Source organism: Pelmatolapia mariae, linkage group LG18 (genome assembly GCF_036321145.2).
Source record: "Pelmatolapia mariae isolate MD_Pm_ZW linkage group LG18, Pm_UMD_F_2, whole genome shotgun sequence".
Taxonomy (NCBI): Eukaryota; Metazoa; Chordata; class Actinopteri; order Cichliformes; family Cichlidae; genus Pelmatolapia; species Pelmatolapia mariae.
Genome location: NC_086243.1, coordinates 24,816,620 through 24,960,086, shown reverse-complemented (window position 1 = coordinate 24,960,086; position 143,467 = coordinate 24,816,620). Strand labels below are relative to the sequence as shown.

The 143,467-nt window shown below is 40.4% G+C and overlaps 6 protein-coding genes across 7 annotated transcripts; 5 read left to right on the top strand and 1 right to left on the bottom strand.

Annotated features, from left to right (window-relative positions):
• Positions 1 to 5: 5 nt before the first annotated feature.
• ankrd12 (ankyrin repeat domain 12) lies at positions 6 to 37,340 on the top strand. 2 transcript variants are annotated; one of them, XM_063462397.1, is made up of 13 exons: positions 6 to 188; positions 20,416 to 20,530; positions 22,923 to 23,073; positions 24,370 to 24,441; positions 24,864 to 25,004; positions 26,738 to 26,941; positions 27,169 to 27,311; positions 28,688 to 28,835; positions 28,951 to 33,365; positions 34,243 to 34,341; positions 34,530 to 34,673; positions 34,774 to 34,869; positions 36,111 to 37,340. In XM_063462397.1, exons 2-13 carry the CDS (start codon positions 20,471 to 20,473, stop codon positions 36,294 to 36,296), a joined length of 5,859 nt encoding a protein of 1,952 aa, XP_063318467.1. In that variant the 5' UTR covers positions 6 to 188; positions 20,416 to 20,470; the 3' UTR covers positions 36,297 to 37,340. The 2 variants fall into 2 exon arrangements, with proteins under 2 accessions (XP_063318467.1, XP_063318468.1); XM_063462398.1 differs by lacking the exon at positions 24,370 to 24,441 and having other exon boundaries at positions 7 to 188.
• A 2,857-nt stretch (positions 37,341 to 40,197) lies between these two features.
• Positions 40,198 to 61,063, top strand: twsg1a (twisted gastrulation BMP signaling modulator 1a). The gene is made up of 5 exons (XM_063462154.1): positions 40,198 to 40,441; positions 41,153 to 41,313; positions 51,062 to 51,161; positions 56,948 to 57,208; positions 60,580 to 61,063. Exons 2-5 carry the CDS (start codon positions 41,188 to 41,190, stop codon positions 60,759 to 60,761), a joined length of 669 nt encoding a protein of 222 aa, XP_063318224.1. The 5' UTR covers positions 40,198 to 40,441; positions 41,153 to 41,187; the 3' UTR covers positions 60,762 to 61,063.
• A 2,243-nt stretch (positions 61,064 to 63,306) lies between these two features.
• On the top strand, positions 63,307 to 73,703 carry ralbp1 (ralA binding protein 1). The gene is made up of 10 exons (XM_063462396.1): positions 63,307 to 63,385; positions 65,322 to 65,624; positions 67,734 to 68,165; positions 68,248 to 68,597; positions 69,106 to 69,267; positions 70,074 to 70,205; positions 70,454 to 70,564; positions 70,652 to 70,773; positions 71,645 to 71,765; positions 71,943 to 73,703. The coding sequence occupies exons 2-10, from the start codon at positions 65,375 to 65,377 to the stop codon at positions 72,243 to 72,245; spliced, it is 1,983 nt and encodes a 660-aa protein (XP_063318466.1). The 5' UTR covers positions 63,307 to 63,385; positions 65,322 to 65,374; the 3' UTR covers positions 72,246 to 73,703.
• A 2,132-nt stretch (positions 73,704 to 75,835) lies between these two features.
• rab31 (RAB31, member RAS oncogene family) lies at positions 75,836 to 86,563 on the top strand. The gene is made up of 7 exons (XM_063462808.1): positions 75,836 to 76,014; positions 78,306 to 78,385; positions 79,603 to 79,684; positions 81,490 to 81,561; positions 81,876 to 81,982; positions 83,585 to 83,694; positions 84,568 to 86,563. The coding sequence occupies exons 1-7, from the start codon at positions 75,979 to 75,981 to the stop codon at positions 84,663 to 84,665; spliced, it is 585 nt and encodes a 194-aa protein (XP_063318878.1). The 5' UTR covers positions 75,836 to 75,978; the 3' UTR covers positions 84,666 to 86,563.
• A 2,584-nt stretch (positions 86,564 to 89,147) lies between these two features.
• vapal (VAMP (vesicle-associated membrane protein)-associated protein A, like) lies at positions 89,148 to 103,820 on the top strand. The gene is made up of 6 exons (XM_063462649.1): positions 89,148 to 89,348; positions 95,045 to 95,197; positions 96,992 to 97,095; positions 98,057 to 98,137; positions 101,848 to 102,027; positions 103,358 to 103,820. The coding sequence occupies exons 1-6, from the start codon at positions 89,291 to 89,293 to the stop codon at positions 103,517 to 103,519; spliced, it is 738 nt and encodes a 245-aa protein (XP_063318719.1). The 5' UTR covers positions 89,148 to 89,290; the 3' UTR covers positions 103,520 to 103,820.
• Positions 103,821 to 108,372: 4,552 nt separating this feature from the next.
• On the bottom strand, positions 108,373 to 130,662 carry LOC134617071 (protein APCDD1-like). Its single transcript, XM_063462237.1, has 5 exons — positions 130,282 to 130,662; positions 123,091 to 123,274; positions 121,713 to 122,238; positions 110,777 to 111,098; positions 108,373 to 109,689 (listed from the first exon to the last, which is right to left on the bottom strand). Exons 1-5 carry the CDS (start codon positions 130,319 to 130,321, stop codon positions 109,226 to 109,228), a joined length of 1,536 nt encoding a protein of 511 aa, XP_063318307.1. The 5' UTR covers positions 130,322 to 130,662; the 3' UTR covers positions 108,373 to 109,225.
• Between the last annotated feature and the right edge of the window lie 12,805 nt (positions 130,663 to 143,467).

Here is a 143,467-nt window from a genome sequence, read left to right as displayed (position 1 = left end):
TGCTAGGTTTTTCTCCGAGAGGACGAGCGACGAACGGCTTGGATGTTTTCAAAACCAGCGATGAACGTCACACAGCCGTAGGCTACGGTTAACGTCCAGTATTTAGGAAATTAACTGTTAATATTGCGCAATAGTCACATATAGCGGAACCTGAATGAGTCGGTGGGAACGTGTAACCCCTTTTAAAGGTAAGCGCAAAACGAGGTTTCTTATTTGACTGCCTCGGATCAGGATGGGTAAAAAATCCTAGCAAGCTGGCTAAGTTGTACTGCAAGCTGGCTAACGTTAAGCTAACTTGACGTAAACTGCGTGCGAAAATGGGAATGTTATGTGTTTGCGTGGGCTTGGTATAGTTGTGCGCCACGTGCGTTACACACATTGAGGACTTATTCTACGCTAACTGAAATTTCCACCCCAGTAACTGCCTTTAGTAGCTCGGTGCTTTCAAAGCGAGGATACAGCGCTGATAGGAAAATGTCGGGGCGAAGCAGAGCGAGCTGGGTTAGCTTCAGACAGCCAGACAGCCAACGAGGCTGTGTAGGTCTGGGAACAAGCTCGCTAGCTAGTTTAGATTAAGCGCTGGGGAGGGGGATCGTTGTGAGGGCAGTAAAGGAGCTGCAGTGGGCTTTTGTCTCGGGCTGTGCTGTGCTCCCTGTGTTGACTGTTGCTGTTTAATCGCGAAACGTGAACTTGAATTTGCCTTGTCCTGGCCAAGCACTAGCATTAGACAACATATTTACTCGCAAGACGAATTTCACCGCCAGATTAATCAACTAACACCACAGCTCGTGTTTATTATCTATGTCCAAGTTGCGAATTTTAGCGCTCAACAACATTACTTTTTGATTATTGGAAGCACGAGCGGCATTAACGTTGGTGGGTGGTGGTGTCTGCAATGATCGAGCCAACGCCACTTCGTTTATTTACAACCAGCGTAGTTTGGCGGGACAATAGCAGTCAATGTGCTGTAAAATGTAGTTATGATTTGTAAATTCTCTCAAGGAACTAGCATAGCTTTGAAAAATCCGGAGCTTGCGCCTCCCAGGCAGTGACTGTGACATCTTGGGGGTGTGTTGCCTGATACAAAAGCTGCCTGTCTTTACATGGCTATCTGTGCAGCAACCCGTCTGAATCAACCAAAACGTCAACCTGAAATTGAACATACGTTAAGTTAAAGAGTTTTATTGGATTGCAGCACTTCTACACTGTTAAATGAAGCTTTAAATTTTTTTTAGAATCAGTCCGAAATTGGTCCTAGTGGCAGTATTTTTAAGTGCCATCTGTCTCATACAAAATACTGTGTATTCGTCTTATACTATTATATTGAATGCAATATATAGACAGTGTAATGGTCATATTGTAATGGTGTTTAATCAATCTGTTTTTCATACAGTTAAAAAAACAACAGTATTAAATGTAAAATATATTTTTTATGTCTTTGTTAAGGAACAGCACATGTAAATACAGTTAACTGGCCATTTTAAAATAATTGTTTCATTTTCAATATTACAAGAAATGTTCATTTTGGGATCATGAAGAAGAATGCTATTTAGAGTTGCACCACAATTCAAACATGAAAACGTGTCATGATCAGAGATTAACTAATCAAGCAGCTGCTTAAAGGTTACATCAAAAATAAAACCATAAGAAACCAGCTGTCAGAAACACATACTCTTATTGTCTCTTTTGGGGGGCTTATTTTAATTTTGGAGACATGAATATTGACTTGAATACTGCTAGTGTTCTAGAAACCTCCATTTAGAATTTGACAGTTACTAAAATAAAACATTATTTGTTACAATTCAACTATTGTGCTGACAATTGATTGTAGTATCATCTTGTGTCTGTGGCCTTTTAGATAACCAAATCTTACAGGAATGCATGAAAATACTCTTAAAACAGGGTGGTCTGTTTGTCATTTCAGTTAAAGTTATATTTAGTAATTTCACTCTTTAGCTGACCTTAACCTCCTAAGACCCGAACTCTTTCACAGCATGCATTTTTAATTTCTCTTTGATATTTGGTCACATTGGGACCCGATGAATGTAAAAACAAAGAATTACCAGATTTTTTTTTTAACCTTATTTTTGTTTCTAAGAAAAATGAGAGCCACATATGAGGATATTCGTTTAAAATTTTGATAGAACAGTAGCAGTATAATGTCCTCGTAAGTGGATATCAGGCCCTTGTAGAGCAAAATTGAGTATTTTGGTCTAAATAACCCAAAATGTGATGTCCACATATGTGGACGCCAGGTCCTAGGAGGTTAAACCAGGAACTGATTAATTGAACTGAATGTGTTAAGATTATAGAAGGTTGTATAACAACAAGCATACTTCCAGTTCGCCATGACACATCATAATTGACCTTACTACTCTAAGGAACAGCACTTAAATACCTTAAATGGTGAGTCCTCAATGATGAGTAAATTCTTGCGCAATTGTAATTAAAATTCCTTTAGAATAAATCTTGTTAAATCATTTTTTAAAACTTCTTAACCTCAGCTGCAATTTAGATAAATCACGAGGACCATGCTGCAATTATTTGCTTATTAACAATGTATTAAGGAGCAAGTTAGGATGTAGTAATACATGATATTTTTTCATATTAATGCTTTGTTAAATGTAGTCCACTGTTAATCTGCTATTCCTTTAGATACATTTTATATAGACAGAACAGTAAATAAAAATGTTATTCATAGACTTAAATTGGCAGTAGAACATATCACTCTCATATTAGGGAACATGATTCTTCAGGCATTAAAGTGCTGTCTTCTCCCTTGATTGATGGTCACTGCTGTTTTGGACTCAATTGTACGTGGTGGGATTAGTAGGCTTTTCGTTAGTGTGCTTGTGTCACCTCGAACTTTTGTTTTTAAAATACTCTTTTACTTTCTGTAACAAGTTTGTACTAACATCTCTCTCACTGGCAACTGAGTATCATGTGATGATGATTTGCCTGAGGATGAATGAGACCTCCCACGGCACTAAAGGTTATGACAATACGAGTAGGACACATAATTGACACTGCAGTATATTACCAAGCTCTTTCTTGCAGTGCGTCATGGGTGCCTTTTTTGTGGTGCCATTGAAGAGAAGATGCTTCTTTTTGTTTAAAAGGGTTTTCTTTGTTCACTTCAGTCTTCTGTTAGTTTAGTAGCTGACACTGATGAAGCAAATTAAATGATGGTGTCCAATAATAAATGTCAGTTTTAAGTAACAAAAAGGCACTGCCCTGGCTTTTGTTTATCGTTTTGTTCATTGCAAACAACATTTATTTAGTTGTATTACTTAATTGGTGATTTTTAAAAACACATAGCCTCATTGTAATGGTGTGATTATCTACAAAAGATTAGGTTCTTTGGGGCGTATAGGTTTAAGGCTATATTAGGGCTCTCCAGTTAATCAAAATTCACATTCAATCTAATGATTTAAAATGAGATTAAACAATTAAGGGAATTCCTTCTTTTATCACATCTGTGCACTCATTTGCCCTGTGTTATAAATCCATGGCACCTTTTCCTTTGCTCCGTGTGTATCAGAGTCATGCTCCTCTGTTAAAGTTAAGACACAACCTAATGTGCACATCGCCATCGACACAGTCAGCACAAGCACTGGCATATGCTACATCCTAAGCTCTACATAAATTCCCAGCAGAAGTATAAAGTCGGTGTTCTGTCCTTCTATTAACCTCCAGACGTACTCCTTGACATGCTGTACCAGATTTAGATCATCTTTTGGTCAGCACTAATATTAAAACAATTTTAGTTGTCTGAAAACACTTTGGTTTTAACAAGTAGAGAAAGGAGAATTAAATTTGAAGAAAGCTGCTTTCATCTGCTCCCCTATTCACAAGGAATCGCTACAGTGGGTAACTCCAGATGTTGGATTTGGAAAAATTTCTTTTTGTACTGGTTGCCCTTCATGACACAACCCCACAGGGATTTGTGTTTCTTCACAGCACTGAACCGGGGATCTCAGGCTTCTTAGGTGAATGTGTAAACCACTACTGTGGAGCCACTGGAAAGGAGCATCAAATGCCATTCCCAGCTTTTGTACTGGCAATCTGTGCTTGATGCTTTTGTCTGTGATCTCAATCTGAATTGCCATAATTGAGCAGACTTGGGGTATGGGCTCCATGGACTGGACTTGTTGTGCTGCATCAGATAGAGGATAGATTGCATGGGGATCCAGAGAGTTTGTAGGTTAAGTCAATACTTTGAACTCTTCGGTTTTTGTTTGTTTGTTTGTTTGTTTTACTTTTCATGTTCTTCCAGAGAATACTTGTGGTGTGGTGGGATACATTGTCCTGCTGTTGGCTGCTACCAACAGCCATGGTGGCTGCTATTGGAGGTGTTGTGTTACTGATCAGCAATTTCAAAAACAATAAGTTGCTTGTTTGTTTGACTTTTCACCTCAAGATTTTAAATGAATCAGTCCCAAGTGAAATTAAAGATAGCATTAGGGTTAGGTATGTTCTACTGTTAACCTTTGTGCATAGTGTAACAATGGTTGGGTGGGTGGTAGGTGTCAGTATGATATTTTTTATTTTTATTTTTTTAAAATAAATTTATATAAAGGTTTCCAGAAAACATTTCATTGTTGACCTGTTAGTGGTTTTGATGTTGGGGTATTAAAATAATTAAATTTTTCGAAATAGCTGCCCAAACAAGTACTTAGGAGTAATAAAAGACTTGCACATGTGCTGGATGACACACAAACAACACAAAAGGACAAGAGAAAAGCTGTGTAAATACTACTATCCCCTTCAAAGTTTCAGCATGTCACACTCAAACTCATCAAGACATACTCCAATGTCGTGTTTGTTTTGTTGTTATGTCTACATTGCTGAAGCACCAGTTCACTTTCTTCTGTTTCTGCCTGGCTACCTTTGCTATTGGTGCGGTAAGACAGCTCAACTATAGCAAAAATCATATTCGTGATTGTTTTGATCCATACTGTAATCTTAAATTAATGTGAACATTTTTCAACTTAAAGTCTTTTTTGTGGGTTTCATTGACCTTTAGATATAATTTAAAATGGAAAAACAAACACCTAGAAAATGTGAGGGAGGTAGGGAAAGGTAGGCTTAGTACATTAAAAACATGAATGGTTGCATGTCCTGACCAGTGGGTGTTTTTTGATAGTAAAGTTCCTCTTCAGTCTAATTGCATAAAGTCTGTGGTTGCATGTGGGGGTGAAAAGAGCCCCAGGCTCATGAGGACTCGCTTGTCTTGAGAGGCCTGCAAGTTGGGTATGGGGTGAACAGCAGAATCTCAGAGCAAATGGTCAAATGTTACAGTTTGCCAAAAGTGGACCAGGGGCGATCTGGAGACAAAGGCAATCATTGATTGAAGGATCATTGATCCTTCCACAGGTTGATCTTCAGAAATCTAGCGAGTTTTACTTTCCTGAGATAGATCTTGTCTACCAAAGGCTCCATTTTGGCCATTTTGGTTCATGGTCCACTAAACAGTAAGTTAGAGTTTTTAGGGAAGGACTAGAGCAATTCTTCCCCAAATTCCCAACAAGCTGAATTTACATTGTTGTCAAACTGCAAGGTAAATGGGCACCTTTCTGCCATTAGATAGCAGGCATTGCCCATTATTCCAAAACCCGTTGAAATTATAATGACATTAATGCACTTTATCTGCAGTTGCCAGTCTGTCCATCCTTTCCAGTTTGGCTGTTTGGAAAGACAAAGCTCTAACTTCAGTCATGATCACACTGCACCAACCCTACTGGTTGTAATTGCATTGATAGTTCTATTATAGTGTATTTACTCACAGGCATATGACTAACTTTACTTTTAAAAATCTGCTTTTGATTTTGATAATAAGCTGGCTGACACCTTCATCAAATTTCTATGTCTACCACATGTATGGGGTGAAGAGCCAGTGGGCAGACATCGGTTGACATGTAGCTTCATGACGATCAGTTTCACAAGCCCACTGGCAAATCTTTTTTTCTTTTTCTTTTTTTATTTAAAATTCAACCAGTTTCCGCAAGAGAATATGACCTGTTGTTCTCTGAGAGTATTTTTGTTAGAACTGGCATATGATATGTTAATTTCCTCTTTCTCATTGATTGGATCTTGTTTTTGTTGCTCTTCCAAAGCTTTTGCTTTCATTTTCACTCATCCTTCTTTCCTTCAGACACTAAATTAGCTTTTATTGCTCGTCTACAAATCCCTTACAGAGTTTGTCTCATGGCGTAGTCAATTGCAGGTGAGACTTTGCCTTAAAGGAGGGGCATTTTAAACAGCTATTCAATTGTGACTCAACTGTCACAACTGCGTATCAATCCATATTTCAATGTGATATGACTTCCTGTAACGATGAAGTGTTTGATCTGCAGAAAAACTGTTATTTAAAAGTAATGTCATTAAGCAAGTTAAAACTATTTATGTTTAGACAGAGCATTTTGTTTTTGTATTTAACATTGTAGCTTTATGTCATATACTAATAAAGTGATCATCTGAATAATTGCTTCTTGCGGTCGCGCTGTGGTTGAGACATTAATTATAGAGCAGTTTTGGTCAGTTTGAAATATTTTCTCTGGCTGTCTTGGGAATATTTAATGCCAGCATTTATCTTCTGATCACACTCGCATGCATAGTGACAGGTCTGGATTCTCAAAAATCAAATTTTCCTCTTATTTCTGCCAGATCATGGAAATCAGATGGTGGGAAAGAATCTGCAGTCACATAAGTTTTACACGTGCCGTCCAGGCAGATCGTCATAAGAGGCACAGACAGAAACGTGCTGAGAGCCATGCAGACGCTTGTAAAGAAATGCAGCCCAGTACACAGTTAATACTGAACTGAAAGTCCAGCTATGTCAAATTTTCAGATTTCTTAGATTGTTATTAGACTCCTTCCAATATTTTCTTGCTTAATAATGCAAGCACAAAGAGGGCTTGCTCTAAAAATAACTGGAAAACGTTAGCATGACATCTATAGTATAAAGCCTTTCCAGACAGACTATAAGCTTCTTAGAGAATAGGGTATTGACTAAGGTGCTGTAATGCCTGAGCAATTATGTAAGGGCATACGTTATTCCCTCTTTAGAGTGCACTTCTTGAGAAAATTTGTTTGCATTACAGTTGTTCATTTGGATTATTTTTCATACAGTGGAAAGTACATAATACTTATTTCCAGTTTTTATTGTTTTTGTCTCCAGTATTATACAATATTTTGTTTTTGTAATTTGTTTTATTCCTTAACACAATGCCTAACTTGCCATATCAAATGTTTTGTGTGTTATGCATTTTTTGGGTGAGAAGTAATTTAAGAAAGGGGAAAAATAAGAGGCGGCAGATTAAAGGAGTAACATTCACATGGAGGTGGAGGGTTCTAAATGCAGATCGGTGCAATGGAAAATGTCTTAAGCTATTTAGAAGACATTCTCTTAGAGAACAAGAGAGAAAGGTATTAACCCTTCACGGGTTTAGGGTTAAGCCTAGACGCAAAGTGATGTCTTAGATTTTATTTATTATTATTTTGGTCCCCTGATTGCAAAATTCTGAGGGAACAAAAGCCAAAAATCTCTTGTCTTTAAAGCAGAGAGATTTGGGCTAAGGTCTGAGGTACTAGTGACTGATGACTTGGACATCACTGAGTGAAGGAAAGTAATGATTTCATATGAGTTTAAGCTTACTAAATGTATTGGTTCATTTCATGTGAAACATAAGCAGTCTGTTTGAGACCTAAACTTGTGCCTTTTGTACTCGAGTCCTTCACATTGAGAGTTTTAGCTTGGCTATCTTTGGTATTTTGGGCCTATATGTTGTCTGCTTGGTCTGATCTTTGCCATATTGCAGCATTTCACAGCAACAAAGAGCAAGAATGACTTATGGTTGTAATAAAGCTGTTTTACTTTACTAACATTCTGATTGGAGTTCCTCTTTTTTTGTTTTGAGTGCTCACAGCAGGGCCATATTTTCAGGGAAATCCCCCCCCAAACAGTCAGTTTTTTTGTTTTTTACTCTTCACTCTTCAGCAAAGTGAACACCACTGCCCACTGAGTATTGATAAATTGCCATTATTGGTCATTGAGGCTACTGTGGCTGCGCCGTTTAAGCTTTGTGATGGTGAAGATTGGTCAGCTTAGAAGATGGAGTGAAATTTAAAAAGGTTACAACAAATGTGATGGGAAAAGCTCCAAGCACAATAAGCCAAAGAAATCATCTGTTTCCTCTATTTGAGGCAGCTTAAAATTCTGTTCTGTATCACTTTCACTTCAACTTGTCGACTACACTTATTGGGTTGCAGTTCAAAAGGGAGCATGAAAGCAGGCAGTGGTCATGATGTGATGTGCCTCAAGCTAGACCAGAACCTGCAGTTGGCTCCATCAGCCGAGTATCTGCGTCTTCAAGAGGCCTAGCAAGCGTGCGTTTGTGCATGTGTCAGGGTGGAGCCTCCTGATTTCACAACATGTGCTGGCCTTTGCCAGCAGCTGAATGTGTGCAATGTGTTGTTTTTGTTTGGTACGTTGAGCGCAGTATCTTTGTGTGTAACAGCTTGATAATCTATTGTACGCTTTTAAAGGCCGACAGTTCGAGAGCCTGTGACCTTCCTGCGTGACTGTGAATGCACCTCATGCGCACAGGAAGGAAGGAACAGACTGGGTTGCAATATTACAATGCTGTAGGTTTTTAAATTATTAAAGAGCTCTTAAAGTTTTATTTTATGAATGAGCAGTGAGAGAGATATCTGTCTGTTGCTAGTTTATTGTGAAAAAAGACAATTTGACAGTGGGTGTGTTCTTTGCATTCTTCATGGACTGCTTTCACTTCACTGATGCCAAAGAAAGCAGTCATATCCTGTTTACTCTGGCTCTGTTTTGTGACCATGCTTTCGGAAGGCTGAGGACCCTCCTGCTATAAAATAGGTTAATGAGATTTTCATTCACAGGACAATTTCAGTGGATTCCTTTTGGTTGTAGAATAAATCGCGTCACTGAGCTCTTTTTGAGTGGAGAAATGTGATCAGATTGTGTTAATCATTGGCAGTACTCTGCATGCTGCTTTATGCTATCCATGACTGTGCTAGTTTTCATTTTAAATGGGTTTAAAGCTAAGGTGAAAACAGGCTACAATTGAGATCCCTTAGGGTTATTATACAGGAAGTAACCTATCATATTCTCCACTGTATGTTTACATAAAAGTTAGGGTTGCTTTTGATGATGGGTTTTATGTCTTACTAGCTGTTTAAAATATTTGAAGCAACGGCAACATAGGGTTAGGCAATGTTGGCTTGTTATTTTTATTTATTTTTTTGTAGGGAAGTTAAGTGAAATGGTAAATGGGACTGGTTCTTGTATAGCACGTTTCTACTCTACCTGAGCACTCAAAGCGCTTTATACAACGTGCCTCATTCACCCATTCATAAAAGCGCTATTGTCTATGCTTTTTCTACATAAGTGCTTTCTATCTAACATTCACACACATTTATACTCCAGTGGATGCACTGGAGAGCAACTTGGGTTTATTATATTGCGCAAGAATATTCGGCATGCAGACTTGAGCAGCCAAGGGTCGAACCACAAACCTTCCAATAAGTAGATGACAGCTCTACCTCCTGAGCTACAGCCAGTCCATTAAAATTAAAGGGGTTTTTTTGTTATTAAAGTTCATTGCACATGTAGTAATAAGGAAAGACATTTTTATGTGGCAGAACTCATACATTAATCAGTTTCATTTTGTTTTTGTAGACACAATTGAAAACAAACATTTATTGATTAAATAACATGAAAACAAAGTAAAGCATGTGTTCAACATGCTTGTTTGAAGTATAATCAACTGTGGCCCTTTTCATGCACAAAACAGTTTAGAGCAGTTCAGATATGTTTAGAATTAACCTGCTGAAATTGGGCACAGTTGTTGAAATTCTTCATGTTTCTGCATATGATTACAGTAAAGATTAAACAAACTTGGAAAGGGCTGACTTATATACACTAATGAACCACAACATGAAAAATGTAGGCTCCTTTTGTGCCACCCAAACAGACATGGGAACTTTGGCAGACTCTGAAGGACACTCCCAAAGATTTCCTTCTTTTGACCTGCATGCAGCCACCAACTGCTACAACAAGATTGTGTAATACAGCCCAGACTGCAAACAGAAACCAGAAATCTTGCAGTACAAAAACCTTTTACCTTGTCTGCAGGTTCTGCATGTTGAAGATATCTGTTAAGATAAGTTCTTACACATTCTGGGATGGTTCAGTTAGACTTGGATTGTACTCCCACCTTGAGTTTCCCTCAGTAGGTTTTGCAGTTTGGTGGGGCACGTTGTCCTGACAAGGAGGCCTTTTGGTACTGCTCCCAGCTGTCTACAACAGCATTAAAATGGTGGAACATGTTAATGTCAGAAGCTCAGTATGGCAGTGCATTGGTGATGGTTCATAAATATGTGGAACAACATGCAACGTGGGCTATGCAGTTTGTTTGTTTTTGGGGGGGTTTTTCTGTTCATGCTGTTCATGTACTACAGCTACAGATTAGCCTGTGCTGTACAGAAGGCGGAAGTAATAATAAACAGAGAACTTCTTCACATTGAAGTGAAACCGAGTGTTAAAAACAGTCGAAGTAGCATCTCTTCTATCTAACGCTAACTTTACAGCCCATAGCAAAGTATCATTGCCATCAAGCTATACACTGTCACCTTTTTGGAGGCCTGCACAAAAGTGCGTTAACATAGGCTCTGTGTTGGTTGATTTTACAGTAACAGAGATGTAAAAGGATGATACAGTACCTTAAATTCCCCATAACACACACGTGGATGCCCAGACCTAAGGTTTCAATGCAGAACATTACATTGAACCAAGGTAATCAATGTTATTTACCTCACCTCTTTGTGGTTTTAATGGTGTGGCTGTGGTGTATTATGGTCCATGGATTTATGTAGTGTTCCAGTATTGACCACTTCATCAAAACACTAAAGCACAGTGATATGAAATCGCGCAGGAGCACTGAGTGCACTGTAATGGACAAATCTAACCAACTGTCCTAAACGCTGTAAAACCTCACGTAATTGTTAAGCTAATTGATGTATTTTAGTACCAAGGTCATCCACTTTCAGTGTAAAATGACCGAGGGAAGGTAAATGGTTAACTCCTTTCAATGAATATCTAATGTTTCTGAGTTTGTGTCCTTTAGCTCCACACAGCCTCACTCTTTAAAGGAAACTCTTTAGAATACAAATTGGTATTAAAAAAAAAAAACATTAATATGCTGCATGTCTTGTGGGGCTGACTGTAAAAAATATACCAGCTCTGAAAATGGTTGCTGTCTCTGCGTTGTTGATTCAAGGCATCTTGTGTCTTCTTAAGTATTAAGACTATAGTGTTGAAATAAGGAGAGGTTTAAATATTTTACTCAACCAGGCCTTCAGACAATTAACTGATTAACTTCCAGCTATTCAAGAGCAATTTTAGTATTTCATTGTTGAGTTAAGAGGTTTAAATCAAAGGTAAAAGGTTGGTGTGCTATGTAATCTGTAGATTCCTCGCAGCATGAAGCTGAAGTTGCTTTTTCAACCTCTCCACACACACTGGTCTCATCTAAGCTTACTCTGGCACTGCAGAGTTGTGGTTTTGGCACTGCGCAGGCAGCCATGTGTCAGGCCTGTGATCGGATCGGCAGCTCATCGAGTTTAATAGGATGTGACAGGTGTAGATGGAGTCGTATCTTGAATGTCATAATGAAAACTGACACAATATTTCCCTCACAGTTTATTTTTCAGACTGTGGCCAGCTAGTTGCTCATATGGAACCGAGTGGATAGGATTCCTTGTGGTTGTGACACCTTGTTAGCTGCAGATGTGTTTTGTTTCATAGTCATGTAGGTAATGTCTTTGCCACCAGGAGCTTTAAATCATTGCCTACAAATTCTCTGAAAGGAAAAGGAGGGCGTTTTGTTTTAGCAAACATGTTGCAACAGTGATGAGGCTTTTTTTAATTCATTTTTTTAACATGTATTAAACAGGATGTTTTTCAGTTAATAGTTTTTGTTACCAACATGAGATGCAGTTCTGTTGCATATTTAGCTCACTGTTATTAATGCCAAGTCTGATAATTGCTAATTCAAAGTCACATTTTTATACATTTTTTCCCCCAATTCTCCATCCATACTGTGGATATGGATATTTCCTCGAGCAGCAACAGCTCTCCAGTGTTTGATTGAGTCAAGTGAGCTTGGCCATGTGGTGGAAATGAGAACAAGACCTACGCCTGGGTCCTAACCTTTGGTCTAATCCCTCCCACATTCCCTCCCCCCTCCTTTTAACCCGTAATCAGCAGTAAAGGCTTCATTGTTCTTGTCCTCTGCTTGGGTATCTGATCATTAACCTACATTCGGAGCAGTGGCGGTAGGCTTCTTAAGGCTGTCAGACTCTCTCGAACCAGTTTAGTGGGCATTTTTCATCAGTCCAGGTTAGAGCCTTATTCTCCTGCCAGTGAAGTTAACCCTATTTACATCCTCTCATGTACAAACATGTTATTTGACGAGACTTTTATCTGTGTGCAAGCCATGTCCCGAGCCTCGCCCTTGTAGATTTAGATGAGTTATTTTTTTATTTTTTAAGTGATTTAATTGAAGGATAAGACTGAAATTGTTCAGCACTCTGTCTTGCATAATAAAGCTCAAACTATTTCTGGTCTTTAAATGAATTTATTATGCCTTTCATAGTATTGATTTGGCAAAAGAATTTGGTGTTATAATAGTATTTGACATTAGCAAAGTAAATGCTGTATCTAATGGAGATGAAACATGATATGTACTTAGTTGTACAGCAAAACTTTTTTTTTTGGTTGTTGTAAGTGACTAAATACACTTATAAAAGTTGCTGTCATACTACCAAAAAGCTATTAGCTTCAGTGTAGATTTGGCAGCAGCTGACTGGTACAGGTTTGAACAGTTACTTAATATTAATATCCACCCATTTTTTTTATTTTTTTTTTCCCATGCCAGAGAGTTTAAACCAGTGCTCTCCGCCTCTTTCCAGCAGTGTGCCCGTCTTATTTATGAAAGCCAAAAACTACTGGAACGAAGGCCAGACGCTCTGGTTGGAGGCAGCGTGTTTCGCCTGTCTGGGGTTAGGGTAGTGAGAGGTGAACGGCCTCCTCGAGGCATCCAGTGTCGCTTTTGCTGTTTGTCGAAATGCGCCTTCAGTTAAGATGACCCGGTGATGGGAGGAAGAAAGCTGCACTTACATTGTGCTGGAAATGTTATGCTGCTTTGAATTTGGTGCATAGTTGAGTCAGGAGAATGACAAGAGAGTGACTTTAAGAGCCCAAAGATATGAAGGGCTTATACAACCTCTTTTTGTGACTCTGCATTTAAAAAATAGACAGGTTGTGATTGCATTTTAAAGTCTGTGGCTGCAGGTAATATTATTTCTTTTCATGAGTTAAAAAGTCCAAAATACCTCTCGTCATGATAATGTGTCCAGAACCCAAATATGTTGTTTTTGCAATACGGCACAATATTTTTTAAAAACTGTGTTTTGTAAAAGAAGCTGTTTAAGGTATTGAATTAATGTAATGTAATTAATTGCTAGTATAATAAATTAAGTAACTGATTGTTGCTGCTCCAGGCACCATGCTTACATGTTGTTGTTGTCACAGCTGACAATTATAATTTACATCTGTTTATTCCCGGGGTTCCCCCCCCAGTATAAATTTTGAGCACCATTTTAAAAATATCAATTATACTGGGTAGAATAGTAAGCTAACAGCTCTTTATGCTTTTTAAATTGCTTGCTTACTTTGACCAGACACCACAAACCCTTAATTTGAATATATGGCCAGGCATTCATTACAGATACAAATGATAGACTCTTCCTGATATACTGCTGTTTCTTCTTTGTTTTTTGTTTGATTTTTTTCTTTCGTCTTTTGAAGGGGCAGAAAATAGAAGAGCCTTTATACCTCATAGATTTTGTGTAAGGTATTTAAGGATATCTAATTCAGCTTATAGTCCAGATATTTATATGTGAGAGATGGCACTTTGCTGGGTATTGTTACCTCCCCTACCCCTCCAGTATCGGGCCTTTGCGGTTGGCTTTGTCCTGCTACTCATTAGGGAGTCGTTGTTGGAGGAGGAGGATGGAGGGAGCGAGTGAATGTGCAGCTGAGAGAGACCTCCCCCACCATTTAGCCCGATGGCGTGTAGGACCACAACCACGTGACCGGCTGTTTACCGTTGCAGCAGGCGTCGAGCGTCTCCTTGAGCATGTCACAGTCTTCCCTACATCCTATTGTAGGAAAAGCTGAATACATCTTCTCTGGATTTGTAATATTCATGATAATAATTAAGCAGTTTTTATTTCTACTGCAGTGTAACCCAGTGGTTTAGTCAGAGCTCACTTTTCATCAGGGGGTTTTTGGTGTGTGTGTGCATGCAGTCGAAAGTACAGCCACATGGGAGAGCAAGGGAAAATCACATGTATGTTCCACATGGTGTGTGTGAGAGCTCACAGCAGGCAGTACTCTCGCAGCTGGAGTGGAGTAATGTTTCTGCTGCTGGTGGCGGCAGCGTACTCTGCTCTGCAAGCTGTGTGTCAGGCTCGGTGCTATTCTTAGCCCCCTTTCCCTCCCTGTCCCATCCTGCAGTCAGTGGATCAGGTTACCGTACTCTGTGTGCTCGTCATCCTTCCTGGCTACATCTCCACCATATACTCTCCTCCATCCTCCCCCAGTGAACATACCCCAACACCCCCAGAGTCTTTTACCACAATTCCCCTCTCAGACTGCTGCACTCACGCAAGGATACGCACTAGCAGCCGCTCTGCTGTCAGGGCCGGCGCACCCGAACGCTACAGGGAAATGGTTGTTATTGTTGTTAGTCAGGAACCAGTGGAGTTAAAAATGCAGAAACGCTAGGTTATAAATAAATGGAGACAGAGACCAGCAGTGCAGCAGCGCACTTGGCTTGGGATTTCGCTGTCTTCATTCATTCAGATTTAGAATTTACTTCTTTTGAAATCACAAATTTTGTAATGTTATAGGTAAAGAAGGATTGTTAGTAAAGGGTGATATGTTGACCTCCAACCTTGATTGTTTAGTTGCAGTTTATTTTTATGGGAATGACTACAATACATGAACCATGCCACACACCACAGCATTCATGGCCTAAGCTATTTTTCAATGCCCATCCTTAGGTTGGGCTTTTAAAACACAGACATAAAAAACAACATACACAATCAGTGCACACATTAAGAAGCAAAATAAATTTTTTTAATGAATATGTATGTATGTATAAAGTGTTGGTCATTTGTCTTTTTAAATTGGAAATCTACTATACTTTAAACCTTTATAAACTTAATATATCAATTAAGGCCACAGAAAATTGTCATTTTAATTCGATAAATCAGTCACAGATAACCCTAAAAATCATTTGCTTTCTAAAACATAACAAGAAAAATCTTCCTCCCAGTATCTGAGTTTAACATATTAAATTGAGGCAAGTGATTGGGAGTGGGAATATTTGAATTTCCCTCTAAGTTGTTTCACTTTGGCATTTTTGACTGCTGCTCATTTATGAGAAGAAACTGCTAAGTAATTATAACCGAGATTTCTAGCTGGTATTTCAACGGATTAGTGATTATTGAAAATATTTCAAAGTGGCCCATGTGTTGTTAGTGCTCATCAGTGTCCTTTTCTGCTGAATTGTTAACCACAGTGATGGCGTTGAGACTGAGAAAACCAGCCAATGATTTTTGTAATCACATCTCTCAACCTTTTCCCACTCATGGGTTGTTTTTGTTTGTTTGTTTGTTTTTTGAGGGGGGGCAGTTTGATAAATCTGCTTCAGTGATATTAAGTGGTTTGGAAAATTTTTGCTCACACTGTTTGCCACAGTATGACATCTCATGCCAATCTAATCTCCGCTTTAGTCTCAGTGAACTGTAGCAGTCATCAAGGCGAGGTTTGATCTGGACTTGAAACAGCCTGAGGTTAATGGCAGAGCGTGCAGGGGCTTATGCAGCCCTGAGCTGCACATGAAACGCAGTAAATGCAAATGCCAAATTGGCGAGTGCCCAAATACCTCTGTAATTATAGTCACACCCTTCTCGCCTCCTCTCTGTGCCAGATTGGAGTCCTGTCAGCGTTTGTTTTCTGGTTTGGTCCTGGCCTGTCCACACTGCTTTAATACCCCCAATACACCAGCCTCTTTACACCAACAAGTTCACTGTGGGCAGCTCAATTCTCCCTTTCAGCTGCGTGAATGACAATGCTGCTGCTTACTGGCTATCTGCTGACTAATGACCTCTCACTGGCCTCGGCTGTGCAGTTGGTCCATGGGTTTGGAAAAAACTGTACCTGTCAACACCACAGTATCACACAGGATCAGCAAAGATCATAAACGGTATCAGAAGAAGCAAAATGTGGGATTCCTGAAAGAAGTCTAGTTGCCTTATTAATGTCAAAACCAGCACGACTGGTTTCTCCCCGGAAAGGTGAATAGCATGTGTAACTGCTTCAGTGTGTACTGCTTTCCAATAGAGATTATTATGAGTGCTGATGTTATGGAGAATCACGTAGTCAGATTATGATTAAACTGCACGACGAGAATCAAAGTTTAAAGCCTCACAACAGCAAATTATTTCCTTTATACATTAAGTCAGTAAGTAAACACAAATCTGTATAAAAATTTCTTTTTTTAAAAAAAGCATGTTGCAACTTCTTAAGAATGGTTAGACTGAGCAAAGTTTGGTGCTCTTGAAAAACCCCCAAAAAGATTCTGTTGTATTTGTGGTGAAAAATCATTTGGGAAATCTATCGACTTTAAGAAGACATAGTATCCAGTACCTACACATTACAACAATGCCATATTCAAATAATTCATGTCAACCTGAGAGTTGACATGAATTTTGACAGTCGAATACATAAAAAATGTCAACCACAGAGCAGATTACAGCAACAGCAGTTTCCTCCTTAACGTGCGTCAGCGTTGTCACTTTGTTTACGACAGACATGCCTTTTGTCTTGGAGTAGCTGATTAAACTTTCAGTTGTGGTTTTTATATACATCCTGAAAATGGCCTCTCGTAAAGGTGATTACATGAAATATTGTGTCACTGCCAGAACATGCTTGTTGCTCAGCTTGCATCTGGATGGTGTCTAATTGAAGGCTTTTTATATGTTCTGATCCCTTCAAATCTGGTACGTTGGGCATCAATTGCTTGCACCGTAATGATTCTGTAGTGTGCCACAGGCTGTGCTTCTTAATGCTAAAGGTTTTAAATTAGAAGAAGCCACTTGCATTCACTTTTCTTCAATTTCAAAGGCGATATTTGCATCCTGTTCAGCATCCTTAAATGCTGAACATTTGGTAGTTGAAGACTCTTAAATATGACCACTTAATTTTAGAAAACTCACAAAAACATCACCTGACCTTGAACTTGTGATTGGCATTTTGTAGACAATGAATGTAGTGGATATTACCATCACTTGTATACCTACAACAGTGGACTTTTCACTACTAATAGTGTAGAAGCAATGCCAGTCTTTCAAGGATACTGGTTGCCCTTGTCCTTCCAATTTTAACCCTGTACATGAGGACAGGCTCCCATTAGAGCACAAGTTAAAGAGAATGAGGCCGAACTATGCAAGCAACAGTTTCGTTCCCAAGTAATCTTGACAGTTAATCAGAATTTTTTTCCCCTTTTATAATATCACAATATGATGATTAAAAACACACAAGTTGACGTCAAGTTGACGTTAACATGTAAAATTGATATGTTAAATATGTATGCATTTTCCTGAAGAAAAAACTTGACTCAATTGCTTGTAATTGATAGATAAAGTGGGTTTTTAAAGCATTTGAATGGTAGAACCTCTCTGTGTTAGAAAAAAAAAATGCAAACAGCCATAAATTTTGAGGATGGTCATGATTTTCAATTACTCGAATAGTAAATAAATTATAAAATCATTTTTGTTTGACTGTTTCTGGTCTTATATTTTTCTTTGTTAGTACTTAAGTTTTCAATATACTCTGTTGAAGACATAAGCAGCTAGAAAGATCACGTCTGAGCAGTCATTCCTGTTATACTTCTTTGAAATCTACTTAAAGTCTCATGCACAGTCGGTGCATTGTAAAGTCTCCAGACGTCTGTGCAGACATAAGAAATTGACAAGCATGCGGACATTCTTATGGACCCTCGCACTCACCTAATAATGAAATTTACATCACTTAGACCAGGGGTCCCCAATCCCAGTCCACGAGGGCCGGTGTCCCTGCAAGTTTTAGATGTATTTTTGATCCATCACAGCTGATTTAAATGGATAAATTACCTTCTCAACATGTCTTGAAGTTCTCTAGAGGCCTGGTAATGAACTAATCATGTGATTCAGGTGTGTTGATCCAGGGTGAGATCTAAAACCTGCAGGGACACCGGCCCTCGTGGACTGGGATTGGGGACCCCTGCCTTAGACCCTATCAGACTTGTGGACCAGGCAGGAATAATCAAGGTTTTAGTGTGTAACATGCCACTACTGTTTGAATATGGTGGCAATGCAAGTAAAAGCTATTTGTCAGCCACTGAAAGTAGGAGAAGTTGTTACTACCTACCAGGCTTTGGACCTGTGATACACATGTGCCAAGGTGAGATTAGATGATACTGTGTAAACAGGAGAAACTTGCAAAGGCAAAAGCAAGTGCAGCTGTCAGAAAGTTCTCTGCAGAACATCTTTAAAATGAAAAAGAAAATACAGTCCAGTTCAAACCCAGTTAAAGAGAGCCTGTCGCAAGTAGTCCACATCATAGACAGTATAAAATATGGATGTAGATTCTGTGTTTGTAAAGTGAAGCCAAAGCAGAAGGGCCAAAAACCTGCATTCATTCTAAACTCCTTTTGAAAACAGACTCACAGTTGTATTAAAATCTTTCCTGTGTTTATGGGCTCATTTGCTAGTTTTAGGACATATTGAATAAAACATGAAGTTCTTTTTGTAAATTATGCTAATTTTAAGTGGTTAAAAACAAAGTTTATCTAGGATATCCTATTATTTAATGACTTAACAATCACAGGTCTTTACAAGGATGTAAGAAATGCTCTGATCAGGGCATTATAATGAGACTACTATTCACTGGATTGGGCCGTGGTGGCTATGTCCATACTGTATATTGTCTATGGGTGGGAAGTGATCTTTAAAGAGTGATTAAATAGTTCCCAGTGAATATGGGCTAGGATTCTTCCTGTGAAATGTCCTTTCCTACTTAAAAACCCAGAAAACATGCTAGCCAGTGCCAAACACTTTGTCACATTTTGTTGTCAGAAAGAAGAGATTGCTGATCTGATTATTTAATCATAAATTATTCAGCCTGGAACTTGCCAGAATTGTTGGGAACACCAGAGCTGTGCTATTTACTGAGATGGCTTACCCCTTAACACAAAAGCCCTGGTTGTTTTATGAATAAGTGCAATACTAAAACTGCTATCATGCTTGTTCTCTTCTTGGAAAATTAAATGTCTACTATGAAATTTAGAGTTCCCTTGTATTTTTGATGCCTATGAGTAATGGGGGCTGCCCCAATCATTTTGGAGGCTGCTTAACAACTAATCAATGGCTCTCAGGTTTCTTAATATAGAGTAAGAGTGGGACTTTCATAAGCAGCGGGAGGCTATTTCTGCTCAGTCATCATGGTACTGGGTGTGTATATGTGAGCGAAAAAAGGAAGCAGGGAAAGTTCATTCAAAGTACTAGATAATAGAGGGTCTCATGACTGAAAGCTGCAATCTTCATGTAGCAAGATAACTGACAGATGCCATGTTGGCTTCAGGTGCAGGCTCAGCTTCAGTGTTGTACTTTCTCTAAAGTGCTGGCACCCACAGTGCACCCCAGTGACTCTGCAGCTTGTGTTACTACACCGTCACAAACCACATCAGAAACGAGCTCGGTTACACTGATGAGTAGGCCACAGCGACAACATACAGAGGGGGACGTTTTCCTCTCAGAAACCCAAGAAGTCCCTAAAGCTGTGATTCATGCTGCCTCATGTAGTTTTTCCTGCCGGTGCTTTAAGGTCAGTCTCGAGAGATGCAATGGAAATTTCAATAAAAATCCCTGATTACAGATCCACTCAACCTACATCCTGAAACACAGCTGAGTTGCGCTTGGTGGCAGCACTATTTCATACCCTGCCCCTCCATTGCTCTGTGGGGGTTAAGTGACTTTTCTTTACTTGGCTCGTTTCCTCTGTAACACAAACATTTGCTGAAAGCCTATAAACAGTCTCTGAAAAAATGTTATTTAATTGTACCTGCATTTTAAAACCATCTCCTGCTCTTGCCACTGTCTCGTGCAGGCGTGCTCTGTTTGCAGCAAGAATTACTAGGTCAGGCTTCCATACAGGCAGTGATGTGGCAGGGTTGAAATCCTCCTCACTGCTGTTGTGGTCTCTGTCTCCAGGTGCATGATGAACCTACTGTGCTGTAGCTGTCTAAGCTAGTCAGGTTGCCTCACCATGGCAAAACCTGGGAGCGACAGAGATGGAGCCATGGTGGATAAGCAGGCGGGGAAGAAGGTAAGGTGACTCTCTTACTTCAAATAGAAGCTTCTATTACCATCCTGTGGTAAACACAAGGAATATTTCCTGCAAGTTTACAAAAGTGATACTTGTTTTCTTTACATTTTCTTGGGGAAATACTGTACAAAATTGGACCCCAAATAATACACAGGTGATTCTAAATACAACTAAATGAATTCAGAGTTTGGCAGAAACTGTCAATATGATCACATGATCAATGAAAATGGCATTTGAATAAACAAAGATTGACTGCTTGGTTCACATGATATTGTAGAACAATCTGGTTCATTCATATTTTCTTTCATCGAGCAAACTAGGTAAAATAAAGCTAAATTGAGAAGCTGTTATTGATGCTAAATCATGTGGCATGCAGAGAGTGTTAGCCTCTAAGACAGCTGACTTCTTTTAATGCTTCTCTAGAGTGTGTGTCACTTTTTGCTTCCTGAGTGACAGGTTTTGTTTTTGTTTTTTTTTTTGTTTCAGTTCTCAAACATCTGCATGAATGTTTCTTGGGTTTTAGAGCTCTGATGTGTAAACACTCATCACCCACTTGCTGAACACTAACATCTGGGCACCAGCAGGGAGCACATCTAAGCTTGTAGCGGCATTATTCATTATATCGGCTTGTTCTGTAAATGTCAGTGCACTTCAGCTGCCATACATGTACATGTTGACATCGATGCGGTTATGTTCGGCCAACATTATGATTTGATTGTATGTAGTTTACCAGTGATAGAACGAGATAAATCTTGTGGTTCATCAAAAGCATATTCTTAACACAGCATATATTTATGTGGGTTTTTTCTATTGTGATACAGTACTCTGCTTTAACCCAGCTGATGCACTCGAATGTTGTGCATGAGAAATATCTGACGTACTATCTCCTATATTACCATGCAAACAGGGCTTAATTGCCCTTTTCTACATAAATACAAGGAAGCATTTGTGTCTGCCTTTATTTTCAAGGCAAAGGTACTTCACATCTTAGCTCTCATCTACTTTCAGCCGTGCCAGACACTTCAGCTTTGCACAGCTGGCACATTGCTTCACTGAGATCAAAGAAGCACCATGCTGCAGACATTTTCCTCCTGCCAGAAATGTATTTTACTGCACCAAAGTGCAGCACACTAAAAGTAATGGTTCTGAAAAAGCTTTGTCTGCAGATCAGAGTGCAGAATAACCCAGTAACTGAAAGACACTGTGATAATGGAGAGATTAGTGGTATTGCTGTGGGTTGTGTTTGATGCTGGAGTGTTTTCGCTCCAGCTCTACCGTGTGTATTTTCTGTAGAATCAAATAGTTTTATATGTGCATGGAGTGGCTAAATTCAATTCAGGCATTGAAAACCAAAATTACAACCATAGAAGCAATCAGCAGCTGCAAGTGGGAGGGATTAAATTTAACATCTTGTGTCTTTTGAAGTGGGTGTTGTCGTCTTTTCTGCTCAATTATGGCTCAGATTTTGGTCACCAAAGAAATGCAAATTACCCAAATGAGGTGGTACTTGTGTTCAGCAGGAAGCCACCCTGTATATGTAGGTAATTTTCTTGCTTTATCGTCCCATTTCAGGCTTTTCGTGGTCAACCTTGCTTTACGTGTTTTCAGTATTATAGCTATTAAATTTGAAGGGTTTGAGTTAGGAATTAGTTGTCACTGCAACATCAGTTAATCTGAGTGTCTCACTCAGTTTGTCTATAAAATGTCTGAAAGTTGTGATGCAAGTATGAGATAATCTACCAAAGCTGTGGGGGACGACCCTAAACAATTTTTGTCTCACCAGCAGGCTATATACAGTTTATAATGCAATGCATTTGAGGGCGGAAACTGCAGATATATTTTTGAATCGGATATGATTTAAATTGATGATCAGTAAAGGTGCTGTTATGCATTAAAAAGAAACCGTTAATCTATGAAGTCTGATGGTATTGAATGCTTGCCTGGCAGTGCAGGTTGCACAGAATATTTTCACACTCCCACAGCACAGTGCCATAATAATGGACTTATTTTTCTTCTGTTTTTTCTCTTTTGTGTGTAAACTGATGGGGGAGAAAGCTCCAGATCTTGTATTCTTCCCTTGAGACTTTGCCTTGGGAACAACATTTAAGTGAGCCTTGCAAGCGGCACCCAAACACCGTATTGCAGTCGATGTTATCTCTGCAGTATAAGTCACGTAAAGCAGGAACTACCACCTGCATACTAAGCTCGATCCTGTTAGCTGTCAAACTAGTTGACATGGCTTTTAAAATGAGACTGCCAGGGTTTATTTGAGGCCATTGCTCCTTTGTTTACATATCCAGACACACTCGGCACTCAACTGAGGCCACACCTCTGCCTCGTTTGACCCGATTTTAATTCTTTGTGTGTTTTATTTCCTCCTCACCTTTGACAGAGCAAAGACAAGTTGTCGCCTTTCACCAAAACGCCAAAGTTGGACCGGAGTGAATTGCTGGGGAAGGAAGGGAAAGCAAAGTCTTCCATGAAGCGCAAGCTCTCCTTCACTACCAGTCCGCCCCAGGCAGAGGAGCGAGACTCCGACACGGGTAAGGAGTGTTGCTGTTCCTCCCTCCAAACAGCCATGCTGCTGGCTCACTGCCATGTCTGTACACTGCCCCCTGGTGGCCTGCTGTCAAACAGGTCTTCAAATAGTCAACAATGGGTCAATATTGTTTCGAAAACGGGGCCTAAGTCAGGTCTCACTGATGAACTTGTGGCCTGTTGTGTGTATTCTGAGATGGATGAAGAATCATTCTATGAGAATGTATTTATTTTTTAGTGTTACAAATAGTAATCAGGGCCTCCTACCCCACCTGCTAATATAACACCATGTTTTGTTTTGTTTTTTTCTACATTCAACACATTATGTCCTTATCTACAAAACCCATTTAAAAAGAAAGACCAAAACCAGCAGTGAACTATGTAGCCGTAGATATCCAGTATATAAGTGAACTGTAAAAAGCCCCCCAAGAATCTCCACTGTTTTACGTGTTCCCTCATTTTCAGTCCTCAATAGTCAAATAACCCTCTACAAATGCACTGCAATGCTGTATTTAACATTTGTTTGTTACATACACTATTTGTATTTGTATTTTTACATGTTTTTATAAACTGCACTGTTTACCTTTGCAGTTGTCTTGAACCTCACTGATGGTGTACAGATTTCCCAATAACTGTCGCTATGTTGACGATAAAAATGCGTTCAGCTTAGCAGTGCAGACATGTCGTTCTTCCTCTCACTTGTGTAAACACTGTTCTAACCCCCTCTTTCAGTTAGAATTTTAACTATGTGTTTATCTGATTCAAGGCCTAAAAATAGGTTACTGTATCGTACAGCTGTAATTATAATAAATAAACTGCATGTTTATGGACTGCTTGAAGTCCTGCAGGTTTGCCTTCATCTCCTCTGTAGAGCAAAGCTCAACATGATCGTTTTCATTGTGTGGTCCTGTGTCATTCTAACAGATGAGAACCCTCAATTTTGGAAGTATAATTTATGTCGCACATGTAATAAACTAGCACAGAGAGTGGCTTTGCCTTCCAGCAGCTTCCCCCGGTCCTTTTGTTGAGCAGCTGTAGGACGAGGCGAAGAAGCGACCCCAGTGACCGCCTCGGACCGGATCTCCTCTCCTGTCTGCTGTGTTGCCATGACTCATAATCTGTGCGTGGAGTGCGAGTGTGCCTTTGTGGCTGTCTGTGTTTGAGTTCATGTGAAGCGAGGAGGGTGAGAGAGAGCGAGCGAGCGTTAATGCAGTGCTTTCCCACCCTTCCACCCCCCCACCTTGCTCTCCTTTTCCTCCCCTCTCCCCCCCCGCTCCCATCCTCTCTGCTTTGCACTGTAGATGACTCAGACCCAGGCCAGTCGAGTGAGACCTGGGGAGAGAGATTAGTGCCTCCCTGCAGGATATACGCAGGTAATCGCTGCAGCCCGATCCTCAGCCCCCGCGCCCATCCACTTTGCGCTGCTATTCTGCTGTAAACACACATGCACACATGCACGCGTGTGTGTTTTCGCCTTGCATCTCCCCCCTATTAGAGCTCACGCATGTCTGTGTTTAGTAACAACCGACCGGTGGAGACTGGGGGGGCCCGAGGAGTGCCATGGGCACTTGGCTGGCTTAAGAGAATGCCATCTTCTTTTTGTTTTTGTTTTGTTTTTTTTAACTGTTTGTTTTTTGTTTTAAACCTCATGCTTGTCATCTGTTTCTCTGTGCGCTCAACAGATACAAGGGGAAGAGGAAAAAATGTGATGCAGTCACAATGAAGTTGCATCTTGTAAAAGAGGACCTTTTTTGGTGTTTTTTGTAATTTGTCTCCAAACTCATTCTTGTTACAGATAAAGATGGACCAGACAAGAAGAAGGTGAAAAAGGAAGCTGGGGGCAAGAAATCCCAGGCACCCAACTTTTTGTTTGGGTATCCGCTGTCGGAGCGCAAACAGATGGCTCTCCTAATGCAGATGACAGCCAACAGTCCAGGTTTGTGTACTCGCCCTCTCACCTTGTCCTCAAGAAGGGTCAGTGTGTATTTACTGCTAGATGAGTCATACTTCAGAACGTCTCTTGTTTTTGTTTTGTTTTTTAGGAATAGGATAAAAACCTTATCTGTGGTGTTTGTTAGTGATATTGTACCGCTGCCGTAGATTAGATCTGAAAATAGCTGACTTGGAGAGGGGTTAGGGTTACTGTGTTTTTTGGTTTTGTTTTGTTTACGTGTTTTCTAGTAGTTATTGCAGTTTGGTTTTGTTTGTCTTTTGCTTTACTCATTAAAGGAGCTGTTTGACAGTGTTAAGCCTACAAAAAACTGCAACTTTGTAAGAGCACAAAAAGGAGCATTTCCCAAACTGAAAAATTATTCCGTTAAATGACTCCAAATGAATTTGAGAGAATCGGGTCAGGATATTTGGGAATTAAGCAGTGGTGCTGGAAGGGGATGAAACTGCATTGTGGGGGGGCGGTACCATGCCACTTCCTGCTGCCGTAGTCTGTCTACTACAGGAGATGTCTGGTTTTGCTGTACCCTGTGCTATGTGAAAAAGTTACTTCCTCTTGATAAGTTGAATAATATTTGTCATTTCCTTTCCATTACGTTGTTGGCAGTTTTAAGAATTTTGAGAATTTTTCTTTTCCCCCAAATATGGTCTCTAGTCACTAGACCTTTTTTTTTCTTTTTTCTTCATTTGTTCATGTATGTCATCCTTCATCACCGGTGCTCATCAGCAGTCGATGAGAAATTGGTGACTGTTACAGTAGACAGTTTGAGGGGAATGATAACCCTCATTTGTTAGGAAAATGGCCTAAATGTGCACACATACCTTCTCCATTGCAGTCTGACTGTGCTTTATATGATGCTATCTGTAATGCTGTAGTAACGGACTGCTCTGTTATTGCCAACAAATGGGATATTCAGTGGTGGAAAAAGTACTCAAATGATCTGATGTTTGTCAGTTAGTCCATTTCCATATCTTATTAAAGTAGCTCTGATAAACATTACAGTGCATCTTCCGGAAATCACGGAACTGCATTTGTCTGAATTTGCATAGGTATACATATGTGCATGTCCTCCAAAGTAACCGACATCATGTAGGCGATGAAGATGATGGTGTGCACAGATAAAACGGAGGGACTGCAGAGTTCACCGCTAAAGGAGAGAAGTAAAAAATAAATAAATAACATCATTATTCAAAGAAAGTGATGGCACACAGATACATTTTGTTGATGACAGTCTGCACAGCTGTGTGTAGGTTGTGTTTAGCACCAACACACAACCATGCCAGTCCCATTAGTGCTATTTAGTTTCCAATACTATGGCAACCCCATTTCATGTTTCATAGACCCATACATGTTCTTTCAACTATTGCTGCTTGTCTACAGGCTGAATTTGTAGCAAACAGCAGTAGATCTAGTTTGCTTGAGGTGAAGGGGCTGTCTGAGTGGACCAGGATGTTGTGAATTCACTGAACTCTGTACTGACACCATGCATTCAAACGTGCATGTGTAATGCCTAGAAAGGTCCAGATGCATGTATGCTTACTCAGACATGGGTTTAAGCAGTCTCTCGTTCCCAGTAAAACTGGATTCACTGTAGTTGTTCAGTCTAGAGAGAAAAGCCGTTGTCATAGTGTGTGATGTGCTTTTTTTTCTGTCTCTCTTCCCTTCGAGCATCATTTAAGTCTTTTTCGCTCTCCCTCTCTCTCTCTCCATGTGTCCAGACTCTACACCGAGTCACCCCTCACAAACGACCCCTGTGCAGAAGAAAGTCCCCAGCAGCGCCTCGTCTCGGCAGAAAGACAAGGTCAACAAGAGGAACGAGCGAGGGGAGACTCCCCTTCACATGGCAGCAATCCGGGGAGACGCTAAGCAAGTTAAAGAGCTCATTAGCCTGGGAGCTGATGTCAATGTCAAAGACTTTGCAGGTACGACGCCCCAGGAGATGATCATTTAACAGCTTTCATCATGTCCCAGCAGTTGTTAATAATGACATTAGACTGAGTAACAGATGCTGATGCAAAGGCAATGTCTCAAAATGAGCTGTAATCAGTCTGCGCATTACTACTGCTTATGCAGCTGTTGGTATGTCGAGTAGTAGAATTGAGAAAACAGCTGGTAAAATTTTTTAAGACTCTTCTCCTGTCCTCACCAGGTTGGACGCCTCTGCATGAAGCCTGTAATCTTGGTTACTATGATGTGGCCAAGGTCTTGATAGCAGCGGGTGCAGAGGTGAATACGCAGGGTCTGGATGACGACACACCACTTCATGATGCTTCCAGCAGCGGGCACAAAGATGTAAGAGCTTTGAGTTAGTCTGTAACTGAATGTCTTAAAAGTATATTGCACTTAAAAATTTTGATTAAGGACTCTGCACAGGTCTGATGTGTGAAATTGTAACACAATGTAAGAAGGACATTGTCTCAGTGCACTTACAAAATTTGATTAAACATTTCTGAGAATCAAAACAAAAATACACAAATTGATTTAAATTTGGCTTATCACCATTTCAAGGGATCAAACCCGGACAGCTTCCAGGCGAATGCTACTTTTAGGTCGCTCAGCAGAAGACTTGTTTTGTCTTCCTGCACTGCCTCTAAGATGCATGGTGCATCTCTTTCAGCTTTTCAAGACGGTGACCTTTCAACTTTGTGGAATTTGTGGATTTGGCAGGGAGACATATTTGGCAAGTAGGGAGGTTAGTGAGCCAAGATTATGTCAACATAGCCAGAAAAACGTATGTGTTCTTAATGCGCTCTGTGCCGGCACAGGATGGCACGCATCACAGTTCAGGTCGTTTGTGCTGAATATTTTCCTTAGACGTCTCAGGATGTTAGATGAACTTGAGCGAGTTGTTGGTGTCACCTTGGGGGATAAATTTACAGTGAATAACAATCTTGCGAATGTTGACAAGCATGCTCCAGTTAGTACTCCTGTTCGCTCAGGAAACTGCGGACTCTTTAACTGAAACCTGCAAAAAACTTTTGTCATAGCTGGACACCCAGACACCCCCCTCACCCCCCACCCCGCTATGAAAGCAGAGTCAGTCTGACAGATAGAAGTTGGCTGCTGCAAGTTTTGAGGGCTGTGGTGAAATCGTAGACCACACATGCAAGCGATCAGAATCTAGCCTAAAAATGAGCAAGCTAAAAATAGCAGCAGCACTGAAAACTGACCCAAGAGGATGACTTTAAAAGGGAGATCAGCCAAATTTTAATCTGGTGTGCTTGTATGTATTCATGAGCCAATTCTTTTTGGATCGCACCTCTAATATAAAGGTTGCACAAGTCCATCCTTAATGCAGGAAGAGTCAGAGTGCTGTTACATTTAGATGTGGACATTGCATACATGTTTTTGTTTGGGGGTTTTTTTGGTTTTGGTTTTTTTGGCTGTCTTTAAATGTTAAGTCAAATATTTATTTCTGTTGCATCAACTTGCAGAATGTAGTATTTTATGATAATAAGAAGAAGATGGCCACTCTTAGGTCATCAGCCAGTAAATTTGTTTTTAAGTTGTTCGAGTTTAAAACTGATCAAAATGCATCAGATTGCCTTAAAGTGCATTTTGTTACAATTTTAAATGCCTTGGTAAAATGTTAGATTTTACCTTTTAAAAAATCTAAGGCATGTCTGTCTGTCTAGGATTTCTCAGTGTAATTGTTGTGTTTTCTGTAGATTGTGAAACTTCTGCTTCGTCACGGCGGTAACGCTTTCCAAGCCAACAAGCGCGGCGAGCGCCCGGTGGATGTGGCAGACTCTCAGGAGCTGGAACAGCTATTAAAGGGAGAAGGGGCCGTGTCGGACCATGATGACAGCTCTTCAGGTGATTGTCCCTCCTGTGTAATATTTATATTTTGTTTTGTTTTTTTACTCCCCTATCATCGACATCCAGTAATGTGTCCACTGTAAATGAAGCTTAAGTCTACTGTACTCCACAGAATCTGAAGACCCACCATCTGTCAATCCATCCAGTGTCGATGACAACATGGAAGACTCTGATACTGAAAAGGACTCTGCCACGAAAGCATCGTCTTCCATGCCGGGGATGGATGAGTACGAATTTAAGGACGAGGAAGAGGAGGACAATCTCAGTAAAGCCCTGAATGACAGACACATCCTCAGGAGGGAGCTACGACAGCCGGAGAAGGAGGACAAAGACAGGAATCACGTTGCAGTAAAGCAAAGCAACAAGGGGGATTCCTCATCAAAGTCCAAAAAGCAGAAGACGTCTCGTGTCCACTGCAGCTCGGATACCTCCAGCGACGAAACGGAGAGCCTCTCAGAGAAGAGAAGCTCCCCCACCTGCTCTCATAGCTCGGAGAACGTCAAGCCGGACACGAGGTCGAAAAAGGACAATACTGAGCAAAAGGACAAAGGTAAAGTTAAGAGGAAGAGCAAGAGCCAGAATAAAAACAAGGAAAACCAAGAAGATGGGAAAGAAAACAGTAAAACGCTAGTCCTCTCTCTGGCAACAGTGTCTGAAAGCACAGAGAAGGGCCGGGAGGAAGACTCTTTCAAGATGTCTTTCAGTCCCAAAGATGACTCATCCGTCCACCTCTTCCACTTGTCAGCCATCAAATCTCCTAAACTGAACCACAGCCTGACAGATAAACAGACACCACTGAAACAGGAAAATGCGAAGATGTGCGTTTCCATCACTGACAGCTCGTGTCCGGTGGACGGTGTCAAATACAACCACTACACAGACGCAGACTACTGCACTGAAGGCTCCAGCACGAAGGGGTGTAAGCACAAGGAAAAGAGCAAACATCAACAGAAAGACTCCAGTGTGGACGGCGACGACGGCCACTCGAGCCCCTACAAAGACGGCAGCATAGGAAACAGCATAGACAGTGAGGGTGCCTTACGGAAGACTGATTTAGACGGAAAAGTCGTGAAGAAGCATAAATTTAAACACAAAGAGAAAGACAAACACCGCAGGGAATATGAGGCAGAGCGGAGCCGCCAAAGGCAAAAGGAGGCCAGGAAAGACAGCCACAGGAATTTGGAATTTGACAGAGAGTTCTGGAAAGAAAATTTTTTCAAAAGTGATGAGACAGATGAACCTCTGCCAGTAAAAAAGGAAAGTGAAGACAACAGCTCGCTTCAGAAGACTGCTGATTCCTCTCCTGTGAAAGATGAGCGAAACCCAAAGGAGAAACACTCCGGCAGCAAGGAAAAGAGGCCAAGAGAGGAGCGAGAAAAAGACAAGAGCGTGAAAAAAGAGCGGAAGGAGGCGGCAGGAAGAGAAGAGAAGGTGAAGGATTCAAAGCTCAGCGAGCATGACGAAAAGGTGGACTGCCACGGCTCAGGGCGGATTCCTGAGGAGTCGCTGCAGAGCAACAGCATGAAAGAAGAGACAGAGGAGAAACCCATAAGTGGGATCACAGCTGATCAAGAACAGCTGGAGCCTGCAGAAAAAGGCTCACGCGAGAAAACTGACAAGAGGCTCCCAGGAAAGGAAAAGGACTCAGACAAAATGGAGAAAAGGCATCTTGACAAGGAAAAAAAGGTCAAAACAGAGCACTCTGACAAAACTGAACCACAGAACTCAGTGGATCGTTGGAAGGAAAAGGAGCGAGCGGGATCCATCTCTTCCGTTTCGCCTGGAGAGAAAAGCTACAAAGAAAACGAGAAGCTGAAATCTTTAACCACAACAAAAAAGCATGAAGACAGCAGGAAAAGTAAAGATAAGTTTGACAAACGGTCTGATAAGGAGAGGCAGGACAGAGACTATAATGCCGGGGATCACAGAGAAAAGGATCGCACAAGCTCTGATAGGAAAGGAAAACCTCTGGAGAAGACCACGGATCACAGTAAATCTGATCGCGCCAAAGAAAAGGACTTTGACAGGAAAAGAAGAGATAAAATAAAAGATGGAACGCTGTCCTCGACCTCCAATCTGAAATTACTTTTAGAGGAGAAGAAAAGCCATCTCTCTGAGAGCGGCAAGTCCTTATCTACAAAATCAAAGGAGGATGCAGTGAGAACGCCGGAGAAGGATCGCGATAGGCGAGACCGTGACAAAGACTCGGATAGACACAAGGACAAGGATAAAGAGCGACACAAAGACCGCTCCCAGCAGGCCAAAATCAGCAAGGCCAAATCCAGTGAGACGGAGGCAGACAAGGCCAAATTGAAAGCCCCGCCAGCAATACGAGACACCAAACCAAAAGAAAAGAGACTTGTGAACGATGACCTGATGCAGACCAGCTTTGAGCGCATGCTGAGCATGAAGGACCAAGAGATTGAGCTGTGGCATCGGAAGCACCTAGAAAAACTCAAACAGAAAGAGCGGGAAAGGCTTAAACAGCGGCCTGTGGCAGATCCAGGGAAGTCCAAGCCTAAAGACAGATCAAAAACAGAATCATGCTTGAGTAAGGAGCTAACACGCTCAAAAAGCTCTGAAACATCTGATGTCCACAGCAGAGATAAATCCCTGAAGGATGGCACTAGCCCCAGAACGGTGTCACTTGATGGGAAGAGTCTGCCCTCTATCAGCGCAAAGGTCATATCAGCCGTGGAAAACTGTCTGACGAGATCACCCCGTCCTGAGAATGACCGTTGTGGCATCATTTCCAGGTCTGTTTCTTTAGTCTCTGTTGCCAGCTCAGAGGATTCGTGCCAGGCAACGACATTAACTCCCAGAAATGCCGAATACGATTCTGATGTAAACATGGAAGCCTCAGACTCCCAGCCTGCATTTCTCCAGTCTTCCCTCGTCATTCAAGCTACAAGGTCGCCGTCTGTTCACGATAAAGACTGCAACAGTCTTCCAGATGTTTCACAAGGTAATCGAGTGATGTCCGGCAGGCATGAATCTCCTTACCTCAGGGCTATTCTGGATGAGGATGCCAACTCATCAACTGAAGGCAAAGCTGTTGAAAATCTGCCAAAATCCAACCTGATTGTGATCCCAGGAGAGGAGCCGAGAATGAAGGAGGCCTCAGAAAGCGAGGAGAGCCTGAGTACACAACAAAATTCAAATTCAGTTACCGATTCAGTCACAGAGAGGGAAGGAAGCACTGCTGGATGCTCGACAACACAACTGTTAAATAAAGATCTTCCCAGTAAAAGCGTGACTCTTCCACAGTCCAGCAGCTCACAGTGCAGTAGTTCTCAAAGTGGGTCGGCGGAGCAGAAACCTCTTCCTCTATCTGAGCCTCCTGCTGTCCAAGACATCCAGTGTCAGATGGAGACTTCACAGGCAGAATGTGTTACTAAAGAATCTGATCAGCCGTCAGTACCTACAGCTTCTCAAACTGCTGAGGTGTCAGCACTCACAAACACAAAGCTCTTCCAGCATAGAGAACCACTCCCGTCTTCTGGTATTGAGAATCAGCAACAGGCCGAGTTGGTTACCACGGAGGTTTCTGACCAAAATGACACACTCGTGGAGACCGCTCACGGAACAGAACCAGAAAATATGGAAACGGATGCAGAAAACTTGACAACAGAAGCGGCGGGGAGTCCCATACCGTCCACCAGCTCGCACATTCCCACCTCTGCTGCCAGAGAATCCTCAACGGGTTTCAGCAGATCTGATGAGTCCAGGCCTTCTCAAGAGGATGCGGATGCAAGTGGCCAAGACTGCAAGAAATCACAGCCTTCCAGCGACATCTCAGGCCCATGTCTCGATGCTCTTACGGAAAAGGAAAGCGTGTCCTGTTCGAGCCCTGAACACAAGACTGAAGGGACAGCAGATGTACCACAAAGCTCGCACAACAGCGGTGGTGGTGCTGCTGTCTCTGCTGCAACTGAGAGTTCATCCGTTGAAGGCAGCCTGAGTACAGACGGCTCACCTGAATCCAAAGCAGAGGCCTCCTCAGAGCCCATGGAGGTCACACCCGCCGAGGAGAAACCAGAGTCATCCTCAGCTCTAGAAGAGCAGAGCCAAAGCGCCGTCCAGTCAGCAGATCCAACAGACGTCAGCAGCAGCGCCTCAGGGAGTTCCTCTCCGCAATCCGGAGACCGGGAGTCCGACTCCTCAGGGGCGAAGCTCAAGGTTCGCGCAGCAGACGAGGAAATGGACATTCACGTGCCCCATCCACGCAAGAGGAAGATGCCGAAGGTGTCGCTCTCCCAGCCGTGCTCCACCACTCAACAAGAGAGGGAACAGCAGTCGCTAGCGGCTATCGTTGACTCTGTAAAGCTGGAGGAGATCGAACCTTACCAGTCGGACAGGGCTAACCCATACTACGAGTTCCTGCACATCCGCAAGAAGATCGAGGAGAAGCGTAAAGTGTTGTGCAGCGTCGCCCCGCAGCCGCCGCAGTATTATGACGAATATGTGACCTTTAATGGCTCATACCTCCTAGACGGGAATCCACTCAGCAAACTCTGTATACCAACTGTGAGTCGTCATTGTTATTATTGATTTTATGTTATTTTTTAGACAAAACTGCAGCAGGGATGATGTGCATACTCTTTTATGATTCAAAATGAAGCTAGTGACCATTTGACCTTTAGTGCAAAGAACGGAGCCCAGTGATGGTTTGATCTCATTATCTTGGCTTCATAACATGATCCATAACTGCAGTTGAATATCAATTTACACTAATCAGGCGGCTCTAATTTATATATTTCTGGGAAGAAAAATCATTTGCTCTCCCTTTCACTGCATGTCAAAGTTAACATTAAATTTCTGTCACATCCTCTATCCCTGTTTTTGGCGGTCATGTTAATCCGGCACGTTGCACCGCTGCAGCTGTGTTGAAGACAGGGGGGTCAGTCATAGATTATACAGGGGGAGGTTATACATTTTGAAGAGATGAGACTTTGTTGGAAAAATATTGAAAAGAAAATTAAATCTTATCAGTGAAACAGAAGAGTGACAAAAAGCAGTCTAGTAGTCAGATGAGCTAATGCCAAGGCGAGCCATCCATTCATCCACAGCACAATCATTTATGTTTTCACCCAAACTGTGAGCACACCATTGATGTCTTGGTGTTAACTGCTCATTTATTAAGGCTCAGAGCCTTAAGCATTTCATCTCCCATGTTTACCAGGACAGCTGCTGCAATCCAAAGTGTATTTTAGAGCATATTAGAGGTCTATGTGCTGCTCATGCTCAGTTTTCTGCATAGACGCACGGCATCACTGCTACACACCAATCATTTTACAGTACTAAACTTTAAATGATAATATTTTCTCATCTCTCAGATGTAAAACTGCAGTCCTGACCAAGTTTGTAAAAATCTTTCTCCTTTTTAAACGGTTCGTTTGGACAGATAACTCCTCCTCCGTCATTACCTGAGCAGCTCAAAGAGATGTTCAAACAGCAGGAGGTGGTCCGCATGAAACTACGACTGCAACACAGCATTGAAAGGGTACGTAGTTCTGCTGTTGGAGCTTCGCATTGTTAAATGTCGTCTGCGTTATGCCTGCAGGTATATTAACCATGACTGCGTTTGGTGCTGTGTTACATGTGTTTTCTTAAAAAGATTTGAGTTTCACACTAACACACACAAACGTTGGATTTATGACACTGACTGGATTTCTTTTTTCCTTCTTTAAGGAAAAGCTGATTGTTTCAAACGAGCAGGAGGTCTTACGAGTCCATTACCGGGCAGCAAGAACACTAGCCAATCAGACTCTGCCTTTCAGTGCCTGCACCGTTTTATTGGATGCTGAAGTGTACAACATGCCGCAGGATGTCCAGGTAATTAACACAAGGACATCCGTGGGTTATGTTTTACAGTCCCGTGTTTTTAGTGTATTTTGGGGAGAATTTGTGAGTTTATCATTTGTTTGTCTCATAGAGTGATGATGGCAAAACATCAGTAAGGGACCGATTCAACGCCAGGCAGTTCATGTCGTGGTTACAAGATGTCGACGACAAGTTTGACAAACTAAAGGTGAGCAGTGAATCTGAAATTTTAAGGAAATGGTCAGAAATATCATTGCAGGAGATTTTTATTCTATTCCAAAAAATGTAGAAAGAGTTGTTTATTTGTTTTAGATGGTCTTACTGTCTCATATGTGAATGCTTTTAATCTTTCAGTGATTGTATCCTGCTAGTTGTTGCTTTTTACATCTAAGATACAGATCTCTCCCTTTCATGCATCTGAGATTTATCTTGTGACATCTTGGCGTCCGTGCTCAGGAAGCCAAGAGGCAGCCAGGAAACTAAGAGAAGGGTTAGGGATAGCCAGAGAGCAGCGACTTCCAAGTTTAAAGCAAGGGGGATGTTTATAAGTTAATTAATTGCATATGGCTTTATTCTCTGAAAGGGATGAAAAATAAATGTGCTAAAAGGAACCACCAACTACACTTCCTGACCATTTTATTAGGTACACCTAACTAGCACTGCATTGGAGCCCCAGAACTGCTTTAATTTTTCATGGCACAGATTTAACAAGGTGCCTGAAACATTGCTGAGATTTTAATCCATATTGACATGATAGCATGACACAGTTGCTGAAAATCCATAATGCTCACGGTCCACCATATCCCAAAGGTGCTCTTTTGGATTGAGATCTGGTGACTGGGGAGGTCATCAGAGTACAGTGAACTCATTGTCAATTTTTTTTTTTTTGAGGTTTGTAATATGGCACAAATATGTGGTCATTTGAGTTACTGTTGCCTTCCTATCGGCTCGACGCGGTCTGGCCATTCTCTTCTGACATCAGCAACCTTCGAGGTGTTTGTGTGGTAAAATGTCTGCAGATGGGCAGTTTCTGAAATACTTGTGAATCAACAACTATGCCACAATAACTTCAATCGTCTCACTTCTTCCCCATTCTGATGCTCAGTTTGAACTCCAGCATCTGACCATGTCTGCATACATAAGTGCACTGAGTTTCTGCCATGTGATTGGTTAACAAGTAGTTGAACAGGTGTACCTGATGAAGCACCCAGGGAAAGTTTCTCTGGTGTAGATCAATGGTACAGTCCAGTTTTTTGTTTTGAATTAAGCGTGGAGGAGAGCGTTTTTGGGTTTAGCAGCAGGGTGGAGAAAAACGTTTCACTTCTTGGTTGCCTTTGTTTTTTCTTCCTACCCTCTCCTCCACCAGTTCCTTCTTGGAGACGGACACTCTTGGTCTAAATGAGAACAGCTGTTGGATGAAGTCACGACCTCTTTTTCTTCCCTCCACAGACGTGTCTTCTGATGAGGCAGCAGCACGAGGCAGCAGCTCTGAACGCAGTGCAGCGCTTGGAGTGGCAGCTCAAGCTGCAGGAGCTGGACCCGGCCACCTACAAGTCCACCAGCATCTTTGAGATCCCCGAGTTCTACATCCCGCTCGTGGAGGTCAACGACGACTTTGACCTGACCCCGATATGAGCTGTAGGACAGACGCGCTTTGCCACAGCGGCGGCTAAATTGCTGACACGAGTGGGCAGCCTGCACAATCGGGGAACAGGAAAGGAAAAAATGTGAAGCACTTATAATGAGGCAGTGATAAAAAAGAGCACTTAAAAAAAGAGACCATTTTAATTCCAGAGCTCTTAGAGTCCAAAACAGGCCGCCCGCCCACGAGGACGGGGAAGGAGACCGTCCAGGCCACAGACGTAGCCGGGGAGCCGAGACGAGAAGCAGGGCCAGGCGGTGCAGCGAAAGGAGGCGCCGTGTGGACAACAACACCTCATCAAGCAGGGTCACACAAGTGAAAGATTTCAATTGTTTTCAAACTGAGTGTTCATACATTGTGTACAGACTGTGCTCTTAATTTTTTTTAACTTATTTTATACATAAATTGTGCATTTGTAAATAGCCATGTAATTATTGTTTTAAACAATAAATGATAGATATTTTGATTGTAAACTTGTTCTGTCTGATGTTTTAATGGACCAAAGTTCTTTTTTCCCCCCCCTTTTTTTTTTTTTTTTAATATTGAGTGTCCTCTTTGTTTGTGATGTTGTCGTTGGCTTAAAATCTTAAGCATGTGTTGGCTTTGGTTGCTTCTTTTTTTCTGTTTTGTTTTTGCTGTTTCTTCCTTCCTCATCTGGACATCCACGCCACAGCTGGTGTTCTTTGACTTTGGCAATTAAATGCTGTGCATGCGTTGCATTGTTTGTACTTTTTTCCTAAAGAGCTGTACTGTGGACTTAATTGTGAGGTTTACTGAAGTGTTCAGACTTTTTTTGTTGTTGTTTTTCTTTTTCCCCTTTTTTGCGCCATTGTGTTATGTCCTTATTGTGACCTCACTCCTCATGTTGTTCATTGTGTCTTGTGCACATTAAAGTCTGTGTTGGCTTCCAAGGAAACAAAAAACAACAAAAAAAAATCATACTTTTACAGTTTCAATGTGAGATCACAACAAATCCTATTTTTTCAGCATAATGCCTTTTGAACGATAGTTCTAAAAAAGTCTATTTTAATATTTACTTGTTACATGACTTGTAGATATTTGTAATATATAATTGAATAAATTTTATTTGTTGTGAAATTACATTTTTTGTTGGTGTGATTCTTGGTAAAACCTATTTTCATAGTACAGTCACCTTAGCTGAACACTATTTAGTGGTAGTACTATGTTTAGCCAGTAGATGTCACTGTAAGCAGCACTGCACCTCCAGCTGTGACTTTATTCTTTTTCCTGTTGAAAAACAGATGCAGTAAAATAAAAATAGCCCCTCGATAAAAGAGCAGTTTTCTGCTGCCACTCAAAGGTAAGGAAGATGGGAAATGCTACTGAAGTCGTTATTTTTGGTGGTGTTAAATCTTTGAAGTTACAAATATTGAGGGAGAGGCTCTGTCATTTGAATACCAACATAACTGCTCTCGCCTATTTTAACAGTTTAAAATTTTAAAAGCAGTGACGTTTAAAATAACAGTTTGGTGGACAATTAGTAACATCTTTCTAGTACCAGTTAGACCCCTTCAGTCCTCAGAGCTTCTGTAATTCTTCATGGCATAAAGTCAACAAGGTGTTGGAAACATTGCTCTGAGATTTTGGTCCATCTTGACATGACAGCATCACACAGTTACTGCAGATTTGTCGGCTGCACATCTCTGAGGTAAAAGAGTTCCAGCACATCACAAAGGTGCTCTATTGGATTGAGATCTGGTGACTGGAGTACAGTACACACTGTTCTGTTCAACCAGTTTGACATGATTTGAAGTTTGTGACATGGAAGGTTTTCATTTTAATTATTTTATTCTAATTGTGCTTTTTTATGTACTTAAAAAAGTAAAATATTTTTTTAATTATTTATTTATTATTTTAATGATGTCCTTATTGTTAAGCACGTTGCTCAGTACTTGCTGTTTTTAAACCACTATATACATAAAGTTGGCTTGGCTTGTGTTATCCTGCTGAGGCAGCCATCAGAAGGTGGGTACATTGTGGTGATAAAGGGGTGACATGGTCTGCAACGGTACTCCGGCTCTGGCATTAAAACAATGTTTGTGTAAATGTTGCAGATGAATTCATCAGACCAGGCAACATTTTTCCACTCTTGGTGAGTCTGTGTAATGGCCTCAGTTTACTGCTCTTAGTTAACTGGAGTGGGACCCGGTGTGGTGTGAAGTAACCCATCTGCTTTGACATGTTGTGCATTTAAAGACGCTCCTCTTGGTGTTGGTTATTTGTCATCTAAAACCCGACACTCATGTGACTGGCTTCAAAACAGTTTGAAATGTCTTTAAGCTCAGCTTAAAGCTGAGTTTAAGTTTCCTCCTTTAGCAGATGAAGGTGAAGAGAGTCCCTTAATGTAAAGCTCTGCTGAAGCAAGTAGCTTGGGTGGAACAATGTCAACAAGCTGCTTACACACGATTGCATCAGCATTATTATTCCAGTAAGATGATATTTAAAGGAGTATAATTAACATGATAATACTAGTCTTGGACCATTAATACTGACAAACATAATGTGTTTTAATAGTTTGCTTTTATTTGGCTTCAACAGATTTTATTTGTCACCTCAATCATTCCCGCACATCATTTTTATGAATGAAGGATTTACTGCGGGACCGTTACCTTTGACACCATAAATTGTATCAGTGTGGAGCTTTTCCACTGCTTTAGTGTGTTTTTAAGGTATATTTATACATGACAGTGAGGAATGATGTGGCACCAGCTCTTCCTAAAACATTTTAACCTGTCCTTGTGTTGCTCTGTCTTCATCTTGTGCGTTCCCCACTTTTTCACACATTCTGGCCCTGAGAAATGCAGTTTCATGCCACAGTATTTTACATACAGTTGGAAACACAAGCCTGAAACTTGAAGCACAGTTTAGGATATGTAAACACTATGCTACATATAAATTGTCTACTCCGCAATATTTTGGATTCAAATATTATAGTTTTAATCCTTATCAATAATTTTAAAGCCTTGGTTAATTGTTTTTTGCAGCTTTTAAAATACAAATCTATTAATATCTTGTTGTGTTACAGGTAAGGGTTTAAAATCATCTGCAACTGTAACAGTAAAGTTACACATATCCGTCAATCAGTAATTATGATTCAATAATGTAATGTGTAGGATTCTTAAGAGGGACATTTTGGATGAAAAGTATTTTTACTTTAGGTAAATTTTAGTATATTTTGGTTTGGTTATACATCACAAAATAATTCTCTGATTTGTTTACACTTTCTTTGACATATTCATATTCCCTCTGACACCCACAGAAGTCATAACAAATGAAAATTAAATAAAATTGATTAAGCAATTGATTAAACTAATCTTGAAAACTTTCAAACCTGACTTTTTGTCCAAAACATAATTCATCACAAATTTAAAGTTAATTAACCTTTGTTAAGATTAAAAAAAAAAAAACCCAAAAAATTTCCTAAATCCGAATAAAATTTTATTTGCCTTCCTCCCCTGCAGCTATGGAAGTGGTGGCCAGTTGGGTCTTTGATGAAGTTTCACAAAAAGCCATGTAAACACCTGTGGAGTTAAACGCCCCATCAGAGGGTTTCCGCGGCGGCAACAAATGAGCGAAGGGTGGCGTCGCGGCGGGAAGTCTGATCAGCTTCACGGCTTCAGATGACCTAATGAGCAACCCACAAGGCCACTAATGAGAGTGGAGACAAAAGGGGGTATGTAATTGGGCAGGGGGGTGGAGTGAAAAGTAAATACTTCCTTTGTTGTTGGGGGGGGGAAGAAAAAGGCAAACATAACCCACCTGCATTGGAAGAAGAGAATTTTACGCACGACACTTTTACGCACCGACCTCTCAGACTTTGCTCCGGGGTCATATTTACGTTAAAGGTGAGCTGAATGATTCATGCGCGTCACCCGGTGACTGTGTGAGACCCGAGACCCGGTGTTTTCCTGCACAGACGCCGGATAGAAAAGGGAGTGTGTGTGTGCCTTTAAGGCGCCCGACTGCCTGTCGCTTTGTGCTGCGGAGAGACTGACGCCCTCTGGACACAGTGGACACTTGAGCGGCGGCAGAACACCATCCTGGAGAGGTTCAAAGAGAGCATAGCCCCAGTCCTCCTTAAAAAAAGGAAAATCGCGAGCTCGTTAACTGCGTTGTGGTAAGTTTGAGACTCTCTAATATCTGCATTTACTCGCTGTTTTTTTTCTTCTTCTTTTTTTGCGCACTCGATTCTCTTGTGGCTGCGTGCGAGTGAGACAAAGTTTTGAGCGGAGCAGGGGAGGGGAAAAAGAGAGGTGAAGAAACGCGTTGAGGACTCGGGGAGCTAATGTTCCTCACATGTTTTCTCTCGCCGTCATGCGAAATGCAACAATGTGCGGCAAGTGTTGAAGTGTAGGAGCGGAGAAGCGAGATGGGAGAGAGTGTTAAAGCGCTACAAAAACAGAAGGGGGTGAAGAAAGGGGGGAGAAAGGGAGCTGATGTTGCCAGATGTGTGTGTGTGTGTGTGTGTGTTGTTGTTGTTCTTCAGTAAAGTAAGCAGTGCTGGCTTTGAATGAGATGTGACGCGAGCGTTTTAGAAAAGTTCAAATTAAGACTTTACAGAAAGGCAAAGCAGTGATTTCCTGCACACGTGACAGCACATTTGCATCTACTTTAGGATGAAACTTTATTCCTCTGTGTGTGTGTGTGTATGTGTGTGTGTGTTTTTTAACAGTAGAAGTTAGATGTTAACTCTCACACAAAATGGAGGAGAGCTCTCCAGTCGATCAGAGCTTCACTTTCCTCTTTTGGAATTAAACTGTTGTTGTTTGTTTGCCTTAATCCTCCATTCCTGATCTAAGATCCTGTGCTGTGTCTCTCACTGATGTAGGACTTTTCCCAGTGCCTTGCTGGTGAGCCGTCAGGATGAGGCCCGGTGAGCTGATCCTCCCTGCTGTCGCCGTTCTCCTCTTCCTCCTTTCAATATTATCTCTGACCTCCGGCTGCAACAAAGCCCTCTGCGCCAGTGACGTCAGCAAATGTCTCATCCAGGTAAGGGATGCTGAGGTTTTCCCACGCCTCGCGACCTGCGAGCTGCTTTTGGTTTTTGCACCTTAAACGTGGAGCCGAGTCCTGGATGTTTGTGGTGAGGCGGTGTTTTGAAGCGTGTGTGAAAGAACGAGTGTTTGCAAACAGGTTTCACCTCCCTGAGGTAACTCTGTGGTTGCAGACACATAATCTCAGGTGCACTTAACTCACGAATGTGATGATCTTCTCTGGAGATTAAAGCGGCAAAGTGCAGCCAAGTTCAAGCTTTTCATCCTCCAGGGTTTACAGCTGTTTTGTGTAAACAGCCACAGTTGTGTCTCTTGGCTAAAACACAAGTCAGGAGTTTAAAGTGACAGCAGTAGGTGGACGAGGAGTCTGCTTTTTTGCCGCTTTGCTTCCATAAAAGCAGCAAAACTGTACAGCGGCGCTTCTTTGAGCGGTAGCTGAATTCACTGAGGGGAAATAATGCCTCCGCAGTTGGTCTGTTTTGTACAAGTTCTTCTCGTAACAGTAAATATCCAACGGCAGCCAAAGTTGAGTCTAAAAATCTGCCGGGATAAGATGAAGATTTGGACCTGGGAACAAAGATGGAATCTGTTGTAAAGAATGCAGATACATTCCCTAGATAATCCTGGAGGCGTCTGAAAGGGAGCGGACCTGTGAAGCTATCCAGCCTTCAGCTGATAGGGAGTTGGATGTCTTTCTTTCTTTTATTCTGTTCTGTTTGTTTGTATTTATTTATGTGAGGTTCTTTTAGCTCTGCTTTTAAAAATCTCACATCAAACTCGTTCATGCTTGTTGACTTTCTAACATCACTTCCTTCATGTCACTTTTTCCTCACACGTGAAGTCCCAGCGGGTGTTCGGATGAGGGGTTCAGCCCACGCGTTAACACGGATTCCTTCATGAATTCTTGTTTCGAGTTGGTTTTAGAAAAATCAGGAGAAGAGTTGGCCTGACTTTCTTTCAGCTGTCAAGCTAGCTTTTTGCTTGGCTGCTCTCCTGTAGGTCAGAGCTGTGTGTTTAGCTTTCCTGCCTCTTCCATTACAGTCTTTAAAGTACTGTCATTAACCTCAGTGGCTATTCCACCTGTTTAACCTCTTGTGAACGTGAGCTGCAGCTCTGTTTTGCACCAAACTCTATTCTTGGAGCATGATGTTTGCAGCTGGATGTTTGCAAGTAAAGAGAGGAAGCTATTGTTGTTATTATTATTATTATTGTTATTATTATTACTATTATTATTATTATTTTTCTTTGTTCAAGATTTGGCTTTTAGATTGTTTAGCAGAAAAAGTAATGTATCCAACAAAATCCTGAACATATTCTGCTTCCAAAGTTTTTCTTTTCTTGGATTTAGATTTCTTTTTTTTTTTAAATTTAGTTTGCTAAAACAAGACATTTTGAAGGTCTGGCTTTAGTCATGAAGACCAAACTCATTGCTTAATTAAATGAAATAATTAAATGTATGCAGTTTCGAGTTGATTTTAACCACTACTGTGGTTACCATGCAAAAAAAAGCATTGCTGCAGGATTGCAAAATACATCAGTACTACAGCGCCGGCTTTAATGCAAAGGTTCAGGTTTCTGCAATTAATTAAGTTACCAAAAATCTGCTTGGCATGCTGTGAATCAGAGCCCAGAGGGGTCTAAGCAGCCCAGTGCTCTTCCTCCGTTTTTCCTGGTTGGTAATCCAACCTTTCCCCCTTTTGATCACTACGTTGCTTCAAGGAAAACTTTTCGTGCAGCAACTACCAACAGTACAACAAGACATGTAGGACATGGTTAAATGTAAGCCGTGAGCAGTGGGTATGAAAAGAAACAAGACTTAGAGGCAAGAGATGAATCCATAAATGTTAACGAGGTGGGGGAAATAATTGTTTGATCCCTACTGAATTTGTAAGTTTGTTTACTTATTAAGAAATGAAGTTATGGTAGTTTAATTTTAATTGGGAGAGGCAAAATATCAACCAACAATCCAGAAAAAACACAAGAAGTTATACATTCATTTGTACGTCACTGAGTGAAATAAGTATTTGATTCCCTACAACCCAGCCAGAATTCTCCAACCTCTCCATCACCTGGGAAAGACCAAAGAGATGGCAAAAGATTTCAGGGACAAGACTGTAGACCTGCACAAGGCTTTAATGGACTACAAGACCATCAGTATGAAGCTTTGTGAGAAGGTGACAACTGTTGGTGTGATTATTTGGAAACTGTAGATATCGAAAATGACCATAAATCGCCCTGCAAGATCTTGTCTCATGAGGATGAGGGTGATCATGATGGTGGTGGATCAGCCCAGAACTACACAGGAGGAGCTTGTTGACGATCTGAAGGCAGTTGGGACCAGAGTCATCAAGAACACTATTGGTTACACACACTACCTTATAATGGACTGAAATCATCACTTCATCAAACTTACAGATTCATCAGAGGATCGAATACTTATTTCCCACATTGTGTGCAGCTTTACAAACTGTTACAAGGAATTTTATCTGTGCTGTTTTCACACATGCGCCACAGCCTTCAACTTTTCTAAGAGGTACCCGCCGAGGATTTGTATGAGGGCGCGTAAGTATCTGATACAGCCAGAAGAGACGTCCTTTGGTCTTTAAGAGTTTGCTTTGTGTGACTGACGCACTGATGTGAGAGTAGTGCAGGTGATGGTGCGATGAATACAGAGATACTGATGTTTTCAGTTGGGGAAAATGTGGCTGAGGCGAAAGGAAACTTAAGAAGGCGTCCCGAACTGATTCTACAAACATCTTCCTGAGTTCATGTGTGAAAACGCCTCAGGAAAATTGAGAAATCCTCACGTGAATCACTGTAGCCAGGAAATTCCTGGATTTTGTTGTTTTGCAAAGGTCTTAAATTGCTAAGTGATCTAAAAACAGTTGAGGAAAAATGAGCTCTCTTCCAAAAATCTTCATAGGAAATACAGCCTCTCGTGGCTTTTTTTTTTTTTTTAAAGCTTACTTCTTTTTGGATTAAACTCCTAAACCAATCCCTTCTTTCTGGCTTGAGTTTCCCCAGAACATTTGAGGCCCTCTATTTGTTCTTTACTTCCAGGTGGCTTATTTCGCCTGATGAATCACTGCTCCGGACAACAGCTCTGTAGCTTCCGCGACCCCGTCGACACCAACTCGCTAGCTGTCAGAGGCGAGAGCGATTTATGTGTGTGTGCGCCGTGAAGGAGAAACTTTTCTGCCTCTCTAGCCCCTCTGTAGACGCTCCATGTTGCTTGTGATTAGTGGGATTTGCTGTCCGACGCTCACTTTTGCGCTCTGCTGCCATCTCAAGTCATTTGTCTTGAATTCCCTAAACCCCCACCAAGGGGTGGGGAAACATGAGAGCAGGAGGTCGAAGAGGAGGGAGGGGAGGTTAAGGTCAGGAGGAGGTGTGTGTGCGTCTGTGTGGAGAGAAACCCACAGTTTTGAGTCTAAGATGTGTGCAAAACTTCACAATCCAGCTCTGTCCAGGACTCTGCACACCAGGCTGTTTAGCAGGGTGGGGCAGCAGATTTCAAAGCTGAAACACAACAGCGGTCGCTCGGTGGGACGAGCGCATACTCACTTTCCCTCCAGAGCCCTTTTGTCTCGCTGCAGCCGGGCTTTGACTGATTGCAGCGGTTTCCACTTGAGAGCAAGGGTAGCCTAATAAGAGCTCTTTAAGCCGTTAAGATAACCTCATCCACCTCAGTGGGGAAATTGTTGTTAGTAGGGTTGCAACTACCGCTTGTTCTGATTAGTCTGTCCATTCGTTTTCCCCAACAGCGTCAGGCAGAGGTGAAGGAGGTTCCTCGAGCCCAAAGCGATGTCTTCAAGCTTCTTTTGTCAAACAATATGGTGAAAAAGCAAAGAGGTTGAATTTACTATCACAGGAGATGAAGAGTTTAAGAAGCTTAGGCAAGTGAATCTTTAGTGTTTTTACTTGGTGAATGACTTTCAAAATTGATTCCATTTTATTGTTTTCTGGTAATTAAAAGCTGAAACTTTTGGTCCTTCTGTCCTGTCACTCTGTTCTTGATAAAGCTGTTTTTGTATGCTGTTAAATTTATATGAAATCTGCTTTAGGGTGATACCAGCCAAGAAAGAAAGCTTGAAAAGAAAAGTTGACAAATAAATGGGATGAGACCTTGTTTCCTTTTTGTTTTCCTTCAGTAAAAACATTGGAAACTCTACTTTTGGACGTAGTTATATTTTAACACTAACAGACTAATTATGTCTGTGCGTTAACTATAAAGGTAGAGCCAGAAGGCAAATTGCTTGTCTCAGAATAAAGGCAGAAGTGGCTGTGTCCAAATCAGTTTGCATGTTAGCTCATTTTTTTTCAGCCTTCACTTTTTTTAATGACCTGTAATTTAAAGAATAAATCCAGTGTCGTATCACACAATAAGGACGTCTGAGTGCAGGCCTTACAGATGCCATCTTTGAGCTGTTTCTCCAGATGGCCATCCCGTCAGCTGTGATATTGTGCAGCAGATTAAGGCTCTTACATGTACAAATGGATTTAAGAAGTTGCCATTTCCAAAGACGAACTGCATTTTATGTCTTCTTCTTTTTCTTTGTGCTGTTGCTGGTGTCCTTCAAACCACTGGTGCTCTGGAGGAGAATACATTTATAAAGATTGTAGCTATAAATCTAAGTCTAGCTTCTTGATGTTGGTTTAGACAAATGATAATAAAGGGCCCTTAGCTAACCTTCACACTTACTGGATGATGAGGTTGTGCTCACAGATGCTAGGTGCCGCCTCTCAGCAGGCTTCTAGAAGTCAGCTGGTTGAGACAAAGTCGTTTTTGTTAATATGTCCCATCTTCATGTGGGTGCTAAATGGAATTAAATAAAGTAAAAGGAAAAAATGTTTGAAGTGAATTGTGGTATCTACTCCCGTAAATACCCCAAATAAAAACATGGAGCTCTAATTTAGTCTTTGCACATAGCAAAGATTGTAAAAACAGAGAGGTGCTTATTTTAAAGCTAGCTCCTTCTAAGCTTTAGCTCATTCTTAACAAATATAAGGTAATTAACATCACTTCTTAAATTCTTACCCCTAAACATGTGAGCAAGGTTTCCACTAAACACTCCTGAAGCGAAGGCTAGCTGGAAATCTGACGTGTAGATTTCCAGCCAGCCTTCCTTAAGTTTTGAAATGTAAGCTAATCAGTTATTTTAGTTTTAGCTTTATATTTGACACTTCCCCCCCCCGTTTTGCCTACATCTTCATAGTAAATAAGCAAATTTACTAGTAACTGTAAATTAAGCTAATGAAAAGCATTCTTGCTTTAGTGCCATAGGTCACATAAAGACATGGTTCTTAGCTAAGATTCACTCAAACGTTTCTTCAAAAGAAAAGGTGATTATGTACTGTTATGTATTTATTTATTTTTTTAAGTGGATACAGCTACAGTAGCAGTTAGTAGGCAGTTAGCCGTTACTGTTTTAAAGCCAGGCTAAATGCAGGTCTGAGTCTCCTCCATCCTTTTTTAAAAAAAATTAATTTATATTTTTAGACGTTTTGCCTGATTTAAGGCTGCATGTTTTCTTCCCAGGAGCAGCTGTTTAGTTTTTCATAATTTCACCCTTGAGAGTCATAATTACTCATGGGATCTGATGTTGATCAGAGGTTTGGGGATTGAGAGGCCAGTGATTAAGTGAGCTCTGTGTGTTTCTTGCAATCCCTCGATGGTGAGTCACTGAAGAGAGACTGTCTACGTGTAAAACATGGTTTCTGCAAAACTGCAAAGGAGACTCGGGAAGAAACAATGGTGAAAAAGGGAGTCATGGAGGGAGCAGCCCTGTCCTGTTCTCCAGGTGTTTTCTTCTCCCTCCCTCCTTCTGTTCCTCCCCCATCCCAGTGACCTTGACATGGAGGAATGTGCTCCCTGTTTAGTGTCATGGGGGAACAGGAGGGAGGAAGAGGAGCTCCTCTGGCACTCTCACTTGCTTTTTAAGCCCACCAACTGCGCTTTTTAGTTTTGTGTCGTTTTAACTCTAAACGCAAACTGCACTGCAGCACAGGAGTGCTGTTTCCATGTGTTTGTACAGGAGGTATTGCATCAGCAGTGGTTTCATGTTTTTGGATGTTTGCAGAAACTTGTAGCTTCCATCTTAAAAAAAAAAAAGCATCGTGAGCAGTTGAGCTCAAGCCTGTGTGTGTGTGTGTGTGTGTGTGTGTGTGTGTGTGTGTGTGTGTGCGTGCATGTGTTAAGCCTCTGTATGAGATCATGTCATTACAAAGACTTTTATATTTTCTTTCTTATTTGCACAGCTGTTGTTTTTATTATAGTTTTTTGTGTACTTTAATAAATGCTTTAGATTTCACTTCATGTACCAATATGAGGACCTGAGCTGTGAAAGTCTTTCAGGACTCTGGTCTGGAAAAGACTTAAGACTTTAAAGGATTGTTCCAGGTTGGCAGGAACCTGGAACAAACTGGTTTGTGCCAGTTTGTTCCAGTTTGAATGTTTTGGACATTCAGAAAGATCCACATGAATGTTTTTGAATGTTTTGGACATTCAAAAACATCCACATGAATGTTTTTGAATGTTTGTGTCTGTTTCATGCAAACTCTATCATCACTGTACAGATATGTAGAAAATGAGTGGGACAGGGGGAAAAAAAACACTTTGCACACATTCAACTTGTGTGCATTTAATTATCGTTCATTTTGTTGTTTGTTTGTTAGTTTATTTTTTTTTTAAGTCACTGAAAATTGCACTTCTTGAAAATTTTTTAAGATTTTTTTGGCATTTACCTGCAGACAAGCAAACCAGAGATTTTTGTCTTGCAAGGTCAAATGTGTGTGCCTTTATCTATCTTGTTGAAATCAGTGTGCACTGTGTGTTATTGTTTGTAGGCTTCTGATTGGCCAGCATGGTTTGGGCTGTATCATCACCTGTTGCTTTGGCAGGTTTTTTTTTTTTGTTTGTTTGTTTTTTTTAATTTCCTAAAGCAAAAAAGGGATTTATTTCCTCTTGGAAGATAACCTGGATCTTTTACTTGTTAGCAAACATGAAAACCACTTTAATCCTCCTCCTCCTCCTCTGTAAGATTTTGGCAAAACCTTCCTAACAGGCAGAAAAATGAGTCTTAATAATTGTCCTCAAAAAGTCTGTGGGCCGACCTGGATGTCACCAGCGAGCATGTTCAATATCCAATTCTCCTTTAAGTGTTAACTCTCATCTGATGGGCTGGATTTGATCTTGTGGATTTCATTAGGAATCGTAGTTTCTGTAGAAAAACTTCTTTGGGGATTAGGGACTACAAGAGAAGTGGAATTTTTAGTTCCACTATAATCAAGAGAAGGGAGATGATGCTCTCTACAGCTGACGTCTCTAAAATTGGTCAGCTTGCATAACAATAATGGCACTACTGCTGGAAAAAGGGTTATTTTTGCCCTAAAGTCAAAATGAAGACATCACTGACTAGGGCTGTTCGATATAACGATATATATCGGATGACGATATAAAAACGTCTATCGTTTCATTTTACGCTATCGTTTGTTTCGTGGTGTCGTAAAATAAACTGTTTACGGCAATATTTTTTTCATCGTTTTGATGGTCACTGTAGTGGCTATATTAATTTCTTAAATTTCTCTCTTTCTCTTATATTTAATATAACCACACTACAGACGGACAAGCGCCTGTTTTTATGCGTTGTCGTTAGCAACAACGACGGTAAAACCATGGCGTGTCCGCCTGTTTATTTTCTACATAAACCTTTCACAATAAACGTCTTGATGCATTCTCAATCATCCAGGAAAGTAAATCTCCAAAAGTTGATTCTGTTCATCTGGACGTAGCGTTTTGTGGGAGAAACGTTTCGTCACTCATCCAAGTGACTTCTTCAGTCTCAGCTGACTGCAGGTTTCCCCAATCATATAAACAGATATTTGCATAATGACTGAAACCAGCCCACTGAAGGAACAATGGGCTGGGAGGTCAGTTCCTTAATCATAATTATGCAAATTCTCATGACCATTGATCAACAACCACTGACCAAAACCCACTGATCAATGGCCATGAGTACCAGTGGGCTGGTTTCAGTCATTATGCAAATGTCTGTTTATAAGATTGGGGAAACCTGCAGTCAGCTGAGACTGAAGAAGTCACTTGGATGAGTGACGAAACGTTTCTCCCACAAAACGCTACGTCCAGATGAACAGAATCACCTTTTGGACTTTCACAATAAAGCTCAAGATCCTGTTGAGACTTTTCAAAATAAACTGAATCACGTGAAAGAGTATGCAAAAAAGCGGAAATATCCTTAGTTTTAGTATTTGTTTGAATATAAAATAATTTCTTACCACTTACAGATGAGACATTGATGGTATGTTTGTTGAGCTTTGAGATCTCAACAAAACTGAGTCAACTGCTTTTGGTGAAGCGGGGTTTTTTGTTTGTTTGTTTGTTTGTTTGTTTTTTATCACTGATTTTCCTAAATCTTGCCGCTGACACATCCTCCATGCATTAAAAATTTTAAAAGGCTAAAACCAACAGTGAAAGTAATAAAAACTAAAATAAACATTTTTTTAAATGATAAAATCTGAACAGAAATCCAAAAAACAAAATAAAACAAAAACCCATCAAATTGAAAATGCTGAACTATGGTAACCACTGTTATTGATTACATTATCCTCAAGTAAATTGTTAACATGTGGCTACGTGATGACTACAAGTACAAACATCATCAACATAATTAGCCACTTCACTTTATTGTGAATCAGTTTAGCAAACCAAAGTTGTAACAAAGTGCAGTTTTTCTTTAAAGAACGTGTCAGATGTTTAACTTGATCATAAACCGAGACCTGTGATGTGAAAGTGTGGATTAACGTGTCCGGACCTGCTGCGGTCATGAAAGGAAATGCCGTTTCTTTTTCTCTCTTTTTTTTTTCAGTTATTTGAGTCTGCGGTGACGTCTCGCATTCTTCGATGAATGCCACACGCAGAGCGCAGTCTTGTAATGGCCTGTGTGGGCCCTGTAATGTTTTAATGGTACGTCTGCTGTTTGAGCAGCGTGTTTGCTGTGATTTGAAGCTTCTGCTGCACCTGTCAGACACCTCCACATCAAATTCATCAGGACTGAGATGAGTTTAGTAGTCGGGTTTTGTTAAGCGGTTTTTAATGCATACAGTCCTGTGAAAACGAGGTAGACCCCACGATTCAATGGCTTGCAACACACGGTGTTGCGGAGTAATATTAAAACAGGGAACAGTGGGCTTCTTGTTCATTTCTACCTGCGTATTTCAGTTTAGCCCAGGAGCATCACTTCACCACTGCGCAGCTGTGATGTCTGTATTAGACACAGTGGACATCAAAGTCACTCTGCTGGACAAACTATGTGACGACACCGTTCCACATAAGCATGCCATTCTGCATTATAATGTATCAGTCGACATCTCACGTCTGTGGCTGGCATTATTGCTGCCATTCCTACATCATGGACAAAGTGTGTTTGTGGTGTATAGCAAAGGAAACATTTCGGTTGGTCGTGGTTAAATTTGTTCATTTCCATATTTTACCTTCATAAAATATAATTTCCAGTTTGTGCACAGGTCTCTGTAATGGTTTGCTTCTATGCTCGCTGTCCACACTCTTTATCTCAGTGGAAAAAATTACTGACGTGTAGCAAGTATACTTGTACAACCAGTAGCATAATAATCAGGACAGCAGCCAGTACTATCCAGTGTTTTGGTAATGAGTCACGAGTTGTTGTTTCTGCTTTACTGATGCACGTTTGTGTTTTCTCCTGCAGGAGCTGTGCCAGTGTCGTCCGTCTGATGGGAACTGCTCCTGCTGTAAAGAGTGCATGCTGTGTCTGGGGAATCTTTGGGAGGAGTGCTGCGACTGCGTGGGTGAGTGCAGGGGACTCCATTTTTATTAGCAACATATTTTAAAGTTGACAGAAAGTTGGTCCGTATTGTTTTAGGTTTGGAAAACTTCACTGTTAGTTCAGGCTTCTGCACACTGAGCAGGTTGGTGATATCTGCTGAGCTCAACATGTGCGTAAGACATTAGTGTCAGCAGCGATGGACGTGTGTACCGCAGCGCTGAATTTGTTGTGAAGTTTTGTTTACAAGGATTTATTTCCAACGGTAACCAGCGACGCAAGACTGAAGTGCAAACACAAACACGCACACATACAGCACCACGTCACATCAGTGTTTTTGTTTTGTCCTTCTGAACTGTATGACTCAACTTGAATCACCTCATCGCTCACTCTACACTCAAAAAAGGTGACATGAAAGCGTTGCCGTCCCCTCCTCCGTCAGAGAGAAATGGGGTGAGACATCAGGCCCAAGGTCTCCTGCTTTTTTTGCTGCCTTTTCTGAAGCATAGTTTGTTTGTTTTTTTTCCTCCATGTTGAGAAAAAACATGGACGAATGGCTAATCGTGCATCTTTCACCACTGATTCAGGTTTAAGATGAGGCTTTGGGAGCTATACACAGTGCTGATACTGGACTCTGTTGTGAATCCTGCCTATGTTTAGAGGGTTACATAGGGAAAAGTACCCATAACAATGAGAATACATGGTTTTAAGGCCAGCTCAAGACAGAGCTTGTTACAGTCAGAAGTATTACACAAGTTCCTCTGTGTTGGAAAAATGACTCTGTCCTCTTTATAGATCAGATTGACTTCAAGAAAAATATGGTGAGAACTGTGCAGACTTCTTCTGAAACATTCATGGTGTGATTTGAAGCAGTGTGTGAAGGAGGAAGCAAAATTTGATGGAAGTGTTGTGGCATAGAAGCAGAGCCTGTGTCATGCTTAGTTTATGCTACCCCAATTGTTTTGATTTATGGAGGGATTTGTCCACGGAGAGGGGTTTTCAAACTATGTAAATATGCTCCCGACAGTCGTCCAAAATCCATGCTTCATGGTGCTTGACATAGATGAGTGTGTTCGTTGCTGATCGGCTGATGAGTAGGCGGGGACAGGGAAGGTAGCAAAAAGGAAGAAGTTCAAAAAAATTCCACAAATTTCCCCAAATCATCTTCGTGTGCTAGAAGTTTACTATTCTCTGCACCTGATGGACCCACAGCAACCTAACCAGCAAAAGTGGCCACGTATTTAGGACACTGCCCTCCCCATCTGACCACAGGCGTGCTCTGCAGATAGCCATGCAGTCCCAGGCTGCCCACACTGCCATCGGTGAACCATAATTTCCCCATAAAGATGAGCTGAGCTCATCAGGGAACCCAGTGGCTAGCCTATTAGCTCAATCATTTAGCTTGTGTGCACCAAACATTAGTTACGAATGTAGATGATTCCAAAGATCTCAAAAGCTAAATCGTTGTCAGATGATCATCAGTGGTTCCAAGATTGCATTTTGTCAAATGAAATCCCAGTTTTGTTGTAAGAAACCCTGATGACTTGTCACAGCAAGTGTTAAACTCCTCCCAGAAAAAAGAAGGTAATGAGCACTATTACTCATATTTTGACTTGTAAGGTAGTTCAAATAATTCTGACACTGATCTGTTTCCATACCTGAACGTGCCAGTTGAATTCTCATCTCTGAGCTTTCTCCCAGTACAGGCCTGAGACCAAGGCTGTAATGCGCTTGACAGCTGAGAAGCACACAGGTTTAAACCGCTGCAGTTTGCTCAGGGTGTTGCTGCTGTGATACCAGAGTGTGAGGTGAGCGGAGCCAGAGACCGAACGTGTCTCGGCCTCCGTGCGGAGAGGACTACTGTTTATCAGAGCACAGGAAATTAAAGTAGCACTTCCACATATGGACAGAAGTCTCGAGGTGCTCCCGAAGATCAAAGGATGAAGAGGCCCCGAAGGGACAGAGAGGCCGAGCTGCTAAAACGAATTCTTGACTTTTGGTTAAAACTGTAACTCACTTCAAACCAGCAGGGGTGGTTTGAAAACCAGACTTAAAGGCAGATTGATAAAAAACAAGAGAAACAGTGAGCAGAGTCAAAGTTTAAGAGCCTGACTCGGAGCTGTTAAAGCTATCCCACCTCCGCTACATGGCTGCACGACATCCAGACTGTATGAGGCATCTCATCACGAGTGGGTTTTTTTTTTTTTTTTTTTTTTTTTGTAAAGCTCATTTAATTTAGCTGTGCATCTCATTATTCTCATTTTGTGTGCAGGTATCTCTCGCAGGTATTTTTGTGTCACTCTCACTGTTTTGTGTCCTTTTTGTATTTTATCTTGTAGTTGTTTGTGTGTCTGTTCTGACTTTCTTGCTTATTTTATTTCTTTGTGGTGTTTTTGCCTCTTGTTTTGTGGTTGTACTGTTCCTCTTTAAAGCTGTTTTGCACATTCTTTTCTGTGTCCTTGATAATTTGTGTGCATTTGTGTGTGTTCTGCTTTCCATTTTGCATCTCTCTCGTTTGATATTCTTTGTTTATGTCTCTGGTGGTTTTGCGGCTCCCCCTAATCCTTTTATATTTGTTTGTTTTGTAATTCTGTATGTAGCTTAGCATGTGGATTTTTTAGCTTATTTTGCACTTCTTTTGGTTTTTATTCATTTATTTACTTATTTATTTGGTGGAGGTTGTTTAACCCCACCCCCAAAATCCCTTCCTGTGGAGGGTGCCTGCATCTGTTAAGAATTTTATCCGTAGCCATTTTCACACGCTACACTTACATAGATTGAAACGCTCTTAATAACCTTCCAGATCCCACAAAGTCTGCGTGGCGTAGGAGACTCCCTCATCTAAATAAAACAGATTTCCAGAAGCGATAACACTCGCGCACACACTGTTGGTTTAACATGTTGAAGCTGTGTGCTACGTGTGAGAGAGGACACCTGTTGACACGTCTCGATTCCCCTCACGTTGTTTGGAGTTTGTGCAAAAACGCGAGCACGAGGTTTGAGCTCTCGCCCTAAACCAGTCTTCTCTCAGATCAGCTCCGACAGACAGATATTGCTTCACGTGCTGACAAGGAAGCTTTATTAAAGCTCTTTCATGTGGAACATGAACACAAGAATCTGACACTGAGCTCTGAACTCCATCCCGCTGCTCCTGCTGCTGCTGCACAGATGTTACGTGCCGTTTTCCTCCCCGACAGGACTTTTACAATACACCGAGGATGGCTTTTAGCTTTGAGCAAGTTTATACTCCTCATTTATGTTTTTGCTTTTCCTCCTTGCCGCTACCCTTATGTCTACTTTAAGTAAGTTTTCACTCTAAACACGCTCCCTGTGCCAAATTCCATCTACTTTGAAGTGTGTGTCTGAGAGCGGTTAGAGCGGCCGAGTGGAGGGGAGAGGACGGTTTATATTTTAGAGGAGGGAGGGAGGGAGGACACGGAGGGAGGACCCATGTGTACATTTTATCGAAAACAGCTGTTCTGGCTCTGCTTTTAGCATCAGTTTTGTAATCCAATTCCTCTGTCAAACTCCGTTCTCCATTAAATGATTTAGCCATTAACTATAATTCACTTTGACTCATTTGAAGGCTTAGGAAGATCATATCTTGATGTGGGGACTTTGTCGAGTGATTACTACTGTATTTGGAAATTAAATGAAGTGTTAAAAAGGCCTTAATTGAGACGAGACGTTTTTGACAGTGGTGTGGTTTTACAGAACGGCCCTTTGTGAGTTGCCGTGTGTGTACGACCGTTTAGCCTTTAAACCAGTCTTTGTATTTAAGATTTAACTGGATAATTCAAGACTGTAAAGGGGAAAAATGTCTTAATGCTCAAAAATGCATATCTATTTTTGAGATTACCTCCCTCAGTTTTTCAAGTAGATTTGTGACCCACAGTCACGTCCTTGGTGATATATCTGAATAAAAATGACATAAAATGTTTACTCTTCACTTGAATCGCACAGTTCTCAGTGAGTAGGTAGGTTTACACAGAGCCTAATTTTCTAATTGTTCATTAAAAGACTGTAAATTATAAAAGAAGAGGGTAAGTTGAAGGATTTTTAATTTTAATTATGATCTAACATTTTTCTTAAGATCAAACATCAAAATATTAGACTTGGATTTTTATTTGCTTTTTTTTTTTTTTTTCTTAATGAGGAAAATTATTAACGTTGTGGATTAGTGAAGGAGACAAACGTGTGTGAACCTTGAGGAAATCAAAGGTAATCGTTTCTCAGGTGTGAGGCAGCGCCCTGTTTTCTTGAAAAGGACGGGAATCTGACAAGGTTTCTTTTTCACAAGACGAATGAACTGAGGCTACTTCCACACGTACACTGGTATTTCTTTTTGTTTGTTTGGTTTTTTTAAGTGGGGATTTTGTTTTTTGTCTTAAATATCTACAATATCAAGGGCTGTTGAGCGTGCCGAGGCAGCAGGTAGTTATGTGTCGAAATGCTGTCTAATCAGAAAGCTGCAAACACCACAATTTTGTTGTACGTGTACAAAGACTAGAACTAAAGAGCTAAAAATATGATCCACAGTGTGATATCAAAAAGGATATAAAGAAATACACCTTTGATGTTGCAAGACGATCTTTTTCCTTTTTCACATGTAAATGCAGAAATTGAGTTCATCCGTAAATTAATTTGTGGACTAGACCAAAAATTGACTAGACCACAGAGAAAGTTTACTAAAATATTTACTGAAAAACCCTTGCACTTGTGCACAGGACCTGAGAACTTAAGAAAAGAAATCACGTTGTTGCCTCTCAGGTGTTTTGGAATGGTCATGATTCTCAACTTTTTTTAATAAAATAGAAGTTTTATAGGAATGAAAGCATGAAATAAATTTAGGGGAAACCCACGGAAACCTCAGTCTTGGCTGTTCGTATGTAGGATTAAAAGTCCTCTGTGCTGCTGTGTAGGACTGATAACAGTCACCAGAAAGCGTTTAACTTCCTGGTGACTTACCCCTATGAGAGTATCAGTCAGATTTCAGTAAAACAAGATTAATTTGTCCTGAGGACTGACTGTGAGCCTCCTCGACTTCTCACCGGATTTGAATTCTTATTCATTTGTGCAAAAGAGCTGACCAGTGACAAGAAAACCTCACACATTAAAATAACCTGTGATTGTGATGGATCATGAGCTGGCCGTTCCTTCACTGCTGTTCTAGTTTACTGCTTCTGTCTCTTTTTCTTTTTTCTTAAACTTTGTGAAAGTCTGTTGCTTTACGCTGTATTTATACTGAAATAAACATGATCTCAAAGATTTCACGAGATTTGCAACTATAAAAAAAAAAAGCCTCCATCAGAGAATTGTTGATCACAGCAAACACTGTATCATGTAAACTAATAAACCTGATTCCTTCCAGGCTACTGAGTGTAGTAAATGACTAGCATAAGGCCTAAAATTTGAATGATTTCAGTTAAAAGCAAAACAAATGGCTCTGCATGTAACTGAAGCCAATGAATACAATTGGACAACGTAAAAAATTGAGGGAAAATTCTTTATATGTTTAAATTAATGGTCTTTGTGCCCTATTTTCCAAGTTTCATTGTTACTCTGGATAATCCAGTAACTCCAATAACTGTTACTTTTGTATGAATTAATAAAACCTGACAGTGATGTCTATGGATTATCCAGAGAAGTGGGGAAATTGCCTCGTGAGCATCAGACCTTAAATTTTATTTAGCTGCATTGTGTTGGTGAAGTCAGAGTTTCAATCAAACAAGACTTCCAGCAGTTTCTGCTTTCTGAGATGATTCCTGTGACCTGATCCTTCACTGTGCTCTCTCACTGTTTTCACATCAGGGATGTGTAACCCAAAGAACTACAGCGACACTCCAGCCACGTCCAAGAGCACCGTGGAGGAGCTGCAAAATCCCATCCCCTCGCTGTTCCGCGCCCTCACGGAAGGCGACGTGCAGATCAACATGATGGTCGTGTCCTTCCCCATCTCAGAGGAGTTGTCGCATCACGAGAACCTGGTTTCCTTCCTGGAGACGCTCAACAGCCAGCACGAGAACGTGACCGTGCCTGGCAACAGCATCCACGGCAGCCTCGACAGTCAAGGTAACGCTGCTGCGTTAGCGTGGAAAAGTACCTGTTCACACTTTACTACATTGAGGTGTGATCATGAATTTTGAAGGAAGCGTATTTCTGTCACTGAGGCCAAAAATAATAATAATAATTGGGGGGGGGGGGACTATTGCAATCCAATCAAAATTTGGGCTTATTATTATGTCAAGATTTTGAGTTGGAAATCTAAAAATTTCAACTTAATAACTCAAAAGTTTTCATTATATTCTCACAATTTTGACTTTGAGTTATTTTCTCATTAGTTTGAGTTGGTAAGTTGAAATTTTGACAACCTGCATGTCCTTTTTTTTTTTTTTTTTTTTTTTCCCTCGATTGGCGGAGGTTTGTTTCATCCTTAGAAAGAAAGTGTGTTTTGTTTTGGGGGTTTTGTGTCATGTCTTTGATCAGTAGTGGGTCCTCATTGATGCTCCTCACCTGAATAGACTCATGAATGGGCGTCAGGTCAATTACACGAATACTTCAAGTACAGTTTTGCCGTAATGTTTTATGTTGCTTTAATCATGTGTTTCAGCATGCTTGAAAGCAAACCTTTACTGGCTTTTCACAGATGATTGATAAGTTGCTAATGTAATAAAAGAGAATAAAAATAACTAACTTAAAGCACATAAAGAGAAGTACATTTAGAACATAAAAAGGGCAAAAAAGGAATAAAGTTATGCCAGTTACTGTAGATTAAAAAGACAAAACATGAAAGTATATTTTTATCTAATAATCAGTAAGTCCTAGTGAGTGAATAACATAAAGCAGCAGATTTAAACAGTCAAAAAAATGAATTAGAATAAAACAACGAGATAAAGAAATGTGTATAAATTATGTTTCAGAGATGGGTTTTAAAATTTTAATGCTTCCAGCTGCTCTTTGGTTCTTTGTAACTGGCTCGTTCTTTTAATGTGAAGTTTAAATGCTGTGTGCACGCCGATGTATCAGCAATCTAGTCTGATGACTCGTCCTCGGGGGGGAACGGCGTGTTTTGTTTTGTTTGCTTGTTTCTGTGGCCGGCGGATATCCAGGCCAAGACTTCCTCTTCTGTCTGCAAATCGTTGTTTACAAAAGCAGATAACTTTAAAAAATGACTTTTTGACAGCTGCAATCTGTCCGTCTCCCTGCACACAGATGACTTACCTGCACGCAAGCAAAGCCCGCTCAAATATGATTGGTCAGTAAAACCAGTTCATTCAGTAAAACTTGGACTAGGAAATCGAAGCGTGTCCAGTAATAAAACTTTTTGTCATGCCTATAGATGTTCATATTTTAATATACAGCTTTCTGATCATAGAGATTCATGCTTACGTAAGAAAATCGATGCTCTAAGAAAGAATTATAATCAATACAATTGTTGGTTTTAATAAAGTAAAAGATTTGTATCGTTGTTTCAGTGTTCAGGATCTTTCAGGGCAGTTACTTTAACACATGTGGTCACAGTGGTGCCAAAACAATAAGCTGAATCACTGATCAATAATAAAATCAAAAATAAAGCAAGCTTGTGCAAGAAAATTTAATTATATGAGGTAAAACAAAAGACTTGCACATTTAAAGTTCAGTAAATAATTCTTCTGCTTTACATCTGTAATATTTTTCTTTATGGTGTGATGGACCACCAGGTGGCTCCAGGGGAAGTGAGAGGGTGAGTTTTGGCGCTTTGAATGTTCAGTTGTGTGAAACCGTGATTAAAGTCGGCGTAAAATATTGGGATCTCTCATGTCGTCTTGACATACCTCCACATCGGTGACCCCGATGTGATTTAGATGGCGAAAATCCCCACAAGGTCGCCACCCTAATGGGGGAGCCCAGGCACTATTTGAATGCTGCGCAATGCCCAGGTGCTCCCTAGTCGCAAACTCCTCCCGAGCGATAGACAGTTTTGCGGGGTCAAGGCGGCGCGAGCGAACATCGGGGGCCTGACTGCAGTGATATAATGTTCCAATCCATACTTCCTCTACCAGTTGTCTGCTTCCAAGGTTCCGTCGTTCCGGCCGTTTGCTTAAGCCCAGGGTCCTGGACTAACAGGAGACCCTACTGGGTGTTCGGGGGGTATGTGTGGTGGACCACCAGGTGGCTCCACTCACACCCAGTTTAAGGGGAAGTGAGTTGGTGAGGTTTTGGCGCTTTGAATGTTCAGTTGTGTGAAGCTGTCATTAAAGTCTGAGTAAAATATTGGGATCTCTCCACAACGGCATCTTTGAGATTCTAATAATGGTATGTGGTGAGAAGCTACGTTGAGTCATCATGGGTATGAATGTCATGGTAATTTGGGGCTTTTGAAGGTTTCTTTAAACTGTTCTTTTTCCAGGGTAGAACGATTGTGCAGCATAAATCTTGACTTTAAAAAGCAAGAATTGGGTGCACAAGTTTGAATTTACTTTTGGATTTTCAGGGCTAAAAGTATTCATACTCTCAAATATTTGAATAAGCGGTGATGAATATTCTATAATGGCTTTGGACTTGACATGGCAAAGGTCTGTTAACTTCTTGTTATTAATCATGGTTGACTGCTACTACTACGCTTTGCCAGCAGAAAAAGGACTTCACAGCACTCATCGGACTGACCGATACCTGGATCTGCACAGAGTTCCTTGTACTTTCAAACTTGTGCACTCAATCCTTGTTAAAGTCGTTAAAGATGTATGTACAATCATTCTCCCCTGGAAAGAGACGGGTTCAAAGGAATGATTAAAAGCCTAAAATTACCATGACATTCATGCCTGAGATGAGTGTATGTAAACCTCTGACCACAAATGTATATCAGCGAAACCACCATATTCCACAGAAACTAATGATGAGAAGCCACATGGTCCACTAAAAGTAGTCAGTCTTTTCCTAAATGTGCCGTCTCATATTGCTTTACGTTTTTGAATGGCTCACACAAAACACAAGACTTACTGCCATTTAATTTTTCCTTTGTTCCCATCGTCTCCTTGTTTTGTTCACATTTAGGCTCACTCACTGAGGGTAATAAAATGTGACCTGACGGGTCAAAGTCTTGAACTGTGACCAGTTTCGGTTGGATCAGACTTTTGTATCATTACAGCAGGACTGTGCTGCCAGAAGATCTCCATCTAAGGGAATTGGAAGTGTTACGTTGCCATTTTTATTTGAATTTGAGGCCATTTGGGCTCTCAACCTCTATTGCTTTATTTGCTATAAAGCAATAATGAAAGCAATCCCTCAGAGCTGAGCTGTTAACTCATTAAGCTCACCAGAACACACAATCATACTTGATGCAGCAATTTTACCTCAGCTTTTAAGGAAAAGCAGGAAAATTGAGGGTTAAAGGTTTAGTTTTTTCCTCTTTACTGGATCTGTGACTCACACCATCATCTTTGCATGTTGTTCTTTAATTTCAGAGAGCATGTGCACTGTGGTCTACTTTGACGACTGCGTGTCCATTCGTCAGTGTAAACTATACTGTGAGTCAATGGGAGGATCCAAGTACCGCTGGTTTCACAACGCCTGCTGCCAGTGCATCGGACCGGAGTGCGTGGACTACGGCAGCAAGCTTGTGAAGTGCATGAACTGTCTCTTCTGAAGTGCGGGCACATATTGGTACCAAATGCTTGCCCCATACCGCAGGACTGGGGACAGAGGAAACTATGACTGTTATGTGCTAGCATTCCTCAGTTACCTTGTAAAATGCCCCCTGCAGCCCTCCTCCTACCCCTGCAAACTTTTATTCTGCTGTTTTTGTTTCACTGTATATTTTTAGATGGGTTTTTTTATAGCATTTTTTTTTCTTTTTTTACTAGAGTTGTATATGAATAATGTATTTTTACAATTATGGTCCGCTAAATCCCAGTCTCATGCCAAATAAAGATATGTTTTGGTGACTGTTTCCGTCTCTAAGAAAGTCTTTCATTATATATTCTGGGAGGGGAAAAAAATGTGTGAAAAGCTTATGGCATGAGTGAAATGGTAAATATTTGTCTTCCTAGTTGCCTGTCTCCAGCTCTTCTGTTGCCCAAGTCAGGAAACGCATCATTTCCTGGGGAAACAAAGTTGTTATTATACCATTCTGGTCCACAGGTGTTCCACTGCTCACCGACCGTCTCATGCGAGCAATGGCGTGGGGAGGGTGGGTGGAGAAGGGAACATTTACCGATGCCAATCTCTCACCGCCACACACAAATGCTCTTTGTAATGCCAGTACATTTTCAAAAGGCAGCAGGGTGCCCTATCACTGATTGTGTTCCCAATTGGCATGCAACAGCAGTTTGCACAGACTCCTCCACCGGCCGACACAATGAAACCTTGTTTGTCTTTTTTTTTTTTTTTGATATTGAATCACGACCTCATTTCACCACTGCAGCTGTGTGGTTTGGAGCCGACGGTGCCAACAAAGATCATCAGAGGGATAATGCGTTTCATATGTGAGGATGACCACCAGTCTTCTGGGTCCAACCGCAGCGCTCGGGAAAGTACACATGATTCAGAATAGCATGTGGTTTCACCAAATTTAGATTCTAGCTGCTTTTTAAAAACACAGTTTGACAGTTTCTCTTGTACACTGGCTTGAATAGCAGTGAACTTGTGGCTAAGATCAAAACGATACCACAGCCTAAACATACGCCATTAGTTCCAGACTGTTTTCAGCCAGGAAACCTATAAAGAAAATACATTTGTGGTAGGATCTCCAAATGAATAAAGCACCCACTTCTACCAACTACTAGGTGTATTTTTACCACCTACTTTGCCAGAGTGTTGCTAACAGACTATATATAAAAAATGAAGTAGCTTCTGGATGTTGGCAGACATGCCTTAAAATTGCATTAATCCTTATATTGAAGTCTATGAAAATGGTGTGACTTCTGACTTGATACAAGAAATGAGTAAATGCTTTTATGGTGAGTTTATGGTCTCCATGACTGGTTTGCAATCTTAATGAATATAAATTAATGTTTCTTTTATAAATTATTACTTAATCTGTAATTCAGGGGACTGAAAAAAGGTTTTGCAATAAACATTTAGGAATTTTTGCACGCACTCCAATCCTTTTCCGACACTCAACAGTAATTAATTAGCAGTTTCATGGCCAGATTATGCCTGCTCCCTTGTTTAAAAAAAATGCAAACAGATGCGTCATTGTCCAAACACCTATGGACATAACTGTAGCACAGCAGTGTGTGAACAGCTGGGATAGGTTCTGTGCTGCATTCAAGAAAAGCAAAGGCAGATGGAAAATTAAGGAAAAAGAAGAGATGCTTCAAAATAACCTGTGTCCGAGACGAGGGCTGTGACTGCTGTTTGGATGTTACAGTAACAACAAACTTGCTGAGGAAAATATGTGTTAGTCAAGGCATATATGTATATATGTATGTGTGTATGTACTTGTGGTTATCTTTTTTTTGTGCAATGATGTAAGTTTCAATTCTACCTAATGACAAGAATGAGCCATTGTAAGCTTATAGAGGCAAATATATGGTAATAATGTGAGTATGTCAGGGCAATACAGGGCATGTATGTGGCCAGCCAGACAATAATGAGGTCTGCAACAAGCATTTCAGATACATCAGGAATCAGCTCTGTGGCCATTTGTGTTTGCAGGGGTGATTGTCAGGCAGAAGTCTCTGTGGACTATTTTTGCATATGGCATTGTGATCTGTAGTGAGAGTAGGGAGCAGGTGGAAGAGAGCCTGGAGAGGTGGAGGTATGCTCTTGAGAGAAGAATAATGTGCATGAATGAGAGGGAGACAGGTATAACAGTGAAGGTAGATGAGTTTAAGCAGCAAAAGTTTACAAGATTCTAGTGGGTTCTCATATGGTGTATGGTTTGGAGACAGTGGATTTGATAAAAAGATTTTCACTGACAGTGACCAGGATGGACAAGATTAGAAATCAGTATATCAGAGCGACGGCTCAGGTTGAGCAGTTTGAAGACAAAGGTTTGGTGTGATAGAGGAGGATGCTATGAATGGGGTAACATGAAGGGAACACATGAAACAAGAAGAAGAGGACTATTATATTTCTCAGTTATATTTCTCCTGTTTTCCCCTCACAGATGTTTCACTATTTCACTTGAGTTAAACACGTTTCTATTTGCTTTTAACTCCATTTCCCGACACGCACTTGTGCTTGAGCGCAAGCGCAGATGGGTTTATTTGGTATACAGGCAGCCGGAAGCTATACTGTGAAATAAACGGAACGGGATAGTACTTGGTAAAGTTTCTCGCCTTTTGTGTTTTGCCTGATTAAACATAATGCAGCGGTTAGCAAATATAGTTTACCATCTGTAGCTAACTGTGTATCAGATGTTGGTTTTTGTCTGGACGGATCTTCGGTTTTTATCGCTACTGATAGGCTGGCTAACTAGCTAGCTTAGCAGGATGGCAGCTAGCTGAACTGTCGTTAGCATATGGGGCCCTACATTCACAGGAGGGCAGCTCTCTGTGACAGTTTGATTGTAAATTCATTTTAAATTCATCGAAGATACGGAAACGAACCTTGCTATTTAAACAAATGAGCAGATAATATGTAGCCAGCTTTTCTAACTTCATTTTTAAGGAACCCAGCTGAAAATGATGATTTAATTTGCCCAAAGCGAAGGAAGATTAAAAGAGAGTCAGGCTTGAATAATCTGTTTGCAACCAGAGTTGATTTAGGATACTTTAAAGGAACATGTGGCTGCTTATTTTCTTGAAAAACGTGAATTCATCGCACCTGAATGAAGCTATTTCTGTTATGTATTGATGTCCATCATCTAGGAGATGTTAAACAGAGTTTTCACTGATGTATATTTTTCATCAGTTGTCTGTCTTCAAACGATCATTTTGTCAGACTAGGTTAGTTGTAGACTAGCTTCCAGAGTGGGTTTGCCAGCTTCAGCTTGGTCTTTACTATTGAACTAGGTGTAGCTTTTATGTGTTTCAGTCTTAGTCTTTTATATATGTAATATGATGGGTATTTGTAAGTAGCTCTGATAAGACCAACACAACACTGATGAATCATCTAAACATCACAGTCTTAAAAAAAACCCAAACACTTGCGCTGAAGCCTCCTCATGTTTCTTCAGAATTGACTTAATTAGGAAAAAAATAACCTTGACATTTCCTGTGTGCACTTATTTTCTTTTATCTCCTTTTATAGATACTCATGACTGGTTTAAGATTAAGGTTTCATTTCTTATTTTATATCCAAGTTACCTAACATGTTTCTTTTTCACATCTAGTTTTAGTTAACTATAATAATCATGATGTTCAGCCTACAACATCTTAGAATCAATAGGTGCAGTCACGTAATTTAACTCACTTCCTTAAACATGTGGAAGTACTCAGCACTTCCTTTTTCTGTTTACCGTCCACAGTGCGGACAGCCATTGGACTGTTTCAGGTAGCTGTCTGTATACAGCCCATCACATGATTTACAGTAATGTGAGATGATGAGCTTCAGATAAGTCACTGTGTCTCTGACTGGTGAGGTGATCGTTTGGTTTTTTTCCTACTCCGGCTGTCTGGATTGACATGTTGGATGCGGGATTGTTTGAATGACAGAAGCCCCATCTGGTGGGTGGACATTACTGGTGCAGTTGCATTTTTTTAGGGATTATCATCGTACGACACAGGAAAGAGTTCCAGCTTGTTTTACTGTTCTGCTACCCTAACATCTAAAGATCGGTTACAGATCATGATTATTTTACATACATTCTCTCAGCTGTCTGCAAAGTCTTATGTTAAACATGTTTAACTTTAAGCAGTAAATTGTGTTATAACTATGTTGTTCACTTTAACAACTTGATCTTAAAATGAAGATTTCTTTTTGGTGATAGACATACTTCTCTGACAATGATTGGATTCTGTTTTGAGTTTATCTGCGTTGCTGTGAAAGCATATTTCTATCGTTACAGTGTGCTCGAACATAGAAAATTAAGCTCTGTTATACCGAACAGGTTGTAAAAGACAGCATACGGTATCCACAGGATATATCTAAGTCACTGGTCCTGAGATTAAACGGAAACATTAACAAATGAGCTAAGTGCTCTAGTCTGATTATATGGCTGAAAAGGTGCACAATTACTGATGTTTTTATAGAAAAGATTTTTGAACAATGTGTTGAAACACTGGTTTAAGTCAGAATTTTGTACTTCTGCCCACTGCAGGTGTGATGGAGGGGTGATGTGTGAATCAGAGGAGTGATTAGGCCAAAGCAGCAATGACCGAGTGCTTCCTGCCCCCCAGTAGCAGCCCCGCAGAGCAGCGCAGGGCCGAGCACCCCGGGGGCGTCGCCCGCACCCCGAGCTCTGAAGAAATCAGCCCCACCAAATTCCCCGGGCTGTACCGCACCGGGGAACCATCGCCGCCTCACGATGGACATCACCACGAGCCTCCCGACGCCTACGTCTCCGACGATGACAAAGAGCACAGCAAGAAGAAGAACAAGTTCAAGAAGAAGGAGAAAAGGAGTAAGATGCTTTTTTGGGAAACGTGGATTAAGGGGAGGGAAGGACAGTATAGCACAAGTGAACTATTTGAGATTGCAGGCTTATTTTTGACTCTGAAAATAGCACTTTGAAAAAGTTTTTAAGCACCAGGTGATCTAAATATGTATACCTGTGTAGAAAAAAAAACAGTTTTCTTGGATGTGGAAATATGATAATCTGGTTCTTCTCTAACATGCACTACAGCCTTTTACTTTTCCAGGCATTACCTGAAAAAACGTGCATGTGAGAACCCAAATGTTAGCTCTAACATCTAAACTTTAGCTCCCTAACACAAAGCGTGACTGAAGTCCAGTCTTGGGAACAAAGAACTTAATTGTTTGCTGACTTCAAAGAGAGTGAGTGTGTACCCTGAGGACATCCTAATCTAAACTCCAGTAGTGAGAACTTCCCTCTTATCGTCTCCTGCTGTGTGCTATGTGGGAAAAGGCAACTTCAGACAGTATCAAGTTCTGATTAGACGTAAACTCTGATGTTGTCCAGAGTTTACATAAAAGCCCTCGTGTTTCCACGTAACAGTAGCCAAGCAGGGTGGCCAGAGTTTACTGAGTATATCCAACTCTGCAGTATAGATTGTGTTATCACCACTATCGCTATGTTTGCTTGTGCTTGAGTTATCATGTAATAAACTGTAGTAGCACCTTAATTCTAATTGTATTGTAGTATTATGGCAACCAATAGAGTACACTGTACAGTTGAAAGAAAAAAGTGCTTTTATAGTGGGTGCTAAACTGTGACACCCATCTCTCAAAGTACTTTCACGAGACCTTTTTTCACTTACTTTGTGTTTATACACCACTTTCCCTTTAATGATTAGTTCTTATTATCGCCTGCTCTATTCCGCAGGATTTTTCTTTTTTTGTTCTGTCTCCTCCTCACCTGCAAATGGTATTGGCAGATGGCTGCCCCTCCCTGAGCCTGGTTCTGCTGGAGGTTTCTTCCTGTTAAAAGGGAGTTTTTTTCTTCCCACTTTTGCCAAGTTCTTACTTAAAGGAGGTTGTTTGAGTTATCTGTATTATTGTGGGGTTTCTGCCTTACATTATAAAGTGCCTTGAGGTGATTGGCAACATATAAATAAAATTGAATTATGACCAAGAGGTTAAAACAGTGAGATAAACAGAAAATACTGACAACAGTAGAACACAACAGGACACGCATTTATAATCAGAATTGGGCTGGTTTATGAAATAAGCACAATTTTATAGCTTTGCAACCATTTTCAAACAACCAGGAAATGAGGTCTGGTAATAAAAAGCTGTCAGCTGTTGTTCTCACAGGCTCAGCAGGACAGGTTTTACATTATAGAAATCACTACAAACCCTATAATCTAGTTTAATTGAGCCAAAGATTAGATTACATTTTCAAAAACATTCCAACATTTTTTTAAATATATGTTTTGGAGGGCGGCACATGGCTGTGTTATTTGTCAACAAGGAGAAAAATGTAGAATATTTCAAACCTTGTATTTTAACAACTGGGAGCTACCGAGGGAGCTAAAGATCACATCAGTACTAATGAGGCGAGCTCCTCCCACGTTTCCACCCTGATGGCTGCAGTGGTGAGAAATGTTCCTCTGCTGGGGATGTTTTTCACTGTCGTCCACTTTGTGTCATGATTTTTCCATGCCTGGATTTAGCTCCTACACCAGGATATGGTGGGAGAGAGGAAGAGATGGACAGATTCAGCACACACCCACTGAACCCAGTGAAGGTGTGTCTCAGGCAGCAGTGTGATACGCAGAGCCCATTCTTGGGGAAACCCAGCGTAGATAAAATTAGGAGGTTGAAAGTGACAAGGGGCCCCTCGCTATCACTTTAAAAAAAGCTTAAAGTGAGCTGTTCTGGAGAGGAGCGTCGTAAGGTGCAGTGGGAGCTATGCTAAATCAGTGGCTGACCTCTTTTCCTAGTCCTCATTCTCCCCCTCCTCTGCTATCTTCTCTCTCTCACCCGTCTCTCTTCCTGTTTCTGTTTCACTGCTAGTTCGGTTATAGGACGGAGATTAGAAAACAGAGGTGCTACTCCCTTCAGATCTAACCTGGTTTCTGCCTCTTCTACTCTTTATTTACTTTCACAGCGGAAGGATACGCCGCCTTCCAGGAGGACAGCTCGGCGGACGAAGCAGAGAGCCCGTCCAAAATGAAGCGCTCCAAGGGAATCCACGTGTTCAAGAAGCCGAGCTTCTCCAAGAAGAAAGAAAAGGATTTTAAGGTGAAAGAGAAGGGTCCCAAAGAGGACAAAGCCAAGGATAAGAAGTCAAAGGACCTGACAGCTGCAGATGTGGTGAAACAGTGGAAGGAGAAGAAGAAGAAGAAGAAACCAACCACAGAGGCAGAACCGGTCCCAGTGGAGACCCCCACCTTCAGGCCCATCTTTGGAGCCCTGCTGGCTGAAGCTATCAAGAGGACAGCTCTGTATGATGGCATCCAGCTACCAGCCATCTTTAGAGAGTGTGTGGACTACATTGAAAATTATGGGATGAAGTGTGAGGGCATCTACCGGGTTTCAGGTATCAAACATTTTGATTTTACCTTTTTTTAAACAAACTAAAATGTCTCTGATTACTCACATTGACTCTTTTTTCCTTTCAGGTATGAAGTCCAAAGTAGATGAACTGAAAGCTGCGTATGACCGAGAGGAGTGCCCATGCCTGGAGGAGTATGACCCTCACACGGTCGCCAGCCTGCTGAAGCAGTACCTCCGCGAGCTGCCTGAAAACATACTCGGTCGAGACTTGGCCCAGCGGTTCGAGGATGCTTGCGGTCGGCAGGTCGAGGCCGAAAAGGTGACGGAGTTTCAGAGGCTGCTGACCGAAGTGCCGCCGGAGAGCCGACTGCTTCTGTCCTGGCTCGTCACGCACATGGACCACGTCATTGCCAGGGAGGCAGAGACGAAGATGAATATTCAGAATATCTCCATCGTCCTTAACCCCACCATACAGGTCAGCGGGAAGGAGATCAATCAGTGAAAATGCAAATGCACCGTTACATGGGAAAGGGAAGAAATATGCAAGAAGATCATGAGCTGGTGCAGAGAACATCAATTTTCCAGCAACAGGCAAACTAAACATCAAATAATAATGTGGCACTTTGGCTCAGGCTCAGATATAGCCAAAAAAAACCAAAACCCAACCCTCCCCCTAGCAACAAACCAGTGAATTTTTATTGGATCAAAGAGTCAGTTCATCTCTGAAACCCTGGCCCAGTTTAGTGAAGCTAATTTATTCCCATAGGGGACATCTCTGTTGGTGCTCCACTTATTCTGAACCAGCAGCAGCAGCCGCCACAACTCTGTTAAATAAATACTTCTCCCACTTAATGAGCATAGTCCAGGGCCAGTTTAATCAGGCTAAATAAACATGCAGGAATTTGTATTGTGGAGGAACTGGTGCAGATACAATTCAGCTTTGTGCTCGTTTCCCTCTGGTGATCCGTGTGCCTCCTTTCCAGATTGGGAATCGTGTCCTTTACATGTTCTTCACCCACGTGAAGGAGCTGTTTGGGGATGTAGTCTTGAAGCCAGTGGTGCGGCCACTCCGCTGGTCCAACATGGCGACGATGCCGGCTCTGCCCGAGACCCAGGAGAGCATCAAAGAGGAGATCAGACGGCAGGTGGGTTCGGTCCTGTGGCAACTAATGACTGTCTGTTGTAGTGTTTGAACAAATGAGTTTGTTTAAAAAAAAAAAAAAAGTTTCTTCTTTTGCTTCGTATCTTAATATCTGCTGCAAAAGGAAATGATTTTTTTTAATATAAGCAGATGAGTTTCCTTAAAGCAGGTTTTAAAATGTTACAACATAGTAATGCAGCTCTAATTCAGCAAAACAGGCCTTTTCTATTTATATTAAAGAGTCTTGTCAGCAGTACACATCTTTATCTTGGGTTTGTTTCTCAGTGTGCCAGGACTCAGTGGGATTCAGAATAGTAGTTAGTTTCTGTCACCTGTATATAAAAGAAAATAGAAAACATGTCAGCTTCAGATGGTTTAGTCTGTCGATTTGAACCCCTGCCTCTCGGCTGAAGCTGTTTCTTTAACCTTACAAAATGTTCCTTCGTGGCCTGGATTTCCAAAACAATAAAACATCCCGGAGGAAGCTCACACATCTCAGTCCCTCCTAGATCACCTAACTTAGAATGTACTGAAAAGTTATTGTAGATTTTTTTGTCCTATAATGCTCAAATCATGTTAATTATCCATGGCAATTAACTTTATTTCTGTCATTTATAAGTGGTTATGCATGAATCTCAGACTGCCCTTTTTAAAAAGATTATATGTTTTATCTTGCAACTTAATACTTTGACTTTTATTATTCTCATATTGACTACTTTATTAAATGTGTTTGGCTCCTCTACTTGTCTTGAGCTGATTGTTGTCATCAAGTAAATTTAAGCCAATATTTATGAAGGTATTTGTGTGTAGGAGTTCCTCCTGAACTGCCTGCACCGGGACCTGCAGGCAGGGGTGAAGGACTTGTCCAAAGAGGAGCGGCTCTGGGAGGTTCAGAGAATCCTGACCGCTCTGAAACGCAAACTGAGGGAGGCCAAACGTCAGGTAATCTATGTCAGTATTTATGTTTCTCTGGATACAATAGCTGTTCATCCACCCAGTAATACCAGTGAGGGTTTGAATTTCCACCTCTTCTGAGATGTATAGAAATTATAACCTTTATTAGTCGGTGTTAAATTGAGCTGGGAGTCCTTAATAAACTATAATGTGGCCCTACACGGTAACAACAAAAAGGCAAATGCAGATGAATTGACCAGCTGTGCTGTATGTGTCTGCTCTCTGTGGGGCTTTAGGAGTGCGAGAGTAAAATAGCCCAGGAGATAGCAAGCCTGTCAAAGGAAGACGTTTCTAAGGAGGAGATGACTGAGAATGAAGAGGAAGTCATCAACCTCCTCTTAGCACAGGTGAGTAATTCATACAAACACATCGATCTACTTCGATCAACAGCTTGCCAAGACCTTTAAATGTCTTCTCGTTCTCTCGATAATCAGGAAAATGAGATCCTGACAGAGCAGGAGGAGCTGATCTCTCTTGAGCAGGTGCTGCGTAGACAAATTGCTACTGAGAAGGAGGAAATCGAGAGGCTGCGGGCAGAGATTGCAGACATACAAAGGTAAAAGAGGACAGTGATTAAATATGAGGTGTGAACAAAGAGCTCCAGTGTTGGAAGTGTAAAATTTATAATCTATACCTGATGTAAAAGTGGTCAGTGTCCCAGTCAGGTACATTTTCTTGTGCATCTTTAGATCATTTTCAGTGTGACTGCTGATTTCAGATCCCTCAGTGGACGTCTTGTTGTGTCCTTTGGTCTGTGCGTGAAGGACCATATTGGGCTGTTTTCAGGACAACACTCTGGTACCATTGCATTGTGTGAACCCCTGTGAATGTCTCCTCATTAGCAGCAATACCCCTGATGACATTTGAGCCTGTTTGAGAGAAAAACATGATATTTTCCCTCTGGTTTTATGGTCGAGCAGAAATGGTGCATTCACTGTCCACTCAAGTCCAGGGATGGTCCGTCTGCCTGGAGTACGCTCTGTTGCCAGATAGAGGCATTATACAAGTATGTGGCCCAACAGGTGTATGGACTACATGGGTCTATGGGCCACTCTTGCTTGTGCTGTTGTTGGTCCATCAGCCCGTCACAGAGGAGAGTGAAGTGATAACACACAAAGAGCTGAAGTGAAACCGAGTGTTAAAAGCAATGAAAAGTGTCCACTGCAGCCACTGCCTGTGCTTTTAATACTCTGTATTTTGATCTCTGAAGTTTTTTTTTCTGCAGTTCTCCCATTCCCAGTGAACTCCAGTATCCCTCCCTGCTCACCTGTGAACCAGTCAACATTAGGCAGCCGCTTTAAGTCATGCTTTAAGTTGCTTTAAGACCGTGTACGTGGTCGGACACGTTTACGGGACCATGAAACCAATTTAACAGTAAAACACGACATTAGATCCGAGCAGTAAGCCAGCATTGTGTTCCTCCGCAGTCGGCAGCAGGGTCGCAGTGAGACAGAGGAGTATTCATCAGACAGCGAAAGTGAGAGCGAGGATGAGGAAGAGCTGCAGATGATACTGGAAGATCTGCAGAAGCAAAACGAGGAACTAGAGGTGAGAAAGCATCCAGCGTCCACTACCTGTTGCGGTGGTCCTGCGGTGTTTGACAGAATTGTGGTTATTCATATTCCAAAGGTTCAGCATGCTTTTGTTTCTGGTAATAAAATAGTGAAAGTATTGGCTGGAGTTTTACAGGATCTAATTCTGAATGTGTACTTTGTTGCCCTGAAGAACAAAAACACTCACCTGAACCAGGCCATCCACGAGGAGCAGGAGGCCATCTTGGAGCTCCGCGTTCAGCTTCGCCTCCTGCAGAGCCACAAGCTACAGCAAGAGCTGACCGTCCAGCCGACAGCCGAGCAGGCTCCACCTACGCAGCCGAGCCCGGAGGCCCGCAGCGAGGAGCAAACCAAGCGCTCCGTTGCTGCAGTGGCTCCTACCGCCGATGCAGCTGCTGCCACCACCAACGGAAAGGCGGCTAAGGATCCATCAAAGCCTTCACCAAGCAAAGACAAGAGAGACACCAACATGTGAGACCTCTGCGATGCTTTTGGTGGTCGTCTGTGCTGGTGTTCGTCTCTACCGTGGGTCAGTTGTCCTGTAGCGTTGCTCGCTATCCTGCTGGAGATTTCACATTGCAGAGCTCATTAGTGACCGTGTCCACCAAGTGGCAGACAAGGAAAAACCTTTTATATCGTCTTTGGTGTCCTAACCTTCTTTTTCACATCCTCATGCAAAAAAAAACACCCTGAAAAAAAACAAACGAATGCTAGGTTTAGCTGGTGTAGCGGACAACTGACTACCACTGTAAGAGACTAGCAGGGACCATGTTTTCAAATATGCAGTGCCAAGCCTGTATGAAGGAGGAAGGAAGGGGCAGGAAGGGGAAATGAAGGCAATGAGAGTAAGAGAGGGTAGATTGCAGATTATTTCTCACTGGTGAGCGAGTCAGGAAGCGATCACTAGACCACAGATGTCATCAGTCCCTGTCGCTCAGATTCGTCCCTTACCTTGATGCAAATTTGACTTTTTCTTTTGGATAGAGACCACTGTGCCATAACTTGAGGATGCCCCAGAGAACCACTGATAACAAAAGCTTTTTGAATGATGAAGAATTTATGATCGGTCTATCTATATATTATATATTTAAGTAGTATTCTGAAGTACACAGATGACTATTCAAGAAGTACATTAATTTTAAGTTGCAGCTTTTTAGTAATATATGAATATACAAATAAATATATTGTAGAGGCTCTGGTTCGTTTTCTTTTTTTGAACAGCAGATTCATACAGAGAAGTGTTGCACCTCGCAACTAACCAGTGGATGAAAACATGAACAGCCAAATAACAAATGTGTATTCATCGCTGCAAAACGCAGACAAACAGCTGGAGGCCACACTTTGCTCCGTAGCGCAGTCATCTTCTCAGTTACCTTTGCCTGCGCTGCACTAACGAGGAAGAGCGGGAGATCATATTTGTCCAGTTTAATGAGGATGTAACAATTCTGTGCTGATGATTTATTTTTTGCCTCCTATATGGGTGGAGACACGCAGGAGGCTCGCTTTGTTTTGTACTCTTCATGTGTGGAGGTTTTCTTCAATCCTTTCATTTCACAGCTGATCCGTGTCTGCTGCAACGTAACGTCATTGTTCGATAATATTTAAGGCAGAGATGTGTCCTGACTTACTTTTTCTGTATATTATTGTAAAATTGCAAACATACTGTATTTTCAGCTCTTCGTGTTTTGTCCTTTTGTTGCTGTTTTCTTTTCATTTTTTACCATTAATAACCTGTATGGAGTTACGCGAGTGCGACTGCCCTGCTTTGGTCACAGGCAAATCCATGCAATCTCATCTGGACTCCTGATTCCATGAAACTGCTAGAACAGGCTCAGAAGCTTCTCGTGAGGTTATTTTCATATTGTTCTGAGCTTTTGTAGCTGATTGTTACAGACAGTAATGCTGTGAAGAATAAAGTGTCAGTCTAAAATAATTATCTCACTGTCTCTTTTCCTCAAGTTTACCTTTTCACTCAACTATGTCTGGCTGGACATGTATTCCATATTTAGTACTTCTCATTTTCCATTACACAGTATCTGCCTAAATACAAACCTGAGCATCTCTGAGAGAATAGAAAGCTGGACATTGACTCTGAAAACAAATTACTCAAGAGATAGTGGAACCACCCAGCTTTTTTTTTTTTTTGGTCAGGGCTTTAACTCGTTTCCGATTTGGAAACTAGGCTTGTCAAGTAGGACTAAAATAACTAAGAGAACAACGGATGTTAGGAACTGTCTTTTCAAAATTAAAGCTTGACTTGAATTCACATAACATGATGAGCATTTTCTCTTGGAAGGAAGCAATGGTTGTAATTTAAAAGAGTAGATTTACGTAGTCTACTGCATTTCAGGGAATGTTGGCTCTATAGATATACAATTAATATTAACCATAGAGCTATGCATACCTTCACTTGGCATTTTATTAGGTACAACTTGTTATTACAAGGTTGTAACATTTTTGTTAGATTTGGCTTCATTCTTATGTCTTCATGGCACAGATTGAACAAGGTGCTGGAAAAATTTAACCATAAAGATAATGACAGCATCACACGATTACTGTTGAGTGGTTGGCTGAGTCTCCTGTTCCAGCACATCTGAAAGGTGCTCTCTGGAATAGAGATCTGGTGACTTTTGAGATATTTGGAGACATTTGAGCACAGTGAACAAAAAAAGAGATTAAAAAAAGGAGGTCTATAAGGATATGAACATGTCAGCAACAATACTCGGGTTGTGGTTACAAAGATGCTCACTTCGCCCAGCGTGTGCCAAGAAAATATTCCCCTCAGCAGCAGCAGCTTAAATTGTTGATAGAAGGTGGGATGGATCCATGCTTTCATACTGTTTACAGCAGATACTGACCCTGCCATCCATGTGTTGCAGCAGAAATCAAGACCCACCAGAACAGAATGTTTTTGCATTAATCATCAATTACTGGTGAGCACATGTAAATTGTAGCCCCAGTTTGCATGGTACAGGTTTGGTATTCACCATGTGAAGGAAACCTACAGTATTCTACCTAAATGCCAGATATGGTCAATGGTCTTCATGAGTTAACTGTTATCTTACCTGGTATTCTTTTTCTTTTTTAACCATAGATTTCTTGCAACATTTACAATTACTGTGTCACAGTCATTTCTCACTCTTCTATGAAAAATAATAAAATCACAAGTATATGACTGAGAATTGCCTTATAAGTAAATGTAGCTTATTCAGTCTTGATTGTTGTATTTTCTTTTATTTGTGGTCATTTCTATCATGTACCACAGAAACCTGCATAGCTTGTGACTCTGTGTTTACTGTCAGTTTTCCTCGGTGCCCTCCCCAGCTTTCTTTGTTTCGTGATGTTGTAAAGTATGTTAACAGATTGGCCAGGTATACAAAACGGCTTGGCACCTTAATGGCCAAAATCAAGTTGATTTATAAGAAATGCCTTGGCCCATATATGGTAGTAGTTTGGGTGCTGAAAGTGAACGAAGTCTTTATCTTGTCAAAAGTCAGACTACCAACCTTGGTCGGTTTTTCAGTCCTAATGCAGTGTGCGTGCATTTATTCTGCCAATTCTCAGTCCAAACTGGCCCAAGTCCACATACCAAAAACCCACCCAAACCTGGTAGCCATTACTGGGCTGGAGCCCACTCATTTTTGGCTGCCAGGGCACAGCCGGCTGTGTGATGCTGATCCTACTTCAGGCTTTTATTTTTGAAATAAAAACATCATTGTCACAGTCTTCATTGTCTTTGGTTAAATTAGTTAATTGCAAAAATATGTTAAGAGCAGACCGACATTTCACGGTCCTGTTATACTTTCATTGAACTGAAGACCATTGTATGCACTTTTATCTATTCTTAACTAAAGAAAACTGTTTTTTAGGGTAAAAATATGTCTAAAATCTTTCATCTCTTATTTCAAAATATAAACATGTAACTGACAGGCAGAGATAAAATTGCAAACGAAGTTGTTTGTTGGAGCCTTTCCGCATTATTTGTGCCAAAACGGCTGTAAGATCCCTTTATTTTGAAAGTCACTTCCGGATGTTGTAAAATTTATTTTATGCCGCTTAGTGAAGATGTCTGTCTGTGTCAGGGGCTGGGTTTCTGTTTTATCCAAGAAGAGGGGAAAATAATAGAGTTTCAAGCATGAAGCACGAAGAAACAAATACATTGAGTGTACATTGACAAATGATGATTTAAAAACTTTCCAAAACTTACCATGGCTATAAGGGAGCTCAAGGTTTGCCTTTTAGGGGTAAGTGGTTGATGTTTTTGTTGATCCGTTTTGGGGGCAAATTCCTTTAGTCTGCTGCGAAACTGCAAAAGCCGACAACATGTTGATGTTAACAGCTGCTCGTTTACAACTTAATGGTATAGTCGGTACTTTGTCAGTTCTGGTATTTTATTTAAAAGAACTCTACTTTGTCGTCTTCGTGAAATAAGTTGGGAATTTAACTAATATTGGTAGCTAGTAGTTGGCTTAAAACCAACCTCATCGGTCGGCAGTCATTTTGAGTATGTCCTCTCGCATGTATTTTGTAGTTCTTAACAGATTAAGCTCTGCTGTGTAGTGTAAATCTTTACTTTATAACGGCTCTGACAGTTTATCAGCCATTACGTCATCATCGGAGCCAGCGAGCCGTTAGATTTCTTGCTGCGTTAGCGAAACACGTCAGTCTGTCTTTATAAACGGTGACAGGGACGGCGAGAGCGTTTTGGACCGCAAACTGCCGCTTTATCGATGATGTTGAAGTCGGGAGCCGGGAACTTTTAGGAGCCTCATAAGGTTTTTAGGCCCCCGTATACCTCCTCAGGGCCCTGACATCCTCACTAAAATATTTTTTTGAGTCAGCCCAACCATACGCTGACCTTACCCATCTTTTGTTACACCTCTGCATGCTTATAACAAGCGGGAGGAGCAGATTTTATGCACATTTAAAGTCAAATAAAACCGTACAGGGGTGTTTATACGATTAAAAAAATGGGGTGCCACATTAGGAGACTAGGAAGTGGGTGGGTGGGGGGTCCTATTTTCTTCATCAGATGTGTTACATGAAAAGTGGCACTGCATGAGAGTTTAAATTATAGACAGACTCAAAGATTAATGTAGTTACAATGAGTTGAGCATTATTACTGTTGACATGTCGGTCTTTTGGAACCAGAGGTGACAATTGAGGGGTGGGGTGGGGGGGGGGGGGGTGTCTATCCAGATATCGGTAGTATCGCTACCAGCACTGGTTTTGGTATCGATACTAGTGCGATAGAATTGATACTTAGTTTCTATGATCTAAATTCAGTATGCAGTCAATTGAACTGTATTAAATTATTTTTTGGGGAAAGGATAAAACAGACTTTAATGTCTATTTTATTTATACCCTATAACCCATTTAAACAACAGAAGTCTTTTTGAGACAGGCACACTTGTGCCTTTTTTCCACTAGTACCAATTTGACTCAACTCTACTAATTTTCAGTTGTTTTCAGTTACAACTGAGTACCACCTAAAAACCGAATTGAGTTGAGCCATGCTGAGCCCACTAGGTACTAGTGGGGCAAAAAGGCATTACGTTCCAGGTCTCCAAAAAACACAGTTTCAAGATACACAAAAAGCTGAAAGGTGTGTTTTATTGTGTTATCCAATTACTGTGGTCAATAAAATGTATTCAGAATTTGCAAATTGATGGTGATTCATCTCATAAGTCATGACACACCACTCTTCTCTACATAAGTTGATGTTATAAGTTAAAAGTATCGGTATTGGTAACAGCGATACTGGCCCTGTATTTACTTAAAATCTGCAGTATTGCACAACACTAATAAGAGGTGGCTCTCTCTGTGAGCCACATGCTCATTTGGCTAACACCTTGTGATTGTGTTGGGCAATTAGTATATTCTGAAAAGTCAACTTACTAAATGGAGTCAATATTTTATTCAATACTATCTGTAAGTAGGAAGTGAGTCTGTGATATCAGTAAAAAAATGTATACCAGTATTATCTCGGATGATGTTGGACATGATATAGCCACTGTTTGCAAGGGAAAATGTGTATTCCCAGAGTGGTTGGTGAGTAGTTTCCAGAGGTCGCTTGGCTGTTGCTACAGTAGGTGAAATCAGTCGCAAAGAGGACGCTCTGCACAAAAGCCTCTTTGTGATTGCTTTGGTGGCTAGCAGATTGTTGCGCTCACCTGGAGTTAGCATGGAAGATGCTGACTACAGCTGGAACCTTTTGCAACTACAAGAGTTGCCCCCTGCTGGCCGTTAGTAAGAATGCAGATGAAGTATTCATTGTGAAGACCCTTTATATAAGTAAAAGTGATTATAGTACAAAATTTTTACCATCAAAATATATTTAAGAAATCTAAAGTGAAAGTACGTGTTACACAGAGTCATACACCGTGTGTTACTGGATAATTTCACGTTATCATTTTAATGACTTAAATACTGCTGTTGCACACTCTTGTATTTGCTATGGTTGTATAATCCAGTAGGTTCAATAGTGACCGCTCACTCTGTGTGTGCATGTCCTGTGACTGATTGATGTTTGCAGGACACTGGAGTTGGGAAATCCAGCATTGTTTGCCGATTTGTCCAGGATCATTTCGATCACAACATAAGTCCAACCATAGGGTGAGTGTTAACCAGCAGAAGGCTTAAGCAGCAGGAAACTAATCAGTCGTGTTTGGACACAAAGCTGAAGTAAAGATGTACAGAAATGTACAGGGAGATTCAGCCAGTTAATCAGTAATCTGGCTGAATGAAACTATGCGCAAGCTCAAGTTAAGCTTGTGTTTTTTAGTGATCTCAATCCACATCATTTGTACTAATGGGTAGATTGATAATCCTATGAACTGTCTATAAGCTACAGAAGTTAAACCTAATTATAGAAGAACTGATTACTCAAGATAAAACTAAATGTACCTTATTTCATTTGGGTCTTTTATCTTAACTGAATACATATATTTTAAAGGAATTGCACAAGCCACTATTACCAGACTGTTAAAACTTAACAGACTTTTATTACTATTTAATATTTCTTTAGTCCACACTAAACTTGGGCGGATTGGTGATAGTCATAACCCCCTAGACAATGTAGAACATGTACAGCTCAGCCAAAAGGTCTCCTTCCTGTAAGGGAAACCTCAGCAGGTAACACATAGCTTATTCTAAACAAACTTTAGCAACTGAAATAAAGACAAACCCACCCGGGAGTCATCCTGCTTCAGCTCCACAACTCCAATAATTCTCATAAGGCGTTTTCATTTTATTACAAATATGTGATTTAATGACATTTTTGAAGTACAAATTTTAGTTAAGTGTTTGCAAGCTTTAATGCACAAATAGGGTAAGGGTAGTGGTTGAAAACAGTGTAAAAAATGTAACTTATGGGAAAATGGGTTCAAATGAATAATTGCAAATCCACCTTCCAACGTCTGTAAGCTTGTGAAAAAACCTTGATTTTACTATGTCATTGCATCTGATTTAAAAAATAACCTCACTTTGGAGTGACACTTTTAGGCAAAAAGATTGTAGAATTTTATAAAAATGATAGTTTTTTTAGTACTTGGTGTAATAAACACTGAAATAAACTGATCATTACCTGTAACTCCAGCTTTCATCTTCAGGGTCCATCTATACCAGTCTTTAAACCCACTGTTGTGACTATGTTTTTCCTTTTTTTGTTTGAAGGAGGTTTTACATGCCTCTATAGCAACAAACATGCTGTCCCAAACATACTTGTTTTCAGTGTTCTTACTTTCCTGCTGACATGCACAGATTTTTTTCCCTTTGTTTTTAAAGAGCGACCTAAAAAATAGCTGTTGTGAAATGCTTTAAACCATCCACAGAGCGTCATTCCTGACCAAGACAGTGCCATGTGGAAATGAGCTACACAAATTTCTGATCTGGGATACAGCTGGGCAGGAACGGGTGAGTGTATGCAACAGAAACTCCGCATGGACTCGCTGTTAGCTTTAAGTTAACACATGTGATGTTGATTTTCCATTAAACTTTGCATCAGAAAGCTGGTACTCGTGATAGGTAGATATTTATAGGTTATGAAACGGGATGCTTGACACAAGAGTTCAAAGGTCATGAGACATCACGGTGATTAATTTGATGGCTAAGAGGGGGAGGTGGGGTATAGCTGAAGCTTGCCAAACCTGCTTACTGCATGGAAAAAACTAATGCGAGCATTTCCTGCTTATGTGTGAAAAAAGTATGCTGGGACTTCTGCTGTGAGGGTTCTCCTATTACATTTGACCGACTGATCTTGTGTGATCAGTGGTGCTGATGGTAAACATCTGTGAACAATACAACTGTGGACACTCTTGAAATATTGATGTCACTGTGGTGTAGTGTTATCATCATGACTGTGGGCTTGCTGATTAAACCTGTGACGTCTGAGTAATTAATATAATTTTAAAAACATGCCATAATATTTTATTCTACATTTATTATCATTCAAACACCATTTTAAGCAGTCTTTTTAGTCTGCTTGTTTAAACACACACTTCCCTTACCTGACATTTTTGGGGTTTTAGATACCAAATATAATTGAATATGTCAGTGTTTCTCAAACTTTTCAAAATGAGTACCACCTCATAAAATATATGGCTCTTAGAATATCACCCTTATAACCGACATTAAAGTACAATAGTATACGCCTATTTAACACCATATAGTTTACATGAGACAATTTTATTTCTTATCTGAATGTTATTTATTTTAACTGTCATAAACAGGATGTGACAAGTGATAATAATAATAAATGTACTGCATTAAAACATTCACAGCAGGTGGGATATCTGATCTTTAAGTGATGACCACAGTTTGAGAACCACTGGAATATGTTATTTAAAGGCACTGATAATGTTTTTAAACTGAAAAGGGTTTTATAGAATAAACTCCTGCAAGCCATAAATGTAATGAATTTTTTTAAACGGAAATGTAAAAAAATTTCATTTGATTTCTTATTTAATTGGCCACACATTGTCTACTTTATTAAAATACATACGATTTCTACCGATTGACTTTTTTTTGTATGATTGTTGAGTTAACTAAACTGCTGCAACTTTGAGATGAATTGTATCTTCTCTTATCATTGGCAATGGATATATAGTTGTACTGATGATAATACACTGATGATAGTTGCTGAGCAATGTGCCGGTGCAGAGGAGAAGAAAAGCTTAAGGGAATGGTGCCGGTTTTGACTGATAAGAGAAACCAACAGTAACTTCAGTACAAAATAGAAATAATTTTGATACAGATGCCATACATTGGTATAGGAAATGTAAAAAAATACAACCTGAGTGTGATATTTATTCTTAAATTGACATTCCTTTTTGGATTCACTGTTTATAAATGATCTCAAAGTTTGGCACGTGTTGGTACATTATTAGCCGACGCGTTCACTCATCGTTTATCTGCAGTAGGCTAACATTTAGTGAGGTGATTTTTACATTCAACATTTCTTTACAAGCTACCACAGTTTGTCATGTCAAAGTGAAGGTAACTGCTAAAAGTTAGAAAGGCCTGGGGACTTGAGGAAGTAATTGTTTCCATAAACTCATCATGTAAGAATGTATGGGCATAGTACTCTGCCTGGCTTTTATAAGCTTTTTTTCCCCCTTATTAATCATAGACTGAACACTTTGGATCATATTTATGTGTGACATACCAAAAAATTAAATCAATTTTATGCTAACTAATATAAATGTGTCGTCTTTTTTTAGTTTCACTCATTAGCTCCTATGTACTACAGAGGATCGGCTGCTGCTGTCATTGTCTATGACATTACTAAACTGGTAAGTGTAACAGGAAGTTTACTATTGCTAAACTGGCTAACGTGTCATGGCTGTTAGCTCCCTGGAAAAAATGAAAAACATCAGTAACAGCTGTCCTGAACATTTGTAAGTGAAGAATTTTTGCTACTTTTCCATCACTGTGGGATGCTGTGTTTCATGACCTACAAATGTCATTCTTTCCTGGTTTGTTAATGGAAACTCGTCTGGGAAAAAAAAAGCAATGAATATATGACAGGAGTCGGAAAAAAACTGCTGGGCATATTCTCATAAACGATCTATCCCAGGATTGACCCCAATGTCTTCTTGTTGTCCAGGATTCGTTCCAGACGCTGAAGAAATGGGTGAAGGAGCTGAAGGAACACGGTCCTGAAGACATTGTAGTAGCTATAGCAGGGAATAAGAATGATTTAGGAGACATCAGGTGGGCTTCTTTTTTTCATCTCTCTTTTTTTTTTTATATTTGCACTTTTTATTGGTGATCTTGTACAGAAGGAACTTTACAACATACATGGGGACAAAGATCAGATAGCCATATACATTGTCAGTCAACATATCCAACAGAATTTCAATTTCTCAAAACTGCAGTAAGATGTAAGTAATAGTTCCCAGTTGTATTTCTCTAACTGGAGGCAGTTGATCCAATCTTGGTGTGATGTCCACCTTATAGTTGCTTACCTAGGTAAGGAGAGTCATTTAAATAAAATGGCTTCTCAGCTCTTTAATGTACTGGGTCCATCTGGACCAGAGTTTGTTGAATTTGTCTCTTTGAAGCCGCAATTTTTCATCTCTTTTGTTACAAATATGTTAAAAAAAAGTTTCTACAGACACTGTTAGACTGAGTTAACAAACAAATGTGAAAATAGAAATAATTTACCTCAAAAGGGGTCCAAAGTTGAGGGATTTTCACAGTGAGCAAACTGCAGACAAGAAGTACAAAGCATTGCGTTGCAAGTCTTTAAGAGTGAAACAGGACAACTGTTAATTTAATCCGCGCAGAGATCTGAATCATCGTCAGTTTTACATCCTTATTATTTACAAAGACTCTAGCCACGTCCTGTCATACCACACTGAAGTAAGGTGGTTAAGCCAAGGACCTGTGCATTTCTTGAATTTACAACCACTGGGGTTCTTTGTACTGGCAGCAGACTGTCTGAGGCTCTTCGTCACATGTTCTGTCAATGAATAGCTCGTTAATTGTGGTCGTTTTCAGAAAGTACTTCTATTTTTGTTTTATTGCCTGACAGACTTGAGACCAAACTAAAATATATATGTGGCCTATGAACTAAAATAATTTTGACACCCCTGTTATTGGAGGTCTGTGGCATCACTTCAAAGGACTTATTTGTACCAAAGCAGCAACATGACCTTTCTCTTCATGTTTAGTGATGAAGAAGTTGTGATATTATTCACTCTGGTCCCAATTATAAGTCTTCTTTTATTGTATCACTTCCTTTAACCATAAATGTGCAGTAAACTCACACAATACTGTGCAAAGGTGTGGAGTCGCCACCTTATTTCTGTACATTTTGTACGTTCTTGTACCTGACTATTTTCAATGGACTGACTTTGTTTGTTGAGCCACTGACCTATGAAACAGTCAAGTTTAAAAAGTCCCTTTTTAAGTGTTGCCTTCACATTACAGACAACTTAGCAAATAAACAATTTTCAGTTGTATCTGTAGACATTTTGTTACTGGCAGCCTGTCACAAATACACATCTTTTGTTAACATTTTTAGTTGAATTCATGAGAGATTGCAAAGATAACACCATTTGACAGGCATAAAATGGCATTTCTACCCCAACAAACTGATTCCCAAAGTGTTATAAGCTGAAACCCCGATATATTTTGGCACGGTGTGCAGTTTGTCCTTAAAAAAATGGAGGAAACTGCACAATCAGAGGTGAGAAGAAGTGTCAAGCCTGAAAAAAAAAACATGTCTGCATCCAGTTAGAAACTCAACTGATGAAAGTGACTGATTAAAATGCAGATTTTCCATCTGAACTCTGTTCATCTTTTTTACAGGGAAGTTCCTATGAAGGAAGCTAAGGAGTTTGCTGAATCAATTGCCGCTATTTTCATTGAGACGAGTGCCCGAAATGCTGTCAATGTTGAGGAGCTCTTTCAGAAAATCAGTAGGTTTTGTGGCTTTTTGTTTTCTCCATCAGAAGTACTAGTGTGTCCTGTCTTGTGCTTGATTTAGAGTGGCCTAATTAGCCTGCTGTACCTCCCCAGAAAAGTAACTACACTTTTATAGCAGATCAGCTCTAAAATCTTCTCTCTTGTCTGCATTTCAGTAAAAGTAACTGTTGGTCATGTTAAATACTAGTCTATGTTAATACCCTAGGGAACTCCAGCTTCCTCTCATAGTCCATAAACGGATTTGTTAGGTCAACTAACGAATCTAGATTGGCTACAGGCCCTGTGATTGAGGGTGTCCTGTCTAGGATGTACCTGGCAACTTGCAGTATAACAGCTAGAATAGACCCTGAAGTGGATGATCAATAAAGAAAGTGGATAAATGTGACAAGAGACAGATTTTTTTTTAAATGTATCTTTTGTTTGTGCTCAGAATGGAAGCAGAAAAAAGCTCTGACTTTAATTATTCATTTCCAAATAAAACCTGGACTCTACATTTCCCTGGAGCCTGCAACACAGCATGACTCCAAATGATGAAATGAAACATGCAGTTTGTAATGCAGATTTTCTGTTTTAATTGCATTAAGGTTCTGCCATAATGTGGGGGATACATTTTAAATCAAATATAACACAGTAAATGTTTTATTTTTATTCCGGCTAAATGGTGCTGGGATGTTTTGGTTCAACGCTGTGTATCCTAAGCTAAGCAATCTCCTTTCTTTCATGTGGTCAGCAAAAAAACTGCTCTGCCTTAATTTTAGTAGTAGTGAAGCAATGCCAAATACAACTCAGCTAAATTTATAAAACTCTTTGTATGCTTAAGATTACTAGATCTGATGTGGAATCTCTTTAAATGTCTGTATTTTTAGGTAAACAAATTCCACCCCTGGAAAATTCTGAGGTGGACAGCAATGATTCCTTTAAACTCACACGACAGCCTGCTCCATCCACCAGGAGGTGCTGCTAGTACCAGCAGCGGCTGATAAGATTACTTCCTTCCGCACTACGGACCCCACCAGCACAGCAATCCACACGGCGTCTTACCGTAGTGACAGCACAGTGAGCAGACTGAAGTTGGCCTGCACGTGTGGTTGATTGCAACATGAAACAGAAAAACCTACCAGCAGTATTATATGCGCCAATCCACCAGTTTTAACATGCATGTTCATTTCATTTATTCCTAGCAGTTTCAGATCTGCTGAAGTCATGAAGCAGAAAGCCTTCAGTTTGTCCCCCTCAGGTGGTGTTCTGGCTGAACTACTGTGTGGTGTGATACATACAGAAGCTCATTCTAAATTTCAACTCATTTTATACTCTAACTTTAAAATTGAGCACAAATTAAAAACAAGCGGAGCTGACGTGTTTTATAAAGACAGGAATTTAATAGTTGTTTTCATCACTCTCCTTCTCTGTAGACTATCATAGCACTGTGGCTCTTAAACACATTGAAATTCTTAATATCAATTTTTAGCAAGTCTAACTCCTCCACCCATGAAGCATTTGTGCACATGTGCCACATTTAAGTAAGAGGTCGTTAAGAACAAACTTAGACGAGCATTTATCTCTGTAGCTCAAATGCGACGGCTTTACATTCCTCACGTGTTTTTCACGCACATTTGCTTTAGAAAGGTTTTAACTGTAGTGCTGCAGTGGGAACAGCTTGAATCGCAATTACAGCATGACACCCCCGGCTGAAACACTGTGACCAATGCTAGAACTGTTTACATAGTGATTTGTTGAAGATGTTTTCTACATGCTGAAGTGTATTGAGATTTCATTGCAGGGAACGACTGTATACAGCTGCCAATCGTGTTTTTGTTTTTTCATGCATTTTACCTGTAAAAGGGGTCACTTTTGTATTGTTGATAAGAGACAAGAACTGCATGTATTTGACTTTAAACATGTGTACAGCTGTTATGTTGCATATACTAACCAAACTCTAAAGGAACTGTGGGAGCGCAGCCCTAACCGTTTAAACCGTTCATCATGCTCATAGCAGCACTTTGCATATTTACACAGTATCAGCTGGGAGTTGCTTTAATAGTAAAAATGTTAACTATTGCAGTTCTCCTTAACTTCAGCATACAGTAGAAATTATTTGAAGGAACATGAAAATTAATTACAATACTGACCAATTAGTTTTGCATTGTCATAGCTTACATTTGTAGTTTACATTTGTACTTGAGTTACTTATTTACATTATAACGTGTACAGTTTTTATCAACAGGTATGATGGGATAATAGAATCAAATTTTGACTTTGTAATGCCATACATATAATGATATTTACCGCCCTATATATGGGAAAATATACCAGCCTTCATTCAGAAATCTTCTAGTCTGTGTGGCCTTGCTTATCTGAAAAACATACGGTGCATACCTTTAGGTATGTGACGCAGTTTTTTAGCTCAGAGGTTAATTTGGAGCAAATGTGCGGCATGGGACTACAATCTTCCACTAAAATGTACCACTCAGTAATTGGCTTAAGATGAAAACTGAAATGAACTTAAGAGCTTCTTAGCACCAGATATAAACAAAGTTATATCAGCTGGAAGAGTTATGATTGAAAACAACCTTCATACAATGCAGACTGGATTTCTCAGTGCGCGTTGTTTGGACCCCCTTTGTGAGTTGAGATGGCGACAGAAGTGCCTTTTGTATGTTTTTCTAAACAAAATGTATGACATGGCTAAAATGTGCATACTGTTAGAATTAATTACTTGTGTCTGACCAAATATATACATAACACTGCCATTCCTTTACAGTCACACTCATACTGTATGCTGCAGTCATGCTTCTCTGTTTACTCTATGGACCAGATTAACATCTGTATATTAATCAATGTAATAAAAAAGTAAACATTCAATTTCTCTTCAAATTTTACTCTTTCCAATAATGAAATACTGAAGTGTCATCAAAGATCTCAAACACTGTCAAAGGATTACAAACTAAGCTGATGTCTGTACAGGTTCTCAGTCATCCAGTAGTCTAGAGAGCTTGAAAACAAAGAGGCAACTGAACTGATGATATTTGATCTATCAATCATCCAAGAGCCTTCTTCAGTTGTAAAAGTAAAAGGGGGTGAATCCCGCTTGTTGTCAAAGAAACTCTGGAGAATTTTAGCCAACAAGCTTGACATCCCAGAACACTTCAGACCCAGCGACACACTTGACAAAAGCTGGTTCATCCCAAAGACAAAACTCCCAAACACAAGCTAAGTATCATAGTGTTCTCACTGGAGAAAACAAACAGCTATTCCATAAATGCATGGCACAGCGTAGAAGAGCCACCTCGACAGGACAAGACTGAGCTACACATCTGCATCTAAAGGATAAAGGCCACTCTTTGGAGGATGCCAGAGTTCAAACTTTAGACTGAGAAGACAGACGGTTTGAAAGAGGAGTAAAACAGGCCATCTGTGTCCACTGATGTGGATCGTCATTGAACAATGGCTTATGACACCAACGAGGTCTCGCAGTACTTTCACTTTTAACCACCCTTAAGGTGTTGGTAATGACCCATACCTTTCATTTTTAGAACCGAACAAGCCTCTTTTCTCAAGATCTCTAGACTTTTAAGTTTTGATAATGGGTAAATGAGTGAGAAAGATGCAGTCACTAAAAGAGGGTTGTATCATGACATCCATTAACATCTTGACATTGTGAAAAGAGTCTATGCAGCCTCATTTAAACCACCTTATACTGGAGTCATATGGAAATGACTGAACATGATACTGGTAGGGAAGGTATATTATGGAAGAACAAATGTCTGGCTTTCACCTAAAGAAATGATATCACTATAGAACAACCTTTTATCTTTAACAGCAAGAAATGATCATTATTTCTGAACATGCACAAGCGTGACACTCTGAACTGCTTTAAACACCTCAAATCACATGTAGACTGTGTCCTATTCAGTACAGCTTACTGAGGAGAAGTCCTCAATTCCCATAAAAACGATGGATCGCAGCTGTCAATGGTCCCTAAGATAGCAAGCCTCAGATATTAATAGTTCACAATGACTACACACACTGCACAAAATCCCTGGATTCCTCGCAAATAGCATCTTCAATTCCCCTTTTTAGCATTCCCCTTTTCATCTACGCTCACATGATGGCCCATAATGTGTTAAGTTTTGTCTCTCGAATAAAAAGGTTTTTTTTTCTTTTTTAGAAAGAGTTCTCCTCGTCCAGTTGGTGTTTTTCTGCACTGACTTCAGTATTAATTAAAAAAGAAACAGCTGAAGGAAGATTTGTGAACTAGTTAGGTTAGTTGGCAGCAGGTCAGTGACATGACAAGATATAAAAAAGCATCTTAGAGCAGCAAAGTTCTGAGAAGTAAAGATGGGTAGAAGGTCACCAGTCTGCGTTCAAGCAGCACTGCATAAAAAACAGTCATGATTCTGTCATGGAAATCACTACGGGGGCTCAGGAACACTTCCAGAAATCACTGTCTGTGTCTGGGAATTAATGCTTGTGTAACTGGGAGCTCGCACACCTTTTTCCAGGTGGAAAAGCAATCATCACTGCTGAAAGGTATATACACTTTTTAGAGCAACATAAAGCTCCCATCCAGATGACGTCCTCTTTCAGGGAAAGCTTTGCATATTTCAGACTATGCTAATCTGATTACTGCCTTAGTAGGAGAAGAGTCCAGGTGCTGACCTGGCCTGCCTGTATATCAGACTTTTCACCAATGGAAAGCATTATAAGTATGATGAAATGAAAAGTAAAAACAAAGAAGAAGACCTGGAATTTTTGAGCAGCTAGAGTCGTATCAGACAAGAACCAGACGACATTCCTCTCCCAAAAGTCCTACAACTGGTCTCCAAATTTTTCCCAGAGGGATACAACTGTTGTTAAAAGTAGTGGTTAAAATCATGGGTTTATAAGATCTCCAAATCTAAAATAGTCTAATGTTTAAGGAACTGGGGTTGTACATGGATTGACTGATATTCCGAATCATGAAATTTTGCATTGATGGAAAAAATCACTTCTGTGAAAATAAGATACTACTAAGGGAATACTGATTAAGTAATCGGTGGTTTAGTTTGATTGTTCACATTGTTTACGTCGTAAACAAACATCTTTAAAGGCTGATCACTCCGGTACTGTTACCAGGGCAACATGTGACCCGTGCTACACAGCAACCTCAACATGCCCTTTAAACCACAAACAACACTTACATTTACGTTACATGTACGTTCACTAATACTTCTAACAGGTTTAACTAGACTACTGCAGAGTGAATTTACTGCGTTAATGTGCATGCATACATTGCAGACATGCGATTATCAGACTTCCCTGATTAAAATTCTCGATTTTATAAGATTATTTTATGACATGTTTTTCCTTCCCTGTACGTCTATTTCAGTGTCCACACATTATAACTCGTTTACTGTACCATAATCGCATCAGTTGCCAGACCACGAGTGCGCGCAACAGAGGGCTGTGCACTCGCGCGTTCAAGTATTTGTACCCACATGCTCGCTGAGCTCAGTCAGCGTTTGACTCAGTAGTGGCAGAAGGGATCCTGGATTTCCACTTGTTAGTAAACTCCACGATACCGAAATCAAGTGCATCCCTTCAGCCAACATGTCAAAGTTGGATCAGATCCTTATCCTCGACCCTCCGTCTGACCTCAGATTTAAAGGTATGTGAATGAAATATTATTTATTTACTTGTTGTCGTGTCAAATGTCCAGCGAGTAGTAGTAGTGGTAGTGGTGGTGGTGAAGCAATGATTTCACACTCCCTCAAGCGAATTTCGTTGCTAGCAAGCTAGCTAGCATTCACCGCCATTTTAAGTTAGCCAGGGAGCCGGACGGGCCGCTGCAGCCTGGCGCTATAGTGACGTGGATAGCCGGGCAGGCGTGCGCCCAGGTGGCCTGCTATTCAGTACCAGCTTACTGACAGTACCAGGCAAAGAGCTGGAAGGATGTGGCTGTCAGTGACTGCTTAAAAAAGGAGAGTTAAAGTCTACACGTTAAGAAGCATGTTTGTGTATGTCTTCACTTTTAATATCAGCTACTATGCTGTTGCTAGTTGTGTTAGCAGGAGTAAACTGTTGTTTCTTGTGGCTTAGGCTATTCCCTGGAAAGAAATTAATTTCAGAATGAAAAATCCGGCGTTCATCTTGATGCACCTGTGGCAGGAACTTGTGAAGCCAGTTAAAGTGACTGACAGTTGGAATGACAAACTTGGTTAGCTAACGTGAACTGTAACAACATGGATAGTTTATTTATTTTAATAGCAACACCGGGCTAACGTTAGTTCAGTTGACCTAAACCCTATTAGCTAGATATTGGCTAATTTTAAGCGTGTGTTCGCATCCTGGACAAAACAGGACGGCACATTCATGGGAAAGCAGGGTGCTTCGCGCATTCAGCACTGATTGCTTTTCCTGGTAGTGATAACGTCCAGTGATGTGTCAGTTAACCGTTGGCTAATGATAGCTTGGCTAGCCTGCTAATGCCAAAGTTGATGTGTAGCTGTGTAGTTGTATAACCGTGTTGTTTTGCGTCTGACAGACCTGAAGAGACCCATATCACATTTTTTAAAAGTCCTAGATAGAACATAACTTTTGGTCATTTGTGAGTCCAACTGTTGCTCTTGTGGTCAAGTGAATGAAGTGGCAGTAAACGGCGCTGATTTCAATGAAGCTAGCCCTCCCAGGCCATGAGTGACACAACAATCTCTACAGTTGGACTATTTATCCTCATCATTATTCATTTTGACCCAGAATTCCGCACAGCACTTCTTGTATTTGTCCCAGTTACCAAGCTCTGTGTCTGCTGGAGGCATTTTTTGCGAACTAGACAGTTATTTCTCTTTCTGTTGAATGTACCACTGTCCTGGACGAGGTTATAAGAGGACACTGGTGTTTGGACAAGGTGTGAATTGATACTGGTTGTAGCCTGACAGGATCGTTAGGAAGGACACAAGCTCACATTCCAGACCCACTGTGTCTTTGGGTGGGGTGTAATAATTAGAATGTTTTGGTGATGAGGTGTCCAGGGTGAAACTAAAAATTATTTTTTTGCCTGTATTTGACGATGACACAGGTGGAATAAAGGCAAAAAACCCCTCATGTTAAAACTCTGAAACTCATAAAATTTATGTACATTGATTAAAATCCGGGAATGTTTTTATCATGCAAGGTGCAACAGAAAGTGCGATGGTGAATGGAGCCTTTTCCAGCAGGCTGACATTGTAATTGGACAGGGATAAGGATGTAAATCAGTAAAAACTTGTTCTGGCTTAAGTTTAAAGACATCTGGAAAAGGGTAGTAACCATTTGATTAAACTCACATTTGTTATGTCATAATAACAGCATCAATCAACAGGTTAATGGTGCTATTATGATAAAATTCTTCAATCATATTGTTGGAAAGCCACCAATAGTCTTATTTGTCTCGGACAGGTTGTTTTTTGGGAGCAACGAGGTAAACCAGAATACATAAATGAAATTTTCTCCAGCTGAACGTTAAAATTTCATGGGTATTTAGCCTGATGGTAGACACATGGTTCATCATAATCTGATCATGGACCTCTACTTTTTACCTGATTAAGAAATTCTACTCTAATTTGAGTTATTCCTGTTACTGATCAGTCACACGGTTTACATTTTGCCTCATCAGATTAAACTTTTGGCCTTTTATATTCTGGATTGGATGCAAAGCTAAATTGCATTGGTATCATGCTGTTCATACTGATCATTGTTTACTGATCATCATTGATTCGTTTTATTCTTTAGCACTGAGGCTAAAATGTCTAATCCACTGCACATGTAAGAAAATCCCAATTCCTGGGTCATAAACCCCATTCTAACAATTTGATATAAAATGTAAATTATAATGAAAATATGTTTGTGTCCTTGCAGTAGAACCTGGAAGCATATTGTATGTTGTATATCAGGGTTTTGGTTGTATCAAAATAGTCCTTTTGTAGGGACTACATATGTTTATGACTCTGTATTACTTAACAAAAGTCTGTGAACCTTCCTGTGATTTATGGCTATCTAATAAACAAAAGTGTATTTTATGCAGTGGTAAATTAAACCCTAGTTTAGAACATGCATGAGAATTCCAGTATAGTGGGCCATTTGCTTTTATACAAACCAGAGTTTTGTCATATTTTTAACCGGTCGTGTTTAGAGACTCAGGTCTGAATACGTGTTAAGCTCCTTGGCCACTTAACCTGTTATTGAACTAGCATCATATTAAATCTTACATTGGGGGGAAAAAAAACCATCTAATTCCAAGTACTAAATCCCCAAAGAATGCATCACTTAAATTTGGGAGCTGTGTGCCCCCCTTTGTTTTTGTGTTTTGTTTTTTTTTTTGTTTTTTTTTTTACATTTTTGTATGGCCCACATTTAAGTGGCTTCGGTTTTTCTTGTCAAGAAGCAATCTGAGGAGAAGGAAGATGACCACAACTTCTTTACTGTCACAGAGACAGAGCTAAATCGGTCTGCATGTATCGGAGAGCTGGACTGTTTTAGAGCCTCTGCTGGGACTCCTCCAGCAAGCTAGAGGGGGCAGCCCTCCTTTCCTTGGTTGGTATTTTTAGAGCAGGACTGGCCTGGGGGACCCTAACTCAGCATACATGCAACAAGATGAGAGAGGTGCTGCTAATGCTGCTTGAGCAAAGGTGGCATCTCAGTGTTGGGCAGTGGATGCAAGCTACAGTATGTGGGTGGGATATCTGATGCACACAACTGTTTTCCAGTTTTAGGCTTTGGTGTAGTAGTGATCATTGTGCAAAACGCACGGAAGGTAGAAATATTTTGGGCTCGGTTAATTTCCAGCTTATAGAAGCAGTTACTCATCTGTGCTAGTTTTCTGTTTAGGTCTATAAAATTAAAAAAAAAAAGGTCATGGTTTTTTACCTCGTCTTTCCAGCATCATAGTGCAAAAGCTAGTATAGCATAGTGCTGAAGCTATAATAGACATTGTTTCTGGTTCTCATACTACTACAGGTAGGCTCTGTTTTGAACAACCTGGTATTGTTCTGTCAGGAAGCAAGTCATTCTTTATAACTCATCTATGTAGCAAGAACAAAGATCCTCGAAGTACACGCCATTAACAATGAGGTTTTTCAAGTTTGTATGAAGGCATTTTGTGACTCACCTGTGATTTTTAAAAAGCAAAAAAAAAAAAAAAGCCCCAGTAGGCACACAAGTGTACTTTCTGGTATTAGCTGGGTGGAGCCATTCTGTTCTGGTCACGCATTGCTTCTTATCTTTCAGGGCATGAATGAAGGCTAAATGCTGACTTTGAACTCCAGAAATAAAGCCAAGCTTTAGAACTTGTGGAAGTAGAAAGAATATTTCTGTTTCTTGGTTTGTTCTGATATTTTTAGAAGTGTAAAAAAATAATGCAGATATGTCAAAACTTTGGGAAAAGTTAAATCCCAAAGATTGGGGGGGGGGGGACTAGTTTGGATACCTATGTGAAAATTTTTGTACTAGTAATTTAAATGAGGAAAAAGGTGTATTTTAAATTTTGAAGCCTGGCAGCTATTGGGCAACAGGTTTTATTTATTGGTAATATATGACTCATTTAATATGTTAGGTTAGGTTGTTGCCTAGGAAACCGTAACCTGGACCCGAGACCACCGTCAGCTTCAAAGTGATACACAACAAGCAGTTTGGTCCTTGTCTGGATGCAAGTTTGCGACTTGTTAAGCATAAGTTGTTAGCCAATGACCGTGCGGCATTATATTCACCCTCCATCATTACGACCAGGCTCAAAACGTCAAAATGTCATCTGCTGAAAATCCTGAACTTGAAGCTCCATAAACAGTGGGTGACATCACTGTAGTAAAGCCCATCTTTTATACTTTTTGCATGCATGAAGATGTACACCTGTTAGCTGTTAACAGAGCCCATAAACAAATATTAAGTTGTAGCTGTGTCTAAATTCACAAATTTGGATATTTTGACACTTGTGACATCAGAATAATCATATGATGGACAGCTTGCAAATTGTCTGGCAGGTAAACTCTATAAACATGATTCATAACATCCATGCTGTGCTCCCAGCTAACCAAACATCATGAGACATTGTCCAAGCTCCCAGCCTAATTGCGCTGATCGAGTTTGGGGTACCTCTGACTTGGCAAGAAGTTGTTTTTTTTTTTTTCCAACATGATATGTTCAATCAGTGCTCGATAGTGCTGACCGTGGTTAAGGACCTAATTTAAAGCCAGTGCTGTCACAAGATGGTGAGCTGTTGTGCAACTTTTGATCTCCTGATACGTGACCAGTCAGCATCATCATGGGATGTCTATATGAAATTAGCTGTTTTGGAGACATGAAGGGGAATTGATTCAGGCGATCACTTGAGTGACATACAGGAAGTAGAGGTAATCTTTGATATCCCAAGCGAAGTTGTGCTTTCATAGGTCATTCCACCCCACCATCGGTGTTGGATAGGCTATTCGGTTATTGAAAAGAAATAAAAAAATAAGTAAAGATTCTTATTTTAACATCCCCAAAGAGTGAAAATTGGTGTCTTTCTCTCAAGGTTTCTTTGCCGTAACCTTGTATGTAACCTGATGTGCACCTCCTGAGAAATGTAACTGCATGTTGGGTCGACACAGCCCACAACGACTGGATAGCGTAGGGTTAAGATGGGGTTTCTGGTTATGTCATAAGTTAGGACATAGATTTCTTGCAGAAGTCTAAATTAAGCTCATGTCTTCATAAAGCCTATGTTATAAGGAGGGATGTACAGATGACTCGTCCTTGTTGACTGCCATCAGTTTATCGATTAGGTGTGAAAAGGAGTAGGAAGCCTAAAAAACTGTTTATTCAAATAATAATAATTCTCTAGCAAAAAGAGGGATTTAAAAAAACAAAACTTGCGTCAAAATCTGTCCAGAATTTCACAGCTGATGGATTTCTAGTTGTTGTACTTGTGGCAACACTACCCTACAGTGTAGCCTCAAGCCAAGAAACTTGCTATTCAATAAGGCTTCTTAATCATGTTGTTGTAATTGAGTTACATGTCAGTATTTTTCAGCTAATCTTTTTAAATTTCTTTTTGAAGCTTGGCACCAAAACACAGCATGCCTCTCTGTCTTCCAGGGAGGAGGTGTAACCTGAAATATTGAATTTCTGAACTACTGTGTAAACATGTAGCCATCTTCTTCAGTATTGTGACTTTTCTTTAATCTAGCTGACTTACTGGGGAGAATAAAAGCTTAATTTTTGGAGTTTCAGTCATCAGTGAAGTTTTCAGAATTTTGGATTTAAACCATACACCAGTGTTGGAGACTGTGCTCTGAAATACAAAGCTAATGCTGCTCTTTTTGTTGTTGTTGTTGTTGTTGTGTTGTTTTCCAGGCCCTTTTACAGATGTAGTCACCACCAACCTCAAACTGAGGAACCCTTCTGACAGAAGAGTGTGTTTCAAAGTGAAAACGACAGCGCCACGTAGGTACTGCGTACGGCCAAACAGCGGCGTCATCGATCCTGGATCAAGTGTCACCATCTCTGGTAAGTTTTTATTTGTTAACTCTCTTTTTTCCACCCATTTGAACATGTAGTTTCGGACTGAGTGTGAGCGAATAAAGGAAATGTTCAGTCATAGGTCAACAAGCCCACATGGTCAATTGGAGATTTCAGTTAGGGGGGAAAAAAAAGTCCAAGTGACCTATGCTGTTTTTACAATGATTTCTGTATGATGTTTTTCTTATGACCCTCAAGGCCACAAGCAATAAAGTTGTTCTGTGTACAACAAGAGTTCCTAGAGTTTTAATTTCTTCAGGCTTTATTGTCTTCTCCGTCTACCTTTTGGAGTAGATCAAGTTGTGCCAGAGACCTTATCTCAGCAGTTTTCCTTTAAGCAAGTCGACATATCTAAGATACTATACATTACCATATCTTTTGAATGCTGGTTTGTCTTATGTTTGCTGATGACATTAAGGTAGCTTGAGTACCATCAGTTTGTTGTGTTTAGGCTCCAGAATTGTCCATCCAGGGTGGCCACTGGGGCCTAACAGAAATATTGGAGTTGAGATAAAACAAAACTGCTTATAATGAGGAATATTAACAGAATGCCTCTGAAAGCAACCCATATTAGCATCTTAATTGAAGTAATACATTACTCTGATTAGTGGTTATAATTTCATCTTTTTTGGTATGTAAATGTGGCTGCAGGCAAAATGGGGTTTCAGTTTTATTGCGCCAGATTAGTTTCAGTTTGTCTGGTTATTAAGATTCATTAGTCATTTTAAAGACAGTTGCCTGCATTGTCTGCAGCACTGTTTCAACTCACTGCAGTGAAAGGGGAAAATGGGTTGCTTGTTTTTAAAACGGTGACCGTTTTCCTCCAGCAGGTTTAGCAACTTAAAGTTATTTGAGCTCCAGCGTGCTCAGCATTACTACATGTGAATGTCTGTAGAAACGTCTCACTTTTGCACCATAGTCCTGGTAATGTTTATTGTGCTTTTAAATTCCATAATGGTTAAATGCACTGCTTCTGTTTGTTCTTTGCAAACATTGCCAGTTTAGTGTATAACAAATGGCATTATTTCAATGTTTGTGTGCAGAAATATCCACACATTAAAGTTTCAGAGGGCTTTATTTCTTTGATGCTTTAAGTGAACAATGACATTGCGAGCTTGTATTGAATTAAATTGGAAAATGAATGACATCCTCTTGAAACTCAATAAATCCTTTAATGAACCTATTTAAGAAGGGAGGGAGGATCCCAAAATGGATCTCTTGTGAATGTCTGACTCGCTGAAGTGTGTATTAATTTAATTCAGGCAATCAAGAACTTGAGTTTCAACATTGGTTGTATCATTCGTGAGAATATTGTCAGAGGTTTTTAGGAGCTACGAAAGTTAGATTCTTATTGGTCCTTCAGTGTCATTGGGGAGGTACCCGATTGGTCTCACACAACCACATTAAAGTACAATAAGGACTCCTTCAGAAGATGGTGTGCCCCCGTGGTCTTAACGGCATGAAGTATAAAGGAACACTGAGAAGGTCTAAAGATGCTTTGGAACAATCATCCTCCAAAGTACCTTGAAAAACTGTAAATTTACCTTTGGTTTTTAAAAAAAACAAACAAAAAAAAAAAAAAGAATCCTTTTTAATAAAAGTTGAGTAAAGAGGAAAAAAATCACTGATACATTTAAAAAAAACATGCTGTAAAAACAATGCCTCGGATGTTTTCACAGGTCATTTCTGGCGTTTAGTATGCTGACTGTTTATGCGATCTGTTTTCTGTGTATAGACGTGCTTTTATTCAAACAGTTCTCATTGCTCATTTCTGTTTTACAGTCATGCTACAGCCCTTTGACTATGACCCCAATGAGAAAAGTAAACACAAATTCATGGTGCAGACGATTTTCGCCCCGCCAAACGTCACCGACATGGAATCATTGGTAAGTCACTGGGATTTACTTTATAAGCAAAATAAATGTTGCAGCTAATAACACAGAGGTGTACCTTTGGTTACGTAGCTCCGAAGTCATTTAAATGTGTCAAAGTGGAAGCATGACTGTAGTATTTGCACAAACTAAAACAGTAAACCTTACTAGTTAAAATCTGTTGAACTGAATAGTTTTTAATACTTACTGAATTCTTTCACATAAAACAGTTGATCAGCTTAAAAAAATCCTCATTTAAATGTTTTGCCTTCCTTCCACATTTCCTTTTATATGTAAAAACAAACATTACTGTATGGTCTTTATTGGTAAAAGGAGCCCTATGCATTCCAGTATCACATGCACATGACTTGTGCTTTAAAATATTAACTTGATTGACTCAATGAAAACATTTCATGTATGATATTTGATAGTAGAAAGTTCATTAAACTTTAAGTTGAAGGGTTATCGTCATCTGCCGAGTTAATTTCCTTACTCTGAAGCATTTTCCAGTTATCCACCAGGGGACAGCAGAGACTCGGTCAGCCAGTAAAACCTGTACATACCTTGTCATTGTATTCATGAACGGACTTGTTTTGAATGAGGTTTAAAATTCAGGAAGTATAGACAAACCGAGGTCTGACTGGTGCTGATGTATAAAATGGAGTCTCGTGTTGTGAATTAATCTTTTGTTACTTTTCTATTTTATCGTCTGTACTATACTTTTCTACTTTATTTCTTTATAAATTCAGAGTCTGGGTGGTGCCATTGTGAAATATGTTGAAAATAGTTCAAATAAACAGAAATAAAAGGAAATGAAGCTGCGCCTGTTTTATATAGATTTAAGGCTAAATTGCTTGTACATACAATGTGAAGTAGTTGGCACAGTTTTAATGTGTGCATGTGTGAACAGAATCTATCTGCTAGAAGTTTAAGTTGATGAATAACATGCTTTCATTTGCTTTTAAATCCTCACTAGTGGAAAGATGCAAAGCCAGATGATCTCATGGACTCCAAGCTGAGATGCGTCTTTGAGCTGCCATCTGAAAATGATAAAGTGGTAAGGTGCAATGAGCAGAGTCCCTCCTTGAACTGGATATGTGCTACTGAAAACTCTAGAAAAGTAAAAATTGAAAGAATTGTTGTCTGGCATAGTGTTAGCATGACATTCCTGTGTCGAGAGCAGAGTGTAAAATCTCTGCAGCATCTTGCAGCTGAAACAATGTTCAGCAACTAGGTGCAGTTAGAATAGCAGTGTGATGATTTACAGGCTGAGACACTGCCTATGGAGCAGTGGTTCTATATACATCTGAAACTATGTCAGGTTGGTAAAGAGGATGAAGCTTAAATGGGTCAGATTAGGGCTGCGATATGACCAAAATCTCATATCCCGATATAAGACATCTATCGTCTCGATAACGATATAAATCACAAAAATTTAACATTTTCTGTAAATTCTGTGAAAAGTGTTTCCAGCTGGGCGTTGTGTACCTGGAGTCGAGTGTTTTAACCGATGCATGAAATGAGACATTTTTAGACATAAGTTGTAACGACCGCCGTTTTCTTTGAGTATTTATTACACGGCGTGCTGCGGGGAAAAGTCTGTTCTAACGTTTGAGTCTAAGGTTTATTTTTTAGCACCTGACGGCTCTTTTTTGCTTCTCATCCGTAAATACTCGGCATACTCTTTCACGTGGTTCAGTTTATTTTGAAAAGTCTCAACAGGATCTTGAGCTTTATTGTGAAAGGTTTATGTGGAAAATAAACAAGCGGACACGCGATGATTTTACTGTCGTTGTTGCTAACGACAACGCATAAAAACAGGCACTTGTCCGTCCGTAGTGTGGTTATATTAAATATAAGAGAAAGAGAGAACTTTAAGAAATTAATATAGCCACTACAGTGACCATCAAAACGATGAAAAAATATTGCCGTAAACAGTTTATTTTGCGACACCACGAAACAAACGATAGCGTAAAATGAAACGATAGACGTTTTTATATCGTCATCCGATATATATCGTTATATCGAACAGTCCTAGGTCAGATCAATACTGCAACGTAGCCAGAAAACCAAAAAACTGAGTGAACGGATTCTGATTATCTGACTGATAGGTTTTACTTTTTCACAGCTAATCAGTGTTGACTGATTAAATAAGTTATATTTTTTTTTAGCAACAGTGTTGCTTAGGATAATTTTTCTGTTTCCAGCAGCTGACTGTGAACTGTGTGTAAGTAGGAGCACATTTCCCTCATCTTAATAGGATATACTCCGCGATATACTTGATCAGGGTTAAGTACCTAATACAAAATATGCGAATCTGAGTAGGATTGACTCTTATTATGGGGACCACTGAAGTAGAAACTAGATAATATTTTCCTCTTATTTATGTCAGGACATCAGTATGTGTCACTTTGAATCATAACGTTTTTTAAAACCTTAATTTGATCAGTCTCATGTACTGCAGCGGTTGTTTTTATCTAGACCTGGTCTGATGTGGTTTGGATCGAGGAAGAAGGACAGAGGCGGTGAAATTACCTTTTTTTTTTTTTTTTTTTTTTTTTTTTTTTTCCACCCCTTGTTTTCACAAATGGAACAAAGACTATAAATCCTAAATTGTGCTTAAATAATCAGTTTAATCCACTTGTTTTAATCAAATTCAGGTTTGATAAGTGTAAATGTTACGCTTTAAACTTAGATTTGGTCTCATTGTTGTCTGGATGGAGATGAAATTTTCATATATTTGTTCTGTGTGGGTATCTGGTGTGGTGGTGTTGTGTTTTTTTTTTTTTTTTTTTTTTTTTTTAAAAGCACCTAGTGAAAAAAGCACAGACAGTACTGCTTCATGATGGGATACCTGTTACAAGACCCCTGCTCAAAAGTGAGATCTTTCCCTCTCCCTGTACTATTCAGCAAAAAAAAAAGCTTTTAACTTTTTGTCTCTGAGAAGTTATTTGTAAAAGTAGCCATAGCTGAAATCTCTGTGCACGCGGTTATCTTTATATTGTGATATTTACTCGGATGATATTCGCAGTTTTAAATGCCCTGAATGTCTCTTATTTTTCTCTCGTCGTGTACTCTCAGGCACTACTACATGATACTGAACAAGCATCTGGCATCTGTAGGACTTATACTCTCTGTTCCACAAGTTCTTTATGAATGAATTGAGGACTGATCAGGCCACGTGCCTCCTGGATTGTACTGTGTGAGTGTTTAAAATATGGAACCTATTCACAGAGTACTGAAGGTCATCTTCTGCTTACAGGAACATGTTAGCGTGGGTCATGCCAGCCTTGAGTCAATGAAAATATCCCTAAACTATTTATTGAAAACTTGGGAAATCTGTGCTGCTTACCTCCACATAAAAGTAATCATAACCTGAAGTCTCTCCTAAAATACATTAATTAATACATTAATTGTGTTGTGCTCTATTGCCAGTTTTCCAAACTTTGAAAAATTCATTTTGTTGCCCAGATCTGCTCAGATCAGTGAAACCACCGACTGTTATGTAAATGGACCATCTGGTAGCTCCAGGTGTTGGCAGTGACAGCAGTTGTGTGCACCATGTATCAGGGTGTAGCAGGTCGCACAAAGTGAAAGACACAGCAACGTGTTTTACTGTCACACCTCTCTACTTAAATAAAGACCAAAGGGACATGTGTAAGCAATACTGACATAGGAGAAATGTCGCATGTAAATGTTTAATTACTAGATGCATATTTTTTAGCATGCATCAAATTCTTGTGGCCCACAAGAATCGTGGCTCGTCAGTGCGTTTTGCATTTCAACAGCTAACTTTGTCTTTGCTGCTGATGTGAAACACTGCGTGAATAACAAAAGCAGCTCTAATTTTTTTTTTTTTTTTTTTTTTTAAGGTGAGAAAAAGTGAAAGCTGTAATGAAAAAGATGTTAGTGTAGCTTAGTGCCTCCACTGTATGTCCTAATAATTTAAAGAGTAGTTCAGACTTTTTTTTTTTTTTAAACAGCATTACCTAGGTTAGTTAGGTTTTGTGTGTGTGTGTGTGTGTGTGTGTGTGTGGTCCCCATATATAAGTAATTCCTCTAAACCTCAGCTGCAGGCTCACATTAGGTCATTTTTAAGACTGAAAAAAATAAATTCAGTTTGTGTACGATCAGTCATCCTTGTTTTCATTGCTTGTTCAGTATTTGTTTTAGTCCAAAGCTTATCTGAGCCTTAGTAGGCCTCGTTATAAATGCCTGACTTATGGGAGCGATATGATGTCCAGAGGGTTTTATTTGTTACCCTCCAGGAAGATAGCCAGGACTGTGATTTTAATTTTAATGTAGTTTTATTTACTCAAGCTTGAAATATGTTTTTGTTTAACAAATGGCCCAAAATGATCAGGATAAACTTCTGTTAAGTACTCAATGCCTTAACTATGTGCTGGCCAATCATCCTCAAGAGCGTAGTCACTCCCTAAAGGTCCGCTTTTGAGCCAGGAAAAACCCAGATCCTGCCCTCGTACTGATTGTCAACTTTCATCTGCTACTACGCAGCACTCTTTTTCCACCCCTCATGTTGTCATGCTGTCTGTGCCACTACACAAAGCCACATCCACCATGACTTTTGGAAAGACATGTTTTTGTTTTTTTTTTTCTTTTCGCTTGTCTCTTTGATCTGGCACCATGAGCCTCAGGGCCCTCGAACAAGGCCGCCTTTCTTTTGGCTCATGCTTCCGTCTAGAGGCTAACCTCCATACTTAGCCCAGGGCATACTGGGCCTTACCTCATCCTCTCTTTGTTGGGCAGAATGACGTGGAGGCGACCCGAGCCGCCCCCGTGATGAACTCTGTGAAGGTGGAGTCGTCGGCAGCCGCGGTGCCTGTCGCTGCCGGAGCGGACGACGCGGAGATGAAGAAAGTGGTGGAGAAGTGCAAGAGACTGCAAGCTGAGATGAACAAGCTGAGTGAGGAGAACCGGCAATTAAAGGTTGGATATGACTGGTAACTAATTGTAGTCAAACACTTGGATTTTTAATGCTAATGCATTCCACACAGAATAAAACTGAAAGTGTGAACAGGGATTTACAGTCAAATATAATTGTACGAGCCTGTGAGTACACACCAACATCATACTACTCTCTGGTGGTTTTGAGTGTGTTTGTTTCAAACTCTGTAGAGGCTTGTGACAGCAACATGTTTGAATGCAACACAGCATGTTGTGTGGGTGTGTTTTGCTGGGTACTTCTCACCTCTGGCTCTTCCAGAGCGTTGAACTGAGGATGAGAGAGGTTTGTTAGAGCAGTCAGAGTGGAAACATGAATTTTGTGTAGTTGTATGAATGCAGATTTTTATTCTAATACACGCTTCACAACAACCAGGCAGTGAGAAGGGACAGCTACACTGAAGGCCTAGCAGTCAGTCTCAGCATTAGCAAGGGTAAGACGCGTCCCTCTGCTGGAAAACAGCAGGATGAACGCACCTCTTCTGTTTGAAGAATGCAAGATGATATGCAAAAATCAGTTGAAATAAAAGATTAAAATGCATGGATTTGCATGTTATTCCTCTGTTTGTGGTGTAAGCTAGATAAGTGACACAACAGGAATTTCCTGAGACAAACTGGAAAAGGGAGGGAACATTGTCAGGGTATTGGACACTCATTTGAACTATTGGATGACTTGTTGGTATCTCTACAGAGTATGACAGGATGTCCATCTAGTTTGATGCTCTTGTACTTAGAAGTGGGAAAATTACACATTGTGACCTCACTGTGGAGAAGACAAAGTAAAGAGAAATTTCTCAGTTTTCTGACAGTTTCAGTTGTCATTGGTGACCTCTCTGCTCTGCAGAGAGCTTTGCAAAGAAATAAGAACAGATTTTCAGCATCTGCTCTCTCACTGTGTGAGATGAGGGGAATGGCCTTGGAAAGTGTGTCTTAGAGTACATATGTTAAAAGGCTTAACATGAGCATCCAAGTTGCAAATTTAACTTTTTTGACCTTGGAGATGGTGTTACAGCAGCCCAGCAGGACGCTGGAAACCTTTTTTCTCTCTGTTTACATGTACAGCATTGTTCCTTCCTTAGTATCACTATGAAATCCTCCAACTCGACTGCTATGTTGGAATATTGTGGTTGCTTATTTCGTAGCCCGTCTCTCAACAATGGGGAGTGAACCATGAGTTTAAGTACAGTAGTCACTGGGACAGAAAACTGCAAATCTGGGCTCGAAGTTTGAGAATTTCTGTAAACATGCTTGTGTTTTACTAATCTTATTACCTTATCCACTCCTCTTCTTTATTTGTTTTCTGTTCTTTACACAGGAGGAAGGTTTGAGAATGAGAAAGATGCCCCGCTCAGACCACATGACACCAAACTCGACCAGCCTGCTCGGTCGGGAAGCCAGCGCCGCCTCCCTACCATCCCTCCTCGTTGTCATAGCAGCCATCTTCATCGGATTTTTCATAGGGAAGTTCATCTTGTAGACTGGGAGAAGCATGCCAGCCGTATCCCACGCCTCGGCTCTGGAATTTAAAAAAAAAAAGAAAAAAAAAAAAAAGAAAAGAAAAAGGCCTGGAAAAACCGAGAAGTCTTTCTGTTGACTTTTGCCATATCATTGGTAGTGTGGCCTACAGTGAACACATCTGTACAGTATCATTTGAAGGCGCCGCCTTTTTACAATCTCACACAGTTAGTATGCACAGAGTTGAGTGAGGAAAGGCGACAAAAAGCGATTGCTCCCCCCCCCCTTCTTCTTTGTTTTGTTTTTTTTCTTTGCCTGTATAATCCAGATATCCAATGTGGTGGGACAATGAAAGTTGTATACTATCAGTCAACATGGAAGATGCACCTAGAGTTAACCATGGGCAAGAAGCACTCAAAAGAATAATATCCCCCCCCCACTTCTGTTTTTAATAGGAATTGAATGGAATGTTAGGTGTCTTGTAAATGTCGTTTTAAATCCTTTTAAACAAAGGAGGAAAGAACTTCCATCATAAAGACGTTGCTACCTGTTGCTGGATTGCCTCTGAAGTAAAATCTGTTCGGTTTGTAATTTCTTCTACTTGTGTTGGAATGTTCAGGCCCAGCTGGGGATATAGGTGCCTCCTTCTTGTACATTTGTCTTGATCTCACAATACAAATACAGACTTATTATTATTATTATTATTAATTATTGTTATTATTATTATTGCTACTACTACTATACAAATCGTATATCCTTCTGAGGCAGTTATTGACTGAAATAACGTTTCCATTCTTAAAGTCCTGTCAAAGGTATTCAACATTGAAAAATAAAAATGAAAAATGTGGTTTTCATAGCTGTCTTTTCCTGCTTATTGTTGCTGCCGATGTTTTACTTTGTGTTTGTACAATGCAGTACAGTATATGAATTACCACGCGTTTCTAAATTTGCTTTATATCTCTGCTTCATAGGTATTGCAGTGGATATATATGTATATATTTTGATGTAACCTAGATTGGTCAGATGAATCAAGATGGAAGTTTTGGACTGTACTTTAGTTAGCGAGGAAGGGATTGTTGTACATTTCTTGTGGTTTGAGCTCCCACAAACTAGGCGCTGTCACTCAGTGTTTGCGAGCCGGTTACGCCAAGGTAATTTTATGCATTTCTGGTACATTATAGTATTCCAGATGAGGGGGGGAAAAACATATGTGGTAAGCTTGTTCCTAAATTTTTATTTTTTTAGCCTGATTGGTAAAATGAGAAAGCGTTCTTTACAAGATGCTGATTATTTTATTTTTTTCTTTTTGCACAAAGTTGAAACCTACAATTATTCTGTTAAAGCGCAAAGTGACGTGATTCACTGCAGCATTGGTAAAAGACCACTTTTTTTTTTCCTCTCTCCCTCTTTCTCTGTTTGGCACTAGAGAGTGGGAGAATTGCATGTTAGACTTTGGCTGTGTGACTATAGTGTTAAGAGACGAGCTGAAAGTTGCATAATTGTATGCTTGAAGTATGGAGTGGCCCCTTTGAGTGAGACGTTGCTAGTACTGTTTTTGTCTTCATTCTTTATGGTATAGATTCAACAAGATGCTGGGATCATTTCTCAGAGATTCTCAGACATATTGAATGATGGTTATTGCATAGTTGCTGCTCATTTGTCAGCTGCACATCCATGACGTGAATCTCGTTCCACCACATCCCACAGGTCACTGTTGTTATTGTTACTGTGGTTACAGTTGCCTTCATTATCAGCTTGAAGCAATTCTGGTCATTCTCCTCTGATGCCAACAAGCCATTTTTACCCAGAGAACTGCCGCTCACTGTAAGTTTTTTGCCTTTTCAGGCCATTATCTGTAAACTCTAGAAATGGCTGTGTGGGAAAACCCAGCGACTATGTTCAAAGTTGTAAATCAACTTTCTTCTCCAATCTGGTGCTCTGTTTGAAGTCCAGCAGGTGTTCTTACCCATGCCATGAGTTGCTGCTATATGATTGGCTGTAGTACTCACCAATTATTTTAAGCTGTGGGTAGCTTCTCCCATCAGCAGCACAATCAACCATATTTATGATTTGTCCTGTCAGGTTTGAGCATAGTTAATTTGTTGCTATAACAATACGAACATGCTGGAACACTCGATATTTGGCTCACGGATGGAGGATGTGGCTAATGTAAGTAATATGTCACGGTGCAATATCACTCGAATTGCGTGTATAAGTTTCTATTCTATTCCATTCAGGTGATGACAAAAGGTTTTTGTCATCACCTGAATGGATTTTTTTTTCTCCCCCTGCCTCCCCATATTTTTTTTTTGGGGGGGGGGGTTAAATCCTTTGTTTTTCCACCTTACTCATTGCGCCCACCGAAGACATTATCAAATGTGAGTAAATGCTGCTGCTTCACAGTAACTTTGTACTGAGAATAAATTACAGCAGAATGTTACAGACCTGATCATATATATGTATATGTCTGAGGATAGATTTCGCCTCCATCTGCTCCTTTAAAGCTGCTCAGTGGACAGTTTGTCCTTGGCAACTTCCATGTAAGACTCCCTCGTACATCCACTTTGCAAACCCATAAAACTGGGGCTTTTTAAATGCCCTGCTGGGAACCATAAAGTGTAACAAAGGGATTAACAAAAATATGTTCCCTGTTAAATGTTCAGTAAGCTACAATATACAAAATCTGGCTGTAAGAGCAGTAATGAACACGAAGGAGTATCAAACCTTTGTAATCTCATACATGTATCCAGTTATTGAGACATTTCTTGGAGCCCGTTAAAGCTTCTTTAGTCTGGGAACACTGAGAAAAACGATGCACTATTAATGATGACACACAAAACCTCAAGCTTATATTTGACAGAAGCATGCTGGGAAACTCCAATCCTTGTCCATGACCCAGAGGGAGATCGAAATGACAACATATGATAATGATGACTGAATCCCCATGAGCTTAATTAAGGCTGAAATAAACATCCCACTGGAGGAGTGGTTTTGATACTGAGCCACACATGAGGACCTTAATCCCATTAAGGTATGTAGAATTTATTCCACCCTCGGGTTCAAAAACCACCTGAAAGAAGCAACAAACACTAATCCCTTTGTTTCTTATATTACAGAGGACTTTGCTAGAAGACCACAGTTACAACTCCACATTGTTGACGGGTAACACAGCTGACTACACAGTGATGCATCATCACAGTCGATCCTTTGTGATTGCACAAACATCTTATTTGTGTTAGACGCAGCGAGAGTCTTTGGTAATCTCACGGATCGGTTCAGAATCCATTCCTGACTTTACTGAAATGATTATATACAGTAGATTTTCTTCTTTACACAGCTACAGTGGAAACCAAACAATTAAGATGTGACTGAAGGGAAAACTCTCAGCTTTAATTCAAAAAGCTTGAAGAGATGAGACATTTTTATACACAGTCCCCCATTTTCAGAGGCTCAAAATGAATTGGATGAACAATTTTTAATATAAGGTTAGTTTCTAACACTTAGATAAAAAATCTTTTGGAGTCGATGGCTGCCTGAAGTCTAGAACTCATATATAGCTAAATGCTGATTCCTCTCTTGACGTGCTCTGCTAGGTCTTTACTGCAACATAACTTCAGCTGCTGCTTATTTTGGATCTCTCTGCCCTCATTATGCACTGTTAGGTTGAGATCAGGTGACGGAGTTGGAGACTCACAAATATCACATTTCTTTACCTTAAAAAAAAAACCCCAGGAAAAAACAACTTTTGGAGTGATCAGATCAACAATGTTGTGCACTGCAAAACCAACCCAAGACTTTTTAAGCCTAGCAATGGCCTCTTTCAGTGCAGTGTCTCCGTGAGTTCTTGTGAACTAATACCAAATGCAAGTTCTGCACTTGTAATGGAATAATAGGGAAACGAGCATCACCTCGGCAGCCAATTGTCCAATTACTTTGCAACTTTACTTTTCATTAAACCTCAGAGCTGAAGTCAGCACTTCAGTCACACATTAGTTTGATTTTAAAAATCCACTGCGTTGGTATACAAAAGCAAAACAAAACATTTTAATTGTCCAAAAAATGTCTGGGTCTAACTGTAGTTATTTTTGGTTGTAGAGATGTAAAGTTTCAGCTCTTCACCGATGAGGTAACATAAGCGTGAACAGTTAATTATAATCAAATTGAAACACATCCAAGTGCTTGTTGATTTATCACTGAAAAATAGCTTAAGTCTCCAGAATGGATGGAGTGAAACTGAAACTAGCATACTGAAGTATTACCCTTTAAAAAAAGAAAAACAGTTTTTAGTGAATATCATAGAATTGTCATTTTATTACACAATTAAGTAATTTCCCAAAATTTAAGGGTTTAATTTTATTTTAAGAAAGGATAATCCTCTTAACCTTGACAAATTAAATTAGTGCCTATTTATGCTTGAAAAGGGAGTAATGCAAAGACAGTAATGTAGTAAAAATCCTTCCTGTAGTACTAGCCCAGAAGTTGTAGTTCAATAAATCCATGGATTTCCAGTTCCATTAATAGCAATTATAATATAAATGTAAAATTACTGGCAGTATCATTTCAGAGCTAACATTAAATACATTGCAGTGAAGTTTTAGGTTATTTTTCCAAGAGGAAATTTTTCCAGATGTCCAGTTTCCATCTCATATGGATTTCACTGCTTTCATATTTGTTTTAAATAGCAGTGGACCCTTTGGATGTTTATTAAATGTTATGGGCATTTGCTCACAGGTTTTATAGACTCAACAATTAATCAAGAAAGTAACTGGCAGAAGATCTAAACCTGCCTTTAGATCTTTGCGTATAGTCAGAGAGAAATAAAACAGTCATCGTTCACAGTTGCAATAGATTGATAAAGAATCAAAATATCCACTTTATTAGTAGTATAGAGAATGACTCGGACAAACTAATGTAGCGCTCACTCTAAGTGATCTCCTGCATTCTCGGATGTGGTAGTTTGTCACTTTTCCAGGTGTCGTTCCCACTGTGAGCATTGCGTAACTACAAAACCGCCTCGTTGGACTCAAGGTCGAGTGTCTGCCAGCGAGGAAGCAGCTGTCTGAGCGGAGAGAGAACAAAAACATCTCTCTAGATTACATGGAGGATAACTGTTGGCACATGAAAGTGTTTTATTTCATTCAAGACAAGAGCGTGGTCATTATTTGGAATAGGAGGCCAATGCCTGCTGCCGACTTCACCATACTTCAAGGCTATATGTCGAAGAGAGAGAGAGAAAAAAAGAGAGATTCTAACACGTTAAGCACATTTTATTGTAAACGGTGACGAGCGTGTCCTCCGATGAGTGGGGAAGAGCACTGTCAAAATTTCACTGTAGAAAATGTTTCCTTGTATGAGTTTCTCTACGAAGGTGGGGAAAAAAGCATGATCTAGTCGAAGCTAAATAGATCATATAAAACAGTCGCAGGTAAATAGATCATATATAGCATATTCTCATGTCTGTGTGTGGATATAAAGACATCTTTGTATGTTTGTATAAACACAGGTCAGTCTTTGGTTCCACTCTAAAGTGCAGTTTCTGTGGTGCAGCAGTCTCAAGTCTTTGGTAAAGAGTTCAGAGGTTTAGGGACCAGTCTTTATGCTCCTTTACCCATTAAAACAACAAATGTAAACTTAGTCTACCAATGCAGTCTCTGTGACCCCCTCTGGGTCTCTGATAAATCCACACTCCTCTTTTGTGTCTTTGTGGATAAAATACTCAACCTGCTCTCTAGCTTTGCCAGAAGAGAAGCAGAGCAGTAACGAACGCGGCGATGGCCAGCGCGGCGCGTTTCTGGCCGCCTCTGTGCCATCCCGTGCAGTCGTTGTAGTGCAACACAGGCCTGTCTGTGTCATCCCTTTGGCTGGACTCTGATGGCTGGCTGCTGGATGAACACTGGACCAGGGGCATCTGGTAGGACGTGGCTCGCTTCTCCGGGCGGTCCGGACTGGAGCCGTCGCTGGGGCGCTGGCCGTTGTAGAGCAGGTAGCGTCCATGAGCGTCCTGCTCCATGCGGAACAGCTCGTACTCTGTGTGCGGCAGCCGGATGCCCAACGCCACGCAGCCATTGGTTATTGTGACATCCTGCTCCACCCCGAACTGCCAAGACCCCTGCACTCCACACTCGTTACCACTGAAGACATTGAGGAGGGATGTGGTGGCCACGTCCATGGGAGTCACTCTCATGTGGTTCACTAAAAGAAGATGACATAAGAAGACCTTTAAAGTGATCTAGTGTGCTTATTTTAAGCCTTTTTATTATTATTTTTTTATTGTTCTCAGACTCTACTAGAGTAGCGTTGCATGATTCACAGCTCAAAACATACAAATTTATCTCGCACTGAGGATGTGAGGAAGCCCCAAATTTCATCCTCTTTCAAAATTTTTTAGTTCCTCTCTTTTTAAGCCAACTTTGCTCAAGCAGAAGGTCTGATCAGCAGGTGGTGGAACTGCTGTTCCCGCAGCCAGAGCTGTGAGCCTGATATGAGCATATGATGGATATCGGCTCTCACTGACGTCACACACAGCCAAATTCTCTAAAATTTTTAGAGCAGTCTAAAGCCCTGAACTTTTGTCTCTCAAGTATTACTTATTAAAACCCTGGCTGGCCATTTCTTGTTTTCACTGAGCTCTAGAGTAACGATGTTGTGCTCTGTGCACACAGTTAGTATAAAAGATGGGCATAGCATTTCAGATCTTAGAAAGTAAAGTCTGCTAAACTCCATATATTTGAAGACATACAGGGTGCCCCTTCTTCAAGAAATGTGGGAGAGAAACAAAGAACTACAATGCTAACACTCATCATCATAAGAAGATGAAGATGAGGATGAAGATCATCATGAGGCCTCAAAGTGAGACTTCACAAACCAATGGTCGATATTAGGGTAGGTACATCCATCTTTCATACAGCCTGTCTCCAAATGCTAGATAGACAGACTTGAGTTTTAAATGATGTGTCATTGAACCAGTTTATTCTGCTTGTTGAAACAACCTTGGTCTTATTTCTGTCCTTCCCTTCTATCGATTCTGAAAACACTGTATCTGCGAAGTCAATAGTGATCACATGGATCATAACACGACTACCAGTTAATTAAACAAGCAACAGTTTAACCTTTTTATTCAAACACTGCTCAAAGTGAGCACGCAAAAAATGTTGGGAACTGGTAGAGAAACATTTTGACTGTGTTTAAACTACATTGTATCAATCCCTCAAAATCAGGGTTTGGTAGTATTTTTAAGAAACAGCATTACGGTAAAAATGCGATTACACCACTAAGTTACCTTTGAAGACAAAATCTGTTCCGCCCATGACGCGGGTTGAGTGAAGCCCTCGGCTGTAGCGGCCACGGGCGTAGATGGTGAAGGTGGGGTGTTTACAGATGGGGTCCGAGTAGTGGTAGTAATGGCCCTCCCAGGTGTGGTTGTTATCGTGGAAGATGAAGTGGCGGGTCAGGAAGAGGACCTCCGGGCGAACTTCGCAGCGCTGGCTCACCCACTGACCGTACAGCCCGACGGTCAGGTCGGCCCGCGGCGGCAGGATGGGAGGGTGGAACTCGTCCGAGCGGTAGATGATACGACAGGCGATGCAGCTGTGGTCGTGGTTCTGAAAAAGAAAAAAATTAATTAATTAAACTCATAACAACTAGATTTTTTTAAAAAAAGCACTAAAGTCATATTTACTGAAAACATACAAACTAGGACTATAAATCTCAGTCAGTCAAGCTTTAGTCACAATTATAGTTTTGGCTTCCCACAGTTAAATGAGCATAATCGAGTGATATAGAAGATACATGCTCTGCTATTTGGAATAAAAAAATAAAATAAAGCTTCCTAAATCACTGCCTGACGACGTGCCTTCATGTGTCATCGCAGCTGTTTCCTGCAGAGCTCAGCTGGACGTTTCTTGGACTAGTCTGGATGAGTAACAATGCATTCAAAGACAGATATACAACAGAAATCAGATGTCTGGCAAGGCGGAACGTGAAGAGCTTGTCCCTCAAAGAGGATCATGATTCTTTTTTTGGAAATACTCGTACAAAAAAAAGGAAGCAAAATAAAATATGAGTTCTGTGTGTCTACACTGCAAAAGAACACAATTTATTTAACTGCCTGAAGATACCACAAACTGCAATAACATTAGTGCATAAAGGGCAAAAAACCAAAAAACAATCCATGAATGGTTACCAACACCGACTGTCCAACATCAACTCAGATCTCCATAAAAGCGAGCCCAGCTCACAAAGATGCACTGAAATCGGCAGCCAATCACATTTCGCCAAAGATGTGTGTCCACTAAACAGAATAACAGGTGTCTCAGGAAAATTGTCAACATACTGGACAAAAGATCTGTCATCCCCTCAAGTAGTTATTTTTCCAAAGTGGCAAAACCGGGATTATCTGCAAAACGTTACATGAGGGCATCCATTGTGTTTGCATTGACAGATCGTGCCAATAATGTGCAAACAAAAATGCCAACATGCCAAAGATGGCGAGGTCTGCTAGCAAACAAATGTAAACAATACATTTATTTAAAAAAAGAAATTCTGCTTTGCAAATGTCAAGAATAACATTTAAAGGCTCCAGATGCCTGAAATACAAGTACTCAGTATAATCTTATAGCTAACAATAAACTCTTTGCTGCTCTCTGTGGGATATACCATGTGATTAAAGGGATGTACACACAGGAAGAGACTAACAGCAGTGTGGCCTCCAGAGGCCATTGGATGTCAAAATGGATTCTGGCGACTCATAAGCGATGACAGTCCAAATAACCATTGGCTAAACTAAGCGAGTGGATACTGTGTCCTGAGTTAAACCGATTCTGAGTGGAAGGATTGGTGACTGAAGCTATAAAATAAAAACAAAAAAGGGGGAGAAAAACAGGCTGTTGGCAAATATACTGTAAAGTGGAGAATATATTAGAAGGTTATCTAAATATTCCAGACCGTACATGTCTACCAGTGACAAACTGTCAGATACAAAGCACTGGAAGATGAGCCAACCTCTTCATATGTGGACAGTGCTTAATATGCTGTTTGTAAAGCCATTTTTACATATGGGCCTCCCATGTGGTCTTCTTACTGCTGGATAGAATTGTAATGGTGAATCAACAGAATATTAGCTGTGCTTCCAAGCTGATACCACGTGGAGTTTGCACTTGGAAGGTGGCAGGTCAAAGACAGGATGTCTTATTCATAGGTAGTCTTAAAGAGATCCAGCTTCAGAGCTTCTGAGTCCAAAAAGTTTCAAAAGGGGGTGGCTTCTTGTCGCAAAAAGACTTCTGGTTGTATACACGTCTATGGGAAAACTACCCTTGACTCAGTTGTTCTGGAAACATGGTCCTGATGACTTGATGGGCTGAACTGCTGCTTTCAGGTCCCTACTAAATAAAACATCAAGTTCAGCATGTAAATGATGGGGATTATCCAGGGTATGCCCATCTGCTACTGACTTCTAGATCACAAGTTGATAGCAAGTTGATTTTTGTCACAGTTTTTGTTAAGCACACTTTTTTCCCTGACGGAGACAAGACGATGTCAACACTTGGGAGGAATCAAAGAGTAGACATATGGAGGTATTTCGCATTTGATGTCAATAAAAATAACCCTTTGTAAACCGTGTGGAACAACTCTCACTGGTAAAAACACTTATATGTATTAACTCCACTACAATCTTATGATATTTACTTGACTAAAAGTAAAACAACTGATCCCTAAAATAGAACTAAAACTAAATGACGTTTTAGTCAAAAGACTGAAACGAAATCAAGATTTGCCGTTAATACTGACACGGTTTATATGTCATTTTTGGATGTGTGATAATCATGGTGATAGTGCAGGATCATGTGAACATGTCTGATCTGCAACCATCGTGCGACCGTTTGCCTTCAAAGTAAAAGTTGCACTTTATGAAACATGTTGGCTGCACAACTTTTACTTTAAAGGCAAATTTTCTCAATTTCTGGTTTACATTGCACTTTTTCCAAGTTTTACTTGGCTAGCAGTTAGCAAATATTTGAAGACAATCATAAAAACTACAGGCGACAGTGACACTCTACTAGCAACCAAAGCCTTCTTTGAATCCAGTTTCCATGGCAGTCAGTGGTCACATCATGTCTAAATTGGTACACAACATGACGTCATGTGAAAAATCTGAATAATCAGAACTCCACTCACTCATCATGTCTGAGTTCAAATCACGGGATGACAATGGTGAAAACACTGGTAGTGAGTGATTTCACAGTGGTTACGTCTGTGTTTTATACCGTCTATAGTCCGACTGCATCCAACATTTACATTTATACAGGTGGGTGATGGTGAGAAGATTTCAGGGCTCCACAAGAAGTGGTCATAAAAAAAAAAAGAAAAAGTGAACCATTTATGAGACAATCAGCTTATTATAGTGCAAACTGTTCACGAACTCAAAGTTTTTAGCCTGCTACTGAAACAAAAGACAAAACAGAAGCATGTTCACTGAAATCTGTTTGTCCTGAAAACCTTTCATGACATCAGCACATTGTGTCATGAAATTCACACACAGAATGACTGGAATCTGTTCGGAGGAGAGTAAGGAAACTATTTCATTCAGTCTGAACCTCTGGAGTGTTTGGAGCCAAAGAGAACACATTGTTTCACAGTACAACACAGATGTCGGGACTACTTAAAGCCATTACACAGAAAACAGCATGCTGAGTTTTAAAGCTTCTCACACACACATCACTGCAGTGTACTTTAAAAAAACCCTCACAGAAAGGTTTGTATATGCATAAAAAAACCTGTTAATCATATTCAGTTAATATCACTAGTCAGGTGGAGCAGCGTGTGTCCACAGACAGGACGGCCGGGGCTCTCCAACAGACTCAGAGCTGGAAATCTACATCCCATATTCCACAAAATCTCTTCCAAAGACTGAACTCCAGGGAACCAATTGAGTTTTTTGTTATTTGAGGGTGGTCAAAATTTAAGACCTGACCTTCTCAACTCAATCGCTCTTTTTCCCAGACAACATTATGTCTGCATGAGATTTATGGGGAGTTTTAAAAGAAAGAAAGAAATGGAGAACGGTAAAATGAGGAGAAAAAGCTGGAGTATCACTACATCCTGCAGATGAGATAATCCCAGTGCAGCTCCATAACCGCCTCAGAGCGAAAGGTTAATGGGACGACTGGAAGGAAGGCCTCCCACCAGAATCCACCAGTGTATGTGTGAGAGAACAGTGTGTTTTTAAAAGCTGTGCACTATGTGTGTGTTTATATAAGAGTTGCATATGGAGAGAGGAAAATACAGCATGTGCGTATATTTCAGCATATATATGTGTGGACATAAGAAAAAGAGCCGGAATCCGGAGAGTTTCAGTCGCAGGTGTGGAAAATGTTTTGTATCTGGAGGGACTCAGAGTCTAAAATACAGACTTCCTGTCTGGCCTAACAATGAATATGTCCTCCTACTGATACCAATCTGTCCCATATATCATGACACTACTGATGATTTAAACCAGTGCAGAGTTTGTTTTTTTATGTTTTTGCTTCTTTTCCTGATAATGTTATCTGAAAATATAAATCAAACAAAATGACACTACAAGCTCAGAGTTTCTTCCAGAAAAGTTGTTGGACCCCACAAATGTGAGTGGGAGGCTGGAGGTGCTTAATTAATATAGCAATATTTAACTGTTGTAATCGTAATCATCAATTATGAAGGAAAAAAAAAATATGCTCACTTTGGACAATGGATGAAGAGAGAGATGGACCAGGGAGTTTATTTCCCACATCCACAGCATAAAGAGTAAAGTGCATAAAGGAGAGCATTAAATCACAGATGGCCTCATTCACAAAGGATTATGGGTAATTCATCCTCTCTTGATTAGTTGACATAACTGTACAGATATCAGCTCTGCAGCTAATGATTTAAACTGCCTGGTTCTAGAAGTGAGACAGTGAGGTGTACCAGGGAAAATGTTCAGGAGCAGAGGGAGTGAACGTGGATGAGTTCAGATACTTGGGGTAAATCATCCAAAGCAACAAACAGTGCACAGGAGAGGTGAAGAAGAGAGCGCAGCATCAGGGTTGATTTAAGACAGAAGGACAGCGGCAAGAGTGAAGATGAAGGTTTACAAGATGGTAATGAGATCTGCTATGGTGTATGGTTTGGAGACAGGGGGCAGAGTTGGAAAGTCAGAGGTTTCAAATGCAAAGAATTTGCTTGGGAGTGCAGCTCAACAGCCGCTTATTTTTAATCCGGGATGTACAGGATTAGAAATTAGCATATCAGAGGAACGGCTCAGGCTGCTTTAAAGAAGCAATGCAGAGATGGTTTGAACATGTGCAGAGTAGGAGAATGCTGAACATGGAGATTTCTGGATACAGTGAAGGAGGACATGCAGAGGGTTGATGTGACAGAGGACACTAGGGAGAGGGTTAGATGGAGGCAGTCTTCTATGGCCACCTGTGAATCTGTAATAATCATAAGAAAAATATGAGAATATGAAAAAGATTAAACTAACCAAAAATGATTCTAAATTTTGTGTAAAAATAAATGAATAAACCCAGTGCACAGGTGTGACAGGGCTCCTCTTAGCCAGAACCAGGACAAGCCATGCTTGTACTCGTCCTCATCTAAACTGTGTAAATGCAGTTAGTTCAGTGTTCAAAGAGACTTTGAGTAGAAGACTGAAATAACACCAGAGAGTAAAAGGCTGCGTTTCTTGACCAAAATTTGCAATTTTTATTTTCATTTGAAACTCTGATTTTAGTTACAATTGTTGACAATGATGTGCATTAAGAAATTCTGTACATAATAATAACGGTAGTGTCATAAAGCATGTGTTAAATGTTTATAAACTACTTACTGATAAACAAGCTGGTGGTGGTGGATATTATTTGAATATTTAATTGTTCAATTAAAAACTACATTTAAAATAACAGGCTGCTTCATCAGAGTAGTTCCCTTTTATTCACTTGTAAACGTGTTAATTATGTTTGATGTACATGTTGGATAAATGCCCTCATAACCAGCAAAAATGCTGAAAAGTTTAAGTGGATCTGAGCATGGATGGGTTTTGGGTTGTGACAGTGCAGCAGTACTGTCAGTGACGAAAGACTCCAGCCAAGAGTTCAACCTTGTATTTAACAGGAAATCATTAGCAGGCAGGTTACTTTGCCGCGTTGAGCCTACAGTGTCTGGCTTGCCTTGAAATGCTGGACGTACTTTTAGGTAGAAGAAAAGTATTTTATAACTTTACTGGAAATGAAGAAAATAAAAAGGAGGAAATGAGGGAGGATATTACTACCCTTGCTACATATAAGTGACTTCCCCCCCCCCATTTCTTTCTTTTCTTTTCTTTTTTTTTTTTTTTTACACTATACTGAACAGAGGTGACGCACAAATAAGGTGCAATCCAAGTCATGGCAGATAAAGGAGCATTAGAGCTGAATTCTTCCATTTGGGACGTAGTTCAGGGAAAGCTGATGTCCAGGAGCAAAGATTTTATGAGAAACTGAAACCATATCAGACTTTCAAAACCTTCCGTAGAGACCTGTTGGCAAAACAGACAGTCCTAATACTTTTATTTTTTTTAAACTGGCATCCATTGAGCTATACCAGTATCCCTTCTGTAAGACGACTTCCTGGGAATTCATAAAAAAACCTCTCATCTCAGATTGACTGGCTTTATTGCTCAAGTTTCGAGGTACTTTCATGAAAGAAATGACCAAGAGCAGCATAACAAGTACACACACAAAATGACCAAACACAACACTTTAAAAACAGCAACAATATAGAAAAAACCCCCAAACTGATCCCTTCTTAACAAGGATCATTATCAAGTGGTCATTACGCCGCCTCAGTGACGCAGCAATGAGCCGGGGCGACAGAAAACTTAAAAAACACAGTCCCCCACTTTGCTCTTGCATCACTGCTGAGTTCCACCCAGGAACCACAAATTAACATGCTGGCACCAGCAAATGTTCTGGCCTGGGACCAGTCCTGGGACCAGCCCTGGGTACACTGCTCAAGATTAATGTATTGGATCATCACCATGGCAATAATAAAAAAAAAATCCCTGAAAAGAAACCATTACAACCTCAAGAGATGGTCCAGTTGAGTGCTTTTCGAGTAGGAACGAGTGCGGTATTCTGTACTGCTGCTTTACCAAGAAAATATACAAAACTTAATTTACTGTAACTGAAAAATGCCGTGAAAAACAATACCTGTAATGTAGACCTTTGTGTTATTATAGAAACAAATGACTACGTTTACCCAAATAGGGAGTTACTAAGGAGCTACTTTTTTTTGCAAGTTTTATAATGTTCACCTTCAAGAGTTTGGTTTCCACTCAAATACAGTGGAGTTTCAAAGAATCTATTCTGGATTAAATCAAGTTAAACCGTATTTTATTACCATCATGTCCAGTGTTTATTCCTTGAGCACTGTTCTGGTCTCCAACATCTCTTTTTGTAAATATCTTTAGCTGCTAAATGCTCCACTATGTTTGTGTCTGAATGTAAATCAAAGAGGTGAAATTGCTGGTTTTAAAACCAGCACACTGAGTTGAAAGATGCTGAAATCACAGCCTGTGTATCCGAGATGACATCATGCATTGGTCTGTGAACAACACCCTCAAGATAGGAATTTCAGCCATCACCATATTTGTTTTTAAACTAAACTAAACAAGAGGAGAGATTGCTGAATCTGAGAATACCATTAAAAACTTGCAGCACATATCTTCTATTCTACTTCATTATTTAGCAAGCGATCAGCACAGTGGACTGATCTGCATGTTTGTTTTGGCACAGATTTTATGCTGGACACCATCCCATTCATTCAGGCTTAGGATTGGAGCCATGAGGATATCAGCTTGTGAGTCTCTGGGACTTTTGTCTCCACCCAATCTCTAACCGTAGGTATTTTGCGAGTATGGCGAATGTATTTACCACTACATCATGGAGAAGTGTTTTAACTAAACTGGACAAACATCAAGTCATGTTCAATAAAAACTTAAATGAGTGATTAAGTGGCTGGGTCATTTTTAAATTTCAGATCCGATTTCTATTTGTAACCTAAAGAGTCGCCCCCCTGTTGGTCATTAGAAAGAATGCAGTTTTAAGGCACTTTGACACTGGATTCACCTTTTAAGGGGAAATTATGGTACAGCAGTGGCTGTGTGCTGGCAGCTAAATACTGCCCATCTACCTGCAGACAGCATCTTGTCAGATGGGGTTACACCCATTTGCGCTACTCTTGCTTGTGCTGTTGCTAGTCCATTAGCCAGCAGTGCAGAGGAGTCAAACTGAGTGTTAAAAACTATGCAAAGCCAATTCTTGTGCACTTTGCTGGTGCTCCCTTCCCTTTTCTGGTACATTTCTCAACCAATCAGCATTCTGATACACCAAACACACAGAGTCATCCATATAGCGCGCCATGCATTTGGGATTTTGGAGGACTGTAGGGGAGCATGTTGGCATTGGCTGAAAGGCTCTCTATAGGTTCTTCATAGGCAAACATACATAAACTGGCATAATTAAGCATTAGGTGCAAAGACTACATCCATTTTTTAATGTGATTAAAATGATCTAAAGTGAAAAGTGCAGCTGCAGTGATTGGCAATAATCTTCTGTATGTAGATGCATACAGCATTTTGATTAATGCATTTAATGAAAATCCCACAGTCCAAAGACATACCATGGCGTTTTGGTTAATTGGTGACTCTAAACTGCCCATAGGCGTGAATGCGAGTGTGAATGGTTGTCTGTCTCTCTGTGTTAGCCCTGCATCAGGCTCGTGACCTGTCCAGGGTGTACCCAGCCTCTCGCCCTATGGTAGATGGGAAAGGCTCCCCCCTGAAAAGGATAAGCGAAGAGAATGGATGGATGGATGGGATGACATTTAAAGAAATTAAGAAGAGTATTTCTGTAACAGAAACACTCTTCAGGTTACTGAGAGACAATCTTTGTTTCTCAGTAATCTGAAGAACACACTGAAGAGTTTTTATTGGAACTGCTTCCTGGCAAAAAAACACTCCCTGTTATAGCTTGACAGCAGGACGTTTTGAAAATACACAAAAAGACTGGCGGTGTTTCAGGGAAGAGAATACTTTTTAAAGGTTTGTTAAAAAGAAATTTCACTGACATTAACTGAACTGGAGTGGTAACAGAAATGAAAGAGACAGAAGCAAAAACTCCCTTTTTTCCCCTTCAAGGCTGCAACTCTATGACTGATTCCCAGTTTGGAAGTGTCACTGAAAATTCCGCCAACAGTCCAACTTCCTTTTTTTATTCCAAAAAGATTGAAGACAAAACGGAGCACATGCAACCATTTGATTTGAGCCTCAGGCACGCATAAGATCGGAGCTGGTATGTGCTCACTGGACTAATTCATATGGCCGCATCAATCCAAATTCTAGGAATACCGCATGATGATTGCTCCCAGAGATAGGCTCGGTTTCACATTGCATCTCTGCAGACCAGAGGGGCTTAAGTAGAGCAGCTCTGGTCATTACAGCGCCACAGGGGAGCTTGTCTGATCACAGCTCGTCACCCCACACACTGTTTACATTCTGATCAGCAACACCAAGCCCCATCATCCCCATACATATGAATGTTTATTTAGACAGCGGACCCGAACAGGATTTCATTGTAATCTCTGTAGAGGGTGACAGTGAAAACATCACTCTAGGGTTTCAGCCAGCGGGGAAACTCCTTTTCAGCAGTGTAAATACAGAAATTACATCCTGTAAGCACAGTGGAGATGAAATCAGTATGTAGATAGTTTCTGGTTTCTTTCAGTGCAAATATTTAGTGTGCAAAGGTCGAAGCTCAAGATTATTGACTTACACAGAGATCCTAACACAGATTAGGGTTTTCTAAATAGATATTGGTTAGGTACAACAGACAGGTGGGCTTAACCGCCTCAGAATAATTTGGATCGTACATCAATAACTCAATAATTCAGCAGAATAATGTAATTTTTTTTCCCCCTAAAAAAACAAAACAACAGGCCTTCCCTCTAAGACACAATAAACACAATTAGTAAACAGTTTATCCTGGTCTCCTCACTGATTTTGGTTAAATTATACATAAGATAGCTCCCAAATTAAAATGTATGTTTTTCAGGTCAGCTCAGGTTCTATCTGGTGTGTGTGGTCTTTGTGGCGTGGAGGGTCAACACAGCAGGGATGGAGTTCAGCTGAGGTTGCACACTGAGTTGCATGCTCGGGACAGAAAACAAAACCCTACCTACGATCCAATGAATACAAACGTCAGGTTTCTGGGTGGGAAGAGTTCTCATCCCTGTCGCTCAACTAAGGACTCCTACTGGTAAGTCATGGGTCCTGCACAGTGAGGCAGCTATCCCCTACAGGTAATAACTGTTGTTACTGGCAGAGATTCTGCACAACTACAAACTTCAACATAGTCCCTGCCTTACCAACTTTAAAATAATACTGGCTGTTTACTGACAGAGAAACTTAGTGTCTTAACCACAGACTGTGCATAAAAGATGGAAGTAGCTTCCAGTTGTGACATTTGAAACCGAAGTGGATGTGCCTTAAACTTGCATTCTTTCTAATGCCCAGAAGGGGGCGACTGCTGGTTTCAAAAAGGAGCCTGGTTGCAAAGAAAGTCTGTTGGAAAATGCTAAACAAACATTCTGCTGATCAGCTTTTGAGCTGAGTTACTACTTTCAAGCTGTCTTTAATACAACATAATGTTCATTTTGTAAATTACAGTTCCCACTAGAGTCAAAAGAGGATCAAAGGGTGCATGTTTCAGAATGAGATTTCCGTGCGAGGGTTCAGTGTCTAAGAGTCTCACAGTCTATCCACTCCATGTCTGGCTTCAAAACACAAAGATGGCAACAGTGATGACACTCAGCTTAATTGACTAATGAGTGTTGTCATCTTTTATATACAGTCACACTATTGCTGATTTAAAAAATGTAGGCTTTTAGACAATCCAACAGGTCGTGCTGGAGTACAGCAGTTGACCTCTGTATTGCTACAACAAGGTGAGAAGTTAAAGCTGTAGACTTTTAAGGCTATAACAGTAGTTCAATCAAAGTTATGGACACCCAAAAATTTGTTTTTTAATGTTTTGTAATTATAAAAACTCTTCAATTTAATATTACGACCCACAAGTTGACAAACTCTGTTTTAGAATCAAGTCTAAGGCTACATAATAGCATCAATGCACTAAGCCCTAAGCGAGGGAGGATCATTAGGGACTTGCCTTGGCGTTTTGCAGAGCGGTCTGGTAGCTGGATGGCTTGTAGTACAACCTCTGCGATGGGTCAGTGTGTATGTCTCCTAGAAACAGCTCCTCCACCAGGTGATCCAGGTTGTGGTGCAGGTACTGCTTCTCCACTCTCAGCAGCTGCAGCTCATGCATGGCAAAGTTAAGCTCTCTGGTGCAGTCGTAGTCGCCCTCCTCGCTCACCAGCTCGTACATCGCGTTGGGTTCCCAGGCGCCCTTCACTGCCCCTCGGCAGCTGCGGTTGAGCCTCTGGCTAAGCTCTTTGGCCACGGTGGCTGTGTGACACACCATCTGGACACGATGGAGCTGGTACTCCGCCTCTGTGCCACCGCGGATGATCCAGGAGGCCTGGCGTAAGCGCAGTCGACCCCGAATCACCAGCGTGTAGATGGGTTTGGTGCAGTGGTTGTCCTCATAATAAAACTGGTGAGCCTGGAAGGTGTTGTTGGGGTAAAACCTGTAGGAGCGTGTCAGGAACTCTGGGCCTGGTCTGACCTCACAGCTGCAAGAGAGGACAGATGGCTGTTAAAAAGAAACAAAAAAATCCCTCAAAACATTTACATTTGTGTGAAGAGCTGAGTAGTATTCATGTTCCTTGCCTTGAGTTTCACAAACAGCATGTTTGAAATATAACCCAATTAATCTGCACAGAAGATTGACTAGCTTCAGCCTTTTTTATTGGTTGTACCTCTTTGGTTTATTCTTTTGTGAAGAATGTCTTGAGATCAGCGTAAGTTTCTGTCTGGTGGTGCATTCAGAGAAGCTCAGACATGTCAGACCTGACAGCAGGAGGCTGAAACTAATCTGTATCTATATATCTATATATAAAGAGCAAAAGCCCCACCCACTTGCTGTTGTTCTTTTTTAACATCATAACCAATGAGTTTGTCTATTACTATTCGTGTTCCTGTTTCCCCATTGTTGAGTTGCAACCATTAGTTTAAAGGAAGCCTCCAAACCACTCCCATGTGCCTGTGAACCACATCAGTGGGTGTAAAAATAAAGAAATGTGGTGAACACACATCAACTCACAGTGAAAGTAAGGTAAGCTTTAATTAAACAAAAAAAAAGAAGCTTTAAGTGAGCTCCTGGAGTGCCTGAGAATCAAGGGGTAGACAGGTTAAACACATTCACACGAGTAAAACTGAAAATAATGATGCCTTTGTGTCCTAAAAATATTTTGATGCCACCAACCTCAAATTGTCTCGATGAACAAGCAACAGCTTTAAAAAAAAAAATCACCTCCTGCTAAGAGTTTCTTACTATAATGAAGTGAAAGTAGTAGCTTGCTAGAGAGTAATGCAAACTCTTAAAGATTACAGTTAGGGGGAAGATACAGAGAAAAGACGCCAACCTGGTGGACACCCAGTGGCCCTCCACGCTGGGAGGCATCTGCACAGTGATCCGGGCCCCATTGTGAAGGTGCTTTAGCATGTGCTGGCACTGGGAGTCTTTGATGGATCGGCCAAAGGTTTTCTCTGGGTAGAGGCGACTTGAGTGGCTTTCTGAGTAGTGAAGAGAGGAACCTTCAACCCAAACTGTGGGAACAAGACGATGAGAAAACAAAGATGATGATAACGAGCCTTTACTTACAATAACAAATGTAAAACAATCAAACAGAAAAATTACATTGTAAATAGCTGTTTAATTACCATTGAGCAGCGTTTGAACATCAAATGTTGGGGTCACCGAGTTTGAAAGGCTGGATAAACCACTGAGGAATCTGTTTATTCTGGCATATCTTTACCTCCTAAAAAATTACTGCTTTTAGGACAACTGGGAACGCCAATTACACTGAGATCAAACGGAACAGCAGTCTCCCTCATGCTTTCAATCTGCCAGGCCTCTTTGAAGTGTTTAGAGGGTTTAATTTTGTCATTTTAACTCATGTCATCGCCAGAGATTACATGGCTGCTCCAACAACCTGTAACACCTGGTATGAATGAAAATGAGCAGATCATGAGACGGGTTGAAGGCCCAATTAGTGAATTTCGACTTCCACTCACTTTTAACAACAACATTCAAACAAACCAAGACAAATGACGAAGATTGCACCGATTTATATGCTCAGTTCTCACACTGCCCGTGTGCCCTTGATGCACGCCATGGAAAAACAATACCTTCAGCGATGGACTGAGCTTAAAGGGATAAAATGTCGGAAATGAAAGTACTTAAAAAGCCTACAGCCAGAGAAAAGCCCCGAAGCTCACATTCCCTCAAGGATTTATGCCATGTAATACTCCGATATCATCAAAATCTACCTTGAAATATGAAGACTTTGCCATGAATTCTTTCTATCAGACCCGACTTGCCTGGCAATATCATTTAATGCCCAGGAATGCCACTGCGGTCGCCTCTGAGCTTTTAATTTGAGACTAATAACACTGAAGGAGGGAGAAAAACATCTGATTAAAAGAAGCCAAAAGCTCCATGAAGAACAAAGCTCCATCCAGCTGTTTTACACCCAGTCGGGCAGCTCCTATGAGAGCTAGCCCAGGCTTGTGTGTAAATCACCACATCACAGCACTGCTGAATGGAAACACTGGACAGTGGGAGAGACTTGATCCCCTGACTCAGCTGGTGGCATTAGTAACGCTGCTCTGTTTGCTGTAGCTGATCTTAAAAATCAAAGGAGACACTTCACAGTTTGCTGCATGTTATGCGTGTATGTATATAAAGGTTTTTTTTTCTTTTTTTACACCTGCACTCGGCTTGGACCACAGCAACGATCTGAGCGGCTGCCAACAGCTTGTTTTCACTATGATGAGAGCAAAAACTAACAGTGTGCGCTTGAGAGTGTTAAAAAAGGAAACCTGGTGAGATGCATAATCTAAAACACACTTAACACTTTTATGCAACCCCTCAGGTTTAATAGCAGGTGAATTTAAGGGTTGAGCACATCCAAAAGAAAACGAGCAGGAATCTAGCTGCGAAGCTGTTACCCGGTTATAAATTAGGTGAATAGAACATAAAGTGGTACACCGTGCCATTATGTATTTAACAGAAGAATTTTTTAAGAGAAAATGCAAAAGCAGTTCGGGGGTTTGCTGGTGTGGAGCGTTCAAGCAGGAAAGAAGTCAGAGATGATCTCAGAGAAGCTTTTGTTGCTGCCCATTAATCTGGGAAGGGCCATTTCCAAACAGTTTGAAGTCTGTCATTATGCAGCGGAAAGATTATTCACAAGTGCAAAACATTCAAGACTGTAACCAATCTTCTAAGGAGTGGACGTCCCAGCAAATTCACCCCAAGGTCACACCGTGCAATGCTGAGATAAATTGCAAAACCCCCCCAAACCCAAGCGCTACATCTTAGACCGCACAGGCCTTAATTAGCATGTTAAATGTTAAAAGTTCAGGACAGCACAATCAGAAAAAGAATGAACAAGTATGGCTTGTTTGGAAGGTATGCCAGCCTCTTTGCTCTAGAAAGAACAGGAAAACCACAGGACCTCTTGGACAATGTCCTTCAAACAGATCAGACCAAAGTGGAGATGTTTGGCAACAACACGCAGCAGCACGTTTAGCAAAAAAGCAAAGGCAATATAATAGAAAAAACAGCTTATATCAGTGCTGATTGAAGGTGATGATTTGAGCTTGTTTTGCAGCCAGGACCTGGGCACCTTGCAGCCATTGAGTTGACTGTGAACTCCTCTACTCTACAGTCAAATGATCCCCATGGCTGAATAGCTGAAAAGAAAAGAATCGAGATGTTGCAACGGCCCAGTCAAAGTCCAGACCTCAACCTGATTGAAATGTTGTGGTGGAACCTTAAGAGAGCTGTGCCTAGATGAGTTCATGGAAACCTCAATGAACTGAACGAAACTGTAAAGACGAGTTGGCCAGAATTCGTCAGCAATCAAACGAGAGCCCGATCAAGTCGCACAGAGAACAATTACTTCAAGTTAAAAACTGTTAAAGATGATTCTACAAGCTAAAACCTCAGGGGGTGTACTTAGTTTGTCACACGCTTCTGCATTTTGGCTTCGTTTTTGTTAAATAATGACAGTGTAATATGTCATGTTGTGGTTCATCTGAGATTTTATTTGCTGATTTCTTTTTTTAAATTATGTCCTATATGTAAAACTAATTTTATCCATCAGTCTGCTAACATATTGTTTTTTGAAGTTTGTGCTCAGTGGAGATCCGGGGATTGTCCGGAAAACTGGGGAATAACACTATCGGATCATTTTTTTTCTGAGAAAAATGAAGATAGGAACGGGAATTTCAATTAGATATGGTAGATAGATAAATGGTAGATCTGTGATCTTCTAGCTTTACCTGGCAGAGTTGGGGCTGGAATTTGTTCAGAAACATCATATAAGCCAGAAAAGTGGAACTAAGAAGAATCCTGAATAGAAATTTGCAGTTTTCACACCTCATCCACAAAGAGCCAGTCAATAGCGGAATTATGAAACATTTGAGTCAGTCATGTTGCACTGAAGCATGTGCACAGCAGAGACGGAGTTTCAACTGAGTGGTGGGACACGAATCTGCTGGCTTTTGGAGTAAAGATGGTTGTTGGTGTACTTTTTTCTCACATTACTGTGTTCATTACTGTGAGCATAAGTTCATTAACCAAAAAACCTCCCAAAAACAAAAAAGAAACAAAAAAAGGACAGAACTAATTTTTTTGAGGAGGGAGGGTTTCTAAAGGTTACTGAAGCTTAATGTCGGATTTACGCAACAGCCTGAGAACAAAGGAGGAGAATAATAAATCTTTGTTTCTGTGAAAATCTGCTGTTTCGTTAGATTAAGACATAATTTGTTATCTCCAACAATGTTTTCTTAAGTCGTGGTCAAATGTTTGTTTTTTTTCATTGTGATAAGATTGTGAGCAACACCGCTGATATCTTTCTGTCATGACGTTAGACAGACCTGATCCAGAGTCAGCAGTGTCATAGCGAAGCCTGTGCAAATATCAAAATTACAATGAAACGTGAGCTTCGTTTTGAACCACAGTTACAAATCTTCTTACATTGCATCAAAGACAAATGTGGACCTACTCGAAATGGAAAACAGACTCAGACAGGGAAATAAATGAGGAAATGATTATATGGAGGTTATGTGTAGCTTGTTAAAAATGACTTTATAAGAGGAAGCATCAGACGCCTGCTTCTTTACACTTTTGAGTGTTGAATGTGTGACTTTCTTCCACTAGTTTTTTTTTTTTTTAACTCTTCGTTCATGAAGGCAATAATCAGAACGGCTCCACTCAAACTCTTTCTGGCCCTTCGCTGCTGCTGCTTTCCCAAACTGCTGCTCTATCTAAATCAAAGCACCCACAAAACTCCCAGTCCCAAACCACGGCGAACATTTCCAGTTGGCCCGATCCCACTGGTGAGGTAAGAAGGCTGGGACCCCTGACAAGAAGAGAGACTGTACAGCATTTATGGGAAGAGAAAAATCCTAAATTTCCAGAGCAGAGACCAGACAAAGGACTGTTCTTCTTGTTATCTCAGAGTCTGGCAGTGACCGCGCAGGAGTTGAAGAGGGTAGACAAAATGACACTTCAACTTCAGGGCAGCTACATCCAGAGGTGGGAAGTTATAGAGTACATAAAAAAAAGAGAAAAGTGGAGGTGCTTGAGTATTTTGAAAGGCTTTCTACTTGGAGATCAGAAGGAAAATTGCACCTTTTGAAAGCCAGTACACATTTATCTAAGTTACTTACACAGATTAGGAAGTAAAAGCCATAAAATACTGCTTTGGTTCAGTAACAAGAGAGTAGAGCCAGCTGTCAGATTGTACTTGCATGGGGGAAATGCCAAAACAATGTCAAAGGAAAGAGGAGATTTGAGCTACACTTGACTCCCTGTTTTTGTATTTTAGATGCATTTAGGTAAACTTATATAAACTTTAGAGAAAAATAAGTAATAAGATACAGTACAGCCATACAGGCTGTAATTTGGCACGGAAAATGCTAATGTTTAGCAGGTGTAATGCACGCTAGCGGTGAGCATTAAACATTAAAAGGCTGAGCCAGGAGGGAACGTCATTGCTTCTAGTCTAAGTTTTTACCCGAGGGTGGCAGGAGTAGGAAACCCAGTTTTAATTTTCCTCAGTGGGACACGCATATCTACAAATTTCAAGTTGCCAAGACAATTCTCTCAAAACCACGATCGCCAACATCACAGTGGTGCCAAGTGAAAAGCCATCAAAAACAGCAGGTATTTTCAGGCTCTGGGGGTCATGGCAATCAGGTTGATGAGATTTTTTACTCTGGACCAAATGTTGGAAAATACATTTTTTATTTTTGTTCAGAATTTTTCTTCCTTTGGGACAAATTAAAGACATCCATCCATTTTCTTCAACTTCTCCAATTTCCTTAATCCAAACCTTTGACTGTTTTTGAAAAATGTTGAAGAAATAAGAAAAAAATCACCACCATAATTACTGTTAATAAAAAAATAATACTTTTTTAATTCTGAAAAAATACACCAACATAGACCACACAGAAATGGAACAGGAATTTCACAGGGCCCCTGTAGTCTCATTTTAGAGTATTTAGCAGCTGCTTTGGCACTTTAAAGGTTTTTGGGGGATTTTTCTTGGAAGCCGTCTGATTCTTCGTAGCTCAACCTTCAAGAGGGAAAATGGAAATGCGAACATCTGCATTTCAGTGTCAACAACAACACCTCCAACAGCTGATGTGGCCCATGCTTCACATAAAATTTCCAGAAAAGTGACTAAATGGACCTTGAGATGAGATTGTTTTGTAAGCCATCCAAACTTCACAACCAGCACTTTTACTGCATTCCTGCACTGGCTGCTGATACAGATGTGCGGGACAAACCGGGCTACAAATTGTGCCTCCTACTTCCTTTCGCTGCAGTTTGACTGCATCTCTCTCAGCTATGCCGGCACGACTTTCACGACTCTCCCTCTCGCTATGAAATTATTGTGCAAATTGTCTGAGTGATGCTTTGCAATTATGGCAATGGTTATTTGGCATCTTTGGAGATCTGCTAGTCTCAAACTGCTTTGACTTCCAGACCACTTTAACAGCTGATAAATGCTGGTAACTGGCATCCAACCCAGTGCAACCCCAAATTACAGCAGCTTTTGCAGAGCCAGACCGATGCATCGGCAGACTGACAACACTAGCTGATACAATATATTATGTTTTAGGCATTTTGCACAAATGCTTTTATGAACCTTCAAGACATCAACACAAACGCCTTTAAATGATTTTAATCACAGTGTGTCAGCAACGTAGCTGGTGTCTCCAGAAAAGTTTTGTTGGTGTATTACCATTCACTAAAGTTACTTTACAGTGACTACTGTGATGTTAAGTACAGAATTATTGCCTATAATTTTATAATGCAATAGCACATCTGTCCAATCTGGATTTCAGAGGCAGGCATGAGATTAAAATGTGTATTTTTTCTTTTTTTAACCCCTTTTTTGAACCAAAATGCCAATTTTGGCAATAAATGTGTAATATTAGTCAAATTATATCAAATATGGGTGAAATGTGTTTCTATTTTTTTTATTGCTACTTTCTATTCTTTCAATTTTTCCTGAAAATTGAAAGAAACTATAGCCACATACCCACCACACACAAAAGAATATAATAATAAAAAAACAACAGCAACTACTCGGAGATGAACATTAAAGTGTAAAGCTGTCAGTTAAGCCAATATCTATATGCAGATACAATAAAAACTTCATGGCTTCATTGAGGTCCACTGAGCAGAAGGCTAGATTAGATTCAGTAAAAAGGTGAAATAGAAGCAGTTGCTCTTCCGTGGGTCCATTTCTTGGCTTTTTTTTTTTAACCTTTCCGTTTTGCTCTCCAAAGACACGCTGAGGTTTTCTCTCCCAGTAAATTTACAGCGCACTCTAATCTAGTCTGACAGTGCATTTTCATTGCCACTCTGAAAGGCTGCAATAACACACCACTTAATTGAACGTTCGGATTCACTTAAACACACTTAAGGATAAGTGGACCCCAAAATGTCGTTTTTATCTCAACCAGGTTATTTGAAGTTGCTGCCAAATGTTGCCTTCCACTGTCACTGGCAACAGATGGATTGGGTCAACTGCAGTCCCATAATCCTCTGCTGCTCAGACAGGGTTTTCATCAGGATTGGATGTTTTAAGTGGCTCTTAACTCTCGCAGCGCTTTCATCTGGCCAGCAGCCTCGGGGAAGATTTTTTATTGCCTTCTAACCTTTATACATCACTATGGCATAAGGCGCAAAGTTAATACAAAGTTTGTCCTGAATGGAGACAAACATAAAGCTATGATAGTAAACAGGTGTGATGAAGGGAATTTTAACCGGGTGACCCACATCTTACATATGTACGGTTTAAATGATTAGCAAAGTAAATGAATTAACTTAAATGACCGTCTGAAATTGTTCTAACTGTACAGCTTGTATAGAAAAACAAATACAAAACACATGGACATGTTTCCAAGCGCACGTGGAGTAAAACATGCTTTGCGCTCAGTTCTTTGTTTTTTAATCTTTTAACACTGACACTTGTTGCAGCGCATGAAACCTCAGAATAACAAACACTAGCACATGGGGAAAAGTTTCTTACCCAAAAAAGCAACAAGAAGCAGCCTAGATGACAGCCCCATTTCAGACTTGGTTGGATTAAAACGAGCTTCACGCTGGTCACAACGGAGAGATCAGGGTTCCCTTTATTCAGCGTCCGTAGTTATTCCGACAGAATCCTCACATTTTGGATCCAAAGCGTGGAGAAAACACTTTTGCAAAATCCGAGCATCATATGAAGAATGCTCTCGATACGCAGAGGGAGAGAATAAGAAGCCCGCTGTACTTTCGCATCCGAACAAAGAATCCTCTGGAAATCAAAGTAAAGTCTAAACTTTACAGCGTGCCACCCTGAAACAATCAGAGATTGTGGTGCTGAGTTCAAAAGAGTCGGCTTTCTTACTTTAGCGCGCGTCTCCTGTGCGTCCTGTGTGCTGCGCCCCGGAGGAGTGTTTGGACGTGTGTCCAGAGATTGGACCCCGCCCATTTAGATATTATATGGGCGTGGAGAGGGTGCTTAAGCTTCCCCAGTGAAGTGCAAAATCCAAAGAGAAAAAAAAATGTATTTTTCACCTTCTCATATTTTTATTGGGAGTACATTTTCTTTGTTTTCTGGTTGAATATATTATTTTCTCATTGCATTTTAAATATCCATGACTGTAAAAATAAGATGCCATTAAAAAAAAAACAGATATTGTATTACTGGTCCAAAATTTGAGAACATTTTTGGTTTTGTCTCTTTTTTCTCACTCAAAAATATCTTCGCATTACCTGATACCTGCACCTAGTTTCTCCTGCAACTCTCTGGGGTTTATCAACAAAAAGCCAGAAATGGTCTGATGAAGAGGTGAACTGATCAAAAAAGTAGAGGGGTGTATTATATTTTGTGGTTAAAAAAAGTCTCTTTTGTCAGTGATTAAAAATGCCTTGCACTGAACATGAAAGGGTAAATAAATTAAAAAAGAAAAGAAAATCTCATGTTGTTTAGGATGAATTAGGGTTAGCCTTTACTGGTTCCTCCTTTCATTAGGTCCCACATCCTCCTTCTTATCATCCATGATGGATGCTGCACATTTTTCTTGACCGTGGCTTTCAAATTATACACCTTCAGATCGTATCCTCCTGCCTGGAGGGAGAACAACAGAGGTTCAGTGTCCTTCTCCTAGGACACCTGTTGTGTGTGTGTGTGTGTGTGTGTGTGTGTGTGTGTGTGTGTGTGTGTGTGTGTGTGTGTGTGTGATGAAGAGAGACTGTGGCCTTGAGTTTCCGACTCTTTTCAATTTGAGGTTTTCTTGTCTCTCTGATCTTTTAACCCTGAGGCTGCACTCCAGCTCCTCCATCACTCACCCAGTCTGAAAGTTGGAGGCTGAGGCATCTGTGGTACATTTGCTTTTAAAACTCTATTGTATCACTGCAAAAGCACCAAATCCATTTAAAAATTGAAGATCAAAAACTTATTTGGTAGTGTCATCTTACTAGCTTATAATCACCAGACTATTGATTATAAGCTTATCAATTTATGACTTTCACTAAATTTTAACTCAAAATGATCTGTTAAAAGAACAAAATTAATAAAAACTTACAGAGTAAATGATCTTGGGAAAATTTTAGAATAATTTAGAGGTCACTGAAAAAGATCTTTTAGAGATCATCTCTGCAGCTCTGAAAAAGGTTTTCAGCAACTTACTGAGAGGCAAATACACTTCTAAAGAGTCACACGGCACATCAAGAACAGGGGTGGACCTGCAGGAGTCCTTCGACTACATTTCCCCCACCAGTGTGCAGCAGTGTGGTTTAAATCTCTGTGTATTAGCACCTAATGGCTTCATTTAGAAATGAAAATGGGCTATAGAGGTTTGTATATGTTTTTCTGTTTTTTTTTTTTTAAACTAGTAGCCTTTAGCACCAACCAATTTAACCTGAAGAGGCATAAACTGAAAACACTTCACAGATTTCAGACAGCTTCTTCCACAATCAGGCTTTTCTATAACTTAAACAGTTTAATTTCCCTTTAAAACTTACTAAGCTGTAGCTCAGTCAGACAGTCAAACAGATTTTATATTATTAATTTTTTGTCACATGTCCATCACAAAAGTTGAACACGCAAGCCAGCACTATACTGGAGATCTGCAGCACTTGTCTGTCTGGCCCATTCTCATCCTCAGGGTGCCAGTTGCTGCTCTTTTGTCAGTTTTGTGTTATTAAATGACAGTAAAAGTTGAAGGGTTGGCCTCTGGAAAACTGCAAGACATGTTGAGGAGGTAATTTAGCCATTTGAATGAGCTGTGTTGGATCACAGACACATCTAAAAACTGCAGGACACCGGCCCTCGAAGCCTGGAGTTGGGGACCCCTGCCCTAGAGCAACTCCAGGTGGGGAACTCCAGGCCTCAAGGGCTGATGTCCTGCAGGTTTCAGATATCCCCCTGATTCAGCACGCCTGAATCAAATGATTAGGTCATTACCAGGCCTCTGGAGAACTTCACAACATGTTGAGGAGGAATTTAGTCATTTAAATCAGCTGTGTTGGATCAAAGACACAGCTAAAACCTGCAGGACACCGGCCCTTAAGGCCTGGAGTTCCCCCACCCCTGCCCTAGAGGATGGCATCATATCCGTGTGACCTTCTGCATGTTGCCACTTTCTCGCACACTCTTTGATCTTCATCCTCCCTCCACCTGAATCTACCTCTACTCATCTACAGGCAGGGGGTTAAGTTCTCCTTTGCTTGTTTATTGTTCATTTATTGTACAGCTTGGAAAGGACTGAGAGATTTCTGTCACAAGACACCTTCAAATTAATTTCCTCTGTTATCAAAGAGCAAAGTGGACAAAACTTAAAGAGATTTAAAAAACATAAAGTAGAAAAAATTTCTCATAGAGAGCTTGATTTTCCATTATTTGAGTCAACAATGAATGTAATGTGTTTTGCTTGTTAAATGTATTTTGATGGAGTTTTTTTCCTCAACCTTAAAAATGTGTAACAAGCTTTAACTTGTGTTCTGGAGTACCAGGTGCGATTTGTGTCATAAGGTGCTAAAACATGTTTTGCAGTGTGAAGCTTATATCCATGCCTTCAAGATTAAAGAGTAGCCTTTTTGAAGGAGGCCTCACCATATACAAAAACAGTATTTCATGTGCTTATCCAGTAATCCTCCAATCCTTAATCAGTAGAGCAATGCTCCACTGAGGGAGTTCTAATTAATTCCTATTGTTTGGAGTCTTAACCCTCGCTGCTGCCTCCCCTCGATATGCTCCACGGTATTTGCTCTTTTTCCTCTAATCCTGTATCCACGCTCTGGGAGAGTGATTCCAGGCCTCCTCTCTCTCTCTCTTTCCCCTTTCTCAATTTCTTCTTTTCTCAGGATCCGGAAAAGCCGTTGAGCAAGATCCGGACAAACAGAGTGATGGGATTTAGAGGAAGCCCGGAAGGGGTATTAATAAGAAGGCTGTATAGAGGAGAAGCTGGAGGCAGGGAGGTGAAACTGGGGAGGCTTGTTCTGGTGTGTTGACCCTTGTGTTGTCCTGTGTGGCTAATCAAAGCATCACTGCACCCTCTTTGTGTTGCTGCAGGAATGCGATCTATGAGAGGTGGAAATAAAGCTGCTTTGGTTGTCAAAAGGCTCAATGGGACAGTAAAGCCCCTGAAAGCCTGTATCTGAGGTATTTTGGCATCTTTTTTGTCTGCAGGAAGGGTTAATATAACATCTTTAAAAAAAAAAAAAAATCTTTGCCTTGGTCAACATTAATTATGATTTTATCTGCAAATGATAAAAGCTGTTATTCCCTGTTTAAAACACCAAGGCTCTTTCTGACATGTTTTTTGCATTAAGTATCATCAGTGTCGCTAAACATGTCAGAGCAGATGAATGTGAGAGGGGACGTTTCAAAGATGCTTTCTCTCTGTTTCTGATTAAGCCTGTGTTCTGGAGAATTGGATGACTGTGCTGTTTTCTGTTTGCCTCTTTCTTCATGTCTCCCTGCAGACATTTGTGTCATTTCTGGAGAGCGCTGCAAGAGGCGGAATGAGAAGGGAGTGGCACGCAGTGAGCATTAAACTCACACTGAATTATGAGACATTAATTGTTTAACCGTTGATTATTTGTTACTGTATATCAGGACAGAGGAGATACTGACAGCAGCTTTGTGGTGGGTATATCAAGTTAGAGGGTGGCAGCCAAACATTGCAGAGAGCCACATGATTTTTAAATAGAAGATAAGTTTGAGGATATGTGTTAAAAACAGAAGAAAGGATGCACAAGACAAGGATTGATTTTAATGGAATTATGTAATTATATTAAACATAGAGTGTCATGTTTAAAGATTTATTAAATGTGTGTTTCAGATATAAAAAACATACTACTGAAAAAAAACAAAAAACAGTTTAACTCGGGAGGATAACAGTGATTTTCTTTGGTGGTACCCTCTCACAAACAGCAGTCAAACATGTGAGGTAGCCCAGAGCCCAGCTGAAGAGGCCTGGCTCCAAGTACAGTTCCAGTATGGCCAACATATGCTGCTGCACAGACAGATGAAGCAGTACAGTTAAGTCAATCCAGACTGGGAGTGGGAAGCAGAGACAGAAAGGAAGGAGGAGGCAGGCGAGGAGTGGAGGGAGGTCTTTTCATCTGTGTTGCCTTGGTAAATACTCCCATGTGCAATGAGAGATCCCATTGTGTAGAAGGTCTCTGAAATAAAGTGGCCTGCAGGGTCAAGGATAAACTGTCCGTGAAAATATATGTTAACAACCCCAAAACAGCTAGGAAGACACAAAAGGATGAAACGTGCCAAAGCTGAAGGAACACATTTAGTTGGTCTGATTTTCTTTCCATCAATCATTTAACAGATATTTTATCATTTGCAAATCGAAGCTTTCGTGTTCGGGCTTTAGAGGCTTGAAATCTGAAATCTGTCCTCCCTCAGAAAAACCCATATGTTACACCACATTTCTGAGACAACAAGCTTTTGAGCAGGTACTTCCTCCCAGAGACCTCCAGGTCCTCCTGCGGGTGTGAGGTGACTGACAGTGAGCAGAGCGTAACCCAATGCAGCGCTGATATGAAAACACTCTGCTCGGCACACAGGAATAATGATAAAACCGAAACACTGACAGAACCCATAAGCTGTCATGTTTTCAGTGATGGATTGTTTACCTTGGGCGATTTTCAGGACTGCTGAGGCTGTGTTATTTTTTTTATAGCTGATAAGAATGAGTGAAAACATAAAGCCAGGGGAGAAGATTAATCAATGTGCACAAACCATGAAAAGGTAACAGTCTTAAAAATCAATGGAATCCATGATGCATGCCTGTTTCTCCTTCTAAACTGACCTAAAAGAGGGCTAAGCTGTTGCTCTGCCTTGCCAGAGTCGGGATTCTTGTGGTTTCTGTGGCCTCTGGCCCATCCAGGGGCCTCTGGCCTTCTGTGACAGGCCACTGTTTGTCCTCCCTGGTGCCAGCTGCTTGTGAACACACAGGCTGACTTGGCACCATCCTGGACTGCCGGAGCAGAGATCTTCAGCCAGTGGAAGCTGCAGAAGTTTATGTTAAAAGGTCCGATTATGACATAGATATACATGACAGATTATTTTAACGTGTTTGAAAAGAAGATGTACGAGGAAAAAACATAAAAAAATAAAGATACAAGTGCACTTTATTAAGAGTGAATGTTGGCTGGTCAAGCAGCTTCAATTTTGAGCACGAACAGCTGTGAGGACGTGAGAAAATGTGCTTGGTTTGAACTCCTATCTCACACGTTCTTTTGTCATCTGTTGTATAACTATCCCTGTCTCTTTTCTGGCAATATCGAAGGAAATGATAGAAATATCTTTCAGGAGAGAGCCTGAAAACATCAGCCGCACCTCTCTCCGTGACAGATCTCTCACATTGTTGTAAAATGTAATCAATAACTGAATTAGAAATGCATTTCTCACTGCAGCTGTCGTAATGCGAAAGGAATCTAGCTGCTTATAAAAACACGTAGCCCGTTCTGGACACTTTTGGGTAACTTCAAAATCAAACGCTGACGATTTTGCACAAAAATTCACCTAGCCACAAAACTTCTCACAAATATTTGTTCTGTCTTCACAGATTTTCATTGCAAAAAACTAGTTTGCAGTTGGACATATTACTGATACAATCACGCCAAAGAAACATTTTCACAGTACTCTGTGCAGTCCTATTAAAATCCAAGTCATAACTGCCCCATGCTTTGTTCTTTGTGTGACTTTATCAGTATGTCACGTTGTTTTGGAGGAATTTTGGCCCACTCTTCTTCACAATATTGCTTCAGTTCATTGAGGTTTGTGGGCATTTGTTTAAACACAGCTCTTTTATGGTCCAGCAACACCATTTCAGCCGGGCTGAGGTTTGGACTTTGACTGGGCCATTGCCTCTCTTTGATTCTTTGCTTTTTCAAACATTCTGTTGTAGATTTGTTGTTTTGTGTGGGATCATTGTCCTGTTGCAATGACACAGTTTTGGCCAGACAGATGTCTCTCTAGAGCAGTTTGGTATACATAAGAGGTCATGGTTGACTCAGTGACTGTTAGGTGGCCAGGACCTGTGGCTGCAAAACAAACCCAAATCATTACACCTCCACCACCGTGCTCCACAGTTCTCACCAAATGTGCCGCTCTACATCACGGACTATATTGGTCTGATCTGTTCAAAGGATGACATTATTCCAGAAGTCCTGTGGTTTGTGCAGTGGCAACTTTGCAAAACCTAACCCATGCTGCCATGTTCTTTTTAGAGAAGAAGCTTTCTCTTTGCAGTCTTTCCAAACACTCCAGGAATTTTAATGTTTAACATGCTAACCGAGGCCGAGATGTAGCTCTTGGGGTTTTTTGCCGTTTCTCTGGCTATTGCATGGTCTGACCTTTGGGTGAGTTTGCTGGGATGTCCACAACTGGGAATATTGTGGCATGTTGTTAAAACAATCATGGATGCTTTAGACCTGCAAATGGCCAAAGCTTCTGCTTTTATACAAGTCCACTCTTGTTGATGATCAGTTAATGAAGTGGTTTGATTAGCAGCAACTGGCTGCTGCTTACCCTCTTAATTCCTATGAAAGTAAGAAGGATGTGTTTAGTTTTTTGTTTTGTTTTTTTACATATAACTGGATCAGATCCTTTTTTTATGAGTATATATTTGTGATTGAAGCCATCAAAAAGTAATCAACCATTTCTTGACAAATACAGCTTTAATTACACAATTTTTCAAATGTAAGTCTATTAACCATCTATTATAGTTACTTTTTTTTGGTAATCTGATTACGTAAACTTTATGTACATCTGTCTACTAGTGTCCAATAGGAGAACTCAGTGCACAATCTTTTCTATAGACGCATGGCCAATATCTAGTTTATAAGAGTTTTTTTTCTGAATGCCCATTTAATTGTCAAATAGTGAATGCAAAAGTTTTCTGATTCAAATATGTTAGCAAATGCCCAGCAGACACTCACCATATGAATCCTCAGACTAGAGTAATTAAATTTTCTTCTGTAGTTTTATCGATTGTTGAAAAGCAATTAATATACAGAAAATCTATATATGGCAAGTGGCAAATATTTAAAAAGAAACACACGTTGTATTTGTTGCATGTAGCAAGTTTAGTAAAGACTAGTAAAAGAATAATAGATCAGAAGTGAAAAGTGTGTTTTTGTAATAAGTCAAAATGATGCAAAACCTAGCCAAGTTGGAAAGTTGGCAGCCTTAATCAGTCTCTTTGTCTAAATCTGACGTATCTGCAGGTCAAAATGTGGTTTTTTTCCTTCTTCTTTGCCACAGGACTCATAGACAGGAACTCAAAGGTTTGACGGTTTTTAAACAGAAGCACTGGGCACAAAGTCAGACACAAAGATTTCAGCTTGTCGGTGTGTTGGACAGCTGCAAACATCAAAGAAATGCTTCCTGTCCATCCCGAACGTCCTGCACACAAGTGGCAGGAAGATGAAAACAGAACGCACAAATCACACAACTCACTGACAAGAAGTCATGGCAGGATTGCAACGACGCTGGGAGATGGAGAAAGGCCAAAAGGCATCCATCATTTACATTTAAAGTCCGTGGCACCACTTTTAGGAGATTTAGTAAATTAGTGGAACTTTTTTAAAGATCTGTTTTTTTAAAAAAACAAAAAAAAAAAAACCCAAACCCACACACATTGATGACATCCTTATTTATGGCAGAGCTTTAGAGAGATGAAAGTTTAATGTAATAAAAAAGAACTTTCCACATCAATAAATCTACTTTGACGGTTGGTGCCACTCATTAAAGGTTTTACATTTGGATGCTGTAAACATCTATGAGAGAGAGAGAGAGCGAGAGACCCTTTTTGATGGGAAACATGTTGGGATAAGAAAGTTGAAGCTAAGATTATTCACTAAGGGACATGCTGAGATAATTTATTTTGTTATATACATATGTAATATTAGGGAATCATTAGTCATAATTAATCATAAAACACCCCACTTTCAGGCTCATTTATTGCTGATTACGCCAACATTAGTTACTTTTTGGCATTAAGTAGTTATTCAGCAGCTCCTCGTTAAACAGGTCATCATGTTTCTGTCCTCTCTTGTGTTTTAGTTTTTCTTTCCTGTTTTGTACTGTTACTCTTAAGTATTACCAATATGAAAAAATGCACAGTAAATGTTAGTGCATAAACCTTTTTAATGAAATATGACCTCCAGTTTTGGTATTTCTGTTTTTGTTGTATATGTTCTTGGCTCTGTCTGCTAAAATGACAGGTGGATTTGACCTTTGCACTTCCTTGATAGCCTGAAATCAGAGGGATTTTTGACCCTTGGTTCCTGAGGTGACGTTAGCACATGGCTGCCATTTATATATTTCATTAGCTGCAAATTACTCACGGTTAAATTAAAAATATGTCATACATACACTAACTGTCCCCTTTATTAGGTACACCTGCTCGACTGCTCGTAAACACAAATATTTAATCAGCCAATCGCATGGCAGCAACTCAGCACATTTAGGCATGTAGAACTGGTGAAGGTGACCCACTGAAGTTCACACCAAGCATCAGAAAGAAGAAGAAAGCTGATTTAACTGAGACTTTGGCATGGTTGTTGGTGCCATACAGGCTGGTCTGCGTATTTCAAAAACTGCTGATATACTTGGATTTTCCCACACAACCATCACTAGGGTTTAAACAGAAGGGACTGAGAAAGAGAAACTATCCAGTGTGAGGCAGTTTTCTGGGAGAAGAAACCTTGTTGATGCCAAAGGTCAGAGGAGAATGATCAGACTGCTTTGAGCTGATAGAAAGGCAACCGAAACTCAAATAATAACTTGTTACAACCAAGGTATGCAGAAGAGAATCTCTGAATACACAACATGTCCAACGTGACGGGCTGAGGCAGCAGAAGACCACAGAGCGTGCCACTCTTGTACAGAAAGAAGAAGAAGCTGAGGCTACAATATACACAATGGACTCACCTAAACTGGAAAAAAAAATACTGGAAGATTTTTTGTCTGGTTTGATGACTCTAGGTCAGAGTTTGGTGTGAACTAAATGAACTGCCTTGTATCAACAGTTTAGATTGGTAGTGGGATGTAATGGTTTTCTTGGCACAGAAACTCAGGTTTTATAAGGACATTTTAATGTTTTGTCTTATGGAATGTAGGTATTTAGGATCTCTCTGCATTCACCCAACATTAATGCATAAATCCATTAAAGCATATTTCTTCTTCACAGCTCTATCCATAAGCTGGCGACTTGTCCGGGGTGTACCCTGCCTCTCACTCTATGACAGCTGAGATAGGCACCAGCCCCCCTCAACCCTGATGTGGATAAATAGAAGAAAATGGATGAACAGATGGACAGCATATGCATGACGTTATGCTTCTATGCATTCTTTTAATAATTAAGTGTCTGTTTGCATTATTTTAAAAATCTAAAATGAATATTTACTCAGCCTGGACAAACAGTTTGAAATCACAAAACGTCCCACTGTCACAAAAGACTGGATCAGACCCTTGCTGAGGTGAGTTGACGGGGCAAAACCACCGAGCAGAATTTCATGAAAGCTGTTGGAGAGATGGAGCACAAGCCCAAGTACCTCAGTATTTAAAACTGTGAAATATTGGGTTGGATTTTGGTTGAAGATTTACTGTCCAGTGATGGATTGAACATCTCTCTGGTTTAATCTGACTCACAGCTGTCAGAAGAGATGAGCATCTTCACTACACATTACAACAAAAGTGTGCTTGCTGAGGGATTGAAATGTATGCAGGTATTCTTGCCCAGCAGCACTGCAGCAGTGGTGGGTTTGAGTCAATCTTCCCTTTGCTTTTTAGCCCTGCTCACCACTTGACTTTCATCTGTTACTAATTTAGATGACAGAGAGCAGAGCCTAAATGCAATTTAATAGCAATTCATCATTCTTCTCATCAATCGTCAAAACATGTCTGAACAGAGGAAAAAAACCTCTTCTCTCAGATCTCAGCTGTCTCACACGGAGGTGCAGGAAAAGGCAGGTACACTCATGTTTGTGTTTTGGTGCCTCTGAATGACGGGAAAATTGCTGGAGGATCAAATTTCAAAACGTGCCATCACAGCCCTCAACATTTGATCTCTCAGTGTGCCTCAGTGTGCATGTATGTGCCCAAGCCTGAAGACGGGAAAGGCATTAAGAGGACTTTTGATCGCCGCTGATCTTTTTCACAGCGCAGATTTGTTTGTTCAGGAATTCCTTTTGATTTCTTTTTTCAAACACAGGTTAAATCCTGTCGTCACAGTTTCATTCAGACGGTCTGTTTAAAAATGATGCAACACTAATAAAATAAAAACTGACAATAGAAAAATGTCCACCCAAAGCCTGTGAGGCTGTAAAAAGGATGAGCGTGGGAGCCAAACTCAGACTATCTGTATGAGTGAAGCGGTTGCAAAGATTGATGGATTCTCAACGCAACACCACTGATGTGAGCTGCACTTTTTTTTTCCATGAGCAAAGACAGATTTGCGGTATGTGTGTGAAACAGAATTTGTCCCAGATTTTCTCTCTTCTTCTTCCTCCCTCTTTGCTCTCTTCTCTTCTCTGTGGGCTGAATAGAAGGAGCTTTGATGTGGCACTCTCTCAGTGTTGTGACCGCAGGCCCAAGAGGAACCAGATGCTCTTTGGACTGGCTTGTGGTGGAGAGGCATATATATAAATAAAAAAAAGAAAGAGAGAAGAGAAGATGGGTGCAGGGCAAGAGGGGTGGGAGCTGCCTTCATGCCAGCTAAGTTTACTATAAAATTACCTTCACCAAAGCACACAGCTTGGTAGCATAACTATCATCTGAAAACATCAGAAATTAATGAATACACAGAGATGACCAGAGAATATTCAACTGCTGACACAACAAATGTCAACAAATTTCCAACTTTGTTTTGTTAAGGAAATAAATCACATCATCGGCATACATGTGTATATCACATTGTAGTTTCAGGGTTGAAAAATCTTCTGTCTAAAACAAAATTGCAAAGTCAAGACTAAAAATATTACCTATCAACAAGAAAACAAATCGCAATAAATAGCAACAATTAAGCACATTTGTTGAATTTGTTAGCTCAGGCGGTAGAGTGGGTGTTCTGCAAATCACAAGGTTGGTAGTTGGAACTAGATCCAGTACAAACTAGATTTTTGATGCCACAAACATTCAGGTTTCAGTTTGTAGTCAGGTTGTTATTCAAGTTATACTGACCAATCATATCTGAGCAAGCTTTGATTTGAATTTGGAGAGCAAAAGGGGAACATTACTTTGCCAAAGTGCAGTCTTGAAATTATCAGATATTTAGGGTTCAGGCCTAGAGAGCTGTTGGCTCCCTAGGCTTGTGGGAACCTAGGGGGAAAATATCTATTAATCAGTCAGCTGACAAGTGGCAATAGCTGGGTGAAAATGAAGAAAGCAGGTGCTGCACCAAAAAGTTCATTGTGATTGCTTTAGCCACTAGAAGGTTGCGAAGACTGGCTGCAATTTGCATGCAAGACGTTGGAATACTCCCTAATTATGCACCAAGTAAAACCTGATGACACGAGCTGTGCAAGTTTACATGTCGGACAACTGCAACAGCAACCTGCAAACTGTAAAGCAATCTCAAAGGGACTTTTCAGTTCAGAAGATCATTTAGCAGTTTAACCTAGCTGTGTGGCTGAAAGACTTGTTGCTTTGGTGTTAGTAGCTTTGAACATCATGACTTTCCAGCCCCCACAAAAACATTGAGAATAGATAGCAGATGAGCAAGTAGACGTCTCTCACCACAAAAACATGACTGCATTTCATGTGACTCATGGACAAAAAAAGATGTTTTATTGAGGAAAAATTTTTAATGTCCTGGGCAGAGTTTTAATGAGAATTGTAAAATCCACATCCAGAAAAAGGCCATCGGAGAATCACAAGAATGGCATTCACAGTTATTTAAGCGCTTTAAGCAAGGGCAAAACTTAATTTGTCTACATGTGTTGCTTTGCCCCTTAACTTTCCCTGTGTTTGACGAAGTCAGTGGTTTCCTACATTTCCCAGAAGGACTTATGACTGCACACCAGGAGGCAAGTCTGAACTTGTTCCTTTCAGCTGTAGCCTTTTCTGTGTATGTGAAGGGAATGATGGCAGCAGTAAAAGTAAAGAAGTAGCCTGATCTGTTAAATGAAATACTTTAACATACTTTAAAATTAAAATACTAGAATTAAACAAGTTCAGCATAAAGGAAACATGGCTAGTAATGACAAGTAATTAAACATGAACCAACCACTGCTCTATATGCTCTGTTACAGATATTTTTTCTGCTGTTGGCTCTATACTTGTAACATGGTTACCTCAGGCACACAGATCTAAGTGCAAGCACTGCATCTCCACCCACCTGCTGCACAACCTCCAGTTGGGAGGGGTAGCTAATAAATAAGCAGAAAGTTGGTTTAAAAAGAGGGCGGCCTTTGAGTGTGAGGAGATAAAATGGTTTGTCTCACACAGATGATAAACTGAGGGGATGCACCAAAGTCCAGTATGTGATAAATAAGGATTATTTTGAGAATCATGTAAAGATTGAGTGCATACATATAGAGTTGGGAATAAATAGTCTGTGTAACTCAAAGATGGCACTTCACTAATAGCAGCCATAAAGCTTATGAATGCCATTAGTGGAGTTAAAAAGTAACTTATTTAACGTATTTCTCATGGAAATAATTCAAAGTTATTTAAAAATAACTCAAAGTTAAATGAAAACACT

Excerpts from the sequence above, each read along its gene's own strand:
- ankrd12 (XM_063462397.1), top strand. The coding sequence starts at position 20,471 with ATGGCAAAACCTGGGAGCGACAGAGATGGAGCCATGGTGGATAAGCAG. Across the intron at positions 25,005-26,737 it reads GATGACAGCCAACAGTCCAG|ACTCTACACCGAGTCACCCC; the intron begins GTTTGTGTACTC and ends CCATGTGTCCAG. Across the intron at positions 34,870-36,110 it reads ACAAGTTTGACAAACTAAAG|ACGTGTCTTCTGATGAGGCA; the intron begins GTGAGCAGTGAA and ends TTCCCTCCACAG.
- LOC134617071 (XM_063462237.1), bottom strand. The coding sequence starts at position 130,321 with ATGGGGCTGTCATCTAGGCTGCTTCTTGTTGCTTTTTTGG. Across the intron at positions 123,275-130,281 it reads GCTTCTTGTTGCTTTTTTGG|TTTGGGTTGAAGGTTCCTCT; the intron begins GTAAGAAACTTT and ends TTGTTCCCACAG. Across the intron at positions 109,690-110,776 it reads AACAGATTTTGTCTTCAAAG|TGAACCACATGAGAGTGACT; the intron begins GTAACTTAGTGG and ends ATCTTCTTTTAG.
- ralbp1 (XM_063462396.1), top strand. The coding sequence starts at position 65,375 with ATGACCGAGTGCTTCCTGCCCCCCAGTAGCAGCCCCGCAGAGCAGCGC. Across the intron at positions 70,206-70,453 it reads TGAGGGAGGCCAAACGTCAG|GAGTGCGAGAGTAAAATAGC; the intron begins GTAATCTATGTC and ends GTGGGGCTTTAG. Across the intron at positions 70,774-71,644 it reads GAGATTGCAGACATACAAAG|TCGGCAGCAGGGTCGCAGTG; the intron begins GTAAAAGAGGAC and ends GTTCCTCCGCAG.
- vapal (XM_063462649.1), top strand. The coding sequence starts at position 89,291 with ATGTCAAAGTTGGATCAGATCCTTATCCTCGACCCTCCGTCTGACCTC. Across the intron at positions 97,096-98,056 it reads TCACCGACATGGAATCATTG|TGGAAAGATGCAAAGCCAGA; the intron begins GTAAGTCACTGG and ends AATCCTCACTAG. Across the intron at positions 98,138-101,847 it reads CATCTGAAAATGATAAAGTG|AATGACGTGGAGGCGACCCG; the intron begins GTAAGGTGCAAT and ends TTTGTTGGGCAG.
- rab31 (XM_063462808.1), top strand. The coding sequence starts at position 75,979 with ATGGCTATAAGGGAGCTCAAGGTTTGCCTTTTAGGG. Across the intron at positions 81,562-81,875 it reads TCTATGACATTACTAAACTG|GATTCGTTCCAGACGCTGAA; the intron begins GTAAGTGTAACA and ends CTTGTTGTCCAG. Across the intron at positions 81,983-83,584 it reads AATGATTTAGGAGACATCAG|GGAAGTTCCTATGAAGGAAG; the intron begins GTGGGCTTCTTT and ends TCTTTTTTACAG.
- twsg1a (XM_063462154.1), top strand. The coding sequence starts at position 41,188 with ATGAGGCCCGGTGAGCTGATCCTCCCTGCTGTCGCCGTTCTCCTCTTC. Across the intron at positions 51,162-56,947 it reads GGAGTGCTGCGACTGCGTGG|GGATGTGTAACCCAAAGAAC; the intron begins GTGAGTGCAGGG and ends TTTTCACATCAG. Across the intron at positions 57,209-60,579 it reads CGGCAGCCTCGACAGTCAAG|AGAGCATGTGCACTGTGGTC; the intron begins GTAACGCTGCTG and ends CTTTAATTTCAG.